The sequence below is a fragment of the Neofelis nebulosa genome, chromosome 1 (assembly GCF_028018385.1).
Source record: "Neofelis nebulosa isolate mNeoNeb1 chromosome 1, mNeoNeb1.pri, whole genome shotgun sequence".
In the NCBI taxonomy this organism is placed as follows: Eukaryota; Metazoa; Chordata; class Mammalia; order Carnivora; family Felidae; genus Neofelis; species Neofelis nebulosa.
Window position 1 is genome coordinate 241,791,384 of NC_080782.1, and position 122,132 is coordinate 241,913,515.

At 41.3% G+C, this 122,132-nt stretch overlaps 3 protein-coding genes and 1 long non-coding RNA gene across 10 annotated transcripts; 3 read left to right on the top strand and 1 right to left on the bottom strand.

The window, feature by feature from the left end:
* The first annotated feature begins 874 nt into the window (after window positions 1-874).
* Window positions 875-79,559, top strand: ZDHHC20 (zinc finger DHHC-type palmitoyltransferase 20). 7 transcript variants are annotated; one of them, XR_009259285.1, is made up of 14 exons: window positions 875-1,182; window positions 26,145-26,171; window positions 30,591-30,694; window positions 36,983-37,103; window positions 44,749-44,818; window positions 46,364-46,396; window positions 47,487-47,607; window positions 57,262-57,394; window positions 61,355-61,481; window positions 64,893-64,982; window positions 66,391-66,506; window positions 73,672-73,836; window positions 75,241-75,459; window positions 78,948-79,559. XR_009259285.1 is itself a non-coding variant. In XM_058721349.1 (13 exons), exons 1-12 carry the CDS (start codon window positions 1,065-1,067, stop codon window positions 67,630-67,632), a joined length of 1,098 nt encoding a protein of 365 aa, XP_058577332.1. In that variant the 5' UTR covers window positions 876-1,064; the 3' UTR covers window positions 67,633-67,672; window positions 69,380-72,914. The 7 variants fall into 7 exon arrangements, 3 of the variants coding, with proteins under 3 accessions (XP_058577332.1, XP_058577508.1, XP_058577449.1); XR_009259325.1 differs by lacking the exons at window positions 75,241-75,459; window positions 78,948-79,559 and adding exons at window positions 67,595-67,672; window positions 69,380-69,594 and having other exon boundaries at window positions 876-1,182; window positions 73,672-73,802; XR_009259275.1 differs by lacking the exon at window positions 78,948-79,559 and having other exon boundaries at window positions 75,241-78,341.
* LOC131507724 (uncharacterized) lies at window positions 2,826-9,675 on the top strand. The gene is made up of 2 exons (XR_009259676.1): window positions 2,826-6,519; window positions 9,110-9,675. It is a non-coding gene; the product is annotated as an uncharacterized LOC131507724 (long non-coding RNA).
* Window positions 79,560-94,333: 14,774 nt separating the features above from the next.
* Window positions 94,334-95,403, bottom strand: MRPL57 (mitochondrial ribosomal protein L57). The gene is made up of 2 exons (XM_058722341.1): window positions 95,287-95,403; window positions 94,334-95,079 (listed from the first exon to the last, which is right to left on the bottom strand). The coding sequence occupies exon 2, from the start codon at window positions 95,072-95,074 to the stop codon at window positions 94,766-94,768; it is 309 nt and encodes a 102-aa protein (XP_058578324.1). The 5' UTR covers window positions 95,075-95,079; window positions 95,287-95,403; the 3' UTR covers window positions 94,334-94,765.
* Window positions 95,404-95,426: 23 nt separating this feature from the next.
* Window positions 95,427-117,661, top strand: SKA3 (spindle and kinetochore associated complex subunit 3). Its single transcript, XM_058721700.1, has 9 exons — window positions 95,427-95,632; window positions 98,992-99,053; window positions 99,183-99,348; window positions 103,194-103,605; window positions 105,955-106,040; window positions 111,681-111,766; window positions 113,365-113,568; window positions 115,317-115,447; window positions 115,761-117,661. The coding sequence occupies exons 1-8, from the start codon at window positions 95,530-95,532 to the stop codon at window positions 115,443-115,445; spliced, it is 1,248 nt and encodes a 415-aa protein (XP_058577683.1). The 5' UTR covers window positions 95,427-95,529; the 3' UTR covers window positions 115,446-115,447; window positions 115,761-117,661.
* Window positions 117,662-122,132: the final 4,471 nt, after the last annotated feature.

Genomic DNA, 122,132 nt, shown 5'->3' on the forward strand with positions numbered 1-122,132 from the left:
ACTACAGGCATCATTTAGCAAGGTGCCCCACTTGTAAATAAATTCTCGAAGATTCAGTAGTCGTTTGGGGGGCAGGCAGCCGGTGGTTCCTCCACTTCTCACAACCCGATCTTAAATTTGGGTTCCAGATCAAATTGCCAGGTGCTACATGGCTTCTATACTAAATTTCAGGCAACTACCAGTTCCACCTTCGAAAAATGATAACGCCCTGGGGTCTGAGGTCGCCCCTGGGTACCTCCTCCTCCTGGGAAGGAGGGATCAAAGGGGTGTTTTCATCTGTCAGTTCTGCCTGCAATACGGAGCATATTACTTCCAAGTACAGGGGTTCCTAACCTGAGATGCCATCGTAAGCCTCGGAGGAGCTTAAAACAATACCCATTCCTCGCCCGCACTTGAGGGGGGCACGGTCTGCTCCTTAACGGAAAATGGGCCCCGACTAGTCAGAGTCCGCAGGACCCCAGGGGAGCAAGTTCCGTACTTCGTGGCCCGAGGCCCACGACCCGGCCAAGGAAATCATTCCCGGCTGCCCCCCGACGTGAGACGCAATCCACGAAAGCCACGTCCTCTCCCGGGCAGCCATCCAGGAAGCGTCCGTCGCCGCGCGCACCGCTCCGGGCTCGCTTCCTTCTCGGCCCCGCGGGCCGGTCCGCACCCAGCCCCGCCACGCCCCCAACGGCCGCCGCCGGCGCAGGCCCCGCCCCCACGCCCGGGCCCCGCCTCCTCTGGCGGCGGGAGCCACGCCCCCGGAGGCGCGGCGCGGGCTGCGGCGCGCGGAGGCGGGGCGGGCGTGGGCGCGGGGGCGGGGTGGGGGTGGGGGCGGCGGGATGCAGGACCGGGGCGGGACCCGGCCGGGCGAGGCGGGGGGAGGAGTCGCGGAGGGGCCTCCCATCTACTCTTCCTGGGGCTCGGGCTCGGGCTCGGCCTCGGAGGCGGGGCGCCTGGACGAGGAGCGGCCCGGAGCTGCCGAGTCGCCGCCGCCGCCGCCGCCGCCGCCGCCGCCGCCGCCGGGGGCCTGGCGCTCCCCTCGACCGTGGGGCGCCGGCTTCTGCAGCCGCCAGCGGAACATGGCGCCGTGGACGTTCTGGCGCTGCTGCCAGCGCGGCGTGGGCTGGGTGCCGGTGCTCTTCATCACCTTCGTGGTCGTCTGGTCCTACTACGCGTACGTGGTGGAGCTGTGCGTGTGTGAGTACCCGGCGGCCGGGCTGCGGGCGGGCGGAAGGCCGGGCCTCTGCGGCCCCGCGCCCCGCCGGCCGGCGCCTGCGCTCGCCAGGCGGCCGGGGTCCGGCCCAGACCCGGGAGGAAGGCCGGGCCGCCGCGCCCGTGGCTTTGTCGCGGCGGTGCGGGGCGGCGCCGCCTTCCGGCGTGCGCGACACCCCGCGCCGCGCTCCTCGGGGCCGAGGTCGGGGCGGAGCGAGGCGGAGTGAGCGTCCTGGGGTCTGCGGTCCCCCGCGGGCGCCTCGTTCTCCTGGGGCGGAGCGCTCAGAGAGGGGCTTTCCTCGAAAGGAGCAGCCGCACATCGTGTGTGTGTGTGTGTGTGTGTGTGTGTGTGTGTGTGTGTGTGTGTGTTGCATTCTTTGCTTTTGTTAATGTTTGCAATAAAGAAATCTGTCCCTCCTAGATCGCCTAACCAGCGCGGGAGGAAAACTGTGCCACCCGAAGAGCCGGCTGGGGGCCGGGGCGGGGGTGGGGGGTGGGAGTGGGTGGGGACAGGTGGTCTGTTCGCTGTCCCCTGCTGACCGCAGGCAGGTGAGCGGCGCAAGAGTGAGCGCCCGCTTCTGATTTCTCGTGGCGCGGGACCCGTTTTAAAGTTCATTTCTTTCGAGTCCGAATCCAGGAACTTACACAAAATGCCATTTGTAAGACCGAAAGAATGAGTGAGATGAGATCTAGCCCGATTCTCTTTTATATTACGTCCATGCTGGGGGTTTGAGGTCTTATGTTCGTTACTGCCGATTCTCTCGTTAGTTCTTCGTACCCAGTTGCTCACCAGGTTCCCTGGGATTTAAAAAAAAAAAAAAAAGAGGAGTGGCATGGCGGTACACTTCGAGGACGTACGATTCCGATTTGAATAAGTTGCCGTTAAGATGGAAGGGAATTGTTTGTGATCCAAACGTTGTTTGAGGGCTCCGACTGTGTGTGTCACAGTGATGGGTTGCTCGGCCTTAAATGTTCGTAGGCTTTGAGTGTGCGGCTGTTCTAGGGTTAGGCTAGACGGTTAGGCTAGCCTTCTGCTTTCCCCTATGTCTGCTGTTTATACCAGTGCGTCGTGAAAACTCAGGGCCGAGTGGGAAGTGGTGTTTGTAAAAGCAGTCCCTGGGCATCCCAGAATGATCTAGTTCGTCCCCAGACTGAGGCCAAAGCTCTCCAGAGGGCTCTTGTGACATGCACTTAAGAAGAGCCACCTGAGCTAGACTGATCCCAACAGGATGAAATGAAAAGTAGTTACAGCACCCAGTCCTCTTGCAAGTGGCAAACCCGGGACGCGTCGGGTTGTGGCTATGGGATCTGTGCGGCTCTCTACTTGGTTTGGACCGAGTTCTGCACGTGAAAGAATGCTTTGCTTCAGGAAGTTTCAGGGTCGGTTTTTAAATGAAAATAACCACCTTCCAGAAAATTGTACAGAAAACTACCCCTGCGACTAGGCCCAGAATAAATTAGCTGTCAATAACAATAACGTTCATCTGTTGAATGTGATTGGAAAATGATGTTTGAATCGGTTAAAATTGACTAGATGTAAGTATTTCTTGAAGCTGCTTCCCGAAAGCGATAGCGATCATAGGATTGATTCTCTTCCGCTTTTGATAATACTTGGTCTTATATCTCATTTAATTCTGTCAGGAGATTATTCCCACGCCATTCTAATGCCACAGTGGCTTCGAAGTGCATCTTGTGAAGGAACACGGTTACGTCGAAACCACACGTCTTAACCTGTAGATGGGTTTTGTCCAGAATATCAAAAGGTGACATTAAACATAAGGAAAGGGAAATGAATATGAGTTGGGAAGTGCTGGGTGCGAGTGTGGGTGGAGGGGACATTTTATTCTTTCCCTCCTTTAATCCTCAATATCTCATAGCATAGATGTCTCTACAGATGTAGGAAATGAGACTGAGCACATAGGTCGTCCTTTGGTCACACAATGGTTGAGTGGCCGTTGTACTGTGATCCACATCTTTATACTCTCCAGGTAACCTTTAGTGCGTCAGTGCAACTCTAATTGTTCCACGATTGGGGAAGGGGTTTCGGTGGGGATAAGTGGTTGCCCTTTCTGGAGATCGTAACTTGACTTAGGCTTTAGGCCCATCCTTTAGAGAGCATACCCCAGGATTTCATGAAGTTACACATTCTGCAACAAGTAAGGCCCAGTGCTTGACAAAATTTTAAAATATTCAGTAGTGAAAGGTCTTCCATAGGGCCTGCATTCAATACTTCTAAGTTTGGGACGCCTGGGTGGCTCAGTCAGATAAGTGTCTGACTTTGGCTCAGATCATGATCTCGTGGTCTGTGGGTTCGAGGCCCACGTCGGGCTCCATGCTGATAGCTCAGAGCCTGGAGCCTGCTTTCGGATTCTGTTGTCTCCCTCTCTCTCTCTGCCCCTCTCCCACTCACACTCTGTCCCTCTCTCTCTCAAAATAATAAATAAATATTTAAAAAAATTTTAATACTTCTAAGTTATCTGAGTTTAACTAGGGAGGATTTGGGAGGCCTGCAGTGTCACGGGACTGTCTGGTTGAGCATAAAAGCTCATTCACTTTCATAGTAAAACTATCTTTACTGCTTATATATATTTATGTTTTCATAGCACGGACCCGGCCACTAGAATATATCGCTATATAACTTTGCTTTAAGTTGAGTGAAGTGTGAGTTTTACTTGAAGTGCTGTTTTAGCACTATTTGCAATAGCTAAACTGCAGAAGTAGCCCAAGTGTCCACCGGTTGATGAACGGATAAAGAGGAAATGGTGTATATATACAAGGGAATATTACTCGGCCATAAAAAAGAATGAAACCTTGCCATTTGCAACAACATGGATGGAGCTAGAGACTATTATACTAAATGAAATCAGTTAGAGAAAAATATCATGTGATTTCACTCTTAGGTGGAATTTAAGAAACAAAACAAATGAACAACAGGAAAAAAAAAGGCAAACCAAAAAATGGGCTGTTAATTACAGAGAACATAGGGGAGGTAGGTGAGAGGATTGGTAAAGTCGGTGAAGGGAATTAAGAGTACACTTGACGAGCATGGAGTGCTGTATGCAATTGTTGAATCGGCCTGTTTTACACCTGAAACTGATACAACACTAGTATGTTAACTACATGAATTAAAATAAAAAAATAAAGTGCTGTTTTAATAATTTTTATAGAGTTTTCTTAGTTCCTGGTAATTTTTTTATCAAACCAGATGGGAAAGGATGATTGTATCTTTACTGTGTTAATTCATTTAATACTCAGAAGTGAAATAATCTGTCCAGGGTCATACAACCAGTAAGTGGCGTCAAGTGGCTTGGAGCTAGAAAGAATTTTGTGCTTTCAAAATTAGCTGCTATGCGGGGCGCCTGGATGGCTCAGGCGGTTAAGCGTCCGACTTCAGCTCAGGTCGTGATCTCGCGGTTCTTGAGTTCGAGCCCCGCATCGGGCTCTGTGCTGACAGCTTGGAGCCTGGAGCCTGCTTCGGATTCTGTGTGTGTGTGTCTCTCTCTCTGCCCCTTACCCGCTCATGCTCTGTCTCTCTCTGTCTCTGAAAAAATGAATAAATATTAAAAAAATAAAATTAACTACTATGTAAGAATAGTCTACTTGGTTATCAGGATCTGTACACTGAAGGCAGATTTCAGTCTTATCTGTAATATATATATAGAAGGTAATTTTCTCCTAAAAGGTAGCCGCAGAGGGTTCCTAAATATCTCAGACAATTAAAATGCCTGGCCCACAGGAAGACAGTTGACAAATAGGTTATGAGAGGCCCTCGTTCCATCTTAGCCTCTGTAAGTTTCTAATTTTGTAATTCCATACACACACGTATGAAATGTGTAATTCCTGTTACAAGACGGAATAATATTGAGGACAAAATCGAGTAAATTAATTAATCGAAGGTGGCCATGTTGCAAGGGTGATAAGCAGAGAAATAAGGATCAAGTAATTAGTCATATCGGTGCTTGGTGTTCAGCTGAACTCCTCTTTTGATTTTCTCCCAAGGCTCATGTTTAAACATGAATTTATGGGCGGATTGCCCCATTTTTACGCTTTGGTCAAGATGGTTATTTCTGAGGAAAGTGCTAATTCAGGTTCCCAGGGTTTTAACAGGATGTCTCATTCAGGTCAGCGAGAGCTGTTGATTGTAGACGTGTACCTCTTATGTGGCATGTAGAAGATCTTAGAGCCCAGAGAGATTTTAGAGATGATCTAATCATTGCATTTATTTAGCTTATGAAGAAACTACTGCATGGAACAGCTGTGTGGTTTGCCCGAGGATGGATATGCCTCTTTTCTCGGAGAGAAGTATGTAGAGTAGAAGTGGAACCTCTGAGTCTATATATCTGACATTCCTGTGTCTCCTTCGTAATTTCTTCAAATTTGGAATGAGGCAAGATAAATAGTTGAAATATCAACATTGAGCGTAGCTCTTGCCACAGTTGATTCCAGTGTTTTTTATTGATTTCAAAAGAACCAGCTTTTGATTTTTCGTGATTTTATTTTCTATTTCATGGATTTCTTGCCTGATATTTATTATTTCTTTTCTTTCTTTTACTTTGGGTTCCTTTGCTCTTTTTTCTAGTGTTTTTTTTTTTTTTTTTCTTTTTAGAGAGTGCGAACAGGGGAAGGGCCAAGGGGACGGGGGAGAGAGAATCTTAAGCAGGCTCCGTGCCCAGCATGGAGTCCAAGGTGGGGCTCCATCCCATGACCCTGGGATCATGACCTGAACCAAACTCACGTTGGACACTCAACCGACTGAGTCACTCAGGTACGCCCACTCTTTTTCTAGTTTCTTAATACGGAAACTGGAGTCACTGATTTGAGTCCTTTCTTACGTGTTTCGTCTTGGAAATTTACTCCAGATACTGCTTAATTCACATCCCATCAGTGTTGATATGTTATACTTGCATTTTCATTCAGTTAAAACAATTTTCTAATTTCACTTTTGATTTCGACTTTGACCCATGGGTCAGACTAGAACTATGCTAGTTTGCAGTTATTTGAAGATTTTTCCAGGTACCTTTTGGTACTGATTTTGAAACAGTTCCATGTGGTTGGAAGACATACCTTGCATGACACGAGCCTTTATGTACCTGGGCTTGTTTTTTTGGCCCAAAATGTGGTCTGTGGTAGAAGCATTTCATCTGCATTTGAGGAAAATGTATTCAGTGTTCAGTCGTGTGTTTTGCTGTTGCCATTAGGTAGAGTTTTCTATTATGTCATGGTGTGCTGTGGATGTCAAGGCAAGTTGGCTGACCGTGTTTTTCAGGTCTCCTGTGTTCTTGCTGATTTGCTCTTTGTTCTAGCAATTAATTATTGAGAGAGGTATGACTATAATTACGCATTTGTCTCTCCTTGTAGTTCTGGCAGTTTTTGCTTCATGCATTTTTCAGCTCTGTAATTAGGTACATATAATGTTTGGGATTATTGTGTTCTCTTGGTGAATTGACCCTTTGTCATTATGAAATGACTTTCTTATCCCTGGTATTGTTTGCTTTCAAATCTAGTTTGGCAGATATTAACAGTACCACTAATCTTCCTTGTGATTAGTGTTAGCATGGCAGATCCTTCCCTGTCCTTTTAACTTGTTTGTGTCTTTATATTTAAAATGCATTTAAAATGCCTGGGTGGCTCAGTCGGTTCAGCGTCCCAACTCTTGATCTCAGGGATGTGAGTTTAAGCTCCACATTGGGCTTCATGTTGGGTGTGATGCCTATTTTAAAAAAAGGATTGAAATGCATTTCCTATAAGCAGCATGTAGTCGGGTTTTTTGTTTGTTTGTTTGTTTGTTTGTTTGTTTTAATTCAATCCAGTCTGAAATGTCTGGCCTTTTTCCCCCTTTTTTGGGGGTGCTTTATAGAGCTAAAATTGACATATTATATTAGCTTCAAGTGTACAACATAATAATTTAAAATATAAATATATTTGACATAATTAAATGATCCCTGCAGTAAGTCTGGTTAACGTCCATCACCCACATATAGTTAAGTAATTTTTTTGCTTGTGTTGAGAACTTTAAATATAAACTCTCTGCAACTTTCAAATATACAATAATATTATCAACTATAGTCACCCTGCTGTACAATCTATTTTAATTGAGGTGTTTTAACCAGTAACATGTAGTGTGATTATGATGTAGTTAGGTTTAAGTCTTATCATTTGCCATTTTTTAAATCTGTCCTATCCTTTGTTCCCTTTTCCTTCTCCTTCTGCCTTCTTTTGAGATTATTTAAAAAATTTTTTTACTGTTTATTTTTTGAGAGTGTGCAAGTAGGGGAGGAGCAGAGAGAGGGGGCAGAGGGTTGGGAACTGGCTCCACGCTAACAGCAGGGAGCCCAACATGGGGCTCAAACTCAGGAACCCTGAGGTCATGACCTGAGCCAAAGTCCACGCTCAACTGACTGAGCCACCCAGGCACCCCTTGAGTTAATTTTTAAATGATTTTTGAGTTTTGGTTTTTTTAAATGATTCTATTTTCTCTCCTTTGTTGGCTTATCAGCTGTAACTGTTATTTTAGTGATTTGCGTTAGGGTTTACAGCATACATTTTTAAAAATGGTTTTATGTATTTTTGACAGAGAGAGGGAGCGTGTGCGCAAGTAGGGGAGGGGGGAGGGGAGGGGTGGGTACAGAGGATCTGAAGCAGGCTCTGCACTGACAGCAGAGAGCCCGAGGCGGGGCTTGAACTCATGAGCCGTGAGACCAACACCTGAGCTGAAGTCAGATGCTCAACCAACTAAGCCACCCAGGCGCCCCTTAGAGAGTCTAATTTCCACTTGACATTCAGTTAATGTGTGTTCAGTTGAATAGAATCATACAGTGAGGGTCTTCAAAGTCACTTGAATTGTGTTTGAATATGTTAGAACAAACATCCACAGTAACAATATTAATTAAATTGTAATTACCTGACATATATTTCCGTAGTCTTCAGGGTTGAAGCCTAGATGAGAATGCTTATTGGTTCTGTATCTGTAGTCTTTGTTTTGGATAATGAAACAATGATTCTTTGAAATTATGCTCATATTATTTAGGAAAAAATTCTGGCTCCCTATATCTCATCCCCAGTGGTTGACATAATTATAGGAAAATTTAAGATGTGATTTAGAATATTTTTAAAAACCTTCTTATTTTGTTATTTCCTTTTCCTATCTGTTCTCAGATCCTGGAGTGTAGTAATTTTCTATATAACTTGCCTTTTGAAAGCTATAGTGCCCTGCAAGCCTTATTTACATTCTATAATTATCCCAGCCTTCTTTCCTTTTTTTCTTTTTCTAAAGAACAGATTTTTTTTTCTTTCCACTGCTAGTGAATTAATCTGTTCTTATGTTATTCTCTGTTGAGACCAGAAAGCAAACTGGTCAGAGAGCTCTATAAACAAGTATCAAAAAAAAAAAAAAAAACACAAAAAAAACCAGAAAACAAAAACAGCTCAACCCAAATGAACAAAAAGAGCTTTTTTTTTTTTAACGTTTATTTATTTTTGAGACAGAGCATGAACAGGGGAGGGTCAGAGAGAGGGAGACACAGAATCCGAAACGGGCTCCAGGCTCTGAGCGGTCAGCACAGAGCCCAATGCGGGGCTTGAACTCACAAACTGGGAGATCATGACCTGAGCCAAAGTCAGATGCTCAACCAACTGAGCCACCCAGGCGCCTCAGAAAGAGCTTTTATTATATATTCTTTTATATAAACCAGTCCTTTGCGTCTTCACTGGTTTCTTATAAGACAGGAGATATGAAGGAGAAGGTACTGGACAACTTAGAAACCAAGGCAGACTGTTTGGAAGAGGGTGATGCCCTAGTGATACAAATAAAACTTTCCTTCTCCCCTGGCCTCTTCTAGTTTGTGACACAGAAGATACAGCATGTATCTTTGTCTGTCTTTGTCCTTGTCTCTCTCTCTCTCCCCTGAACCAGCTCTTCCTGTCCTAGCTCAGTAAATAGTTTCATCCTTCTCGTTTCTTGGTTGACGAATCATCCCGTATCCAACATCAGCAAATCCTGGCATTGAATCTGCCTGCTGACCATCACTACTGCCACTGGATTCGTTCAAGCCACCATAAAATCTCTGTCTTGTGAAGCAGATTGAAAAACAGGATTCCAGCAATTTGCACCTCCTTTCGTCAGGATGCGGAGTCTTTGCCTGCCCCGTGAGTCTGGGCTTGGCATTGTACTGGCTTTGATCAATAGAATGTGATAGAAGTGACGTGTGAGATTTGGACCCGAGGCATCAAGACGGCATGCCTCCCCTGTCTCTGCTCTTTGAAACCGGTTGCCTTAAGGGAGGTCAGACTCTATGGAGAGAGAGGTCCAGCCAAGATGAGCTAAGTGCCAGAGGCCTTGATGTGTGAATGAGACCATCTTAGACTCTCCTGCCCCAGCGGAGCTGCCAGTTGACTGTAACGAGCAGGAGAACAGTCCAGCTGATCACGGCCTGAACTGCTAACCCCCATGATTCCTGGAAATAATACATGGTGGTTTTTGAAGCCATTGAGGTATCGGTGGTTTGTTACATCATTGTAGTACTCGACATTTTTGGCGCTCTCTCCTCACCCCGTACCCCGTCCGTTCTCCACACAGCAGCCGGAATAACTCCTTGAAAATCAGTACCACATTTGTCACTCCTCTTCTGAAAACCCCGGCTGGCTTCCTGTCTTGTTCAGTGGACTACCTGAGGTCCCTACCATGGCCTCCTCCCCTCACGACTTCTCCGACATAATTTCCTCTCCATTCCTCCTTTGTTTCTACAGCTGCTACACACTGGCCTCCTGGCCATACTAATACTCGTTGGATGATCTTCATAAATTATTTAACCTGCCTGTGCTTGTTACCATGCTATAAAATGGAATAATGCCGGTCTTGCAAAATAATGTAAAGTTTTTAGCAGAGCAGGCTTTCAGATATTACTGGAGGTGGGGCAAAGATTTAAGTAGCCACTAGCATATTTTTTCTTGTCTTCCTTTTTTGGGCAGTTTTCTTTGTTTTTAGTTTTTTACAATGTTTATTTATTTATTTTGAGAGAGAGGGAGAGAGAGCACCAGCAGGGGTGGGGGGCAGAAAGAGGGAGAGGGAAGATCTCAGGCAGTCTCCATGCGGCCAGCGCAGAGCCTGACATCGGGCTCAGTCACACAAACCGGGAGGTCATGACCTGAGCCAAAACCAAGAGTCTGACACTTAACCAGGTGGCCACCCAGGCGCCCCGTGTTTCTCTATTTTTGACTCTTAGAGTTTTTATCCCTTCCTCCCTCTGACTTCAGTGAATGAAAGAGCACTTTCTTACAGTCTTTTTTAACTCTTAATTGACTGTGTCTGAAGATCATGTTGCAAAAGCGTGTGCCTATCTGGCATGAACGGGTTGGGGGGACGGGGAGTATGCTGAGAGAGGGGGTCCTCCACGTCACATGGGACTTTAAGAAGATTGATACCTGGCACTGTTCTTGCAGGTGTATGAGCTACACAGATTTAGGTGTTACTGAGATACACAGCACGTCGTCCTTAGGGGATGGGCCTCTCCACTGAACTCAAGTAGTAGGTCCCAAGTAAGGGTGATGATGCTTTGATGGAAAACAGGTTTCTCTAAAGTTGAGATCCACACACCTTGATGATAAAAGATCGTTTAAAATTATTTTTAGAACATTTCTGTTCTCTGTGTCCTCCCACTTCTTCCAATGCTTCGTTATGCTTACTAACGTGAACGTAGGCCCACCCAGTTGGAATCATAGGAGGAGACATTTTTATTAGCGTACTAATTGGACAACATATAAAACTAAGTATGAACTTATTAAATGTGAAGTCTTCAGGGAAGCTTTTTAAACTAATTGCATGAAAAGGATATCATCAGCACCTGAAGGAATTAATAACACCGAAATGTTATTTTTGCACGTGGATCGCATATATCACTGGTGTGAATTTACACTGATTTTTTCTTGTTCCTGGTACTGTATGATTCTTATTTTTCTGTGGATAAGTGGTATACTTTTTACAAGTATTAAAAAAGGAGAAGTGAGAGGTCATGGCTATGAGAAATACCATGTACACACATGCAGTAGCTTCCTAACAGCCCTCCCGCCCCAAATGTCAGCAGGAATCATTACAAATCCGAGGCAAGATGATTACTTCTGTGTTCAGCACCCTCCAGTGGCTTTCCTCTTTGCTCCTCACGAAATCCAGCGTTCTTTCTGTAGTCCGTCAGGCCCTAAGTGTTCTGGTCTGCCACTGATTTTGACTCCTCCCTTCCTCTGCCCACTTTGCTTCAGCCAAACACGCCTCCTTGCTTTTTACCTGTCGGACCTCGCACGTCCCACCTGGGGACCTTTGTACTTCCTTCTCTTTCTGCTTGGGATGCTTTCCTCCCAGATTCCGAAGGGCTGCCTCTCTCCATCTAGGTTTCTCTCGAAAGGCTCAGCTGTCAGAGAGGCTTTGCTGACTGCGCCATGGAACATAAGTACTTCCTCTTTCACTTTCTTACGCCGCGTTGTTTTTCTTCATGGCACTTACTGCTGCTTAGTGTAGTTATTTGTGTTTCTCTCCTGAGTAATATGTTCACTGCTTTATTTCCAGAACCTAAAAACTGGTCCTGCTTAATATGTACTCAGATATTTGTTGACTGAGTGAATTGATTACATAGCACCAATTTCCATGCTAGTAGAAGAGGGAGAATTGAATGTATTCACATAGGAGATAGCTCACAATCTTGAATACAGATATGCCCCCGACCTTAAGAATATCTCCGTGTTGATTTCATCATTTAACAAACGTTAAGTGCGTATAGTGTTCTCGGTACCATATTTGGCACTGGGAATACAAAGATGTACAAATGTGCACCGTCAAATGCACTTGTACTTCATATAGTAGTTCTTTAATATCACAGTGCTCATTTGCATATTACAAGTTTCCGTTTTAAATGCCAGTGTAATTAACAGTGTTGTATTAGTTTCAGGGGTACAGTGTAGTGATTCAGCAGTCCCATAGACTTCGCATCTCTCGTCAGCATAAGCGTCCTCTTAACCCCCTTCCCCTGTTTCATCCACCACCCACCTCCCCTCTGGTAACCATCAGTTTGTGCTCTGTAGTTGAGAGTCGGTTATGTTTGGTTTGCCTTTGTTCATTCGTTTTGCCTTCTAAATTCCACAGAGGAGTGAAACCAGGCGCTATTCGTCTTTCTCTGACCGGCTTATTTCACACAGCATTGTACCCTCTGGATCCATCCGTGTTGTTGCAAATGGCAAGGTTTCATTCTTTATGGCTCAGTAACATTCCATTGTGAATATATAGCACAGCTTCTTTTTTTTTTTTTTTTTAATTTTTTTTTTAACGTTTATTTATTTTTGAGACAGAGAGAGACAGAGCATGAACGGGGGAGGGGCAGAGAGAGAAGGAGACACAGAATCCGAAACAGGCTCCAGGCTCTGAGCCGTCGGCACAGAGCCCGACGCGGGGCTCGAACTCACGGACCACGAGATCGTGACCTGAGCTGAAGTCGGACGCTTAACCGACCGAGCCACCCAGGCGCCCCTATAGCACAGCTTCCTTATGCATTTACCTGTCGGCACTTGGGTTGCTGCCATAGGTGGTTATTGTAAATAATGCTGCAGTAAACATAGGGGTGCGTATATCCCTTCAAGTTAGCGTTTTCATATTCTTTGAGTAAATACCCAGTTGTGCAGTTCCTGGATCACAGAGTCGCTCTATTTTTCATGTTTTCAAGAACCTCCGTCTTCCACAGTGGCTGTGCCAGTTTGCATTTCTACCATCAGTGCACAAGGGTTCCTTTTTCTCTACTTCCTCACCAACGCTTGTTTCTTAAGTTTTTGGGTTTAGCCATTCTGACAGGAGTGAGATGATCTCTCGTTGTGGTTTTGATTTGCATTTCCTTGATCATTAGTGATGTTGAGTACATCTTCCTGTGTCTGTTAGACAAATGTGTGTCTTCTTGGACAAATGTCTATTCATGTCTTCTCCCATTTTTAATTGCATTATTTGTTTTTTTGGTGTTGAGTTGTAGAAGTTCTTCATCTAGTTTGGATATTAACCCTTTATTGTACAGGTCATCGGCAAACATCTCCCATTCGGTAGGTTTTTTAGGTTGTTGATTGTTACCTTTGCTGTGCAGAAGCTTTATATTTTGATGTAATCCCAATAGTTTATTTTTGCTTTTGTTTCCCTTGCCTCAGGAGACACATCTAAGAAGTTGCTATGGCCGATGTCAAAGGTTATTGTCTTTGCTCTTTTATGGTTTCAGGTCTCATATGTAGGTCTTTGATCCATTTTGAATTTATTTTTTGTGTGTAAGAAAGTCATCCAGTTTCATTCTTTTGCATGTGGCTGTCCAGTTTTCTCAGTGCCATTTATGAAGAGATTGTCTTTTTCTGATTGGATATTCTTTCTTACTTTGTTAAAGATTATTTGACCATATAATTAGCAATTTCCTTCTGGGCTCTGTATTCTTTTCCATTGATCTATGTGTCTGTTTTTCTGCCAGCACTGTGCTGTCTTGATCACTACGGCTTTGTAATATAACTTGAAGTCTGGAATTGTGATAACTCCAATTTTGTTTCTTATTTTTTCAAGATTTTTTTTGGCTATTTGGGGTCTTTTGTGGTCCCATACAAATTATGGAATTGTTTGTCCTAGTTCTTTGAAAAATGCTGTTGGTATTTTGATAAGGATTGCATTAAATGTGTAGATTGCTTTGGGTAATAATAGATATTTTTAAACAATATGTGTTCTTCCAGTCTACGAGTATGGAATGTCTATTTTTTTGTGTCATCTTCAGTTTCTTTCCTCAGTGTTTTATAGTTTTCAGAGTACAGGTCTTTCACCTCTTTTGTTAAGTTTATTCCTAGATATTTTATGTATATTACAAGTTTTAAGAAGCCCTGCCATAACCAAGTCAGTAACTGTTTCACCCAGTATTTTTCTAAACTTTTGCCGTAGAATTCTTTTTTCATGAAATACCTATTTAAATTCTTTTAGACTTGTTGATCTTTGGGGACAAAGCTACCAATAGTGGTGATGGGGGTGGAGGGTGGGGAGCACATCACTACTGAAAGGACTGTGCCTCTGGAAAAAGTGGTATTACAGTCCATCCGGGAGGTAGTAGCTAATTTCTTCTACTTACCTTTTGTTATTAAATTCATCATTTAGGAAGAAAAGTCATTATTGCTGTAGATGATGAAGAATTACTTGAAAAATGCCAACATCTATTTCTAATTTTATGTATTTTTTAAGGTTTATTTATTTATTTTGAGAGAGTGAGAGAGAGAATGAGTGCTAACAGAGGAGGGGCAGAGAGAGAGGGAGAGAGAGAATCCGAAGCAGGCTCTGCACTGTCAGCACAGAGCCCAATGTGGGTCTTGAACTCACAACTGTAGGAACATGACCTGAGCTGAAATCAAGAGTCGGATGCTTAACTGACTGAGCCATTGAGATGCCCCTATTTCTCATTTTAAAAAAGACTTGATAAAATAGTAATAAATGACTTTTGGGCAAAATCACACACGTACAAAATACTTGATCACGTTCTGCTAAAACCAGGAACAAGTAAGATGCTTTGTTACCATGGCCATTGCTGTGTGCCATTGTACTGTATTGACAAAATCAACTGCTATATTCAATCAAGAGAAAATAATTAGAAGCCTAAGACATTGGAAAGGAATAGAAAAAGCTACTTCTCTGTGTAGATGATGTGATAGTATATGTTGAAAAGCCAAGAGGATCAAGAACAGCAGAACACTGAAACCAAAAGAACTGAGTAAAATTAGCAAACAAAAGCCCAATGCTTTGTGTATATACATAATAATTTGTTTGAAAACATAGTGGAAGAAAAGTCTCCTTTTCCACTAACATCAAAAAGATAAAATACTTAAGAATAAACTTAAGAAATATGCCAAATCTGTAAGGGGTAAACATTCTTGAAAAACACAAAAGTAGACTTAAATAAGTGGAAAGACATTTCATATTTCATGTTCATGAATAGAATAACTCAACATTACAGAGACTTCTGATCTCCTCAAATCAATGTATAAATGAATTCCATTCTCAACAAAGTTGTCTTTTTTCTGGCACTAGATAAGTCGATCCTAAAAGTCATTGGGAAAAACAAACAAGAAAGAACCAGGAAACCTCTGAAAAAGAGTCATAAAGAGGGCAAGCCCCACCAGATTTTAAACTACAAAACCTCTATAATTAAATCTGTGGGGGGAGCCTGGGTGGCTCAGTCAGTTGAGTGTCTGACTCTTGATTTCGGGTCAGGTCATGATCTCATGGTTAATGGGATCAAGCCCCACATCGGGCTCTGGGCTGACAACATGGAGCTTGCTTGGGATTCTCTCTCTTTCTCTCTCTCTGCCCTTCCCTTGCTCATGCACCGTGCACGCGCTGTCTCTCTTAAATTAAAAAAAACCTGTTGGGGTAAGGGGGGTATTTGAGAACTCACTCTACTGTCCCTTCAGTTTTGCTCTGAACCTAAAGCTGCTCTAGAAAATAAAGCCTTAAACAATTGGATGGTATGGTGCGTGGATAGAAGTATTGGCCAATGGAGCCGACTAGAATGTCCACAAATAGTAATTATAGAAATGTAGGACATGATGAAAGTAGCATCTCAAGTCACAGAGGAACAGATGGGACGACTGGGTGGATATTTGGTGAGAGATAAAATCCAGTCCATACCTCACATGATACTCCAAGAATAAACTACAAATTGATAAAATCTTATTTTTGCTTTTCTTCTATTTCAGCATTTTAATTTTATTATTTTTTTTAATGTTTATTTATTTATTTTGAGAGACAGCAAGAGCTGAGGAGGGGCAGAGAGAGAGAGGGAGGGAGGGAGGGAGGGAGAGAGGGAGAGGGAGAGGGAGAGAGAGAGAGAGAGAGAGAGAGAGAGAATCCCAAGCAGGCTCCACACTGCCAGCACAGAGCCCGATGGAGGGCTTGATCTCACAAACCGTGAGATCATGACCTGAGCCAAGATCAAGAGTTGGATGCCTAACCGCCTGAGCCAGCCCCCCGGGCGTCCCTAAACTTTTAATTTCAAAGTAATTTCAGACTTGGGAAAAATAGTCCGAAGGATTTTCATATATCCTTCACCCTGATTCCCTGAATGTTATTATTTGCTGCACGTTCTTTGTCATTGTCTCTGAAAGAGTTTGAGAGTAAGTTGCAGATATAATGTCCCTTCACCGATACTTCAGTGATATTTTCTAAGAACAAGTTTGTTCAAACTTCTGTAACAGCACCGCAGACCAGGTGGCTTATAAACAACAGAAATTTATTTCTCAGAAGGCTGGGAAGTCCAACATCAGGCACCACAGATTTGTTGTCTGGTGAGGGCCCGCTTACTGGTTCATAGATGGCCATCTTTTCACTATATCATCACGTGGCAGAAGGGACAAAGGATTTCTCTGAGATCTCCTATAAGGGCACTAATCCCATTCTCGAAGGCTTCACCTTTATGACCTAGTCACCTCCCAAGGGCCCCATCTTCAAAAAATCTATGAATTGGGCGGGGGGGGGGGGGGGGGACACACAAACTTCCATCCGCAGCAAAGAACATTTTCTTACGTAGTATCAGCGTACGGTTCACAAAATCAGGAAATTAGCGTTGATAAAACACTACCCCAGTCTGTAAGCCTTATTCAGATTTCACCAGGTGCCCCACTAATCCCTTCTGCTCCACAGTCCGGCCTAGGATCACACACTGCGGGTAGTCCCCTGTCTTAGTGTCTTTTCATCTGGAAGAGTTGCTCAGTATTGCTTTCCCTCTCATGACCATAACAGTTTTGACGAGGACAGGCTTCCTCTGCGGAATGCCCCTTAAATCAGGTGGTGTTTCGTCACGATTAGATTCAAAGCGCATGTTTTTAGCAGGAGTACCCCAGAGTGACGCTCTGCCATGGATTGTACCATGTGTCGGATGTTAACTTCAGTTACCGCTTCAGGCCAAGTTTCTCCATCCCGTAAAGGTACAGTGTTTCTTTGTAATTAAGAAGTAGACTCAGACGTACCACACAGATCCTTCGAGGAGGCGCTTGCCGCTCCGTTGTGTCAGCTTCTGGCTGTCACCTCTGTCAATGTGACTAACTGCACACACGGTCACACCTTCCTGTGCCAGCCTGCGTCCATCCCGTGTCTGAGTGAGAAGGGGCCCGCCTGCTCTAGAGCTCTCTGTAGTCGGCCAAGGTTTTGATAAGCCTGTGCCACGGTTGGATTTCTCCTTAGTACATGGCTTGTGGCCCGCACGGTGTCTCAGCATCTGACTCCAGATGGGTGTCTTTGTGGGCAAATACCTTGAGACTCTGTAATCTGCTCCTCATATTGTCCCAGATTTGGCCCATAGGAGCCCCTTCAACTTTTCCATGTTCTTTCAACATGTCGCCATCATTTATCCTTTCCTGACTTTCTGGCAACACAAGATTTTTCAGGCTTATCTGATACTTTTCCCCTTTCAAAATGGGCCCCATTTGAATGTAAAAAATGAAAACACTCAAGTACTGGCAGGAAACATGGGTGGATGGCCTTATAACCGGGGAGTGAGGAAAGCCCAATAGAAAAAAAAAAAAAGTGCATAAGTGACAGAAACAGTTCCGGGGAAAGGATGGAAGGAAGGGACTGGCTCATAAACATATGAAAAGATGCTTATTCTCATGTAGAAGAAAATGCAAAGTAAAATCACCCTGTGATACAAAACGTTTAGAAACACTGTATTGGGTCGATGGTGGAAAAACAGGCACTCTCCAGCATCGCTGGGAGGGGTATAAAATGGAACAACCCTTCTAACAGGGATTTGGGGAAACCAGGCAGATTTACTTTTGGTCCAGTAATTTCATTATCAGTAATCGACACTGAGAATAAACTTCCACAAATAAACAACACATGCATAAGGTTATTCATTGCCACATTGTTTGTAACAGTAGAGGTTGGAGACTGCCCAAATGTCTATCAACAGAGCCCTGATTGTAGAACTGAACACCCACACAATGGAATACTGTGCAGTGCTTTAAAACACAAACAATGATTGTCTCTATGTACTAATGTGCAGTGATTTCTAGGGTGTGTTAAATGAGAAAAGCAAGATGCAGAATAAATATGTAAAGGAAGAAATTAGAAATACATTTTTATTTGTTTATTTTGCTAAAAGAAATATGATAAAGGAGGCTAATAAAAATGACTACCTGGAGCGAGAGGGTAAGGAAGGAGAGCTAGGTCTTTCTGAGTACCTTTTTGTGTAGTTTTGGCTTTTAAGCCATTTATATTTTTTGCATATTCAAAAAATAAAATTAAAGAGGAGGCAAGAGCAAACTGTAAAGTTTGGGACCATGACACAAATAACTTAATTTTACGTAAAATTGATACTATACACAGGAAAGAATCATTTCAAAGTGGCTTTTGGATATTGTACTCCTTCGTGGGATATAGTTTAAAGCCAAAATGAAGCAGAATTTTAAAACTACAAAGAAACCGTAAACTAGTATGCAGTTTTTAAACTATTTTATTTATATTTTAGGATGAGCTGAGTAAGTAAATTAATTAGGAACTAAGATTTTCACTGTACATAAATGCAAAGAGATACAAATATAATGCCAAGAAAATTAAGGAAAAACTTCATAATGTTCTATTTGAATTGGAAATATCAATGTGAATATAAATATGGATTTGTAACACTATTTCGGTCATCCCAAAGGGCCTAAAAGCAATGAAACTCCAGTAGCTATGAGCACCCCTAGTATTCAACACTTGGTTTCCAAATACTACTAAAAGGAACCAATGCAGGCACCGTGGCTGGCTGGGTCCGTAATGCATGCCACTCTTGATTTGGTGGGGGGGTATGGGTAGGAGTCGTGAGTTCAAGACCCACATTAGGGTTTGAGCCTACTTAAAAAAAAAAAAAAAAAAAAGAACCAGTGCCCCTTGGAGAAATGGCTAATTTCAGGTCTGCAGGAGGGAAGATGTAAAGTGAGCCCTGGGACATCTTGTGCTAGACAGCAAAGACGTGCTCAGAGACTAATGGGGCCCATTCAGGAGGTTGCAGGGGTCCCTCGGAAGAGCATTGGCCAAAGACGAGACAGTTCGAGCCTAAAAAAGAATGAGGGTAGCCGATAATGGCATATTAAATAAAAATCCATAAGTTTCCTCGTTGATATTCAAAAAGAGAAAATTTGAATTTATTTGCTAACAGTGGAGTTGAATGTTATATCAACATTCTGTTCTGAAAGTGGGTAAAGGGCAATAATTAAGTTTTTGTGCTGCCTTTTTCGGAAGCTCTAGTTAATCACTAGTTGAAAGCGCTTTATAGAAGAATGCCTGCTTAAAAGTGTAGAAATAAATAAAAGAGGGTTTTTAATGGTAATTTTCAAATTCTACAAAATAATTGATTCATCAGTGGATATTAACACCATTCTGTGGAACGTGTTGGGTGAAGAAGATATTCACATATTGTTAACTTTTACCCCACAAAAGACTTCATGATTGTTAAGTGAAAAATGTGCCTTCACAAAGGAGAGACTTGGTGGTTGCTACCTTGTCAAGTGTTCCAAGCGTGGCAGGGTAACAAACTTCAATAATATGCCTCCTGATCCCAGAATATTCAGATCTGAATATTCTTGTCCATTCTCTCCCTCCCACCCCCAAATTACATTGAAACCTTTACACTTGGAGCGGAATAATAGGAAGAGGAGTTTGGGGTAGGGGATAGAGTATGAAGTTGAGGACACTAAAAAGAAACAGACAAATCCGGTACATTTCATAAGGCGTCTGGCCTATTCTTTTCATTACTTATTTATTTTCAGAGAGGAAGAGGGAGAGTGCCCATGGGAGAGCAGCGGAGAGGGGTGGGGGAAGAGAGAAAATCTTTTTAAAAAAAATTTTTTTTTAAACGTTTATTTATTTTTGAGACAGAGAGAGACAGAGCATGAGCAGGGGAGGGGCAGAGAGAGAGGGAGACACAGAATCTGAAACAGGCTCCAGGCTCTGAGCGGTCAGCACAGAGCCCGACGCGGGGCTTGAACTCACAGACCGTGAGATCGTGACCTGAGCCGAAGTCGGACGCTTAACCGACCAAGCCACCCAGGCGCCCCAAGAGAAAGAATCTTAAGCAGGCTCTGTGCTAAGCTTGGGGCTCAGTCCTATGACCCTGGGATCATGACCTGAGCTGAAATCAGGAGTCGGATGCTCAACCATCCCAGGCACCTCTGGTCTGTTCTTTTCAAAAAGTCACTGTCATGAGATTCTGGGAAGGTGATGGTGCATTATTTTTGAGTCTCCCCAGAGCACAAAAACATTCAACAAATTGAATAATATCTATGACAAAACCAGTTTGCTAGAGAATGGGAATGAGTTTTAGACAACCAGAGTGACTGCAGAGATACCAACTTAAACTCTGATATGAACATTAAATACGTCTGTTCTTAGAGACCTAAGACCTATAAGTAAAGGTAATAAGGAAAAGGGACTATAGTTTGTAATTGGGTATATGCTACAACATGTAGATATAGTAGAGCTATTAGAAAATGGACAGCAGTGTGAAAAAATTATTTAAATGAGTAATCATATTTTCAGTAGTCATATTGGTCTCATTATCGAAGTTGTTGGGTGGGCAATATGGGATAAAGAAAATGAGTAATAAGGGACGCCTGGGTGGCTCAGTCAGTTGAGCATCCAATTTCAGCTCAGGTCATGATACCGTGGTTGGAGAGTTCGAGCCCTGCATTGGACCCGCTGCTGTCAGCACAGAGCCCGCATCAGATCCTCTGTCTTCCTCTCTCTCTGCCCCTCCTCTGCTTGCGCGCGCTCTCTCTCTCTCTCTCTCTCTCTCTCTCAAAAATAAGCATTTAAAAAAATTAAATGAGTAATATATGATATTCTAATTCTTCATCCTGTCTTTGAGAACCAGGTTCTCAGTTCTTAAAAAAAAAAGTACAATTACAAGATAAATGATAAAAACTTTGTAGACTTGAATTTGAATTTGAATTTGAATTATTAGTATGAACTCATGAGATGTTTTACTTTAAAAAAAAGCATGTATATGCATATACATAGATAGTAGGGAGAGGAAAACTGTTAATAGACATCATATATGTAGAAAATCCCAAGGAATATACAAAAATGCTATTAAAAACTAGTAAGTGAATTTAGCAAGTTCATAGGATATGATGCAAGATCACAAAAATACTACTAAAAACTAGTAAGTGAATTTAGTAAGTTCATAAGATATGATGCAAGATCACTAAACAAAACTCAGCTATATTTCTAACTAATAAGAATTAGAAATTGAAATTTTTTAAAAGCACTATTTATAATCACATCAAAAACATTAAACACTTTAGGGATAAATGTAACAAAATACATACAAGATTTTGTGTATTGATGAGATAAAATCTAAAATGAAGAGATACACTGTGTCCGCGGAACGGAAGACTGATTATTACAAAGATGTCCGTTCTTTCCAAATTGATCTATGGAGTCAATACAAAGCCAACCAAAATCCCAGCAGGCATTTTTTTTTTTTTAAGAAATCAGTAAGATAAGTTTAGAATTTATATGGAAATGCAAAGGACCTAAAATAGCCAAAACACCTTTCAAAAAGAAGAAGTTGGAGGACTCACACTGTCTGATTTCAAGATTTACTAAGAGCTACATATAATCAAGAGAGTGTGGTGTTGGGGTAAGATTGGTCACATATACATCAATAGGCAGAATAAGAGTTCAGAAACAGACCCTTACACATATTAATTATTTACTTTTTAAAAAATGTTTATTTTTGAGAGAGAGAAAGCATGGGGGAGGGGCAGAGAGAGGAGACAGAGGATCTGAAGCGGTTTCTGCACTAACAGCAGAGAATCTGAGCCATGAGATCATAACGTGAACCAAAGTCGGATGCTTGACCAACTGAGCCACGTAGATAACCCCCATTAATTTAATTTTTAATTAGTTTTTTATCAAAAGTTTCAAGGCAATTCAACAGGGAAAGGATAGTTTCAGCTAAAAAGATTGGAACTGTTGGCCATCTAAATGCAATAAAATTTATTTCAACCCTGTTTATACCATCTTTTTTATACCATAATTTTTAAAATCAGCTTTTAAAATAGATTACAGACCTAAATGTAAAACCTATATAACCTCAAGAAAGAAACATATGAGCAAGTCTTTGTGTCCTCTGGTTGGTAAAGATTTGCTAAGTAGGGCCCAAAGCATGAATCATATAAGAAAAAAAATGATAAATTAGGCTTCATCAAAATAAAATATTTCTGCTCTTTAAAACTCACTGTTTTACTGTGTTTCTTTAAAAAATAAATAAAACTGTTAAATAAGTGAAAAGATAAAATATGGACTAGATGGAAATATTTGCACAATATATTGGTTAAAGGACTATATCTAGGATATATAAGGAGCCTACAGTTCAATAATAAAGGAAATAATGATTAAAATGTGGCCAACAATCTCAACACACAACTTCACAAAGAAGTGTAGGACTGGCCAATAAGCATGTAAAAAGATATTCAGCATCATTAGTCTTTAGGGAAACACGAAATCACAATGAGGTATCACTATATATTTTTTAGAATAGCTGCGAGTTTAAAGATGGACAGTTCCAAGTGTTGATGAGGGTGTGAAGCAACTTGTAACGTACATTTTTGGTGGGGAATGTAAAACAATACAGCCACTTTTGAAAGTGGTGTGGCTGTTTCTGATAAAGCTAAACAGAGCTCCAGCAATCTCGTACCTAATATTTACCCAAGTAATGAAGATATCTGTCCACCCAAAGGTTTGTATGTGAGTATTCATAGTAGCCAAAAACCAAAAGCAAATGTCTTATCAGCTGGTAAATGGATAAATAAGTTGTGGGACCTCCATACAATAGAATACTACTCTGCAGTAAAAAGAAACAAATCGGAATTTCCAGTTCTGGGACAAGTGAATACACACTGTTCTTCCTGCTAAGTACAGCTAAAACCCCTGGGTATTGTACGGGGGGCCCCTGGGGGGCTCAGTCGGTTGAGCGTCCGAGTTCAGCTCAGGTCATGATCTCACAGTCTATAGTTCGAGCCCCGCGTCGGGCTCTGTGCTGACAGCTCGGAGCCTGGAGCCTGCTTCAGAATCTGTGACTCCCTCTCTCTCTGTCCCTCCCCTGCTCACGGTCTGTCTCTCTGTCTCTCTCTCTCAAATAAATAAACATTAAAAATAATAATAATAAAAAAACCCTGGAACATAAACAAACATAAGATTCTGAAGTGTGGAGAGAGAAAGGCAGATCAGCTGAGGACCTTGGTGCCTGAGGAATGATACTGAGGCAAACTCCCTGCTTCATGTGTCCCATCCTGCATGCTAGAGAAGCTGGCAACCTGGAAGCACCAGTGGGCACAGACAGAAAAACCCCAAGGAAGCTGGTTTTCTTTAGCCAAACCAGGAGAAGGGCAACCTAGGAAGACAAAACTAGACAGTAACTGCCCTGCTCCAGCCAAAAACCACGGAAAAACTACACTCTGTCCCCACTTTCTCCAGCAGAGGCTGAGTGTGGGCTTAGACTTCCCCCTGGCCCAGCTTTCACAAGGAAACCCTCTTGTATCTCCTCCCCCACTTTCCTACTGGGGCCGTGACAGAGCAGGTGAAGGCCTGGGCAGTTGGTAGATGTCCATTCCCACGGGGCAGGAATGAAGCATCCGTCCCCATGGCATCAGTGGAGGCTTGTGGGGAGCCCTCGTGTAGATCTTGCCCAGTTCTACGTCCACCCATAGGAATGTTATCTTTTTAGGTGGCTTTGTAAATAAAACTTTCATTCACTTCTAATTTCTACAGAGTGACTGCATGCATGTTGGGAAAGCTCTGATTTCTGTATACCACCACCACCTCTCTTTATGGTAGTTTCTCCGTTGGTTTTCTGTGGCTATGAAGGCTTGTAGTCTTACAATATACAACTGGTGATACATTTGCTTCTTTTCCATTTGTATACCACTAATTTATTTCTCATCATTGTGTGGCCTGCCTGGTGCTTCCTGATCATTTCACGTCGTGACAGTATTGAAAATTTTATTTTTAGTGTATGTTAGCATAAATGGGGAATGCTCTGTGAGGCCAGGGGGGACCAGCCCAGGATCTAACTACTCCACTGTTCTACCTGACTGTTCTGAGCTGGGTTGAGAAGAAGCCCTATGCCTCTCTAAAACAATGCTTTAAAAAAAATCATGAACTTGCTTATTTTGTTCCTCCTGAACGTTAGTGGGAATACTTCTGTCGTGTTTCTCATTAGTTATGCTGGTTTGGGGATTGAAGTAGATCTATTTTAGTTTATTAAGGAGGTGTCCAGGTACTTCTCTCTTTTATCAACAGATTTTAGTCCAAAATGGTTATTGAATTAACAAATATTTCTTAAGCATTGCTGCTGTATGCCAGGCTTTGGAACTAAAACAATGAATAAGGTGAGAGACACTATAGGACAGAATACAAGTCCAAGTAGGCTTGAGCTATACTACATGTACTAGTTTTGTGACTTTAGCCAAGTCACTTAAATATTTTGAGCTTTAGCTTACTTGTCTGTAAAATACAGTTAATAATAATTTTTAGGGTTGTTAATCTAAGACATGATTCCACACCTGTGCAGTCCAGTAGAGTGAGACAGACATATCACCAAGTAATTGCAAAAAAAATGGCGTGGCATGGTAGGGATGAAAGAGTGAGCAGTGATGATAGAAAGGAGTGTCCGCTCTGCCTAAAGAGGGACTCGGGAAGGCTTTACAAAGGAGGTAGTATTTAAACTGTGCCTTGGAGTATGAGTTGGAGAGGCACACGGCACATGTGGAACTGCTCGATACATTTAGGAAACTGCTGTTTGTTCAGGATAATTAGACCACAGGTATGGGCAAATGACAGACCGGAGAGGTAGATCACAGAGGGCTGTGGTTGCTACCCTGAAGATCTTGGACTTTATTCTGAAGGCTGCTGGGAAGTGTTAAAGAATATTCAGCCATCAAATTTGCTGGTGGTGAGGTGTGTTGAAACTGATAGTTGAAAGTGTCTTTAAGCCATTATGTTTGAAGAGGGCCTGAAATAAGGTCATGGGAAAAATTGAAAGGAGGTGACAGATTTGAAGAGGCTTAGGTAGTAGAATTAACAGGACCTAAAAGCCATTGGACTACCTGGGGAGAAGGAATAAATAGCAATTCCCAGGGTTTTAGGCTAGAGATAAAAAGCAGTCTAAAAATTATAGGGATGGGTTCCTTTCCTTTTTTCTATAGAAAAAGACAAATTGTCTTGAGTATAGTTTTCACAAAGTTTAGTAAGGTACATCCCAGACTGATTACGTAAATATGAGTGCCATAGAGGAGAGTCCTATTTATTCTGTAGGTGGCATTAAGGAAAGAGCTAAAGAAAACATAACTGTATACATATTGATAGGTTTGAAAGTAACAAAGGTCTGAAAAAAATTTTAACGTGATTGGTTGATGAGAAAAAAATTTTATGCTTAGCTTAGTGTTTTTAAAGTGTGCAGTCTTCTCATATGTGGAACTTGAGAAACTTAACAGAAGACTATGGGGGAGGGGAAGGGGGAAAAGTTACAAACAGGGAGGGAGGGAGGCAAACCATAAGAGACTCTTAAATACAGAGAACAAACTGAGAGGTGAAGAGGGGTGGTGGGGGAGAGGGGAGAATGGGTGATGGGCATTGAGGGGGGCACTTGTTGGGATGAGCCCTGGGTGTTGTATGTAAGTGATGAATCATGGGAATCTACCCCTGAAACCAAGAGCACACTGTATACGCTGTATGTTAGCCAATTTGACAATCCATTATATTTAAAAAAATAATAAAAAGTGTGCAATCTTGAATTTGCATTAGTGTTTACATATTATAACTAAATTTTATTTTTGTGAAAAAGATATTAGGATGAATCGTTGCTCTGAAAATTTATGTACAAAATTTTAAAGTATATTATTTATTCACTATTTTTCTTCTATTCTAGTTACTCTCTCTGGAAATGGAGAAAACGGTAAGGCAATTTAAGTCTCAATTTAAGTAGAATATTTATGGTATCGTAATTGCAGCCTGCTTGCTTTTATTTAGTGATGACTATATGTGTTTTTGTTTTCAGAAATAAAATCTGTGTTTTTAAAGTTTAAGTAGGAGATACAGTATTGTGTTTATTCGTATTCATTCGATATCTTTTCATTTGCGGTGTTTGTTTATATAAATTGGAGTAGCTGTTATTTTGTAAGGCACCTAGTACCGAAACTTCTTTGATATATTTATGTGCATATTTATGCCTTGTATGTTCTTCAGAACTCTTGACAGTAGTACTTCAAAGATTTTTTTTCTTTTTTTTTTAATGTTTAGTTAGTTATTTTAGAGGGACAGAGAGAGCTTGAGTGGGGGAGGGGCAGAGGGAGACAGAGAATCCCAAGCAGGCTCCACCCTCAGCATGGAACTGACACAGGGCTTGGTCCCAGGACCGCAAGATCATGACCTGAGCCAAAATCAAGAGTCAGGTGCCCAACCAACTGAGCCATCCAGGCACCCCCAAAGATTTTTAATACCCATTCTAGCTAGGGTTGAAGAGGGGATTTTGTTTCATGACGCCCAGATTTTACTGATGGTTCTCTTGATAATGTGTTTGTTAAAAATAATGCTTTACTGCTCACAGACATCTTACAAAATAACCAGACTAAATTTGTGAATTGTATTACGAGTTTATTTTGAAAGGGAATTCTACTTTTTGTAATAACTAGTCAACGAGATAATGCCTAGAGGGAAAAATCATTGCTCAATATTTTACCAGGATAAAAGAAAATACTAAGTTATTGAAATCAAATTTCAAAAATAAAACTTGATTTGAGATACAAAATCCAGAGGATTTCTAAAACAGTTGAACGGTTAGAAATTACTGATAAATACTTATTCTTATTGGAAAGAGGCATTAAGCATGTAGATCTCAAGTTGCCTTTGACTCTGATCTGTCAGTTCTAGCCAGGGTTGGAGAGGAATATAGACTTCCTCCCCTTGGTAGGCTTGATTTTCTTCCTTTAAATCAAAACCATTTTCTGTATGTGATAGCACAGATACAGAAAGCAGAGAAATTTCTGAAATATTTATAAAAGAACATTTAACTTATTATTTCTTGGGGCTATTTTGCCCATGTCTTTCAAAGATTCTTTTGATGGAGTTTTTTTGTTTGCTTATTTGTTTGTTTTTTTAAATTCACTTACAGGTGATTTTTGAATCAGATTTTTTTATTTATAGATTTTTTTTTTTGCTTTGATTTAATTTGCTTAGTTAACTAAGATTTTACTTTGTTACTTCTGACCAATGGTTTATAGCATGTATATGTGACCAGAAGTTTTCTTACTAACAATCACATTATTTCTAATTTATCTAAAAGCAGTATTTCATCAGGGTGCCTGGGTGGCTCAGTCAGTTGAGTGTCCAACGTCAGCTCAGGTCATGATCTTGCGGTCCGTGAGTTCAAGCCCCATGTTGGGCTCTGTGCTGACAGCCCAGAGCCTGGAGCCTGCTTTGGATTCTGTGTCTCCTTCTCTCTCTGCCCCTCCCCAGCTTGTGCTCTGTCTGTCTGTCTCTCTTTCTCTCTCTCCCTCCCTCTCAAGATTAAAAATAAACATAAAATAAATAAATAAAAGCAGTGTTTCATTACATTATAATGTGATAATTTCCATTTGTTAAGAACTTATTATATTTCAGGCATTATGCTAAGAGATTTATCTGTTTTGTTCTTTTAGCTGAGGGTTGAGATTTTTTACAGCAGAAACCATTTTGTTCTGTGGAGAGCAGAAATACTCTAAAAATATATTAAATGTCTTTAAAAATATTTTGAGAGTATATTGTTTCATATGCTGACCTTAGTTGTAAGTAACTAAATGATTAAGAAGTTTAAAGTACCTCAAGGTTACTGTTTATCTCAAAGCTATACAGTAGTATACAGACGAAGATTGACAAATTTGATTGAATATGGAGGCCAGGCAAAAATATAAATAAGTGAAGCAAGCTAAGTAAAAATGATACTGCAGACTCAGTAAATGCCTCACTGTTCATATAACAGTAGGAGACTGAGCTCCAGTAAACTTTTCCAAAGGAAAGTCAAATGAAGGAATAATAATGAATCCATTGGGTAGACCATGGGGTTCAACCTGAAGGGAGCAGAGATTTTCAGAAACCAGAGTTTTCAGTGAGGGTGACAATCAGTTTTAGTGGACGTTGAAAAGAAAGCAAATTTGAAGATAGATGGGAGATGTGGGAAAGATTTTATCTTGGCATCAGATGTTGGCTCTGAAATCGGATGTAACTACTAAGATGGTGGGTAAAGTGAAGGAAAATCTACTTTTGGAAAATACGACGCAATGAAAAGAACCTTGGATTTTTGTCAGGCGGATGTGGGTTTGAATTCTGGCTTTATCATTTACTAAGTGACATTGGCCAAGATACTAAATTCTCTGAGCCTCAGGTTTCACATTTGTAAACTGAAAGAACACCTTCCAGGACTATAGGGAGGGTTAGAAATAAGGTATACATTATATACCTTCAAGTAGGGTTTCAGTGGGTGGAATTAGTGATCGGAGTAGCTGTGGTCAAACGTGGCTACTAAGAAGTCCCAGTGGTTTACAGCGCATGCACCGGTCATGCACGTGGAGTCACTTCCCAGCAGTGTCACAGCCAAGGTGATACTCTGAACAACACATTTTATACTGGCCATTGAGATGGGCTGGAGGCAAGGAGACCAGTTGGCTTTTGCAGTGAACCAAATGAGATAAGCAACAGGATATGAGCTGTTACACTGAGAGTGAAAATAACGAGAGAGAGTTTACTTTGAGAGAGATTTTAGGAATTGGAATTTGAAGGACTTTGTGCCGATCAGCGGAGCGATGTGAGGAGTCCTTGGGCCCAGGCTTCCCGCGCCAGTTAACTGTGGGACTGGTGGTTCTGCTCTCTTAGCCACACATGCACCAGCATAACAGCAAAAGGCTGGGTCCAACGATTGTTAATTTTTTTATGATTATTTTATTTCAAAAGAACACTTTTTAAACCAGAAGTGAGAGAAAAATAACCTCAGACCAAAGGAAGAATAGTACTTCGAATTCAGTACGTGTTAGCTTTATGAAAACTTCACTACATTGTTCTTAATGTTTCTCATTTCACTGCAGACCAGTGACAACTTTTATCATTTCTTTAACTTGGGAAACACTGAAGATAGGGAACGTGCAAAAAGAACCAAATTTTGAGAGGAAATTAAGGTTCTTGGATAGTAATGATAATAATAGCCAGTACTGGGGCTCCTGGCCGGCTGAGTCAGTAGACATGTGACTCTTGATCTCAGGGTTGTGAGTGCGAGCCCCACGTTGGGAGTAGAGATTACTTAAAAAAATAGCCAGGATTTATCAAGGATTTATTATGTACCAGGGACTGTTTTAAATGTTTTGCATGTATTAGGTCACCAATATTAAGCAGCTAACTTTAATGAAACAAATTAAGCGCTTTAACTGAAGTCTGAGCAGATTTTGGAGGGAGTATGATACGAAGAGGTAATGAATTGCAAAAGTAACGGAGAAGGCTTATGTGGAAGAAGTAATATTTGATCTCAACTTTCAAAATGAGTAGAATTGCAGACTTTTATGCTTGTGTCTACTTTGTTTTGTTCAGTGGTTTGTGGTGCCACATTCCAAATGGAAAAGGACTTTAGGCACCTGGTAAATAGTCCTTGCTTCTTTCGGAAACCTGTTCTGCTTCTTTCAAATAGAAAAACTGCAGAAACAACAAAAAGCTTTGAATTATATCTGTGAGTTAATATTTGGAGCTAAGGGTGTTAGAATGTTACGCGAATCTACTTGGGAACCAGTTATGGCCCGAATTTTAAGTGGCTGAAAATTCTTGGGCACCCTTTGTTGAAAGGAGAATGAAATTTAGCGTAACTTTTCTGGACAGTCCAGGAACTGAGTTTTTCAGATGACTCATTATTCACTGTGATGGGAACTCCCTGTATTACTTTCAGCTGATAGTTCCTTGGACTTAATGTTCATGGTGGTGGCTTCTGTCTTAAATAAGTTTTAAATCATTTAAAATGTAACTTTTAGATGTAACTTAGAAAGACCTTGAAATACACTGAGAGAAGGTGTTTCAGCTTGAATCTTAAGCGTTTTAATAAAATCAAATCTCCTCTCAGACTGCAGTCTTTACTTATAAACCAGGCTGATAACCCTTAAATGCAGGAATTGAATGTTTCTTCATATCTGTAATTGTTACGTCATGCAGATAAAGGCGTTTACATATTTGATGTCTTCAGTAGATTTTAATGAAGGTTATTTATTGGATTAAGCCTCCTGACCCTAAATATTGTGTTTTAATGTAAAGCTTCTTCCTGTTTTCACCTGGATTCAATGAAATGTTATTTGTTTTTATTTACCAGGAAAGGCCGTTGTTTACCTTGTGGCTTTCCATCTGTTCTTTGTTATGTTTGTATGGTCCTATTGGATGACAATTTTCACATCTCCCGCTTCCCCCTCCAAAGAGGTAAATTTCATGTTGGTAAATTGCCAAATGCTGTAGCTAATTGTGGAATTATTTTCCCTGTGTTACCTTCGTTAAAACTTTATTACATAATGCATTTGTTCTGTTTCCGCTCATGAACTCGCTTGGTGACTCCACACTGTGAATGTGAGTCGTCAGCCCGGTCTCAGATACAACCCACTCAGCACACTGAGATCGAGAATAGTGCTAAAGTTTGCTTATACTGGTATTTTTCTGCCATGCTATGTTTTCTTAAAGACATATTTTTTTTTTTTTATTGGAGTAAAAAATCTTAAGGGACAGAGAATTGAATTAGAGAAGTAGAGTTTATTTTTGGACACCTTAACGTATTTTCTCAGGCCTGGACAAATATGCTGCGACAGAAGAAAGTTTTGGTTGTGGAGAACAACTTGTCTAGGCTATTGTTTGTTATACTTTAGTATGTCTAGTGTTTCTTCTAATTTGAGGTTCCACTGGGAAAAATAATGTGAGTAAATATTCATGTAGAGTCAGTTTCAAGACCAGTATGTTTCTCCTGCCTTGACATAGCTGACTGACATTTGGTGTAGCTAGATGGCTAAGAATATGCTCTCTGGCGTTAGGGTTACCTGAGTTTGATTTTCTGCTCTAACACATTACATAATGTCTCTGAACCTCAGTTTTCTCACGGGAAAATGGAGCTAACAAATAGTGCCTGTTTCCGTAAGATGTTTGTGAGGATTAAGTGAGATTCATTCACGTAAAGCTTTTAACACAGTACCTGCCACATGGTTGGCAACCAGTGATTAGGTGATGATGATAATTATTTCCCCTCCTGTCAAATTCTTTCAGAATTATAGAACCTGTGTTTAAAAAGGATACCAACGTTCATTTAACTTTTTGTAGAACATACATACAGAAGAGTATAAACATAAGTGTACACTCGATGGATTTTCACAAACCGAGCACCTTTGAGTAACCACCCCCCAGTCGAAGACACGACACATCTCCAGCGTCTCGTCAGCCTCCTCGTGCGCCCTCCCAGGCACCCACCTGCCACAAACCACTCTCCTGCCCCCCTAATAGCATCAGTTTGCTTTGCCTGGTTTTGCACTTCATGTAAATGGAACCCTACACTCTGTGTGTTTGTGTGTCTGGCTTCTTTCATTAACATTCCGTTTGCGAGATTCATCCGTGTTGTTGCATATAGTTGCGAAGCATTCATTCTCATTCTTGTTGAGTATTCGGTTGCGGTAAATAACAGTTTGTTTAACTGGTCTGTTGTTCATGGGCAAGGGCATTTGGGTGGGTTCCAGTTTAAGGCTGTTAAAAATAGGGCTGCTGTAAACATTCTTCTGCATTTGCATATTCTATACACATACATGCATATCTACAGACGTACATATATAGCTCTTTTGGGTAGATGCCTAGGATTACAACTGCTGGATCATATGTGGTGTGTAATTGAGCATTAAGAAAATGCCAGATGGTTTTTGCCCTTTTTTTCTATTGGGTGCTTTTGTTTTAAGGGGTAGTGAAATCATCGATCAAACTTTGTGTTTCTTCAGATATATTCTTCAGACATTTGCAATAATTAGTCGCCTCTTAAAGTTATGTTACAAACTGCCATCCATACCTTAAGCTCTGAGTTGAAAAAGAACTGATTTTATTGGATCGCTTAATACTAGTGATGGCCATTGAAAATACAGCATGTGTAGAAGTAAATGGTTCTCACTATAGGAAAGAAAACATAGAATAAGAAAAACAGTCGGTAATGCTTTTGAGAAGCAGTACAGTGTAGAGGTGAAGAACTCAGGCTCCGGCCCCAGACTGCCCTGGCTCAACAACATTGGAGACTTCCCTCAACCGTCTGTACCTCACGTCTGTCCTGTAGAACGAGGACAATACTAGTATATGCCTTACGGGATTGTTGTGAACGTTGAATAAATTAATAATATGTGTGGTTAGCAATGTTTATGATAATAGTATATGGTTAATAGTGTATGTAAAGTGCTCCGAAGAATACACAGCACGTAATAAGCACCATTTGAATGTTATTTACTTATTTTGATTGTTGTTTTGTCACATTGCATCCATCTAGCATTCAGCCCAGGACCTAAGCCGTTACATACACCCCCGTTCTTCACGCTCCCTCTTCTGAGAAGGTGAGCTGACTGCCCCGGCCTGTGGCCAGTGGCCCTGCCATGGCACGTTCTACCTTCCCGTCCTAGAACTTACCGTCCAGTTTCATAGTTGCCTGGTGCCTTGAATGCATCACTTTACTGTCCGTTTTTTGAGGGCAGAGATCATTTTCATGCTGTTCTGTGCTACACCCGTCTCCCCACTACTTATTAGCACATAGGTGTAAGGTGTTCACTACTGAATGAGTTAATTATGAAATCATCAAGGGCAGCTAAGTTAAGCTAGAGTGACAGCCAGAAAAGAGCAGGAGTTTGTGGTTCTCTGATGGCCGACTGAGGTAGCTCCTTGTAGGAGTTACAAAGCTGTCAGGCGGCTCCTAAAGTAACTGCATTAAAAGGACTCTGTGAGGGGCGCCTGGGTGGCGCAGTCGGTTAAGCGTCCGACTTCAGCCAGGTCACGATCTCACGGTCTGTGAGTTCGAGCCCCGCGTCAGGCTCTGGGCTGATGGCTCAGAGCCTGGAGCCTGCTTCCGATTCTGTGTCTCCCTCTCTCTCTGTCCCTCCCCCGTTCATGCTCTGTCTCTCTCTGTCCCAAAAATAAATAAACGTTGAAAAAAAAAAAAAATTTAAAAAAAAAATAAAAGGACTCTGTGAGCTGAGAGGTTAGAAAAACACTTGGCCATCAGACGCAGGGAAATTGTTTGAATCTAAAAAGCTCTACATTTTTAGGAAAGTTAAATTATACATACGGGTACTTTTTTCTTTTTTTTCTTTTAGTGTTTTTATTTTTAAGAGAGAGAGCGAGCACGAGCGGGCACAGGCGGGAGAGGGGCGGAACGAGAAGGGGGAGAGGATCTGAAGCGGGGCTCTGCGCTGACAGCAGCAAGCCCGACGCGGGGCTCGAACTCACAAACTGGGAGATCGTGACCTGAGCCGAAATCAGACGTTCAACCGACTGAGCCACCCAGGCGCCCCTGGGTATATTCTTCATTCTTTGTCAGCAAGTACTTAGCACCTCCTGTTTACCAGACCGTGCTAGGCTCTGGGAATTAAAGGAACAAGACAGACATGGTCCTTACATTTTAAAGGGAGAGACAGATGGTAAACAAATGATTATAACTGTGATACGTTTACCTAGTTTTAGAATGAGAACATGATGATGGAGTAAAGCGTACCAATAAACGCCACCAGGGAGAAAAGCTACTTTGGGTCGTATGGTCAAGGAAACCTCTGAGGACGTGGCACCTAAACTGAGACCTTTATAAGCACAGTATCTCTGTCACTGAAGTATTAGCTTTTTGAAGGGAGGATCTTCGTTGTTTATTGCTCCGTCCCCATTGCCTCGAGTCAGACCTCGCACACAGTGGGCAGATTGCTAAATATGTGAATGAATGAACTGTGAGGAGGAGCAGCATCTAAAGAGCCAGCAGGCATCTTCTGTCACTAGGCGTCCTCTCTCCGAGGACACGATACGGCCCCATCGCTCCTCCCATCACCCTGCAGCGGCTGCCGGCCAGCTACAGGGTGCAAGCCGTGCTCCTTTGCACCGTGCACGAGACCCTCCGTGACCTAACATCTTAGCAGCGTCGTCTCCGCTGCTTCTTCCTGGCCCTCGACAGCCAAGTCCTGTCTCGCGCTGACTATCCCTTGCTGCGGTCACGTCTTCGTGCTTTCTGCATGCTGCGCCTGTTCCCGAGATTCTCTTCCCCTCCTTGTTTTCACACAAGATTCCTGTTTATCTCTCAGAACCCAGCCCGGACCCCACTTCCTCCAAGACACTTTCATTGGCAGTTCCCGCTCCCTCCTGAGGGAGCTTTTATCGTACCTGGCACTTACGCTGATGTGTAATTTGTGCTTCTCTGTTGGCATGGCTGACCTTTCGACATGACCTTCCATGGTCCATGGCATGGCTGACCTTCCGACATGACCTTCCATGGTCCGTGGCATGGCTGACCTTCCGACATGACCCTCCATGGTCCGTGGCATGGCTGACCTTCCGACATGACCCTCCATGGTCCGTGGCATGGCTGACCTTCCGACATGACCCTCCATGGTCCGTGGCATGGCTGACCTTCCGACATGACCCTCCATGGTCCGTGGCATGGCTGACCTTCCGACATGACCTTCCATGGTCCATGGCATGGCTGACCTTCCAACCATGACTGGACTGTAGAAATGGACTTTGGAGGCAAGGGCCACGTTGTTACCCGTCTGTGGATTCCTGTTACCTGGAACAGTGCCAGGTTCTTAACTGGTATTTAATGTGTATTTAAATGGAACCATCTGAACACTGAATTTAAGATACTGGCGTTTTATAGTTTGAATGATAGTCATAGCTTTTAATGAAAACCAGATACATAATAATAATTTCAGAACTCGAACCCATTAACATTTTTTTTGTTCCATTCCTCACCTAAAATTCTGGTGTCTCGTGAGATTTTCATTTCGTGTAAGTTTTTCATAGTTTGTAACAGTAGTCCTTAAGGCAGAGTGATGATGTTGAGGCCTGGCTAGAAATAGGACGGTCCAGGGAAATCTGTTCACGTTTTACAAGGAATGTCTCCTTTCCAAATACATATTTATCCTCATACCATATGGTTCTCATACTTTACTGTGAATGCGACAGGGGCACATCATGTCAGGAAAGAACTTTTAATTCAAACAAGTTACAAGTTATAATTCTCTTAAAAGAGAACGGGCCATTTTGCAAAGCAGGGAAGTACTTCGTTATCTGATTCAAGAGGGACTGGACCTCAGAAACGTCGTCTGAAGATTCCTACCTGCCCGGGAGGTTAGATAAGTGACCTCCACGGTCTCAGGTTAAGATTATGGGAATCTTTTCTGACTGCTTTCTGTCCTTTTTATTTGTCTGCATTACTCCTTACAAATCATTTGGGGATTTCTTGTGCCATCAAGATTTGAGTGTGAGAACCAGGTGAGGTAATCTAAATAGACTTCCACATCCTGAACTGTGGTGTCTGGTCAGGTTAGAGTAATAGTCTGCAAAAATCAAGAACATTTATCTTACATTAGCAGTATGGAGGGACGCATGCTGGAGTAAAACTCAAAAGACTTGTGTCTTAATGTCAGCTCTGTCAGCAAATGCACAGTCTTAGCAAGTTCCTCAACCCAGAGCTCCTTCTGACATGCCAAACTGTTGCCTTGTTTGTAACAGGAGAGACTGCACTGCTAAGCTAATACTGTTATTATGGATGATGGGGCACCAGGAGTATGAAAGTTTTGTAGTGAGTTAGCAGGTGGATGAAAATACTTGAATGGAAAGAGATGAAACTCCATTCAAGCAAAACCCTGTAAGTAAAAATTGAGAAACAGAGCAAGTCTCAAGCCATTTTTAGTTTAAAAAGAAATTCTGTGAAATAAAGAGAGAGAAACTGGAAGCCTCTATCTGCCTGAAATTATAGAGGCATAAGACTCAGGGTCCTTGAGATGCTGGGATGACCACGACCTGACAAGAAGAGCAGCTCTGGACAGTCCTTTGTGGGGAAGGTGCTGTTCAAGGAAACGAACTGCAAGCTGGCCACACTGTGGGATTAATTTAGACGTGAGAGATGGAAACTAGAAATAACTCCATAAAGGAATTGCTCTTGGAGAAAAGGAGACTATGCCTGCCTTGACAATCCTTAGTCATTTTGCAGAAAGTACTCCTGTTGGTTAGCTTTTTCAAAGCTAAAACAAAGTAGTAAAAGAATGGCTTGTCCTCACTGAGATATTTGGCCAGAAAATAGTTGGACCCCATGCCCGCGATTTAACCTGTTACCCAAAGCAAGTGAATCTTTGGGCATCCTTCCAGAAATTAAAAATTTCTTGACACTAATTTTCAAACACCAAAGTTTTTCTAATAGAAAGTGTATACTTAACCCTTTTTGGTTGGGAGGTATTTAGTTTTGTCTGTAGAAAGCAAAGATACACAATTTTCTAGTTCATTTTCTTTCCCATCATTAGAATAGAGGGCAGATATTTTTTAATCTGTCAAAGGTATGTAGTTTTGTTAAAATGTACTTGATTTAGCCTCTTAAATCTGAAAACAAATTTTGCCTTCATGGAAGAAAATGTTTTTTGTTTGTTCTGGATAAAACTTTCTTTTTCTGAGTGTGATATAGTTCATGATCATGGGATTAAAAAGAATTAATAGTTATTTCTCCTTTTATAGTTCTATTTGTCCAATTCTGAAAAGGAACGTTATGAAAAGGAATTCAGCCAAGAAAGACAACAAGAAATTTTGAGAAGAGCGGCAAGGGACTTACCTATCTACACCACATCAGCTTCAAGGAGTAAGAAAAACCAGTCTTAAGTTTTCCTTTCCGTAGAATTTTTAAAATATAATTAACCCTGCCAAGATATGTCTGCATGATTTGACTATTAAATGGATATTGTGATTGCTACAGATAATGTCTTCAAGAACAAGATTTTCCTGTGTTCTGTATCTTCTGTGGTATTTCAGAGATATGTCCATATGTTGATAATTGATTTTTTTTAAATTTTTATTTATTTTTGAGACAGAGAAAGACAGAGCATGAATGGGGGAGGGTCAGAGAGAGGGAGACACAGAATCTGAAGCAGGCTCCAGGCTCCGAGCTGTCAGCACAGAGCCCGACGTGGGGCTCGAACTCACGGACCGCGAGATCATGACCTGAGCCGAAGTCGGACGCTCAACCGACTGAGCCACCCAAGTGCCCTGATAATTGATTTTTTAAGGGGCTCACTATGAGTCTCTGTGCATTTTTTTTCCAACTCAACATCATGGCTAAAAATTTCATTTGTTATTCTTAGTGAACCATCTTTTGGAAATTCTGGTTGAATTTGAATATCGTGTGTCATCACAAGCGTAATTTTTTTTTAATCAAGAATGCACGAACTTAGAATGGATAGGAATAAAAGACACAAAGGGGAGGAAGCCTGTTCCAGTTTTTGTTTTTTAAATGTTTGTTTATTTTTGAGGCTGGGGGAGGGGTAGAGAGCGAGAAAGAGGATCCGAAGTGGGTTCTGCGCTGACAGCAGTGAACCCAGGGTGGGGCTCAAACTCACTATGAGTTCGACCTGAGCCAAAGTTGGGCGCTCAACCGACTGAGCCACCCGGGTGCTCTCTGTTCAGTTTTTAAAACTACTATTCAGAGAGCCAGAATTTGAACTCAAGTTAGTCTGGTTCCAAAGCCACTGGTATTTCCGCTGTCCCGCTTCCTGCACTGAGGTGGGTGACTCCTCCAGCACCTTCCTTTTCTCAGGTGGGAGTCTTACGACAGGGATGAATTTCTGAGTGACCAGTGTGGTCACTTCAGTATAGGAAATTGTTTTACGTTATGTATTACGTACCTCCTGAGTTTGTTCAAATAGCAGATACTGTAATGGCCGACAGTTATTCAGTTCTGAGTGCTTTACACACACTCATTTAAACTTCACAACAGCCCTGTGCGGTAGACACTGTTGTCTTCATTTTACAGGCGAGGAGACTGAGACACAGAGAGGTTGATAACTTGTTCAAGGTCAGACAGAGACTATGTGAAAAATTGGAATAAAATCGAGGTGCTGTGGCCCTAGAACCCACTATGCTGCTGAACTCCGCGGGGAAGCAAAAGGAACTTTACTTTCGTGTAGTCACATACAAGTTGTGACTAAGGAAGTACAAAGTTTGTACCAGATTTTAGGAGGGGGTATTTGATTTTTAAATTTTTCGTGCGTTTGATACTATTCATTTTGCATGACTAATACATTGCCATACATAACGAAAACGTGAATATCAGATCAGACCCCAGCTTTTCTATTACTAGTGTAGTGAGAGTCACTAGCTTTGTAAGTGCTTGTGTCCTTATTTTAAAACAAGGCTAAACATATCTCCGTCTTTGGGTTAGTGGAAATATTAAGTGAGATACGTAAATGAGATGTGCATTTAGTGTAGATCTTGGTATGTAATTATAGATTTTCAGTAAATGATAGCTAATATAAAATAATCCTTTTTCTATTCAATCATGAAAAGTGTGGTTTACAATAATTATTTGCTCTTCTAGTTCTGTAGATTAGACATTCTTAACCTAAAATCCAAGATTTTGAAGAATTTATGAATCCTGAGATAATATGCAAAGTTGTGGGTACGTGTAGCTTGCCATTCATAGCAAGATCATCTGATTTTCAGAGCAGTACATGTGTCCTGAAGAGTTAATAGCCACTGATGTAAAATCTTTACACTTTAAGCTTTATTATTTTTCATTAATTATAATGACTTTCCTCTAATCTGAATAATATCCTTCATCTATTCAGTCTTACACACTTTGCTGGTGATTATTTAATCCTCGGGACAACCCTGAGGTAGGTGATGCACTTGTCCTCATTTTAGAGATGAGGACACGAGGCGCAATGAGGGGTCCAAAGTCCCCGAGTGATAAGGTCTGAGATTTACAGCTTCTTACCTTCCGACGACAGGCGGAGTCCTAGCTCTGGAGCACTGTTTCATACGGCACTTCTGCTGCTTAGGATTCCAAACTTTGGGGACTTTTGTTCTTTTTTCTTGTTGTAGAAGTCAAGTCTATTCATTCTTTAAAGAACAAAATTACAGAAACACGTATTATAGGAAGTGGACCTTTCGTAGACCAGAGACGAATGAAAGTGACAGAGCTGCCTCCGCGGGAAGGGTCTCCGGGGGCAGAAGGGAAGCTTTTCACTCACTTCCTCTTCGGTCTTTTCGAACCATGTGGACATACTATTATCTATCCATCAAGCAAACAAAACTTAGTCTCCGCAGGGTGGATCCAACCAACGTCTCTCTCCCTTTGTCCCACACTGTTTCCCTGCATCAACTCTGTGCTGAAGCACTCTGTCTTTCCCCACCTTTTTGAAATGTCTTTTCCTCTGCCTACAATGGTTATTTTTTCCTCTTTAAATCCAGTGTAAGTTTTGATGTCTACTTTTCACCCAGTTCTATTCACTTGAACAAGAAGTAATTTTTAAAAGTCTTGGAACTTCTCAAATTCTTACCTTGTCGATCACAAATCACAGCCTCATAGTCATTTCTGTTTATCTCACCTCCTCGACCTGATTCTAAGTCTGGCCGTCAGGAGTTTCTCCCGTGGTCCCTAATGAAGTGTCTCATTAATAGGCCCTCGGTAGGTGTTTGTCGAATGAACCTGTCCCTCCTCCGGGGCCGCTCCTGCGCTCCCTGCACGTCACTCTCGTGCGGGGGCCTTGCCGACCTTCTCGGTGTCATCCCAGTCCTAGTGTCGCACCGTCTGTGCACTTGGGAATCTAACGAGCCTTCTCTCCATGATTTTTCCCATCATAGTCCGAATTTCTATTTTATCAGGAATTGTAATCATATATTTACCAGAAATAATTTTTATTATCCTATGAATAACACCTGCTTTATTGAGAATCTGATATGTTGTAGAAGATTTTGTATTTAATCTGCACGGCAATCCCTTACACGTGGTATTATTTGCACTCACACAGGAGGAAACTGAGGCCGTAGAAAGTGAGTTACCGACCCAGGGTCACGCGGTTGGCGGGAGAACTGGCATCTCACCTGACTGGTGACAGAGTCCCTGCTGCTCCCAGCACAGTGCACTGTCACCACACCCTTACAGGCTGGCTTTTCCAGAGCTTAGCAGTTTCCTCTTGGTGTCTGTGTTCCTGTCCTTTTTGCTCTTAATGTTGATTTTATTTATTTCGAGAGAGAAGAGGGCGGTAGAGGGGCAGAGACGGAGACAGAGAATCCCAAGGAGGCTTTGCACTGTCAGCATAGGGCCTGACGTGGGGCTTAACTTCATGAACCATGAGATCATGCCCTGAGCTGAAGTCAAGAGCCAGACATTTAACCAACCGAGCCACGTAGGCACCCCTCGTCCTTTCTTATATTTGCATGGAGATTGCTGACCTTTTTCTTCTCTTCTCCCCCAGTTTTCTCCTAAAACTCTTGCTTCTCCACTTAATAAATTACAACCAACTTCTTCCTTCTGCTTTCAGGTAGGCGTCAAAGTATGTCTCTCTTAAAAACAACAACAAAAATTTCAGGGCACCTGGGTGCCTCAGTCGGTTAAGCATCCAGCTACTGACTTCGGCTCAGGTCCCGGCCTCACAGTTCGTGGGTTCAAGCCCTGCATCAGGCTCTGTGCTGACAGCTGACAGCTGACTGCTTGGGATTCTCTCCCCGCTCCCCGCTCCCCACCCCTCTCTCTGCCCCTCCCCCACTGACATACTCTCTCTCTCTCAAAATAAATAAACTTAAAACAACAGTCACAACAAAAATTTGGTTCTGTTGATATTCTAACCACTATTATATTTTGAGTTAGATCCTCTGGTAAGCTGTCTGTACCCAGGGCCTGTGCTCCTTCCCACGTGATTCCAGACAGCTGGCCTCCATTCTCCCTACTTGAGCTCAGTGGCTTTTGCCCTCTGACTTCTTGAGAAGCTTTCTTCTTTTTGCTTTTCTAGTATAGTTCTGTTCTGCATCCTTGAATGATTATTCATCCTCCTAAATTTTTTTTCTTTTTTTTTAATTTAATTTAATTTAATTTTTTTCTTTTTTTTTTTTCTTTTTGGAGAGAGAGAGAGAATGGGAATCTTAAGCAGGCTCCATTCTCAGTGCAGAGTCCCATACGAGGTTTGATCCCACGACCCTGGGATCATGACCTGAGCCAAATTCAGGAGTCAGATGCTCAGCCAACTGAGCCACCCAAGCGCCCCTTATTTTTCTGTTTCTTAACTTCGCAAGGGTGCCCTGCCCCAATTCTTTTTGTACTGTTCCTCCAACTTTTGTTTTCAGTTATGGAATTCTGACACCGTGCTATTGTGATCATTCGTTTATTATGTCCCAATTTGTTTTCTTTCATAGTTTTCAAGAATGAGTTCACTTTCCTCATATGAATTAGAGCAGATTCAAGGACACTGTCACACCAGCACTCACTTGTATCCCAGACCCTTTCTTGTACGTCGGGTACATGGGCGGAGTTGCAGCTGCACGCGAGGATTGCTTGTCTGCCTGGAGGCCTCCCACCTCCCTGCCCCAGGGCTGCAGCGTCCTCCCCGGGGATGCAGAGGGAAGAAGGTGTAGCCCTCTCCCCCTGGGGGCCCGGGACCCATCACTTAAGGCTTCACACTCTCCTTGGCCTGCGCCGCCCAGTTCAGCATCTCCCGCTTGGTTCCTGTTCTGGGTTTCTTGCACCGACGTGTCTGTGATCTGTGGGTGTCCGTGGGATGAGGTGAGCTCGGGGTCGTGCTGCTCCATCGTCTTCCCAGGCCTCCCTCAGGACAGCTGTCCTTGAGCCACCTATTATCCAAACCTACAAACCCAGACAGAACTGGACGCATCGATTCAGACTTTAATACCGTCAAGCAGTATTTGCCACGTGGCAGAAACTCTCTGAATGCAGTACTTGCTGCATGAATGGGTGAGAGAATGAATCCATGAAAAACACCTACCCCAGGCCACCGGCCCGGCCCGCCCTCACCTGGGCTCCCTTCGGTGGTTTGCCGCTCGTTCATCTAGGTGCCCTAGACCAGAAGCTGAAGTTTTCTGATTGCTTCCTTTTCCTCGGTTCCTCTATCCACTCAGTCCTCAAGATCCACCACAAGTCGTCTTCAAACGTCTGTTCAGGGGCGCCTGGCTGGCTCGGTCGGTTAAGCGTCTGACTCTGCGTGGCAGCTCGGGTCATGATCTCACGGTTTTCTGAGCTCGGGCCCCGCACGGGGCTCTGCGCTGACAGCGCGGAGCCTGCTTGGGGTTCTCTCTCTCTGCCCTTCCCCCACTCACACTGTGTCTCTGTCTCAAAACACATAAATAAAAACTGAAAAAAAAAAAAAGTCTGTTCAGTTTAGTCTCCTCTCAGGGCAAAATTACCATCTCAGAATTTTGAGTAGAAGAATAGAGCAAAAAGAAACTAAGATACTCTTGACCCTCATGTTACTTAACCGCCAGTTCAGCTGTGTTTAGCCTTTGGGCAGATTACTTCCTCTCGACTTTGGGGTGTTTTTCATCTGTTGAATGGAGAGATCAGCTAGCACATTCCTACGGTCCTAAAGCTTTACTTTTTCTACATTGTCTGGTTTTACCTCCCTAGTGTCCAACCCCGGTGATGGGGTTAAGGCCCTCTAGAAGGCCCTCAGTGTAGTACGGCTTACTCATTTAAGGAGTGGGTATTTACCTACATCCCCTTCATTTTAAAGACGTTTTTGTTGAAATTACAAAAGTAATACATGCACATGATTTAAAAAAAATTTTTAGGGCACCAAATGGAAAGTGAGGTTGCCCTTCACCCTGGCAGTGTTCTCCAGGGGGACCCTTATATCCTTGCAGAAAATTTTCACACTTGGCAGAGTATTACAAAACTTACATGCAATTAATATATTTCAGCAACTAGAGTGGTATTAACCAATACAGATTTAGTTACGTGGATAGTGCCTTTTAGCAAGTATAACATTGCTTCAAAACTTCAGAATAGCACTTTGTCTCTCTTACATGTTAATTCACCTCTAGAAGGTGGATATATTTTATTGGGATATGTGAAGAGAAAAGAATATACTTATTTCCCTTAGAGATGCGAAACATGCTGTATATTCAAACTGTTCCAGAATTTGCTTTTTTTCATCTGATATATTTGCATTTTTCCAATTTAGGGTACGTGTGTATTTTGTATGGAAAATTCTCGTTAAAGTCTGCATAGTATTCCACTGTATGGATAGATATAAAATTATGCCTAGCCATTTACATAATTTAAGTAATTCATAATATTTTATTGTTAAAAATAATGCTACAGTGAACATGTCTGTAGAATTTTCTAGAAGTAGAAATCCTGGGTCAGAGAACATATACATATTAAGTTTTTATAGACGCTCCCAAATTTCCTTCCAAAAAGATTGTAACACATGACATCGTACGTGCAATTTTTAGAGGGTATCGTTAATTTAAATTTTTATTTGAACCTATTTTCTGTGCTGGGAAACAAACAGTAATAGTACAGGAAATAGGCTCAAACAAATAGGATCACAAGTAATAGGCAGCAACTTAGGCTTTTTAACTCTCACCCCAAAAAACTACTGAAAAATATGAAATGGTGTCAGGAATTGGTGGGTATTTCCAGTATCTTAAGGGCAGGACTGCAAGACAGAACTGGAAGCAGAATTGGAGAGCCAAAGCTGGGACTCCGTGGAGCTTGTTTCTTCTTGTTCCTGCAGATCTGTTTGAAATCAAACACTGTCTGCCTCCAAATGAGTTTTCATTTTTTCCCCAAGTCACATGGCAGACTATCACCGTCGCGTGTTTCCCAGTTCCAGGGCTCCGTCTCTGTTCTGCATCCGCGGGAGAGAGAGCACGAACTAGAAGGGGGAAGGGTGGTCTGAACTTGTTCCCCAGAGGAGGAGAGAGTGGCTTTTCGACCAGGCAGATACGCCCCAAAGAAGCCCACTACACTTAGAATATCAAGTAGAGTATTTACCATTTAATTGCTCTAATCTGTAAAAGTTTCAACAGTTTGCGAGAGACCATTGGCCTTGTTGCCAAGTCGATACAATCTGTTTGCTTTAGAGGCCGTCACACAGAGAACAGTGAGCATCTAACTATGATGATATTGTCGTTATTCATCCATAATAATGGTTTTAAAAGGTACTTTTTGAGGGGCACCTGGTGGTTCAGTCGTTTGAGCATCCGTCCGACTCTTGGTTTCAGCTCAGGTCATGATCTCATGGTTTGTGAGTTCTGCATTGGGCGGAGCCTGCTTGGGATTTCTCTCTCCCTCTCTCTGCCCCTCCCTGGCTTGCTCTCTCTCTCTCTCTCTCTCTCTCTCCCTCTCTCTCAAAATAAGTAAACATTAAATTTTTTTTTAAATGATTAGTTGCCAGTTTCACAAAGTTATTTGTAAAAGAATGAAAGCAAATGTTATAGTCAAATTCAGCTTGTACATCCTTCAACAATTTCCTTTTAATTCTTAAATGTAGCCATCAGATATTGTGAAAGATGTCAGTTGATTAAACCTGACCGGGCACATCACTGCTCAGCATGTGACATGTAAGTATGACTCATTTGTTTTCGTTTAACCCTAGCACTGCACATTGGTGACGGGAGAATAGTAGGGGATGGAATATTTTGTATGCTTTATGCTTAGCAAAAACGCTTCATCCTCTCCAATTACTTGCTATGTATGCTGAGCTAACAAAAATACTTATATAAGCTAGAATATACTTTGAAGTAATCTCGCTTCCTGTACTAGTTGATAGAATGTTTTTTAAATATACTTCCTATGCTTACGCCCTAATGTAACATTGATGAGCAAGTAATAACCCCTTTGAGAAAGATAACCTTAGCTCGCAGATTAAAAAGACTATCATGACAATATTCTTGTTTATCTTGTTAATATTAAAACATAACAAACCACGAACATACTGTTTTCAGTTACTGTCTGTGACATCGTTCCCAGAAAAATTTGAAAGATTTTATTTTATGTGCACTTTTGAGAAGATAGTGTGTTGAAGGAAAGATCTATAGTTTAGGAATCTCTGCTAGTCCTTGAACTGTAGTTAGGTTGTTTAACATTCTGGGTATTAGTTTATTCATTTCTTATGTTACAGCAGTCCCCTCTTATCTGTCTGAGGATATGTCCCAAGATCCCCAGTGAATGCCTGAAACTATATATACTGTGTTTTTTCCTATACATACATAACTATATGAAAAAATTTAACTCCTAAATTATGCACGGTAAGAAATTAACAACAGTAGCTAATAATAAAACAATAGTTATGACAATAGGCTGTAATAAGTGTATGTGAATGTGGACTCTCTAAAAATGTCTTACCGTGTACCTACCCCAACTGGGAAGAGATGAAGGGAGGTGGGTGACATAGACCCTGTGACGTAGCGTCTGGCTGCCGCTGACCTTCTGGGTGCGTCAGAGGATCATCTGCTTCCAGACCATGGGTGACTGCTGGGAGCTGAGACGAGGAGAAGCAACTCTAGATAGGGGAGATGGCTGTATTTGAGATGTTCTCTGGTCTGACTTCATACAAATCTGGATTATGTGTATTGGCGGGGAGGCAGATTTGGAGGGGGTTTTTTTAATTATAAAAGCATAGTCGTGCTCATCTATGGAATCCAATTTTGTGAATTGTGCGGGAAAAATAACCATCTACTAGCCCATCGTTGGTAATATTTTAACATATTTGTTCCTATGGTTTTATTTTTATGTCTTGCATGTGGTTAAAACAGCCTACGGATTTCTGTGTTTCATTTTATCTCCCTCAGCTAATTTGTAAGCTGGGCCTGTCTAATTGACCTAGTGTTACATGTACCATATCAGTATATTAAAATATCATTTGATGTGGTTCAAAGCAGCTGACTGCACAACTGAATTCCCAGTATTAAAAAATCATTATTTCTTACCTGTAAAAGTACTTGGCGAAATATCAGAAATATTGTCGAACCTAATGTTCACTGGGTTGGTTCTTCTAAGATGTTATTTGTGAAGGTAAAAATTTAAGCCAAAGAAGAAGAAAATTATGAGCAATTAGAATTAGGGGAATTTTTATAAGGATTTTCTTACGCTTATTTGTTTTTTAGATGTATTCTTAAGATGGATCATCACTGTCCTTGGTATGTATAAAAAATAGAGGAAATCTCATTGGGGGTGGAGAGGTGGGAAGGAGACAATTGAGAGTAATTTACCTCAGCATTTTTAAATTTTGAAGGTCAGTGTAATTACTCATAGACATCAAGATTGATGTAGTCATTTATATGCAATATATATGTATGTAGTTGTTTATATTAAATGTATTCCTTTAACTATAAATCTGATGTATTAACCCAAGTAAGTACATAATAAGAATTGACATTGGGGCACCTGAGCGGCTGTCAGTTAAGTGTCCACTCTTGATCTCAGCTCAGAGCATGATCTCGCGGTTCGTGGGATCAAACCCCCCTCCGCCCCCCCCTCCCCCCCCCGGGCTCCACACTGACAGCACAGACCCTGCTTGGGATTCTTCTCTCCCTCTCTCTCTCTGCCCCTCCCCTGCTCGTTCTCTCTCTCTCTCTCTCTCTCTCAGAATAAATACATTAAATTAAAAAAAAAAAAAAGAATTAAACATCAAAATTCCAAATTGCTTGAGACACCCGTGTAGCTCAGGCATTTAAGTGTCTGAACTGTTGATTTCGGCTCAGGTCATGATCTCACAGTGGTGAGATCAAGGCCCGTGTTGGGCCCCATACTGAGCTTGGAGACTGCTTAAGATTCTTTCTCCCTCTCCCTGTGTCCTTTCCCTCTTCCTCTCACTCACTCTCTCTCTCAGAAATAAAATAAAATAAAATAAATTCCAAATTCCTCATAGAATTTATTAAAAACACACATCCACAATGAAGACACTGCTTCTCCTACTTCCCAAATGGCTCATTTCCAAGTAATAATGATTAAGTTTTTTATCTGTCATATGTGTTATGTTGTTTTCATTATGGTTTAAAAAATAACGTAAAATTTGCCATCTTAACCATTTCTAAGTGTACACTTCAGTAGGTACAAAGTACGTTCACATTGTTGTGCACCCAGCGTTCAGAGCTTTTCATCCTGCACAGCTAAGGTTCTGTGCCCATCCCTGCCCCATGCAGCCCTGGAAAACACCATTCTGTTTTTTGTTTCTGTGAGTTTGTGGTTTGTCATATTTTTACAGTGTGACTTTTTGTATTCTTCTAGGGTGAATAACTGTGTGGGATTTTCTAATTACAAATTCTTCCTGCTGTTTTTATTGTATTCCTTGTTCTATTGCCTTTTTGTGGCTACAACAGTTTTACAGTACTTTATAAAATTTTGGACGGTAAGTCTTTTTTCTATCTTAAAACATATTTAAGACTTTTTAAGATGCTATATTCATAAAGAATTCCTTCATTCTTTATTATAAATAGATACACTTCATTTCAGTTTTACTAGATGGAATTTATAATGGATCAGAAAGAGATCGGTTATAATTTACCTTCATATGTTTAATGTTTATTTGTATATAAATGGATAGTAAATAAGATACAGTGAACTTTAGTGATCCAAACTATTTTCAACAATATTGTAACAGTAGATATACCAGTTTTAGGGAAGTAATTGCTTTTAGTTGAGTTGAAGAGACTTACTGCAGTATTACAGTAATAAAAGTGAAATTGCCAATACCCGAAATAACCACTAACCTGTTTCCTGCCTCTGTAGATGTTAATCTTTTTTCTATCATGAGTTGCAAAGGTTTTTTTCCACGTTTTCAGTTTATATCTTACAACCCTGTTTTGTTTTTGTCAAATCGAAGTTTTATATTTTTAAAGCAGTATTTTTATGATTTCTGATTTTCCTATTTATTTAAAAGCCATGCTTTTCATTTATGACTTCTGGCTTTAGTCTGTTCACTATACATTTATACAATATTGACCCAGGTTTTCCTTTTCCATTGGCATTTTAATTAGTTTTGTTTTCACATTTAAATTTTGATTTTGAAGAGGGGATTATTGTGGTCAAAAAGTACTTTGTATTTATCCTTCCTAAAAATTCTATTGAGAGGTTTTAAAATGTAGGTTTTATGACTGAACTGCTCAGGCATGTTGAAGCCAGCCAATCGGGAGCTGATTAGGTATCATTGAAAAGGAAGTTTGTTGCTCACGGTGTCTGAGGGGAGGGGCCCACCGTGCCATGCAGGACCACGTGGGAAGCACCAGGCAGGGTGACCAGATTTAGGGTGAGCCAGTTTGAATAATGTCCGTAGTCCCTGGGTTGTGTTCACCTTTCCGTGGAGTGGTGAAGGCAGGGCAGTATTGTCTCCTGGAGAGTGACAGCCAGAGAGAGGAGGTGGCTTGGAGTATGAACTCTGGATTGGTTAGGTTGTCATAGACAAACAGGTTTATTCCTTGCTGTCACTTAAGGACCGGAAAGCTGTGGGAGAGGCGGCCTCTCTTCAGTCAGCAAGGCCCCAGGTGCCAGTGCGTCAAGAATACAGAAAATAAGAAAATGAAGTTAATGCAGAAGGAGCTGTTGCCATTCCCATTTTCAGAGTTGAAAACTGAGGGTGGACGAGTTAGGTAACCAGCCGGAATTTGAACGTAGATTTTTTCTGTTTCAGCATCCGGCTACTTTCCACTGTGAGTTGCTTTTCATAGTGTTCCTTGGACGTAACATAATTAAAGCCTCAGTCATCAAGCACAATTATTTATCCAGGAAATAGCTAAGATATTTTACAAAGACTTTCCCTAAAACATTTTTGGATGTTTTCGACTTGGGGCATTGAAAACCAGGGGATGCTGGCACCTGCAGTGCCTTTGTGCATGTTAGAAGAAAGCACCCAGTTCTGTGTGGCCTCAGCCCACCGAGTTTGGGGTTCTGTTGTTCCCCTGCTTCTGAGCACCTTTGTTCAGTTAACAACCCTCTGAGCCCTGTTCAGTGGCCCTGTTTACGTAAAGGATTTAGTGCCAGATGAATAAAGTCTAAATTACAGAATTTTACGTTTTTTATCAGAAACTCCAGTGTTTGCATATAATGATTTATTAATTAACGAATAAGTATTTTTAACTCCTTCAGGATCACTATGAGTAAGGAAACGCTAGTAAACTTAAATCTTTTTCTTCATTCAACAAATATTTATTGAGTACTTACTATGTACCAGGCAGTGTTCTAGGCACTTCGGATAAATCAGTGAACAAAACAGAGTCCTGTTTTTATAGAACTTATTTTTGAGAAGAGGAAGGCACATACATGTAATAAATAAGTAAATCCTACTGCGTGTTAGAAAGTACACGGTGAAGATGGGGTGCCTGGGTGGCGTAGTCGGTTAAGCGTCCGACTTCAGCCAGGTCACGATCTCGCGGTCCGTGAGTTCGAGCCCCGCGTCAGGCTCTGGGCTGATGGCTCCGAGCCTGGAGCCTGTTTCCGATTCTGTGTCTCCCTCTCTCTCTGCCCCTCCCCTGTTCATGCTCTGTCTCTCTCTGTCCCAAAAATAAATTAAAAACGTTGAAAAAAAAAAAAAAAAAAAGAAAGTACACGGTGAAGAGAAGTAAAAGTAGAGCAGAGTAAGGGATGCGGCAAGTTTCTTGGGGTGGCGTGACAAGGACAGACGCAAGTGTCAGAGCGAGCAGCGTAGACCTCAGTGAGAAGATCAGGCTTTAGCAAAGGTTTGACGGGAGTTGGTGGACATGTGAAAAAAGAATATGTGCACCCAACATGGGAGCACCTGAATACACAGAGCAAATATTAGCAGACCTAAAGGGAGATGGCCCACTGTGATCAATGGACAGATCATCCAGACAGAAAATCAGTAAGGAAGGATTGGCATTAAAGCGACACATTAGAGCAGTGAGGCAGTTTAAGTCGTGGGGAAAAAATGACACATCAGAACAGGTGGCCTTAAGAGACATACAGAACACTCCATCCGAAAGAAACAGAAAACACAGTGGTATAAAACCAGAAATGAGTCACAAAAACGAAAACTGGAAAACTCACAAATAAGAAAGATCTCAAATAACCTGACTTTACGTTTCAGGAACTAGAAAAAGAACATACAAGCCAAAGTTGGTTTTTTGAAAAGGTAAACAGAACAGGTAAACCTTTACCTAGACCCATCAAGGAAGAAAGAGGACTCGAAATTAGAAATGAAAGGGGATACATTACAGCTGATACCACAGAAATGCAAAGGATCATCAGAGACTACTCTGAACAATTATGCAGCAACAAATTAGACAGCCTAGAAGAAATGGATACATTCCTAGAAACATACAACCTACCAAGACTGAGTCGTGATGAAATAGAAAATCTGAACAGATTGCTAGTAACAAAATTAAATTAATAACTTCCCAATAAATAAAAGTCCAGAAACCAGATGGTTTGGTAGTGAATTCAACCGAACATTTAAAGAATCAATGCCAGTCTTCAGAATCTTCCAAAAAAAAAAAAAAAAAATAGAAGAGGGAACACTTCCAAATTTATTTTATAAGGCCAGTATTACCCTGATACCCAAAGTAGACAAGAACACTACAAGGAAAAAAATTATAGGCCAATATCCTTGTTGAACAAAGACATAAAAGTCTTCAAAAAAAATATTAGCAAACTGAATTCAAGAATACTTTAAAAGGGGACACCTGGGTGGCTCATTCAATTAAGCATCTGACTTTGGCTCAGGTCATGATCCTACAGTTTGTGGGTTGGCCTCGGTGCTGACAGCTCTGAGCTTGGAGCCTGCCTCAGATTCTGTGTCTCCCTCTCTCTTTGCCCCCCCCCCCCCCGCCCCGCCGCTTGTGCATTCTCTCTCAAAATTAAATAAATAACATTTTAAAAAAGAATACATTAAAAGGATCATATACCATGATCAAGTGGGATTTATTCTAGGGATGCAGGTTTGGTTCAGCATCTTTAAGTCAATCAGCATGACGCACCACATTTAAAAAATGAAGGAAAAAAATCATATGATTATTTCCCTGGATGCAGAGAAACATTTGACAAAATTCAATGGCCATTTTTTAAAGTGTTTTATTTTATTTTTGAGAGAGAGCATGAGCAAGGAAGGGGCAGAGAGAGAGTGACGGAGACACAGAATCCGAAGCAGGCTCCAGACTCTGAGCTGTCAACACAAAGCCCGATGCGGGGCTCAAACTCATGAGCCATGAGATCATGACCGGAACCGAAGTCAGAGGCTTAACCGATTGAGTCACTCAGGGGCCCCTCAATGTCCATTTTTGATAAAAATTCTTAACAAAGTAGTTATAGAGGGAATAGATCTTAATACAATAAAAGCCATATATGACAAGCCCATAGCTAACATCGTAGTCAGTGATGAAAAGCTTAAAGTTTTTCCCCTAAGGTTAAGAGCAAGATAAGGATTGGGGTGCCTGGGTGGCTCAGTCAGTTAAGTGTTGGACTCTTGATTTCTAGTCAGGTCGTGGTCTTACAGTTTGTGAGATCTAGCCCCACACTGGGCTCCACGCTGACAGCATGGAGCCTGCTTGGGATTATCTCCTGTCTCTCCGCGCCTCCTTCTGCATATGCTTTCTCTCTCAAAAATAAACATTAAAAAAAAAAAAAAGAAGAAGACAAGATTCCCACTCTTGCTACTTTTATTCAACATAGTATGTGTTGGAAGTCCTATCCACAGCAATTAGGCAAGAAAAAGAAAAGGAATTCAAATAGGAAAGAAGTACAATTATCTTTGTTTGCATAATGCATATGTTTAGAATACCCAAAAGACTCACCAAAATGTATCCAAAGGATACAAAAATGCTGATTTGAAGGGGCACATGCGCCCCAATGTTTAAGCAGCACTATCGACAATAGCCAAATTATGGAAAGAGCCCAGATGTCCATTGACTGATGAATGGATAAAGAAGATGTGGGGTGTGTGTGTGTGTGTGTGTGTGTGTGTGTGTGTGTGTGTAAGGTAATATTACTCGGCAATCAAAAAGAATGAAATCTTGCCATTTGCAACAACATGGATGGAACTAGAGTGTATTATGCTAAGTGAAATAAGTCAGAGAAAGATAAGTATCATATGATTTCACTCCTTTGTGGAATTTAAGATACAAAACAGATGAATAAAGGAAGGGAAGCAAAAGTAAGATAAAAACAGAGAGGGAAGCAAACCGTAAGAGACTCTTAACTATAGAGAACAAACTGAGGGTTGCTATAGGGGTGTTGGGTGGGGAGGATGGGCTAAATGGGTGATGGGCCTTGAGGGCACTTGTTGGGATGAGCACTGGGTGTTATATGAAAGTGATGAATCACTAAATTCTATTTCTGAAATCATTATTACAGTGTGTTAACTAAGTTGGATTTAAATTTAAAAAACAGGATGATTGGGGTGCCTGGGTGGCTCAGTCAGTCAAGTGTCTGACTTCGGCTCAGGTCATGTCACGGTTCATGAGTTTGAGCCCCGTGTCAGGCTCTGTACTGACAGTTCTGTACTGACAGGCCTGGAGCCTGCTTCAAAATCTCTCTCTCTCTCTCTCTCTCTCTCTCTCTCTCTCTCTCTGTCTCTCTCTCTCTCTCTCTCTGCCCCTCCCCTGCTCATGCTCTGTCTCTCTCTCTCATAAATAAACATTAAAAAAAAAACAAAACTGGGATGATATAAATACACTTTTACTCTACATTATTTTAGAAACCTCATAAAGTATCTTTTAAGAATTGGGAAGTACAGGGTGGATATGTCTTCTCATTGAAAATACCTATATGATTTTCACAGCCATCTTTTTATGCTAGTCTATCAATAAACATTATTTGAACAGAAAAAAAATAAAAGACTTCACAAAAACTGTTAGAACTAGGAAACTGATTTGGTAAAGTTGCAGGGTATAAAATCAGTTGCATTTCTGTATTAGTAACAAACTATCAGAAGAGAAATTGAGAAAACAATCCCATTTACACTGGCATCAGAAAGGGCAAAATACTTAGGGAATAATTTTAACCGAGGAGTTGAAAGACCTATACATTGGGGACCGTAAGAGACTGCTGAAGGCAGTCGAAGGCACAAACAAATGGAAAGTTAACTGTGCTCATGGACTGGAAGAGTTAACATTGTCAAAATGTCCATACTACCAAAAGCCATCTACAGATTTCAGCGAACCCCATAACTAAGTTCCAATGTCATTTTTCACAGAAATAGAACAAGCAATCCTAAAGTTTATGTGGAACCACAGAAGACCCCAAATAGCTAAGGCAGTCTTGAAAAAGAAGAACAAAGCTGGAGGTATCATGCTTCCTGATTTCAAGTTGTATTACAAAGCTATAGTAATCAGAACCGTATGGTATTGGCGTGAAAACAGACACATAGGTCAAAGGAACAGAATAGGCCAGAAATAAACCCATGAATCTTGGGTCAGTTAATTTTTGACACAGGAGCCAAGAATATACAGTGGGCAAAGGACAATCTTTGTAATAAGTAATGTTGGTAAACATGGACAGCCACATGCAAGAGAATGAAACTGGATCCCTACCTCCATCATACAAAAATCCGTTCCAAATAGATTAAAGACTTGAACATAAGACCTGAAACCGTAAATCTCCTAGGTTAAAACATAGGCAGTAAGCTCCTTCATGTTTTTTAGATTTAACACCAAAGGCAACAAAAAGCAAAAGTAAACAGGTGGGACTGCATCAGACTACGAAGACAAAGGAAACTATTAACAAATCAAAAAAGCAGCCTATTGAATGGGAGAAGATATTTGCAACTCATATTATCTGATAAGGGGGTAATAGACAAAATATACAAAGAGCTCCTATAACTCAGTAGCCAAAAAAACAATTAAAAAATGTGCAGAGGACATTTGCAACTACATGGATGGAACTGGAGGGTATTATGCTAAGTGAAATTAGAGAAAGACAAATATCATATGACTTCACTCATATAAGGACTTTAAGAGACAAAAGAGAGGAACATAAGGGAAGGGAAACAAAAATAATACAAAAACAGGGAGGGGGACAAAACATAAGAGACTCTTAAATATGGAGAACAAACAGGGTTACTAGAGGGGGTGTGGGGGGGGGATGGGCTAAATGGGTAAGGGGCATTGAGGAATCTGCTCCTGAAATCATTGTTGCACTATATGCTAACTGATTTGGATGTAAATTTAAAAAAATAAAAATGTGAAGAGGAGGGGTGCCTGGGTGGCTCAGTCGGTTAAGCATACAACTTCAGCTCAGGTCATGATCTCACGGTCTGTGAGTTCGAGCCCCATGTCAGGCTCTGTGCTGATAGCTCAGAGCGCGGAGCCTGCTTCGGATTCTGTGTCTCCCTCTTTTTCCTCCCCCGCTCATGCTCTGTCTCTTCTCAAAAATAAACGTTAAAAAAATTTTTTTTTTTTTTAATGTGCAGAGGATCTGAACAGGCATTTTTCCAAAGACCTATGGATGGCCAGCAGGTACAGGAAAAAGTGGTCAATGTCACTAATCAGGGAAATGCAAATCAAAACCACAGGGTGAGACATCAACTCATACCTGTTAGAGCAACTATTATCAAAAGATAAGAAATAACTGGTGTCGGCGAGGATATAAAGAAAAGGGAATACATGCACCGTTGGTGGGAATGTAGATTGGTTTAGCCACTATGGAAACAGTATAAGGATTCCTCAAAAAATTAGAACTACTGTATGATCCAGCAATTCTACTTCTGGATATTCATCCAAAGGAAATGAAAATACTAACTTGAAAACATACGTGTAACCCTGTGTGCGTTGCAGCTTATTTAGAATAGCCAAGAAATGAAAACAACCTAAGTATCCATCAATGGACAAATGGATAAAGAAACTCGTGTGTGTGTGTGTGTGTGTACACAATGGAATATTACTCAGCCATAAAGAGAAGGAAATCCTGCCATTTGTGACCACATGGATGGGTCTGGAGGACTTTACACTAAGTGAAATAAGTCAGAGAAATAAAAATACTATTTTTGTCACTTAAATGTAAACTTTTTGAACTCATAGACACAGAGAGCAGATTGGTGATTGTCAGGGACAACGCATGGGGGGTGGGCACAGTGGGTGAAGGTGTTCAAAATAACATACGTCCTGAGTATGTAATGCGCAACATAGTGACTATAGTTAAATGTGTTGTAAAGTCGCTAAGATAGTACCTCTTAAAAGATCTCCTCACTAGGAAAAGAAATTTGTGCCTGTGGTATGGATGTTAGCTAGACTTATTGTGCTGATCATTTTGATATATATGTAAAATCATGTTTTACAACCGAAACTAACGTTACATGTCAGTTATATCTCAATTTTCGAAAAAGAGTGTGATCAGGGTAGATCTCAATAAGAAGGATAAGATTTGAGCCAAGACTTGAGGGGAGTTAGTGGACATCCGAGAGAAGACTTCTGAGGAAGCATCTGGACTTCAGAGCAAAGGCCCCAAATTTTGTAGGCGCACCCCCACTGCGTTCGTGTGACAGCGAGGGGGCTAGTGTGGCTGAAGTACAATGACTGAGAATGGGAGCGACGTGAAGCCCAGGCAGCGGGCCTCGGAGAGTGTCAGGGACGTTGTCTTTCACGCTGAGTGAAACGGGAGCAGAGGAGTGACGTGGTCTCACTGTAACGCATCACCCTGATTGCCGAGCTGAAACTAGACGGCAGGGTAAAGGACGGCGCCCTGAGAAAGCTGTTGCGGTAGCAGTGCAGGTGGTAAGAAATTCTCAGATACAGTTTTTAGAAAGAAACTGCTAATCAGAAGTTTTTTAATAAGAGCTATTTGCTAAAAAAAAAAAAAAAAGAATTTTATTTTTTCCTAGATATAAATCTCTGTTTTTAAAAACAGTGTAAAAGTGTCTGTTGAAAGTATACCTTGAATGTGCTTGAAGAGCTAAATATTCGTGTCTGCGTTCTCTTTTGTGTTTTTGGAGGAAATGCCAACGACCTTTGGAGAGCAACATCTTAGTGTTCCTTCGAAACATAAAAGATCTGCAAAAGTAGTGTTCAGGATAATTTTGTATAAAATTTGGTTTCTTAATACATTATCTCTATTTGTACAAGCTTTGCCGCAGGAAATCTACAGAGAGTTGTCCAAAGGTAAAAGAACATCACTGCCATGCCATTCTTGTGACATTTCTAGTAAAAACGTATAAAACTCATTTGCTTCACAAGATGGGAAGTTAGAAGAATCACCTGGTGTAGTGAAAACACATTGTGGTTACTCTGGGAGAGAAGAGAAAAAGACGAAAGAATCATCCAATGCTAAAAACCTTCCATTTACCCTGTAAACAATGTTTCAGTCAAGCAGAACCACCTCATGCTCTAGTGGAAAACCAGATGGACGGTTTTATTTTAAGAGCCAACACTTAAGGGCTTCCTCTGTCTCCTATTAATAGATAATAATTCCAGGTTAAGGTTTTGCTTCTGTTAAAATGAATATTGCCATAAGAACGGGTAACAGAGAAGCTGTTTTCATTCACTAATACCTTGTGGTAAATGTATGTACCAAAATTGCCAATTACTGAAAAAGACTGGAGGAATTGAACGAGGATAAAAAAGGTAGGAATCAAGACAACTGAGGGCATGGGGATATTTGCTGTGGTGTTCCAAAAGTAGAAATTAAAGGTAAATTTATCACAGCTAGTGTCTGATTAGCAGCATGTGTAATTAAAATAAGCAAATATTTTGGCATAGATAAGGAAAGCCGTTGTATATCCTGGATATTGGGGAAAGCATACGAAGATATGCGTAAAGTACAAAAGAAAATGTTGAGCAAAAAAGTGCATCCTTATTATTGAAAACATTACTAAAATTTTTAAATGTTCGAGAGTAATTTTTAAAATGACTCTTTCCACCTTTTACATAAGCAAGCTCCTTTGATAATGCCAATTTTCTGTTTTTGGAGATGTTGCCTTTGGATTTATTACCTCAATTTACTCCATAGTCTTCATATCTGGCAAGAGTTTTGGTAGATTCGGCAGTCTTTAGGAAGAACCAGATAATAATATATTTTAGAGGCTGACGGTTCTAAAGTTGACTCTTCTTTTTTCCTTCCTCAGAATGAACTCTCTGATACACGTGCAAAGTTCCACGTACTTTTTCTTTTCTTTGTGTCTACAATGTTCTTCATCAGCGTCCTGTCACTTTTCAGCTACCACTGCTGGCTGGTTGGAAGAAACAGAACAACAATAGGTAAGTAGGTTAAAAGAAATCCTAATTATTTAGGAAAATGACCATAAATGAGTATGAAGTATCATGAGAAGATAGATGATAAAGAAGTGTAAAACAGTTCCGTATTAAGACTGTGACTGGATAAGAACAATGGGTGTACAATAAATGTAAACGTTCATTGTTTTGAAGGTTGAGGAAATGAGTTTGGCTTTTGTATGTATTTTCAGTGGTGCATTGTATATAAAAGAACCGACTGCATAAATTTTAGTAAACAAAAGCTGTTCCCTGCGTTTATACAATGCTTTTTCAAAAATCAACCTATAAAGGTAGATAGTAGATTTACATGTTATAAGGAAGTTCATTCTCTGAATGCAAAAAAAAATTTTTGAATCCTCATTTACAGCTTTTTTTTTTTTTTTTAGCTAAAACATGTAAGTCTTTTACTCTTTTCCCCCACAGTTGATTGCACACTGACTGGCATGTTCCCTGATTGAGTAGTGTTTTTAACATGGCTTTATGTCAATTGACAGTGAAATTTATATATTATATCACTAATATCAGTATTTATTTCCTTTTTTTTGTTGTTCATTTTTTAAAGTACAATATAGGGGAGAAACTCAGTGAAGTATTAAAATAATTGGACAAACATTTCCTAAATAAGGGTGATGTGGCATTCATTGCTCAAACTAAGCTATTAGCCTGTAAGCAGCTACTGTGCTCTAATCGAAATATTCAGGCATTGGCTAATGTACCAAAGTACAAGATAAGGATTTGTTGGGGCACCTGGTGGCTTAGTCAATTGAGCATCCAGCTCTTGATTTCGGCTCAGGTCATGATCCCAAGGGTCATGGGATTGAGCCCCACGTTGGACTCTGTGCTAAACATGGAGCTTAACTGAGATTCTCCCTGCCCTTCTACCCTGCTCACACTCCCCCTCTCTCTCTCAAATAAAAAATTTAAAAAAAAAAAGACAAAATAGGGATTTGTCACATTGTTTCATAGGAAAGTCAAAGACTCCTTGCCATCTAAAGCCATATGTCTAACAGGAGAATTAGAGGCAGATAGATTATCATACAGAAAGATAAAGACATCTTAGGGAGACTTTTAGATATGTCTCTGGGTTATTTTAACCTTGTGTCCTACTGAGTCATTTAAGGCATGATGGGCTCCATATGGATGGATGGATGGGTAAAGATTTCTGTGCCTTTTCTTTCCCAGCCCACCTCCTTCAGTCCCAACATGCATTCCTCCCTTTTCTGTATAAATAAACTTTCTGGTGTCTAGTAATTAATTCGTTACCCTGTTCACAGATATCCTGCCATCTCCTTGTCTTTAACCGGCAATGATAAAAGGCAGCCTACATGGAAAGTCTAGTCCTTATGAACCACCCGAACTAGAAAGGGAGAGATTTCCTATAGAAAAGTAGAATTCTTTTCAGAAATTGGTAAATCTGGTAACAGTGGGCCCGTTTTCCTATCTGGCATCCTTCGGTTGAAGCTGAGTCATAGCTGACTGCTTCAGATGGGAGCCTGAGCACTTTAATTTAACTTTTTAACCTTAACACTTGGAACACTTACAGTTCTAATCCTGCTTCGTTTCTTGCCCAGCGTTGTTGTTATGAGAGAGCAGTGCTTCATGGGAAACCCGTTGTTCTCTTTAGTCTTCTGCAAACTTTTTTGCCTGTGACTCCAGTAAGAAAGGCATCATTTGTATCGTGACCTAGTGCATGTACACATTTACAAAATTATATAAATAAAATAAGCAAAAAATTGATAAAACATTATTAATCTTTATTTGCAATGTACTCTAATATTTTCTGTTCTAGTTCATTAAAAAGAAATGCTGGTCACAAACCACTGAGTTGATTTCACAGCCTATCGGATGTGAAAAACAGCTATCCGGGTGTTTTAACCCACACTTTGAAAAATCATTACCCGGACACACCACTTCCTTTACAGCCTCACCTTCCACACCCCTGACCTTGGGCTGGTTCTCCATTGCTTCTTCCAGAGTCCTGCTCTTGTGTCCTTTGAGGTATCCCCTCTACCCTTCTCCATTACTGTCACCTACCTACCTTGAGAGTAGTTCTCCAATTTAAAGAGTTTCTATATTCAGACAACTGCGATCATCCCCGACAGGCAAGCTGTCTTTGATTCTGGTGGCTAATCATTCCCATAAACTAAATATTGAACCTTTTATTCTCTTGGAACTGAGGAGTCCCTGAAATTTTCAATTGGAATTTTCCATTCTCTGGCCATTCTTCATCCTTTCATCTATCCTTTTCTGTATGCCACCGAATTTCCTCTTTGACCCTGCCTGTATTCTCCAGCACCTCTCTCTCAAGGACTCCCTTCCTTTCTGGTCTCATTTTCTCGTCTTTTCCGCTTTAGATCCTGTAACAAGTGACTTTAACGACTCCTGACAGTACCCTCACACTACACCCACCCTGGTTTCCTCCCATAATTCATTTGCTGATCTGCTCCCTGGTTATTCCCCAGCGCTTCACTTTATCCACAAGTATGCTGAGGTGTAGAAAGCTGGGGAAGGCAGTCTTACTCCCACAGTGATGGGTGCACCTACCCAGTTAAAGTCTCAGACCTCACTTGGGTCCTCTCCTCTCTTTGGCAGTCACATGTCACGTGTTTCTGAAAAAATTAGAAGTTGTCACAGGTAAATTTTTAACCGCCTTCCCCCCACCCTGGTAACCTCACACAGACATTTCTCCTTTCAAACCCATCACTGTCACGCTGCCTCTAAATTCTGAGGACAAATGTCTTTTCTGGTATCTAAGGTTAATCTTTAGAACTCTTCTAGAGGCTGTCCCATTTCTTCTAGAATTTTCTTGCATCAGTTTCTACTTGACTGTTCTGTATCATCAACCTTTCCCAATTCCTCTCTCCCTGGCTTCTTACCCATAGCTTATAAAACATGCTAAAATGCATTGTACTTTTAAATAAAGGAAAAAAGCCATTTTTCTGGTGAGAAGTGTATCTTTCTTCAGCCCTCGCTATGGAGCATTGAGCAGCCAAGTTTGAAATAATGGTCTCGGATTAGCATCTGCCTCTTTTTTTATCCATCGTTCAAGATCATGTTCAAGTACTACCACCCCCATTCACACCTGTATCTGTGTCACAGTGCAGTTTTGTTAGGCTTTATTAGACTGTCGGTTCTTTCAGAATCTCGTCTAATTTACCTTTGGATCTCAAACATCTGGTACTGTGCCAAGAGGCACGTGGTAAGTAATGAATGAGTGAAGTCACAAGAGTTAGCATATCTTTTTTTAAAAGGGAGATATAGGGGCGCTTGGGTAGCTCAGTCAGTTAAGCATCTGACTCTTGATTTCGGCTCAGGTCATGCTATCACAGTTCATGGGTTCAAGCCCCATGCGGTTCGAGCCCCACACTGTCAGCACAGAGCCTGCTTGGGATTCTCTCTCCTTCTCTCTCTGCCCTTCCCCCACTTGCATGCGTGTGCACATGCTCTCTGTCTCAAAATAAGTATTTTTTCTATGTTTTATTCTTGCAAGAGAGACAGAGCATGAGCGGGGGAGGGGGAGAGACAGAGAGGTAGACACAGAGTGTGAAGGAGGGTTTAGGCTCTGAGCTGTCAGCACAGAACCCGATGCAGGGCTCGAACTCAGGAACCGTGAGATCGTGACCTGAGCTTATAGTCAGATGCTTAACTGACTGAGCCATCCGGGCACCCCATAAACTTTTGTTTTTTAAGTGAGATATAATTTTTTAGTAATATTAGATAATTCTTCTCACATTTTCATTTTATAAAGATGATGAAATACTCAGAGGTAGTATTTTTTCCCAAATAAGTTTGAGAAGTTTCTTTTAATTGTTACAAATATTTGTTTTAAATTATATTCATAAAACTTTGATATCAAAGAGAGTAAGCAAGAAAATTGCTACTTTCCATCCTTGTATAATTATTAAATGGATTAATTCTTTTTTTTAATCTATGTATCTATAACAGAATCCTTCCGCTCACCCACATTTTCATATGGACCTGATGGAAATGGTTTTTCTCTTGGATGCAGTAAAAATTGGAGACAAGTCTTTGGCGATGAAAAGAAATACTGGCTACTTCCAATATTTTCAAGGTAATTTATGAAACGCAGGTCTCAGAAATTACAGAATCTGTGATAGTCTCTGTCTCTCTGGCTAAATGTGTTAAGATTCACAGAATACTGTATATGACATCCTCTGAGCCTGGAGAATGAAAACTCAGAATATCTTGATTATATAAAATATTTTATTTTTCATGTTTTTTATTACATGGGCAAAAGAGGGTTTGGTTTGGGCATATATGTGGAAAGTGGAAAAAATGATTCATAAAAATAACAATTGCTTTCTCCTTCAAAATGTAAATAAGTTGTTTGAAGTAGAAAATGATAAGAATTTATACTTACTAGCTACATCTCAAAGATTCTATCACAGATTATTCTGTTGTGTTTTAAATCAAAGACCCAACACATAATGCAATTTTTAACTTCAAATTTAAATGAAAATAAATGCTTGAGATGATTCATAGTTTCCTTGTCACCCAGACCCCAGGCATCTTAGGCTGTCTATATATCAGAGTCACTACAGAAAAGGAAAAAAATATTTGAAATTCGAATGACATATTTATAAATGTTACGGGATTTTCTTCTCTTAATTTACTGCATTCCTATAGTTTTGTCTGAAAATAATGTTTTGTTTTCACTTTCGAAAAACATTTTGCTTGGCATATAATTCTGGATATTGCTTTAATGGTCTTCTGGGTTACATTTTTTTCTGACAGGTTTGCAGTCATTCTTTTCTACTCTGTATGTGATGTGTCTTTTTCACTGAGTGCTTTTAAAATAGGCTTTTTATCACTAGTTTCATGCAGTTTGATTAGGATGCGCCTTGGTATATATTGTTTGGTATGTTGTTCGTTTTTCTTGTGCTTGGAATTGGTTGAACTTCTTGGAGCTGTGATTTTATAACTTTCATCAGATTTGGAAAGTGTTTGAATCATTATGTCTTCAAATAAGAAGAAGTACTGCAGGGACTCCAAATGCATGTGTATTCGTACACGAGAAGTTCTACCACAGCTCAGTGACACGCTGTCCGTTTCTTAGTCTTTTTTCTGTGTTTCATTTGGCAGATCCTATCGCTGTATTTTTAAGTGTACCAGTCTCCTTTGTCTCCTGTATTACAAGGTAGTCCACTCCGACTGGGTAGAACACGGACTAGTATTTTTTAAGATTATTTGCTCTAGGGGCGCCTGGGTGGCTCGGTCGGTTAAGCGTCCGACTTCAGCTCAGGTCATGATCTCACAGACCGTGAGTTCGAGCCTCGCGTCAGGCTCTGGGCTGATGGCTCAGAGCCTGGAGCCTGCTTCCGATTCTGTGTCTCCCTCTCTGTCTGCCCCTCCCCCGTTCATGCTCTGTCTCAAAAAATAAATGTAAAAAAAAAAAAAATTAAAAAAAAAAAAAAGATTATTTGCTCTAAATAGCAATTTCAGTGTTGACTGGTTTGGTTGTTTTTTCCCCCATTCTTTAAAGATGTTGTTCCATTAATTTACAGATTGCATTGTTTTTGACAGGAAATCAGCCTCATTTCATCTTTATTCCACCATTTGTAAATTCCTGGGTCTTTTTTTTCCTCCTTAGCTTCTTTTAAGATGTTATCTTGATCACTGATTTTAAGCAGTTTGATATGATGTATGGTTTCTTTGTGTTTATCCTCTTTGGGATTCATTAGGCTTCTTGGATCTCTGAATTTATAGTTTTCATCACAATTAAATAATTTTAATCATGTCTGCCCATGCTCTCCCCGCACTGCGTTTTCAGGCACCCTTAAATATATGTATGTTAAATTGCTTGATCGTGACCCACAGGTCGTTGCTGTTTTTCCCTGCTCCCCATCTTTTTTCTCTACCTGCTGAAGTTTGGATAGTTCGCTGATCTTTTCTTCTGTGATGTCTGCTCTGCTGTTAAGCTCATCTAATGAATGTTTCATTTCAGGTATTGTGTTTTTCAGAATACACAGAATATTGTGTTTTTCTTCTGAACTTTTGTAGAAGTTCAGTTTGGTTCTTTTTTTTGTATCTTAAATTTCTCTTCTCATTATGTCCATTTTTCCTGTTAATTCACAGACATTTATAGTCACTAATTTAAAGTGATTGCTTCAAGTTTTCATAGTCATTTCTAATTCTTTTCTAACAACTGTTTTTTTCTTAGTTGTGGATCCCATTTTCCTACTTTTCATGCTAGTAATTTTTTATTAGGTGGTAGACATTTTGAATTTTGTGTGTTAAATTTTGCTTTCTCCCTTTGGCAGTTACTTGTGTTTTTAGTGTGGTCCTTTTGAGGCTGTTTTAAGCTTTGTTAGGTTGGGTTTAAAGTAGCATTTTCTTTAGAGCAGGTTTAGTCCTGCAACACAGGCGAGAGCGAGCCGGGGTCTCTACCGAATCCAGACGTACAGTAAGGTCTCTCTAGTGTGGCTGGTCAGATTTGAACGCCTTCCAGTGCTGTAGGAGCTTCATGGATTGTTCTCTTGTACTTCCCAGTTGGTCTTCTCCCAGATTCACATGTGTAGTTTAGCATTCACCACGAGACTCCAGTGAAATGCTGTGCACATTGCCATAGGCCTTCCTCTGCATATCCGCCCTTCCTCGCTCTGTCCAGTGGATTCAAGCACATCACCTTGAAACGTGCATCTCTGAAACCTCAATTCAATGAGACGACCTTGCTCTGCTTCCCCTGGTGGTGCCCAGGTCCTGGCAGAAAGCTGGGACTCACTTGGTTGGTTTCTCTTCTTTCAGACACTTCAGTTCTGTGTTGCCTGTTTGGAAAATAGTTATTGTATATAGTATTCAGTTTTCTGGTTGTTCATGCCAGGAGGTCACATTTACCAGTTAACCCATCTTGGCTGGAAGTGAAAGTCCGTTTTACCTACTTTTGGTATTTTTAAAATGTGAAGATATGTCTATAATTTTTTAATTGTAAACTTCTTGAGGGCAGAGATTTTCATCTCCTTTGTTCACTGCTCTATCCCTACCTCTTATAATAGTACCCGGAGCATTGTAGGCATTTAATAAATACTTGTCAAATGAATAAATATGTGGAACTTACATCTTGAATTCCATTTTGTGCCTTTATGATGTCCTAACTGATAGTGATGACCAGGTCACTTACCCAAATATTTGATTACCTATGTTTGAGGCAGCATAATCTTAATAATAATTATAGTCTTAATTACCCAAATTTTTAATTATCAGCTTCCCTGGTACTTGAATACCTATGTTTGAGGTATTATGAGAGGCATTATAATCTTAGTAGTCATGAAAGATATTGTTTTTAAATACATGTAAATTATAAGAGAAGAGTAACCCTCTAAATTAGAAAATTTTAAGAATTATTCTCTGTAATGACAACGTATAATTTCTTCATACTGTGACTTTGAAGAATGGTTATTAAATCTGAACGCCTCGATTTACATTAATATGATTTAAATTATCGCTGATATTTTTCATTATGCAGCTTGGGTGATGGTTGCAGTTTTCCAACTCGCCTTGTGGGGATGGATCCGGAACAAGCTCCTGTTACAAATCAAAATGAATATGCTAGAAGGTGTGCTTCTTGGCATAAGCTTTTCAGTGTTGGTTGTGAAGCAAACTGTGTGCGTGTGTGCGTGTGCGCGTGTTGTACACACATATAAATACAGTAGCAATTTGTGAGCCAACTTAGGCAAAGAGAAATTCTATAGAAAAGGTTTTTAACTGAGAGTCAACGTGGGTGTTTACCTAGTATGTTGAAGACAGCCGTATGTTTTATCATCCAAACCATAACACTTTTAATGGTAAGAAAGAGAGTGCTTGCTATTGCCATTGATACTTGAACTAGAAATCTCTGGGCCAACCAGGAAACATGGCTATCCTAAACATGCTACATCTTTCTAGAAACTAAGATATTCTTTCAAGATTTGATTCTGTTGCTTTGTATCAGCTCTATTTTTTTCAAAGAAATTGGTCATGCGATCCATCATTATATTTTGATAAACAGATGTTAACTGCGCTGTGAAAATAATATTAATGAGGATTTCAAAAATACAAATGGAAAATTTTTTCTCATTCATTCATCTTAGGAGCTTTTTTCTCAGTATTTCCACACCAAGCAATCCGATTCATAAATTCACAGAAATAGCTCATTTTAAATGAAATTTTAAAGAAGATAGAGATGCTTCTGTCAAAGTGAAACAGTTGAAATTTATTTAAGACAGAATTAAATTGCGGGGGAGGAGGGATTATAAATTCCAAGCCGGCCCGTTAATATCAAAACGTCGACCTTAGAACCTCCAGTCTTTGGACCTTAGAACTCTAACTCTTACTGTGGGTCTGAACAAGTCACCTCAGCTGTGTGCGACTCGGTTTCCAGCTCTGTCAAATGAGGGCAATCACAGCTGCCTCCAAGGGTTATTGTGAAGCTTGACATGTGTCTGATGCACCCAGCACAGTGTCTGGCCCGTAGTAAGTACGCAAGGAACACGACTTCCCTTTTCCTCCTTCCGTTCCTCCACTCCCTCCCTCCCCGGGTCTCTTAGCAAGAAAAGTAAGTCTACGCGGAGTCACTAAATCGTTTTTTCCCCTTAGATCTAAACTGCAGAGGTAGAAAGCAGAAAACTTGGGAAATGACAGGTAATTTTTTTTGTCCTGGCCACAGACCTAGATCCCCACCTTGTGCTACCTTACCGGCTCTTGATTAACACGTTTTAAAAGTTTCACGCCAGCCTTTGGAGCTTTTTTCTTTTGTCTAATAGTTTTCATTGGCACTGTGGGAATACAGATTCTTGGGTCTAGAGAGCCATTCAGTTGGGGGTTGGGGGCATATTTTTCTTTTGAAGATAGAGTTTTTTAAGAGTGCTGAGATCTCATGAGTTGCCCTCACATACGTAGGAGAAGGAATACTAATTTGCTGCTTATTAATTAAGTATTAATTGAGCATTAAACTAGTTACTGAATTATTTTCCTCCTCTTTTCAGTATTGGCTCAAATCAACCCTTTCCTATCAAACCGCTTAGTGAATCAAAAAACCGATTGTTGGACAGTGAGTCTCAGTGGACAGAGAATGAATCTGAAGAAGGCACTGTCAGATCAGGTAATACTTACTTGTCTTCTCGAAAACACTGCTTTTTCCGATTCGAATGAAGGTCAACCAGGTTTAACAATTGTGGAGAAATCAAAATAACACCATATTTAAAAATACTAACATGTGAGAGACTTGTTAATGGAATATCTGACATATGGGGTGTCAGTGTTTATTGGTAGCTTTTATGGAGAAAAGGCTTGAGTGAGGAAGTGTAGTGGCTACTCCTGTGTTCTGTTCTGTTGACTCGGTTGGACTTTCCTTTTGTTACCCAGCCATATGTTTCTCGACCTCAGATGTAGAAAGTTCTTTTGGCATTCACTATTCTGAATAGCGTTTAAACAAGATATTTCTCTAGGGTCTTAATTTTGGTTATTTGAAAATAATTTTTGAAATGCATTGTAGTCTTTGCTGCCTTAATATATAAAAAGAGTGCACCAAAAATATTTTAACCTTTTCATGATGACTGTTAATCATTCCGTGAAGTACGGATTCATTGTGGAACGGTTGACAAGACAGAGGTGGTCTTTCGAACCAGGCCAGGTTTATGACATAGGCTGGCCATTTAACATGCATTACAAGCTACACTCTTTGCATGGCGGTTTTCAATAGCAATAGTAACAGCCCTGTCCTCATCTTGCTCTGTGGGAAAATGGTTTGGACATTCAGATCATTTTGTACCAAGGGAAATACCCTAAGACTTGAAAGCCTGCTGTCAGAATTTCTGATTTTTTGTTTGTTTTTGGCTCTTCGCAATGCTTAAGTTATTCTCTTGAATTCGTATCATTAGGATATTCTCTTGAATTAGTATTCATTAGGATCATCAGACCCATGTGTAAGGTCAAAGGAAAAATTCATTCATGGGCTTCGCAGTTACTGCTGCTTTCAAAGCCAATGGACATTTTCACAAATATAAGCCTAAAACCAGACTTTTAGCGCTTCTGGGTTCTCCAAGAGGATATGGTTATGGTTGATAACCATAAGCATAATATAGTGCTTTCGTAAGAGTTGCTTTTACTGTGATCATCAGTTCTACCATTTAGCCAGAAACTTAATACTTCTTTTTTTGTGTCATGTCGTATATAATTATGTGCTTACAGGGACAAATAACCATGTTACAGTGGCAATAGAAAATTGAGTACCACTGGTTCATAACTAACCATTTGAATAAGAACAAGGTAAGACAGTATAAAGGTAATCTCCTTGAACAAATGCAGTTATTTTCATGTTTTCTAATCTCAAAACAATTTGCAAGTCATTTTTTTTTTTACTCTTTCAATTATATCAGCAAAATTAGGTAGTTAAGAAGAGATTGGAAGGTAACAGCTGCCTCAATCCCATTTTTCTTACCACTCCTAGCACAATCTTAGTAAACATGTATTGGTAGGTTAATGAAGAAGCTAAAAGCTTTTTTGGGTTGGTATGTGGACAACTAATCTTTTCAGTAAACGGTGTCTTATTAATTAAAGAAAAACAAGATGACTTTTGCCTACTGTTAGAAAGATGTTGATCCAGAGAAGAGTGGCTGCAGAAAAGACTGAAGAGGTTCGCTGATGTGATCTAGTTGGAAAAGAGGTAACAAAAGAGAGTTTCCTGTAGCCAGCCACGCTGATCAGCTGTTCTCTGTCTGGCCAGCCCGAGACAGCAGCCAGAGGAAATTAATTTAACTGGCATCCAAGAACTTCCCAGACAGACTAAACATAAGCCTTAGTGCAAGTAGGTGGTGTAAGTAAGTTGAACTGTGAGGGATGTAGTGAGCTCCGTCTCTCCCGATGCTTTGAAACAAAGACGGCTCTCTGTTTCAGTTGGGGACTCTCGATGACTTGGTAGCATCTTGGGCAGCTATTAGATTGTTCCGAAGTCTTCCTCGTAACCTGTATTGGTTACCCTTTGCTGCATAACAGACGACCACAAACAGCAACTGAAGACAGTGTCCCTTTACTGTCAGTTTTTCTGTGGCAGGAGTTCATTTTTTCAAGGAGTTCTCATCTGCAGTCCTCAGTCAGGGGAACATCTGCTTCCTTGCTCAGCAGTTTTCGTTAGCATTCAGTTCCTCACAGAGGACCTGGAGCCCAGGTCCGAGGTAACAGGCAGAGCCTACGTGAGACCTAGCAGAATCAGAACAGAGGCTCTCAGGGTGGGCTTGTGTCAGGCTGGACTCTGGAGAGGAGTGGTGACTGTGTGTCATGAGGTGACCATGCCCACCAAGAACTGTGGCTGTGGTATAGCCTTGGTTCTAGAATTCCTAATGTGGGTGGAAGAATGTCTGATGCTAGTGGTTGTTGAAAATCCTCAACAATCTATAAATGTTGCTGGGGGACCTCCCTATATGCTCTAGCAGTCTTAGGAAGGGGTGGATAAAGATGTCCTCGCAGGTTATGTCCAAGTTAACAGTAAGGGAGAACCAAAAGAATCTACCTCTTTTAAAATGTTCTCGTTTGCTTCAGAGGAAGAAGGTCAGCAGTACCCCTTACTTGCTGCTTATAAAAATCTTTGTTATTATTACAGCATTAGTTGTATTAAAGTATTTATTTCCTGTCTTATTTTATTTTATTTTATTTTATTATTTTTTAAGTGTTTATTTATTTTTGAATGAGAGACAGAGCACAAGGAAGGGAAGGACAGAGAGAGAGGGAGACACAGAATCCGAAGCAGGCTCCAGGCTCTGAGCTGTCAGCACAGGACCTGCCGTGGGGCTTGAACTCACGAACCGTGAGATCATGACCGGAGCCAAAGTCGGACCCAAGCCACCCGGGTGCCCCTGTGTCCGGTCTTGTTATTTTAGCAGCTTTATACCTTAGCCCACAGAACCGCTTAATAAATCTTATTTTCAGAACTATAAAATTAAGTTTTAACCAATAACTCAATTGTTTCTGATTTTGTAGGTTTATAAAAACATATTATGGACTGATATTTTCAGTTTTATTTGCAAGAAAATGATCAATGGAATGAAATAATTGAAGTATAACAGAAGATATATTTTTTAAAAAAGGATGCCTTTGTACAGATCGCTGGATCCACAGAAGCACTACTCCAGAGCAGGAAGATGCCTTAATCTTACATAAGCCCATTTGTGCTACATCGACTGACTGCTACAAAAGTGACTTAATTTTATTTTGGAAATAACACCTGTTATGAGATGCTACAGTTATGAGCTATCAAAACACACGTAAACATGGCAGATGTATTTTTTTTGACACCTGAGTTCTATTGTTAGAGTCGTTTCTTTGTATCCATATAAATTTTCACTCCAACAAGCTGAGAAGTTGTCTTAAGTGAAGTACATGTAGGGCAGTGTGGTGGCTGAAGGTGATTGATAATATCCACTTACTGTTGCTTGTACTGTGTAAGGAAAAGAAAATAACTTTTTTTTATTGGGTGTTTGCTAGTTTATAATTACTGTTTTATACTTTTCAACATTTTTAATAATAAAGTTTTTTTATTGTTGGCTATAAAATAACACTCAGAAAGATTCAGATATCTAAATATAGTTATTTAAAACATGGAGCACATTTGTATAATTCATTGAGGGCTTAGTTCTAAGCATTAATACAACCATGTAATGTAGTGTTGTGCCCAAGGCTTAAAGAGAAATATTTTTGGTTTTCTCTGCTTTCAAATTCCTTTTTTGTTGAACTTTCATGGGTATTTTTATGGGCAGGGAAACACAAAGGCACATGTGCTATAGAAATATTGGACACAGAATAGTGGCAGTGGCTAGGAGAAAAGTAAAGAGGAAGATGGGCAGGTTTTGTAAGCTGTTAAAAATTACTTGTCGTCCTAAGGTATTTAGGATACACACGCTGTTGACTTTCAAATGTCAGTTTAGGTGATTACTAAAAATTGCTTGGAAACTTTTTACAGCAATCCTATAAAGCTTAAACGGTGACTTAAAATGCAATTTGAACTAGGATAAAACTGCTTAGCATAATTCTACCTTCAGGAGAGAAATTCTAACCTGAGTAGTCCGTTTAAAACTTCCAGTCTGTGAGCAGTGGATTCCACTATTCGTGCCAATTTTGAAATCTGACTTCCTAAACAGCAGCCCCTTTCTGCCTAGTAAACATATATACCCCTATTCCTTTGGAAATCCAGTCTAAGCGACAGGAATTGTTGAATTAATTCTAAGGGAAAATACTGTACCCTGTAAGGGAGAAACAACATAGAAATGTTACCTCATTTTTCCTGTTTAGTCCTATGTGCACACACAAACCAAAATGATTGATTGCTTCCAGTATTGGATAGAGCTGAATCTTAACCAGCATCTGTAAATACTGACCATTACAGTTTATCGGTCTGTAAAATAGGATTGGAGGAAGGGGTATTATGCATGAGTTAGACTGGATGACCTCTCACATTCTTTGACTCCTAATTTTACAAAATTAACCTTATATTTCATTCATCCACCAAGTATTTTGGAGGCACCTTCTGTATGCCAAACATACACTGTAGGGATAGCTCTGTAATTTCCTAATGTAGCATAAATTTTTAGTCAGCTGTTCCAGATCTTCAGTTTATAGGATTCGTCTAATTCCATTGGCTATGCTGATATTAGGTTTTAATAGGAAGTAATGTTTTCTTCCTTTGAACCAAAGGAATGAGTTACTTTGAAAATACAGTTTGGAATACTATTATAATGGTTCCTTTACCTTTATTTGAACTTTGTAGTCCTAATACTCTTGACTCCAGAAAACTTTTAAGTATGAGAGTTAAGGGAGTTAAAAAAAAAATCACTTCACTTTGGCGGTTTATGTATTGTAAGGAAATTGTGAACGTTTAAACTTACCTGACTACTTTCAGAAATGTTCTCCCGGTACTTTTTGTGAGTATTTCTACATTTAGATCACAGGATTTGCATGCACCTGATTAACAGTTGAGGAAACATAGTTTTTCCCCTTTAACCTATTCAGGCACTTTTGTGGTGACGTAATCTTTCTCTCTCAAGTTTTATTTAACATCATCTTTAATAGTATAGCAAACACCTTTTGAGAAGTTTTCACTTAAAGCCTTTGCCTTAGTTACCTTTGGTTTAATTTAAGGCCAGCACTTTGCCACATTCTAGATATTTGGCTGATTTATTCATACGTGTTAATGGTTATTCAGCAGGGGCCTACAAATGGCCTGGGAGTCACGGCAAGGTTGCCTCTTTGGTGTTTCGACTGGTATTGATTGATTAGTGCTATCAACTCTTTAGGGGCAAAGGTCAAAACGAAGGCCTGTCGAAATCTATTAGTACTCTATCTTTGGTCCCTCGAACACTTTGATATCTTTAAGGAAAATAAAGTTGAATTTCAGGTCCTGCCATTGCCATTAAAGACAAATTCCACCAGGAGTCTTGGTTTTACCTGGGTACAGATTTACTTGAATGTTCGGTACCTGAGGCGTCTGGCCGGTCTCATTATGCCAAACCAAAGAGCAGCTGCACTACAGTAGTTCTTAAACATGAACATGTTTACAGAGTTCAGTTCCATTTTTACATGTGGATGATTTTTTAAAACCTTGTTACGTATTGAATGATTTTCATCCAATGTGTCATAAGGGAATTTAACTGTAAGGTTAGTTTAAATCAAATATGCAATGTTTACTTGAATTTTACTTCTTTTAGAAAGATTTTGACTATGTTTACAGGATTGTTTAAAGTAAAGATTATCAGACATGTGAGATGTCCATTCATTAATCTTTAAAGCAAATGTATATTAAGGGCTTAGGATCTGTATATTGGGGGCACTGAATAGACAGTGACTTACAAATATGTTTTGCTTACATTTTGTTCTAGGACTAGCACTGCTATCAATGGAAACTATTTTTAACTAATCTGTTATTGAGAAATTAATCGTATTTTTGCATTTCAGCCAAAATAAAGACCATATCTGATCATTTGCAAGGTACAGGTGATGTTGTACACCTGAAATCCACGTGTTTCATATGATCTGAACTGTATTTTCCATTCTAAGTTACAAATGCAATATAGATTCAGAAAGGTCCATATTTTTCTAATGACTTCACTTGCTATTACCCTGTTGGGTTGCATAAAGGAGGAAGGAATTGTATTTGTATTAAAAGATTACGAAAGCTATTAGTCAAGTTTATTATATTTGTACATGATTGCAAATGAAGCTATATGCCCATTTGAAAGAAAAGATGGATACTATTTTAAAATGGTCTTTAATATGTTTTTATAGAAACAAATTTGAAATACGGTTTATTTTGGTTGTCTTTACTTATCAAGCACCATAAGTCCTGTATTTGTTTGTCATAAGTATAATCCTGGACCATGACTTAATGTTAACTCTGCTTTGTCTTTTGGATGGCCTAACCTACATTAACATGAAGGCTGAACGTTTTTAAACTTTTTTTTTTTCAAAAATCATTATATTTACCTTATTAATAAATAAAAATAAAGTCTTGTATTTGAACAGATTTTTGTTGTTGTTATAAAGTGGTATATATCAAATGAGAGAATAACTGTTATTTTGATCCTTTTGGAAATTTGGTAAAATAGTGTTTAGAGAAGCAGCTAATAATTTGTGCTAACCACATCTAAGACAGGTGCTATTTGAGTGCAAACGTATTGTAGTTTATGTAGGCCAGAGATTGCTTATTCAGAACGTCTTAAGTTTGCTTTTTCTGAACATGTTAACTTTCAATTCAAAAGTCACTTTAGGATTGTAAGTACCTTGGAAACCCTGTAAAAGTTGAACTGTGGTTGTCAGAATGCTGAATAATGGGTTTTATCTTGCGTAGAATTCTTTCTGACATTTGTATTCTCATTCCCTTCCAAATCAGCGGTTTTGTTATTTGAGGCTGCTGGACAAAACAGGAAGGTTCTGAGAGCCGTGTTTCCAATTTTTAGATGAGCAAAATTTCAAACCATTTGCAAGAACCAGTAGAGATGCAGCAGCCTTTTCTGTTTTAATTGGCGGGACGGCAGGGGGGGTGGTAATTTAGAGCACAGTGTTTGAGGTCGGAAGGAGGACAGACTCCTGACTGGTCAAGGGGCCATTTTGACACCAAGAGCAGTAGTAACATCGCATCGGCCTTACTTTTCTCACTTCTCGTAAGTTAGCTTTTCGGAACCTTTCTGGAAAAGATGTTGGCCTCTTTTACCTATCTTATACTCAGGTACTCCAGAATCTAGAGGGATGAGAACTAACATTTAGTCTTTTGCGTGTAACAGGTTTTTATGAATGTTTTAACAACTCTGTGAAGTTAGCCTCATTTTCTTGAACCCCTGCATATCCGTGCCTTGCATTTGATAAAGAGGATTTAAGGTTCCTTAACTCCCCTCCTGCTGTTCTTCCGGCAAGAATGTCACCACCTGTCAGCCCATTCTCCATACAAGGTAATTCTCTTCATCCAGGATTCCCAATGCAGTAGAAATCATACTTACATCATACTTCCCCGTGGCCTCCAGGCCAAGTTAGCATCGCTGTGCTATTACTAATTTAATTTAGCCATAGATTAGTCACATGTACTTTGAAGTCAACTCACTGGACTATAAATTCTTGAGGACTTTTTTTTTTTTTTTTTTTTTTTTTTAAACTAACTACGCACAAAATGAACACGGAAGTTCAGAAAACAATTGGAGGAGAGAATTGCATGTTCATTACTCTGTCGTGTCCCAAGCTCTCACAAGTGAGCATCAGAGCCTATAAAATTATCCCAAACTTCAAAAATACTAGTCGGTCTTTCACACATTTTAGTGGAAGTATAAATTTATGGGGCAGCATCATTGGAGAGCAGTTTGGCAAAATCATGCTTTCAAATGTCCATATTCTCTGGCCTAGCAGTTCTACTTTGGGGAGTGTTACACATTTACTTACGCGTTATAAGCGGTACATGAGGATGTTAGTTGCAGAGCTGTTTAAAGCAACAGGACTGGAAACCGCATGTCCCACTGCCGTTTACGGTGGCCTAATGCAAGAGACTATCTGAAAGGATACACAATGAACTATTAGTGTCTCCAGAGAGGAAACGGGGGGGGGGGGGGGGTGGAATAGGTTACATACATTTCACTGCGTGCCCTCTCACTAATTTATTTTTATATTATGTGCATGTTACTTTTAAAAGAGAACAATGGTGGTTTAGATATTCTATAGACCAGTGAGGGAGAAATCAGTTATTTGATATATGATGCTGGGCCAATGTGCTAGCCATTTGGGAAAAAAGTCCTTCACATCCTACATCAGAACAGATTTCAGTTGCTCATGATATGTTAGATAGTGAAAGCAAATACTGCAAAAAAAAAAAAAAAAAACCAAAACCCATGGGTAATGGATTTAATAATGGGCTAGGAAAGGGATTTCTAAGTGGGTGCAGTGCTGGTGACCGTAAAGCAAGACAGATTTGAATACCTGCAAAATTAAGAAAATTAGCACTAATAGGAAAAAATGGAGATAGAACAATAAGAAATTCATGAAAGAAATACGGATCAATAACAGCGGATAGAAGATACTTCGCTTCATTAATTAAAGAAATGCAAGTGAAAACACCAATAAGATTATTTTTGCCTATGGTAGATAATAGCCAGTGTTGCTAAAGAAGCATTTTGGCGGGAACGTAAAATGGCTTCACTTTACTAAAAGAGTGATTTGGCAATACATGTCCCAAGTTTCACTGCGTAATCTTCGTACTTAGAGATACGCACATAAGGCGAGTTGTTTGAGAGGCTTTGGTAAAAGCCGTACGAAAGGAATACCAGTGTTCATTTATAGGAAATCTGCTACATTATGTCGCTCTTTTCCAGAGACCACGATGAAGGCATTTGAAGAAGAGGCCACGTGTAGCTATTTTCATCAAAACTAAAGTGTCTCCACTGAAACGATCTTGGAGACGTTACGTGAAATAATCAAATCGCAGCGCTCTGCCCACAGGGTGTGATCCCGCCTAGAGCCTTCAAAGTACCTGTTGTGTACCTGTGGGTTCAAACTCCGCCTACTTGTGGAGCACCTGCTCCAGACGATGGGTGAGTGCTGGGACCACAGGGGGAGTCCGGGGCTGACTCGGGTAGGGTCGCAGCTGCCCCTGCCCTCTGGCTGCCGCCGGAGACATACCGGGACCCCACGACCCACACGCTGCAATGGCAGGGGAAGCTCCCAGGCCCGAATCTGCCGGGGTGCTGGCAGGCAGAGCGGGCCCGGGACGTCCGCGGGCCCCCGGGCGTTCTCGGTGCCAGGCATGAACAGTACCTCATGGGGCTGCCCGGAAGGGACGACCGCCTGTTGGGAAGGTTTGCCAACGACCAGCCTGTGCACACAGGGTGCACAAGCTGCGGTAACACTTTGCTCAGCCTTTTACAAGAAACCTCAAGCCCCTGTTTGCAGTCTGTAGCCTTTCTCGATGCAGAGAAGCTGCCGACGTATGCTGAAGGTCCAGTTAGAAAAACGACTTGTTTTGCGATGGTCTTTCTGTTAAAATTCACTCAAGAGACACATCACCCAGAAACGACTTGCGGAAATGCAATCTCTGCATCGCTCCTTGGATTCAGGTCCACGCTTGTTTCCAGAGTTCGAGGGAAGGAGAGAAGACGTGAGGGATGGGGAAGGGTTTCCCCAGAATGTGTTGGAACTGTTGGCCGTACGTGCATGGTTTTCCAGCGTCCTGCACGTAGTGTATATAGTGATTAAACTTAAGTCCTTGTTTAAAACATGTAGCTTTTCTACGTGCTTAGGTGTGCTTGTCATATGTTACGTATGATGTACAACAATAGGGAGAATATTTCAATAGTCTTAGATTGTCTTTCTAATGGAAACAGTGAATCACTCTGAGAAGTAATTTATACATTCACCAAGTGGGTGCAGGAGAGTGAGAAGGGAATTATGCACGCTTACTGTAGTGTCGCTGTGTATGTGGTGTACATAACAGAAAAGGGCGTGCTCTAATTTCATATGACAAATAGGGAGCTAATAAATACTTTCGTATACTTTCTTGGTTACGTTTGTAAGAAAGACTTTTCAACATTACTTTTAGAAGTGAAATTCTTCATCTACCCCTGAAGTGCAACATGCCTGTATTTTGTCCTTGAGATAGGCTGTGAAGACAAAGAAGTAAGGAAAGAATTTGCCAGAATGTTCCTATTTAGGCGACACTTTCAGATTGTAACCGGCCCTCCCCTTGTGCCCTTTATTCCAAACGGCTGTGTGCAGAGTGAACACTGGGTCCGTATTTTAACATCTGGTCTTTCCAGACACTTTGAAGTGAAGATGTGTGTTACAAATAGTAAAATAATGTGGTTTTTCATACTTTTTTTTCCTTGTTAAATTCAAAACCTAAGGTCCTGTGATGGGGTTTACAAAAGAGGACTGTCTTCTGGAACTGATGTGGTTAGTCCATCTCTGTGTATCACATTTGTGACTCTTTACTGGAAAAGTGACAGAAGAATGTATGAAAGGAAAGGTCCGCTGTCAGTCTGTTCGCTTTTAGGAAACACTCCAAATCATACTTCGTTCCATATGTGTGAGGGGGTTTTGGTGGTCTGGGGGCTTGTTTTGTTTTTTGTTTGTTTGTTTGTTTCGGTTGTTAAATGATCCTTTACTGAAATACTTTTCCTTTGTAGTTGTTAACTAGCGGGCATTCGGCTGCACCTCCATTGACGTCATCAATGATGTCACGAGGGTGGTGGCCATCAACATTGCAGCCCACATACTGGGCAGTCCCCAGGATCTGTGTCAGGCTCCAGAGAGTTCTCTGGCTGAAGATCAGTGCCACGTCCGTCAGGCAGTGTTGAGAGTCTCCTCAAAAGTGGTATTTCCACTGTCCTTAGTGTTTTTCTGCTTCTCTCTCTTGGCGGTTCCTTGAGGGCTCTGATAATCAGGGCAGAGGCAGAAGGTACCAGTTCAGTCTGGACCTGTCATACCGATGAATGGTCAGTTTTACTGTTATCCTCAGACCCTTCCGGTCACTCGTTGCCTTGGTGATGTAATCAACCCTTTTTGGAGATTGACCCAGGGGGCCGATGTTAGGAGCCAGGGCAGAGGTGGCACGACTTTGATCTCCTTGGGGTTGAACTTAGCATGGGGGAGGTGGCTGGTGTTGGATGAACCCGGATTCAGGAAGACTGAAGAGAATTGCTCCTTGGCCTCCTGTGAGCCAGAAGGTCCACATATGTGTGTTTTCTTTAACATGCCTTTGAAGTGGGTGAAATTACATTTCTTGTTTTGAAACACTGAGTGGAATAACATTTTTAAAATATCTTTCTGTTTAGTTTTATGTAGAGTTGGAGACATATTTTATAGGTGGAATTGTTAAACCACCTTTTTTTTTAAATGTTTATTTATTTTGGAGGGGGGCAGAGAAAGAGAGAGAGAGAGGGAGACAGAATCCAAAGCAGGCTCAGACCTGTCAGTGCAGAGCCCTACACGGGACTCGAACCCCTGAACCATGAGATCATGAAAGTCGGACACTCAATGGACTGAGCCACCCGGGCGCCCCAAACCACCTTTGAGAAGTATCCATTCAGTACTTATTCATTGGTTTGTGAGTGAGAGAAAAGGCAGTACACGGTTAGGGTTCTACAGATGTGTTTATATTTAGATTATAGCTGCAGATCAATCGATGTCAGTCAGCATTTTATGTGACTATATAGATACATTGTTAAGCAATTAAATGGAAAACATGCTTTCTTGCTAATACTCTAGTAGTATATAGATCAAATAATGATTAGTCTTAGAAGCATTCAGTTATATATTCTGTGCTTTGTTGCTTAGTGCTGTATTTTACACTGATTATTAAGAGAAAAGGGGCCATTCTAACTGAAATATTTACAGAAGCCTGATGTTCTTTCCTGCTTCTAAGATGAAACATATTTTTCTCCTAGCGAAGACTAAACTGCCTTTCTTTATGGTCTGAGTTAGAGGTGTTAACTCATATTGATAAAACTACCAATCCTTTCAGACTCTGACACAGGACATTATTCACAATACATGAAAATGTAAGACACAAAACCATGTGTATGACCCCCAGTCATAGACAAAGTGTGGGTACCTGGGCACTGGGCTCTGATTTTGTGATTATAAGCGAGTTTGTTCTGTTATCGAATTATTTTTTAGTTCTCTGTGATGGGCACATATTACTTTTAAATTTGAGGAGAAAAACATACATACAAGCATTGAAGGAGATTGGAAGGAAGCACCAAGACGGTTGGAAAAGGGGGAGGAGTAGGGTGGCCGTGAAGGGATCGTTCATGTTTTGCTTCGTATGTTATATACTACATGAATTTTTCAGTCATCATAGGAATCAGCTCAGTGAAATTCCTGTGGCATCAAAATAAATACAAAGTAACATCTGCTTCTTGGAAATTTCAACAAACAGAAGTTGTCAGCATAAACAAAGAGTACAGCCAACAAAACCGTCCTTGACTGTGGAGATAAAGCTCCACGGCTGGAATCAGACTCATGTGTCATGAAGCTTTTTTTTTTTTTTTTTCTTTTAAATGTTTTTTTATTTATTATCAAGAGACAGAGAGACAGAGCACGGGAGCAACAGAGAGAGGAGGAGACACAGAATCGGAAAGCAGGCTCCAGGCTCTGAGCTGTCAGTACAGAGCCCAACGTGGGGCTTGAAGCCATGAACCGCGAGATCATGACCTGAGCCGAAGTTGGACGGACGTTTAACCGACTGAGCCATCCGGGCGCCCCACCCATGTATGTCACGAAGCTTGTGGGATTTGCGCTGACACCATAAATGACTCTCTTGGTTTCAGTTAGGGATAATTTATTGAACATAGTATAAGAGTAATTTAGAATTGTGGCTAGAAATAAAGTCTGTGAAATAATACATACGGTCTTTATTGTGCTGCTCATATAGATCACTCAGTGGGCAAATTACTCATGTTCAAGTTAAGGTATAAGGAAGGAACAAAAATGGATGGAACAGAAAGTTTTCCACTTTTACCAACAACTTTTTAAAAGAAAAAGGGCAGCAAATAAGTAAGAATAATAATATGAGGAATCGTTGCTTTGGAGTTTCTGGCTTCTGGTATGAGAAAATGTGAATTTCCATAATAGGTTAATGAGAAAAGATTCTCTGGGGTGAATAGTTTGGTTTTGAACATTTTTGAACATTTTATTTTTTTTTTAATGTTTATTTATTTTGAAAGAGAGTGCGCGCGTGCGCGTGAGCCGGGGAGGGACAGAGAGGAGAATCCCAAGCAGAATCCCAATCTGCGCTGACAGTGTAGACAGAGCCCAATGCGGTGCTCGATCCCTTGAACCGTGAGATCATGGCCTGAGCCAAAATCAAGAGTTGGACGCTTAACCAACTGAGCCACTCAGGCGCCCCTGGTTTTGAACATTTTAACTTGGAGATAGCATCTTGGTAAAGATGTGAAATAATGGGATATTTTAATCTGGAGCTTAGAAGAGATATCTAGATAGGAAATACAAATTTTGTGCATCAGATCTATAGATAGGAAACGATTACAGTAATGGTAAGTGTGTAGATAGTTTGTAAAATTATATCTTATTATCTTCTCTAAAAGATGTGCTTGTTTAGGAGCGCCCGGGGGGCTCAGTCGGGTAAGCATCCAATTCTTGGTTTTGGCTCGGGTCATGATCTCGCAGTTCATGAGTTCGAGCCCTGCGTGGGGCTCTGTGCTGATGGTGTCAGCCTGCTTGGGATTCTCTCCTTCTCTCTCTGCCCCACCTCGCTTGCATTCTCTCTCTCTTTCAAAATAAACTAAACTTAAAAATGTCTAAGAGGTGCTTGTTTAAAACAAAGTATAGCGCTGTATTGTGAGATTTGTAACATAGTAAAAGCACAAAGGATGGGTTGGTAAATGGAACTATACAATTGTAGCGAAAGTAGCATAATATTAACTCTAAATAGACTGATAAGTTAAAGAGGTATTTCGTATTCCTGGAGAAACCGCTAAAAAATACTGCAGAGAGGTATAGTCAAAAAGTGAACAAAGGAGTCAAAATGGAATAATAAGAAATGTTAGCCCAAAAGAAGTCAAGAGGGGAACTGAGACACACACACAAAAAAAACAAATGAGGGGCGCCTGGGTGGCGCAGTCGGTTAAGCGTCCGACTTCAGCCAGGTCACGATCTCGCGGTCCGTGAGTTCGAGCCCCGCGTCAGGCTCTGGGCTGATGGCTCGGAGCCTGGAGCCTGTTTCCGATTCTGTGTCTCCCTCTCTCTCTGCCCCTCCCCCGTTCATGCTCTGTCTCTCTCTGTCCCAAAAAAATAAATAAAAAATGTTGAAAAAAAAAAAAATTTAAAAAAAAAAAAAAAAAAACAAATGAGACTAATTGAAAACAAATAGCAAAATGGCAGACTTTACTCATAACTTAAGTGTAAGTTATACTTAAATGTATGCTTAAATGTATACTTAAATGTAAGTACACAGTAAATACTACAAAGACAGTAATTGTCATATTGGATTAAAAAAAAAAAAAACACAAGACCCTATTCTATGACTATATGCTATCTCTAAGAAATGTATTTTAAACACAAAGATAACTTGAAAGTAAAAGGATGAAAAAATAAATATACATCATGCAAACATTAGTCATCAGATAAAATATACTTTCATAGTGATAAAAGATCAAGGCTTTAGGGGTGCCTGGGTGGCTTGGTCGGTTAAGCATCCAACTGTGGCTCAGGTCATGATCTCGCAGTTTGTGGGTTCAAGCCCCGTGTCGGGCTCTGTACTGACAGCTCAGAGCCTGGAGCCTGCTTTGGATTCTGTGTCTTCCTCTCTCTCTGCCTCTACCCTGCTCACACTCTCTGTCTCTCTCTCTCAAAAATAAACATTAAAAAATTTAAAAAAAACAAAGATCAAGACTTTAGGAAGGCATAATGCCTGCAAATTTTAATGTGCCTAATTACAAAGCTTCAAATACATGAAAACAACTAAAGAGAGAAACAAACCTGGAGTCATAGGATATTCTAAACGCCTTTCTTTATAATTGATAAAATGGCTATACCGAAAGTCAGGATATAAAGTAAGAATATAAAAAGAATGACGCTATTACCCACCTTGACGTAACTGTCATTTCAGAACACGTCACCCATTAACCTTAGAATGCACTCATGGGATGTTCACTAAGACCACATGGTGAGCCATAAAAAAAATTTCAATAAATTTTAAAAGGCTGAAATCATTTTCAATGTCTTATTACCATGACAGCATAACACTAAATTAATAGCAATAAGACATCTAGAAGAGCTTAAATTATTGGAAATTAAAAGACACACTGATTAAGTGAAGGATCTGCGATGTTACCTTTCTTACATATTTATATAGATACTAGCAGAAACACCAGTCACCTTGGTCAGAGGTCAGCCTAATTCACATTAAGAACAGCCAGAATAACACTGCAGTATTATTAGTCCCCGCATGCCTAACACTGTGCAGACGATGAACTCAGACTGTGTATGCCTACATATGTGGTGGGGCGATTATACTGTCAGAGAGGAATCCTGAAAATATGAATTTCTGCACTTAGAGAATTTCTGTCCAATGAGAGGAGGAAGGATCCTGGGTCCTTACCTTTGAAATGTAACTATATTTCCCTGGAGGGGAGACTAAAAGGAAGATAATGTCCAAAATCACTCCTGAGGCCTGGGTTATTCATTCAGTCAGCCTTGCCATTAGCCTAGGTCTCTACTCTGGAACGTAACCATTTGGCTCCCAAAGAGATTATTCTCTTATCTTTTGGATGGTAACCATTAGTTCTACCTTTCAGGGGCAAATGGCTGCAAAGTGATATATGAAAATCTATTATTTCTAGGGGAGTTAAAAGTAAGCACCTTAAAATCAATTTTACAGCTCAGGAGGTTAAGACTTCGTAGGAACACTGAAAAATTCAGGAAGGATTTGTCCTTTCATAGCATATAAACCTATCAATGGGTCAGGGCACCTGGGTGGCTCAGTCAGTCAAGCATCCAGCTCTTGATTTTGGCTCAGGTCATGATCTCATGGTTCATGGGATCAAGCCCCGCATTGGGCTCTGTGCTGATAGCGCAGAGACAGAGGGATTCCCTCTCCCTCTCTCTCTCTGACCCTCCCCTACTCGTGCTCTCTCGCTCGCTCACTCTCTGTCTCAAAATTAAACATTTTTTAAAAAATCTATCAATGGGTCAAAAAAATCAGAAAGGAAATTAGTAAATACTGAATGATAATGAAAATACAAAATTTCAAAACCTGTCTTGTGCAGCTAATGAAGTACATACGGGGAAAATTAAATATTTAAAAGCTTGTATTTTCAAGAACCTTCAAAATCGATCTAAATTAAAAGGCCAGAAGAAGAAAAGCAAATGACGCTCAAATGAAAAGAAGGTAAAAATAAGACCAGAGAATAATGATGTAGAATACAAAAAATAGCACAAAAACTAATAGAACCAAAAGTTCTCTGGAAACATTACCAAAGTTATTAGCAAAGTCTCGATCAATACATAAATCACTAGTATCAGTATTGAAGAAGTCACTACAGATCCTACTGACATCAAGAGAATAGAAAGGGAATATTACAAACGTTATGCCAATGAATTTGATAACTTAGATAAAACATCCCTAAAGAAACACAACTTACCAAAACTGGTAAGATGAAAGGAAATCTGAGTGGCAAAGACAGTGAGTTTGTAATCCAAGATTTCTCCGGGACTTCCAGCTCTAGAACAAGATTGAATAATGCCCCCTATGACTCCCACTAAGTACAACAAAAATTTCTGGATATTACCTAAAAAACATAAGGGTCTGAAAAGTGGAGAGAGAGGCCATTTAGGAACCTCAGGACCCAAGAAACAACATTTCTTTTTTGCCACATATATCTAATATTGGGTGTTGGAGAAGCTGGCAGTGTGGAACACCAATGGGAGCAGCCTGTTCTCCAGCCAAAAGACCAAGAAAGGAACACCTGTCAAGACAAAACATTCAGACAATAACTACTTTACTGAGTCCAACAGCACACTTACATACACACAACCACCAAAATGCAGCCCTAGCCTTACCCTACCAGCAAAGCCCAGTGAGGAGCCTAGATTTCTTCTCTCATTCAGCTGTAATGAGGTCCCCTCCCACCCCATCCTGCTGGGGTCGTATCAGAGAAAACCAGGAGGGAAACTGGAACTTTCACCACCATCTAATGATAATGAAACCTCACCCCTCCCACAGTGACATTAGAGACTACATGGGGTGGGGTGGGCGGTAATAATGAGGCTTCAGCGACCAGAGGTGTGGTTGGTGAAAGCCTACGGAGGATCCCAAAATACCACCTCTGCCTGACAATAAGGAGGTACCCCTTGTCCCCAGTGAGTGTCAGAGGGAAAGCCTGCACTTTCACCCCCATGTGGCAGAAATGAGACATTACCTATTTCCTTGCGGGCAGGGTGGGCAGTGTCACAGGAGACCTGCTGAAACAGAAGATCTAAGAAGACCCGAGGTCCCGTCGTACCTAAAATGGCCAAGATACAACAAAAAATCAACCCTACCAAGAACCAGAAAAACCTCAACTTCAGAGGTAATGCAAGAGGCACTGGCACTGAGATGTTGGAATTAGCTGACAAGAATGTTAAGACAGCCGTCATAAAAATGTCCCAGTGAGCAATTATAGACATGCTTGAAGCAAAGTGAAAAATAGTCTCAGCAAAGAAATAGAAGCTATGAAGAAGAAAAACGGAAGTTCTAGAACTGAAAAACACAATAACCGAAATAGAAAATATAATGGATGGGCTCAACAGTAGGTAGAATGGAGGGAACAGAAGAAAGTGAAGTTGAAAGGAGAATAGTGAAATTACCCAATCCGAACAACAGAAAGGAGCTCCCCTCGAGGAGGGGAGAACAGAGCCTCGAGGACCTGTGGGACTAGAACAAAAAAAAATTCCAACATTCCAACATTGGACAAAATACAGAAACCTACAGATTTAGGAAGTTGAGTGACTCTCAAACAATACAAAGATATCCAAGCCAACACCCATCGTAATCACTTCTGAAAACTAAAAGACAAGGGAAACGATTCTTGGAAGCAGTGAGAGAAACGACACCTTACCTGTAGGGAAAAACAAGAAGAATGGCAGTGGATTTGGATTTCTCATCTGAAAAGACGAGGCAAGAAGGAAGCGACATTTTTCAAGTGCTGAAAGAAAGGAATTATCAATGCGGAATCCCATATCTGATGATAATGTTATTCCAGAAGAAATGTAAATCAAGACTTTCTCAAATGAAAACTAAGTGAATTTGTGGTCACAGATGGTAGTTACACTTTTGGTGCAATGGTGCATGGCGTAAGATAGAGCCTAGACATTGAATCACCGTGTTGTACACCTGAAACTAACGTAACACTGTGTGTCAACTATGTTTCAATTTTAAAAAAGTAAATGAATTCATTGCCAGCGGACCTATCCCTAGATAATGTCTAAACAACAACAACAAAAAATGATAAGGATTCTTGCAATATCAGAAAGAAAAGAGAAAGAAAGAAAGAAAGAAGAAAGAGAGAAAGAAGAAAGGAAGAGAAAAAAAGAAGAAAGAGAAAGAAAAAGAAAGGAAAGAAAAGAAAGAAGAAAGACAAAGAAAGAAAAAAATAAAAGAAGGAAGCAGCAATAACATGGATCTGTTTCTTCAGAGTTTGGATCCATTTTCCATGTGACTGATCCATTTTCCATATGACTTCAGCAGCCATAGCTACTAACCTTTGAAGGTTCATATTCAATAGGAATATGAAGTATCTGTATCCCAGCATTCCAGGGAAGAGCATCATTGTGCCCCACGGACCCTGGGTGGATCACATAACCGTTCCTGCACCAGTTGCAACCATAGGTATGTGAGGTGCTCACTGGCTGAGTTTGAGATGGATCAAGAGGCCCAGCTGGGGCAAAAGGCTGAAAAAGGAGGGATAATTCCCTGGAGGAAAATCAGAGAATTATTAGCAGAAAAAAAAAGGGAAATGTATGCTGGAAAGCAATGAATAGATGTTTCACTATAATGAATGAGTAATGGTGAATAATAAAATGGAAAAAACAAAACAAAGCAAAACTTCGCCACAAAGACAACACCAAACTCAGATTGTTTCATTGGTGAGTTCTATCAAGTATCTAAGGAAGTAATAATACCAATGTTGCATAAGTCTTTCAGAAGATAAAGGAGGAAAGTTTCCAACTTATTTTAGGTACAGCATAACCCTAATGTCAAAACTAACAAAGGCATTACAAAAAATTAAGTTCCCACATAAACATAGGCAAAATAATCCTTAGCCAAACAAAGCAAATCCAGCAATAAATAAAAATAATATATCATGACCAAGCAGGTTTTATCTCAGAAATACAAGATCGGTCAAACATCTTAAAATCAACTAACATAGGGGCACCTGGGTGGCTCAGTCAGTGAAGTGGCTGGCTTTTGATTTCAGGTCACGATCTCACCGTTGGTGACATCCAGCCCCACATTGGGCTCCGCACTGACAGCGTGCAGCCTGCTTGGGATCCTCTCTCTCCGCCCCTCCCCAACTCGTGCTCTCTCTCTCTCTCTCAAACTTTTTTTAAAAAGAATAAAAAGTCAACTAATACAATCTAACGTATTACCTGAATAATACAGAAAAACCAAATGATCATATCAGTGGATGCAGGAAAAGCATTTTACAAACTTCAGTATTATTAATGGTAAAATGCTCAGGAAACCAGGAATATAAGGAACAAGGGAAAATGTCCACTCTTATCACTTCTATTTATGGTAATACTGGAGGTTCCTATCCCTTTCTGGAGGTCCTATCCTATTTGGTAAGGCAAGAAGAAAAATGAAAAACAACAGAAAATAAGTAAAACTCTATTTGTGCATGACAGTTCCTTAGAATATTCCAAGGAATCAGTAACGATGAAAAAAATTGCTATGATAAGATTAGCAAGGGCTCAGGATACAAGGTCAATAGAAACCATGAATTGTATTCCTATACACTAGTATCAAAGGCATAAAATAGTTAAAGGCATAAAATAGTTAAAGGAAAATGAAAGTTTTCTACACTGAAAACTGCAAAACACTGCTGGGGGAGTGGCTCAATATTTTCAAGATGTCAGTTCTCCCCTAGATGTACTTACAGATTCAATACAATGCCAATTGGCATCACAGCAGGCTTTTCGTATTTTTAGGAAACTGAATAGCTGATTGTAAAATGTCTGTGGAAACATAAAGGACCTAGAGGAACCAAAACAACTTTGAAAAAGAAGACCAAAGCTGCAGAAGTTACATTTCAAAATTTACCCTGAAGCAAAAATAATGGAGACAGTGTGACGTAGGCACAGCTACAAAACAAATGGATGGAACAGAACGGAGTCCAGAAATACACCCGCGCTCATATAGTCGATTTATTTTCAACAGAGATGCAGTACAAATTTAAGGCAGGGGGTATTTTTGAACAGACAATACTGACCCAACAGAGTGAACAAAACAAAAGTGAACTTTGATTCCTACTGGATACCACACACCAAGCAACAGGAGAGAGAGAGCACTGAGTTAAATATTCAAGGAAAAACTAAAGCTTTTAGAGGAAAAAATAAAATCGTCATTATTTGGCCACAGGTAAAGATTTCTTAGAATACAAGAGGTGCCTGGCTGGCTCAGTCAGTAGAACATGTGATTCTTGATCTAGGGGTCATGAGTTCAAGCCCCACAAGAAACAACCAAAGCAATTACAACAACAACAAAAAATTGATAAATTAGACTTTGTTGAAATTGACAAATTCTTTTTTTAAAATATACTTTGTCAAATTGGTTTCCATACAACACCCAGTGCTCATCCCAACAGGCGCCCTCCTCAATGCCCATCACCCACTTTCCCCTCTCCCCTAATCCTCCATCCACCCTTAGTTTGTTCTCTATATTTAAGAGTCTCTTATGTTTTGCCTCCCTCCCTCTCTGTAACTTTTATTTTCAATTTTTTTTTAATGCTTATTTTTGAGACAGAAAGACACCAAGCATGAGCAGGGGAGGGGTAGAGAGAGAGGGAGACACAGAATCTGAAGCAGGCTCCAGGCTCTAAGCTGTCAGCACAGAGCTGGATGCGGGACTCGAACCCACAAACCGCGAGATCAGGACCTCAGCTGAAGTCAGACACTTAACTGACTGAGTCCCCCAGGTGCTCCCTGTTTGTAACTTTTTTTTTCCCCTTCCCCTCACCATGGTCTTCTGTTAAGTTTCTCAAGATCTACATATGAGTGAAAACATATGGTATCTTTCTCTGACTTATTTCACTTAGCATAATACCCTCCAGTTCCATCCACGTTGCTGCAAGTGATATGATTTCATTCTTTCTCATTGCCAAGTAGTAGTCCATTGTATGTATAAACCACATCTTAAAAACAATAAAAATAATTTAAAAAATGACAAACCACATCTTCTTTATCCATTCATCAGTTGATGGACATTTAAGCTCTTTCCATAATTTGGCTATTGTTAAAAGTGCTTCCATAAACATTGGGGTACAAGTGCCCCTATGCATCAGCACTCCTGTATCCCTTGGGTGAATTCCTAGCAGTGCTATTGCTGGGTCATAGGGTAGTTGTATTTTCAATTTTTTGAAGAACCTCCACATTGTTTTCCAGAGCGGCTGCACCACTTTGCATTCCTACCAACAGTGCAAGAGGGTTCCCGTTTCTCCACATCCTCGCCAGCATCTGTCGTCTCCTGATTCGTTCATTTTAGCCACTCTGACTGGTGTGAGGTGGTATCTCAGTGTGGCTTTGATTTGTATTTCCCTGATGAGGAGTGATGTTGAGCATCGTTTCATGTGTCAGTTGGCCATCTGGATGTCTTCTTTGGAAAAGTGTCTTTTCATGTCTTCTGCCCATTTCTTCACTGGTTATTTGTTTTTCGGGTGTGGAGTTTGGTGAGTTCTTTATAGATTTTGGATACTAGCCCTTTATCCGATATGTCGTGTGCAAATATCTTTTCCCATTCCGTCAGTTGCCTTTTAGTTTTGTTGATTATTTCCTTTGCAGTGCAGAAGCTTTTTATCTTGATGAAGTCCCAATAGTTCATTTTTGTTTTTAATTCCTTGCCTTTGGAGATGTGAAAATTGACAAATTCTAACCAAAAACTGTTAAGAAAATGAATTTGACAAGGCTCGGACTGTGAAGAAATAGTCACAAAACAATTTCTGACAAAGGACTTGTATCCAGACACAACTACAATTTATTAATAAAAATGGAAACATATGCAAAAGACTTGAATAGTTACTTCAGAAAAGAAGCTGCACAGCCAAGATATATGTTAAAATATGCTGAACATTGCTAGTCATCAGAGAAGTACAAATTAACAATACTCTCATACATTGCTGGTAGGAACGTAAACTGCATTTAAATGACTTTGGGAAATATTCGACAACTTTTAAAACAAGTTTGTTAAGGAATAATTAGCATAGAATAAAATGCACATACATAAAATGTGCATTTTGATAAGATTTTACATATATACAGCTATGAAAATCATCACCACAATCAAGGGTGGTGATTGCCAGTTTGCAATCCCTTCCTCCTGCTCTGCCCTGCCTACCCATCTCTAAACCCAGGCAGCCACTGGTCCATCACTATGGCTTAGCTTGCATTTTCTAGAATTTCATACAAATGAAATGTATTTTATGGGGTCATGGGGCTTTTCTCAATCAGCATAATTATTTTGAGATTCACTCAGATCTGATTGTGTTTATCAGATCATTCATTTGTGTACATTTGTACAAGGATATACAACAAATGTTTATCCATTCATCAGATGAAAGTGACTTGTTTCTACTTTTTTATTAAAGGTTGATATGAACATTTAGGTCTTTCTATGGACACATGCTTTCATTAATCTTAAGTAAGTACCCAGCAGTAGAGTGGCTGAGTCATATGATAATTGTTATGTTTAACTTTTATTTTATTTTATTTTATTTATTTTTTGGACAGAGAGAGACAGAGCATGAACGGGGGAGGGGCAGAGAGAGAGGGAGACACAGAATCGGAAACAGGCTCCAGGCTCCGAGCCATCAGCCCAGAGCCTGACACGGGGCTCGAACTCACGGACCGGACCGCGAGATCGTGACCTGGCTGAAGTCGGACGCTTAACCGACTGCGCCACCCAGGCGCCCCTGTTATGTTTAACTTTTAAAGGAATTTCCAAGCTGTTTCCAAAGTGGTTGCACCATTTTATATTCTTATCAGTATATAAGTGTTCTAGGTACTCTGTATCCTTGATGACACTTGGTATTGTCAGTCTTGGTAATACAGTAATACAGTCTTGGTAATACAGTCTGGTATTGTCTTTTAAATTTTATACATTCTAATGGATATGTAGTGGTATCTCATGGTGGTTTTAATTTGCATTTCTCTAATGACTAATAATACTGAGCATGTACTCATGTGTTTTTTTGCAGCCCATTTGTTTTCTTTGATGAAGCATCTGTCCAAATATTTTGTCCATTCAAAAAAATTATTTTCCTGTTACTGAATTTTAAGAATGATTTATATATTCTGGATATGAGTCCTTTATCAGGTATTCTTCCAGTCTTTGGCTTTTTAGTTTTTTTTTTTTTCATTCTTTTAGCAGAATGTCTTTCAAAGAACAGAATTTCTTCATTTTGATGAATTCTGATTAATCAGATTGGGGTTTTACAAAGCATGACTTCATACATTTTTAAGAAATCTTTGCCTAACCCAAGGTCACAAAGAGTTTCCCCCTATGTTTCCTATGGGAAGTTTTATACAAGTTTTAGGTTTTAGATTTAATCCATGATCCGTTTTGAGGTAATTTTTTTTTAATTAAAAAATAATTTTTTTAATGTTTATTTTTGAGAGACAGAGAGAGACAACATGAGCAGGGGAGGGGCAGAGAGAGAGAGAGAGAGAGACCCAGAATATGAAGCAGGCTCCAGGCTCTGAGCTGTCAGCACAGAGCCCGATGCGGGGCTTGAACTCACTGACCATGAGATCATGACCTGAGTCGAAGTCAGACGCTCAACGAACTGAGCCACCCAGGCGTCCCTTAAAATTTCTATTAATGTTTTTATTTACTTTTGAGAGAAAGAGAGAGGGAACAAACGGGGGGAGGGGGCAGAGAGAGAAGGAGACACATAATCTGAAGCAGGCCCCAGGCTCTGAGCTGTCAGCACGGAGCCCATCGTGGGGCTCGAACTCACAGATGGTGAGATCACGACCTGAGCCGAAGTCAGGTGCTTAACCGACGGAGCCAGCCAGGTGCCCCTGAAGTAATTTTTGTATATAGCATTAGACACAGACTGAGGTCATCTTTTGCATATGAATACTCATTTGTTCCAGCACCAGGTTTTAGAAAAGATTATCCTTTCTTCACTGCATTTCCTGTGTGTATCTGTTAAAAATTAATAAATTACATACGTGTGGCCTATTTATGAACTTTCCATTTTATTTGTCTGTCTTTATGTCAACACCACACTCTCTTAATTACTGAAGCTCTACATTAAGTCTTGAAATCAGGTAGTATTAAATCCTCCAACTTTCTGTATTTCAAAATTGTTTTTGCTATTCTAGGTCCTTTGAATTTTCATGAATTTTAGAATTAGCTAGTCAATTTCTACAAAATAAGAAAAAAACCTATTGGGACATAAAATGGGATTACATTGAAACTATAGATTACTTTTGGTAAAATTGCCATAGTTACCTTAAGACTCTTCTGACTAATGTGCACAGAATATCTCCATTTCTTTGACTTTCCTCAAACACTATAGTTTTCACTGTACTGGTATTGTACAATTTTTTCAGACTTTTTCTCATTATTATTTTTAAGAAAATGTTTATTTTCGAGAGAGAGTGCAAGCAGTGGAGGGTCAGAGAGAGGGAGACACAAAATCCGAAGCAGGCTCTAGGCTCTGGGCTGTCAGCAGAGCCCAACGCAGGGCTCAAACCCACAGACGGTGAGATCATGACCTGAGCCAAAATCAGACACTTAACTGACTGAGCCACCCAGGTGCCCCAACATTAAAACAAATTTTAATTACCCTAATTAAATGATAAAGTACCCTCCATATAGGGATCCAAGGTATTAGGAGTAATACAAATGTTCACAGACTTAATTCTTTTAACCACTTTCCACCTCCGCCATCCAAATTCAGTGCTTAGCTGGATTATTTTAATAGCTACCAGGTTTTTCTATTCCTAGCCATTTCTTCCACTAACCCATTCTCCACAATGCTCTCCATTATTTAACGAATTAAGCATTTTTTTTTCAACGTTTTTATTTATTTTTGGGACAGAGAGAGACAGAGCATGAACGGGGGAGGGGCAGAGAGAGAGGGAGACACAGAATCGGAAACAGGCTCCAGGCTCCGAGCCGTCCATCAGCCCAGAGCCCGACCCGGGGCTCGAACTCACGGACCGCGAGACCGTGACCTGGCTGAAGTCGGACGCTTAACCGACTGCGCCACCCAGGCGCCCCACGAATTAAGCATTTTTGGTGGCTCCCCATTACTTACAGGGTAAAAGCCAAACTTCTTAAAGTGTCATACGGGAACTTTCATCTTCTGGTCCTGCTTACATCCTTAGCCTGTCGGTCACTTCTCCTCCCCCACTCACAAGTAGCCTACCTTGCAACCACTGGCAATTCTATGACTCCTCGTTAGACTGTTACTTTTGCCTTTACTTCCTGCCACACGCTTGCCAGGCAAATTAAGAATCCGTTCGAAGATCGTCTCGAGTTTTTCCTGCCTGTTCAGGGAAGGTTGATAAACGGCCCTTTCGCTGGACTCTTATTACACCTTGTATCCATGAAGTCAGTCATCACGCCGTATTACTTACGCTGTGCATTTCATCCGGTGAGACAGTGAGCTCCTTGAGGTTAATATTCGCGAGGTGGACAACCGGATGACACAGAGCCCTAGGAGCTCTATTACAGATCCAAGCCAGCGACTGTTCAGAAGGCACAGGTTGGCACAGATATACTCAATTAGGCATGTAACTATTATAATCAGCTGAGGGCAAGGAGCTCTGTTGTTAAGGAAAGATGAACTCTAGGATGGCTATATGGTGTTAACATTTGTAGCCTCGCGGGGAAAAAAATCAGATGTTTCAACAGCATCGCTTTGGCCAAGAAGTGATTAAAGCACAGCTGCGGCCCCGTATTTATAGCAGTTCGTGTACTATATTAAAATGCATACGATCTTTAGATAAACCCGGTGCTGAATTCGTTTCACCGTTCGTTAGCCGTGTGAACGTGCAGTGCTGCTGACATTTGAGCTTCAGTTTCTAACCTGTACGGTGGAGACGACTACTTCACGAGACTGTTTTACAACTGCAATGATTATACCTAAAACTCTCCTCTCATGAACTGCCTTCTATTTCTTCAGACCCAAGATTCTAGCATCTTTTTCCTTCTCTGAGATTCACCTTAACCATTCCTTTTTCAAACTCCAGTTTCTGAGTTACACAGAGATCCAAGCAACAGAAGTAGGTACATTTTTTTTTTTTTTTTTTTTGAGAGACAGAGTGTCTGCGAGAGGGAGAGGGGCAGAAAGAGAGGGGGGGAGAGAGAGAATCCCAAGCAGGCTCTGTGCGGTTCAGCACAAAGCCTGATGTGGGGCTCAATCTCAGGAACCGTTAGATCACGACCTGAGCTGAAATCAAGAGCCAGACGCTTAACTGCCCAGGCGCTTAGTTAACGATTTTATGTGAAATGGTTACAGTTCTAAGGTCCCCTGAGCCCCCTCCCTTCACCTTTCTCCTAAACAGCATTGGCTGTCACCATTTCCAGGAATGAAAAGAGATGGTCACAGATATTAACTTGCTCATAGGAACCAGAGACATTTTTGTGAGCTATAAAAAGCATTCATTAAGTATACACCACAGAATATGACCTATCAATAACAGAGTTCAGCTTGGTTAAATATTCAACTATCACGTGGCAGGCATTTTTTAGGTGCAATGAATCAAAAAAGTAATAATAATGTCTGCACCACAGCCTACACATCCCAACGGCAGATAATTAAATGTGAACCATGAATCATTCATTAATGAAGAAAACAGTCAATGCTGGCAAATGAGATTCACACTCTCATACATTGGTCTTGCTGTTTTACAGTTTTTCTGGAAAGCCACTGGCAATATGCATCATAACCTTTAAATGTTAGTTTTTAACTCAAGATTCTATTTACCCCTATAGATTCAGTATGTGTTCAAAAAGCATATAAAGACGACAAGAAAAATATATATAAAAGATGATTATTTCATCTCTGGGCAATGGGACTGAATTCTTTTTCTTCCGTATTTTGAAAATGTTGTCAAATATAAACACAGCAGTTGAGATATCGAGATTATACAGAAATTGAAACCCAAGTCACATTCATTACTGGGAACGGATTTTGGACGAGTTTTCTTCACATGTAAAATATACAGGGTATACAACAGTCAAGCCCTTTATAGCATACCATTCATAATATCATATATCATACGATTGGGTAATACATGTAAAGGGTATTATACAGTAGAATACAGTATTATATACTGAAAAAGGGTATTCGAAAAGACAAACATCTTCAACTGGTGGCCTATAATGTCAATTGTATCCCAGAAATAGGTTGTTAAAATACAACTTCACGTCGCAGTTCTGATGAATACCTTTTACTTTATCTAAACGTCTACTTTCAGGGGCGCCTTGCGTGGATCCACCGCTTAAGCGACTGACTTTGACTCAGGTCGTGATCTGGTAAGTTCAAGCCCCCTGTCCGGCTCTATGCCAACAGCTCAGAACCTGGCACCTGCTTCGGATTCTGTCTCCCCTTCTCTCTGCCCCTCCCCTGCTCACACTCAGTCTCTCAAAAATAAACATTAAAAAAAAAAAAAATCTAAATGTCTACTTTCAGCAGCATCCCAGAAGAAAATGCTGTTTTGGGGAGTATGTTCAACTGAACTTTTTCAGATTTTCATTTATTTCACTTTTTCATTTATGTTTAGGCGATGTTTCCACAGAAGGTAAGCGAACTAATTTACATTTTATAAAAGCCCCCATCAACTATCTTCATACTGAGGCACAGATTCCAAACCATAGCTCATAGGTTTGTTTTTTTTTTTTTGAAGCTTCCACCCAAAATACATTTCATATCCTCTGTGACCCAGGAAATCTCCTGTATCTTCCTATGAGGATGAAGAAAAAGGAAACAATGCGACAGAGATCAGACTCTCAAGTATTAAAGAATTGGGAGCCCCAGATATTCTACATGCAGACCACTCCGGTCCAAAGGCTCATTTTCTCTCTCGAGGTTAGCTTTTCAGTTCCAGAACCGGGTCACAGAGATGGCGGCCCCGCGACCCGTCCAGCTCAAAGGCGGTGGCTCTGGGCTAGGACCACTTCTTGGTGACATTGAGATGGTCGAGCTGGTCTACCACAAATCTGTGGGGGGGGAACTTGGACACGCTGGCCGCCTTGATGGCCTCGAAGGCCGCCGCCCGGCGCCCCGCGGCGTGGCCGTACTCCTGCTCCGCGGTGAGGTAGGGCATGCTCAGCCAGTAATGGTTCTCCGCCTCTATCTCCAGGCGACGGATCATGTTCTGCTTCGCGCGGAAAGACACGGCGCGCGGCCGCCGGTGCTTCCCGATCCACTGGCTGCCAGGAATGCGATTGCGGAGGAGGAGGGCGGTCACGAACATGGTACCTGCGGAGATACTGGGAAAGTCGCACCGGGAACTGCCTACGCACTCGGCCGCAGGTGACAGCAGCGCACGCGCGCGACCCCGGCTCTCCTGCCGCTCCGCCACCCCCGAGGACGCACAGCGTGCCCCCAAAGAAGCAGGGAGCCCAACTAGACTCCCTAGGGAAAGAGAGGGACTCCCGAAGCAACGAAATACGGTCATCGACTCACCGGCCGCGTCGTTCACAATCTCCCCCCGCGCGCCAGCGGACGCGACCCCGGAAGCGCGTCCGCCTCCCGGAACCTCCTGCCGCTTCGCGCGAGACTTCAGCTCTCGCGAGAGAGGGCTCGTGCGACCCCCGCGGAGGCGGGACACTTCCGGCGCCAAGAGATTCAAACTAGTGGCGGGCCGGACCGGAGAGGTGGGGTCCGCTCGCGTCCTGCGTCCTGCGTCCTGCCGAGCAGCCCTTATCCATGGATCTGATCCGAAGCTTCCACGCGAAGCTACGGTCTCTGGCCATCACCCTCGACAGCGAGACGGTCCGGCTGCAGCGAGCGCTGGACGGAGAGGAGAGCGGTGAGTGAGGCGTCGGGCGTCGGGGCCTTCGCGGCTCCTGCGACCCGCCCGGGCGCCCGCAGCCCGCCCCGAGTGCGGCGGCTCAGAAGGGCCTTCACAAGTACGAACGCACACACTCGGCCGAGAGTGTGTTATTTTAGCTACAGTGGCGAGGGGTGCTTCGAAAGAGATGTGGAAGGGCGGTGGCACACCCATCAAAACGCTCGACGTTTGTCGTCAGCAGGGCCCTGAGGGGCTGCAGGTGTCACCTTTTTATTATTTATTCTTCTGCCCCCTCAAGTACGTTGTTGTGGCTGTTTTCAGTTCTGTGTCCAACCACATTTGCTCTCCGCAAATATTGAAATAGAACTGTCACTGTGTTAGGAGGAGAAACAGCATAGAATAAAAGTGTAAATTAAGTTGGCAGACTGAGCTCATAATGCGCACACTAATTTATACACGATATACTTCAAGTCACATAATGGATATTAATAAAAATACTGTGTAATTAAACAAAATGCAGTTATTTAGCACGGTTCTTTGCTTGTAAACTGACTTTGTCTCACCCAAATGGCCCACAGTTGCAGTAAATGCCTGTATATTTCCCAGCAACCCGTCAATACTAGTGAGTACCTTTTTTTTTTTTTTTTTTTTTCTTTTCTTTTCTTTTTTGGAAATCCCGACACCCAGCACAGGGCTCAAACTCAAGACCTGGGGATTGAGAGTCACATGACCTTGTGATTGAGCCAGCCAGGCACCCATCAATACTGCTTAAAAATAAAATTAATATAGCAGAATTCTTCACCACTAACCTTTGTATTAGACATTTAAGAAAAATTGTTGCGGGGCGCCTGGGTGGCCCCGTGGGTTGAGCGTCCGACTTCAGTTCAGGTCATGATCGCACGGTTCGTGGGTTCCGGCGCTGCGTCGGGCTCTGTGCTGACAGCTCAGAGCCTGGACCCTGTTTCGGATTCTGTGTGTGTGTGTGTGTGTGTGTGTGTGTGTGTGTGTGTGTGTGTGTGTGTCTCTGCTCTTCCCCGCTCATGCTCGCTCGCTCTCTCTCTCTCTCTCAAAAAAAGAAAAAATAAAACATAAAAAAATTTTAAAAATATTGCAAGAGTAGCTCAGGTTTTGAGATTATTTTAGAAATGTTATAAATGTAATTTGCCTTAAAACATCGTGCTCTGTAGACACAGACTCCTTTTACTTTTGTTATATTATGAATAGTGTTCCAGCCATTTAAAAATGTTTATTTTGACTGTAAGAACAATATACGTACATGACAAAAAATTTGAGAAATGAAAAGTAGAAAGAGGAAAATAAATATTTTCTGTAACTCAGCCATCCAAAGACACCACTATTAATATTTTATTATTTTTTTTTCTTTCTTTTTTTTTTTTTTAATGTAAGCTCTACACCTAATGTGGGGCTTGAATTCATGACCCAGAGATCAAGAGTCTCATGCTGTACAGACTGAGCCAGCTAGGTGCCACTTTGGGTTCTTGTGCTAATTTACCTTCTTACCAGCATATTAACGTGTACACAAATTTTGCACTTTCTTCTGGTTTTATAAGAAAAAGTTGGGATGATTCTTCTATTTGTGGCCAATATGTATTACAGAAAATATGGTATTGGGGCACCTGGGTGGCTCAGTCATTTAAGCGTCCAACCTCAGCTCAGGTCATGATGTCACAGTTTGTGGGTTCGAGCCCCTGGTCCGGCTCTGTGTTGACAGCTTGCTCAGAGCCTGGAGCCTGCTTCAGATTCTGTGTCTCCCTCTCTCTCTCTGCCCCTCCCCTGCTCGTTCTCTTTGTCTCTCTCAAAAATTAATAAAAACATTTAAAAATAAAAAAAATATATACGGAAATGTGATAGAGAAAATGATCACCAAAAAATTTCAGCTTTTATGAATCATTAAATTGATTGACTTTTTAAACTTCTTTGAGATATAATTCACATAATATAAAATTCAGCACTTAAAGGATACAGTCCAGTGGTTTTTAGTGTATTCACAGAGTTGTGCAACCATTACAGTAAGTTTAGATTTTCATCATCCTCAAAAGAAACCCTGTGACTGTTAATATCCACTCCCCATAATCCCATCCCCAACTACCCTAGCCTTATGCCACTGCTAATCTGCTTTCTGCCTGTATATATTTGTGTATTCTGGGTATTTCATATAAAAGGAATCATACAAAAGTAGGCTTTTGTGACTGACTTATTTTAGCCTGATGTTGCAAGGTTCATCCGTGTCAGCATGTATCAGTGATTCATTCCATTATATTTCTGAATAATATTCCATTGTATGGATACGCCACATTGTGTTTATTCATCAGTTGATGAACATTTGGGTTGTTTCCACTTTTTAGATATTATGAATATATGTGAACATTTCCGGTGAACATTATGCTTTCAGGTCTCTTTGGTATACACTTAGAATTGCTGGGCCATATGGTAAACCTATGTTTCACTTTTTGAAGAGCTGCCACATTGTTTTCTAAAGTGGATGCCCATTGTACATTTCTGCCAGCAATGAATGAAGGTTGCGGTTTCTCCACATCCTCATCATTTATTATTACCTGTCTTTTGAATATAGTCCTTCTAGTAGGTATGAAGTATCACTGTCACGTTGACTTGCATTTCCCAAATAAAAATTGGTCAGCTTCAACAGGTGAAAGGAGATCTTCAAAGGAGGCATGTTTTAGAAAGAGAAATATAATTCTTTAAAAAACTGCTTTTACATGATGTATAGTCTATATATTGCAACTGATTAGTAAGGAAGGTGACAGTACAGTGGATGAAGGATGTCTTTGCGATAAATGGTGCCAGGTCAGTTGGACCTGGAAATAAGAATGGATCTTGATCCTTACCTCATGCCATATAAAAAAAAAAAAAAAAAAAAAAAAATCAATTCCAGGAGGATTGTAGCTCTGAATGCAAAAGGCAGAACAATAAAGCTTTTAGAAGAAAACGTAAGTGTTGTCATTGGCAAAGATTTTAAAAATAGGAACCAAAAAGTGCTCATTATAAAAAAAATTGCTAGGTGGAATTACGTTTCCTCCTTCTCCCCTCCCTCCCTCCCTCCCTTCCTTCTTTCCTTCTTGATCTGAGTGCTAATTATTTAGGTATGTTCACTTGGAAAGTTCATCAAGCTATATACTTAGGATTTTTGTACTTTTTTGTATGGATGTGATAATTTAATAACTTTTAAAACAAAGGCTGTAATACTTTGTAATTGATACGAAACAAATGATAAATATCTACAAGGATTTTATAATTCTAAGGAACAATACTAAATTATATTTTCTATTCTTTTTCCTCCTTTTCCTTATTGTATTTTTTCCTTATTGCATTTTTTCCTTTCTCTATTCATATTGAAGACATTGAAGATTATCCAGTGAGAATTTTATATGACCTTCTTTCTGAAGTCCAGACTCTAAAGGTATTGGTCCTGCAATATTAATTTATCATCTTTGTGTGGTAATTTTTAAATAAATAGACTTAGTCTTTTAGTCTTAAGACTAAGTCTTTTGATAGAAAAATTATAATGTACTTTTTTTCCTCATAAAAGGATGATGTCATTCTTCTTCTTGATAAAGCAAGTTTGGAAAGTCAAGAAAGCATTGGTTTCATAAAGGCAACAAAAGTACTAATGAAAAAAAATTCAATGGATATCATGAAAATAACGGAGTTTTTCCAGAAGTATGGATATAATCCACGTGCCAAGAAAAGCTCAGGTGTGAATGATTTGCATTTTATGGCGTTTGTTTTAGTATTAAAGAAGGAAGGCAGTGTGATTACGGTTACTCTGGTTCTGGCTCTGCCATTATGTGACTTGTCATGTGTGGTCACTTATTCATCAATCTCTGTGCTGGATGCAGTGCTGACTGGTGGTGGCAAAAACAAAGACAGTCCTTCCTCTCCTTTCCAAAATGGTAGATTAAAGAAGAGTACAAGAGGGGCGCCTGGGTGGCGCAGTCGGTTGGGCGTCCGACTTCAGCCAGGTCACGATCTCGCGGTCCGCGAGTTCGAGCCCCGCGTCGGGCTCTGTGCTGACGGCTCGGAGCCTGGAGCCTGCTTCGGATTCTGTGTCTCCCTCTCTCTCTCTGTCCCTCCCCTGCTCATGCTCTGTGTCTCTCTGTCTCTCGATAATAAATAAATGTTGAAGAAGACTACAAGATCCACGTGATTTTAGGATGGCTGGTTTCTAGTCAGCTCTGCCAAAAATAGCCGAGAGACTGGAGGTAAGGCATGCTATTTCATTTTTCTTGTTCTCAGTTTTTTCTTCCGTAGAACAAGAAATTGGGGGCAATATAAACTGATCAAGTCCTCTTTTTTTTTTTTTTTTTTTTTTTCAACGTTTATTTATTTTTGGGACAAAGAGAGACAGAGCATGAACGGGGGAGGGGCAGAGAGAGAGGGAGACACAGAATCGCAGCAGGCTCCAGGCTCTGGGCTGTCAGCAGAGCCCAACGCGGGGCTCAAACCCACAGACGGTGAGATCATGACCTGAGCCAAAGTCAGACACTTAACTGACTGAGCCACCCAGGTGCCCCAACATTAAAACAAATTTTAATTACCCTAATTAAATGATAAAGTACCCTCCATATAGGGATCCAAGGTATTAGGAGTAATACAAATGTTCACAGACTTAATTCTTTTAACCACTTTCCACCTCCGCCATCCAAATTCAGTGCTTAGCTGGATTATTTTAATAGCTACCAGGTTTTTCTATTCCTAGCCATTTCTTCCACTAACCCATTCTCCACAATGCTCTCCATTATTTAACGAATTAAGCATTTTTTTTTTCAACGTTTTTATTTATTTTTGGGACAGACAGAGACAGAGCATGAACGGGGGAGGGGCAGAGAGAGAGGGAGACACAGAATCGGAAACAGGCTCCAGGCTCCGAGCCGTCAGCCCAGAGCCTGACGCGGGGCTCGAACTCACGGACCGCGAGATCGTGACCTGGCTGAAGTCGGACGCTTAACCGACTGCGCCACCCAGGCGCCCCTATCAAGTCCTTTTTTAAGTTTTACAGTTGTAACGAAGGGTAGGATAACATGGTGTTTTAGAAGTAGAGCCAGACCATCTGAATGCAAATGTCTAATCCCACCATTTACTGTATTTACTGTATTATCTTTGACCACTTACCTAACCTCGTACCTCCGAATCTCATCTATAGAGTGCAGACGTTTAATACTCCTTACCTTTGAGGTTGCAGCAGGATGGAATGACATAAAGTTTGTCTAGAATCGTACCTGGCATGTTAATCACCTGGTGTTAACTCTTGTTGGGCCCACACCTGTGAGGGACTAATTTCAGTATACTTCAGTGTCTTTGTTTCCGTTATGAGAATGATCTTTGTACACAAATCAACCATTAATTACATTCAGCAAATACATACTGGGGATCTGTGTGGAGGGTATATTACACAGTCTGCGTGGTGCAGTGGAAAGAATTCAGTTGACTTTCGTGTGAACGAGCTCTGGATTCAAGTCCTGGCTCCACCAGTTGCTCCAGGTGTGTGACCTCGATAATTTCTCTGAATTGCTTTTTTCTCACTTGCAAAATGGGGACGATAGTGACTCCCTGTGAGGCAGTGATATCGCGATGATTTTATTAATCTTATCAGTGACTGCCTTGTCATAAAAACAAGGATAAGTTTTTGGTAGCTCTTCTAACATTTCTCAGAATTAACAGAAAGCAGAAAGCACAATGCCAAAACAGAACGCTGTGAATGAGCAGCTCTTCCAAGGGCCCAAAGCCAGGAAACCAGAGTCTATAACCTTTTTTTTTTTTTTTTTTTTTGGTATGGTACATACTCCATATTTAACACATCCTGGTTTATCATGCATGCGAAAACAGCATCCTATCCTAGTTTGTTTCCTGTTGCCAGTCAGAACAAAGAAAACCCTACCTTCAAAGAGAAAGTGTGCACCTCTTCACTTCCTCCAATGTGTTTGATCTCTTCGCTGGCTAACTAAATGCACAGCCTAAATTCATCCCTTTTCTGTTCCTTTGGACCCAAAAGATTCTGACAGGGATCTATACCAATGTTTGATAGACCCCATCTAACTCTAACTATAGGCTTTCCTTTAAAAGATGAAGAGAAACAAAAAAGACCATTATCAGACTTAACAAAAATACATTCCGATTCATAACAAAAGTACAAATACTTTCTTCTTAAAAAGAATACAACAAACAAGGTATTTTGGAGAAACGTTTTCTCATCTCCTTCAACAAGTACAGTTGTTGCAATTCATATTTCTAATTTAGCAACCAAATCATATCTATTCAAGGTTGGCTAAAACAGATCTTTGTAGTAACTCCCTCCTTCCTTATTCTTAAACAAATGGTAGCTTTTGGAATGAGAGGATGTGAGGTCAAGTTTTGGCTCTTTACATTGTATCAGCTGAGTGTTTTCCAAAATGTTGTTTGGTGCCTTTATAAAAACAAAAAAATATCCTAAGATATTTTGTGCTTGAAATAGTTAATATGAAAATTAATTGGAGTGAAACATTCAAATGCCTGTCCCATGGGGGATGCTAAACACATTTTAATTTCTCTTCCTTCAGCTCACCCCCTCCATTTTCTCTTCCTTTCTTGTTACCCTAATTACTGGTTCATTTTTCTTCTCCACTTCATGCTACACATTTTACATTTGTCCCGCGCTTTCCTAATACCCATCCCATTCTCCATACCTTGCTATCTCACTGAAACCCTGTCATTTAAGTTATCTCTGCCCAGATCCTGGCCAAATCCACATATCTTCTTTCTGATTATCCTCTTTGACTTTCTGTTGTCTCTCACACTAAAAGCTAGTGGTTTTCCTTCTCCAGTTCCTTGGCATCATAGGTGCTATCCTGGACCTTTTAACTGCAACTTGGGTCCCACACCAAATTCACTAACCATTAATGTATGCAGGAAATGGCAAAGGATTGTGGGGGAAAAGCATGGCTGTTAGTAAATTATTAGTTTGAAATGTACAGTGTGGTGATTAACCATAGGGGGTCTGGAGCCAGCTATGACCTTTTCAGGGTTGAGAAACTACGTATCTTTCTAATGCTCTCCTATTATTTTCCTCAACCAGACTTTTGATACAGGCGTTCCAGACGAAGGATAAAAACTTATCTTGGTGTGACAGTCTTTCCTTTTTAACTTAGGCATCTGTAAATGAATAATCTAAACTAATGTTATACTTTGTGTTAAATCTAGATCATAGTTAATTCCACCCTGTAGTTAATGTCATCAACTGATAAAATAGTTCCAGAATTCATTAAGAAAGATGGGTAAATCACATTAGCTGGGGGAGTAAGGATATTGGACTTTCATTTGCATTGATTTTTCATCTTTTAATACTTTAGTTTACTTTCCTTCTTTAATGTGTAGGCAAAATGGGATCTGGGTCAGAAATTTCCTACAGGGACAGTTGAAATACAACTTTAGAGACTAAAGAGGGAATCAGGACTTTTGCTGATTGGGGACATTTCAGATGGAGCTATTTTATGTGGCTTTAGTACTTGGGATTTTGTGGTTTGATGTTTGACCAGAATATGACCTCCTTGGTTTTTCCTCACAGCAGATGAACAAGAAATCACTGACTCTGACTCAGAGTCCACTAAGCATGAAAATGTCCAAATGCCTGATGTGAAGGACAGTCTGTCCAATCCTGCTATTCCAAGCACTGCTAGTTCTGAGAAGTCTCCACGGAGTCCCCAGCTTTCAGATTTTGGACTTGAGCGGTACATGATATCCCAAGTTCCACCAAACCCTCCACAGGCAGTAAACGACCATGAAGAAGAGCCCAGAATTTTAACTCCATCTTCCAAGCAGTCCGTAGTTAAAGTACTAAAAACTCCAAAATGTGCCCTAAAGATGGATGATTTTGAGTGTGTAACTCCTAAATTAGAACACTTCGGTATCTCTGACTGTACTGCGTGTTTGAATGAAGATTACACGATGGGACTTAAAAATATGAAGGAGAATAAAAGGTAAGCCGCTTTAAAAAAAAAAAAAAGTTTATTTATGTATTTTCAGACAGAGCAGGAGCGGAGGAGGGGCAGAGACAGCAGGAAAGATAGAATCCCAGGCAAGCTCCACATTGTCAGCACAGAGCCCACTGCAGGGCTTGAACTCATGAACCGTGAGATCATGACCTGAGCCAAAGTCAATAGTCAGATGCTCAACTAACTGAGCCACCCAGGTCCCCTGAAAATAATCATCTTGAAAAAGAACTCTCACTATCAGGGGTCTGCAGGCTACCGCCACAGGCCAAATCCAGCCTGCTCCCTGTTTTTTGTACATAAAGTTTTATTGGAGCTCAGCCTAAAAAAGTTCTTTTTGGGGGCACCTAGGTGGCTCACTTGGTTAAGTGTGCAACTCTTGATCTCAGTCCAGGTCTTGATCTCAGCGTCGTGAGTTCTGGCCCCATACTAAGGCCCCACGCTGGGCTCCGTGGCAGACGTGAAACCTACTTTAAAAAGTTCTTTTTCTAAAACATCTGAGACAGAAAACACTGAGGTTAGCTTATGAGGTTGACACACCCTTGATACACACATTGACAGAGCATGCAAGAGAAAACCATAACCAGTCCACAGTCCCAATTAAACTACTCACAGATTGAATTCACAGAATATTACGAGCATAGTAGATAACTTACAGGTTAAGCTTATCTCAGGAATGCAAAGATAGTCTAATACTTGAAGCCCATAACATACATTTTAATGATTGGATTTAATAAGGGAAAAAAGGATAATCTTAATAGATGCCAATAAGGAATTTGATAAATTTTTCTTTTTAAGTTTATTTATTTTGAGAGAGAGAGAGAGTGCAGATGGGGGAAGGGCAAAGAGAGAAGGAGAGAGAGAATCCCAAACAGGCTCTGTGCTGTCAGAGGGCTCAGTCTCACTAATTGTGAGATCATGAACCGAGATCAAGAGTCAGACGCCTAACTGACTGAGCCACCTGGGTGCCTTAAGGATTTGGTAAAATTTGATACCCGTTCCTTTAAAACGTTTGGTCAAACTCCAAATAGAGTACTTCATTAACATGATAAATTACAAGTATCTAATAATAGTGAAGCTATCTGTCACCATTATTTAACATCATTCTTGATAACTCTGGCCAGTAACAAGTATTTCTAGGCCATGTTTTGTACATGGGCAACTCAAAAAATTCACATCTCAAACTTCAAGAAAGAGGCTCATAGAAGATGTATTTTATATAGTGGTAAGTTAACCATTTAAAATAATGTTTTCCTATATTTTATTAATAACTAGTTCCTAAACGGAGTAGAAAAAAACCCATTCAAATTTGCAACAAAAAAGTGAAATACTGATGCCAGTCGTGGGTAAAAAGATCTACATGATAAAAACCATAAATATTTCTGGGTTAAGTAAAGGAAAAAGTGGAGAATATAATGTTTTTTCTTCATCCTGATAGACTGGCTAAATGTTGTTAAGATGCTTAATCATGACAAATTAATTTATAGATGTTGTGCATTTACAACAAAGCCTCGATAGGATTTTTTTAAAGTAAATGATAAAATGACTCTAAAATTTACTTGGAAGAATAATAAAAAGGGGGTGCCTGGCTGGTTCAGTCGGAAGAGCATGCAACCCTTGATCTTGAGGTCATGAGTTCGAGCCCTATGTTAGGTGTAAAGATTACTTAAAAACATAAAATCTTAAAAAAAAGAGTAGTGAAATAGTAATAAAAAATAATAGTAATGAAGGAATACGACTGAATAGTAAAATATATAATATACAGATACATATAAATATATATATTACAGAAGTAAAAATTATTCAGTAAATTATGCCAGGACAATTGGTTAGTTGAACCATCTTATAGTTACTTGATGATACTCCTCTTTATATTCCAGACATCTGAGTAAATGGCTAGAACATCCTTAGATGACAGGGATCAGTCTTTTTTAGTCTAAAAAAATGACAAGTTCTTAATTTATATCTGTAAACTGGTTGCAAAATTCCACTTTATGGTTTTGAAACCATGAACTATGTAGCTCCTGTATTTGAACTGATGAGTTAAACTTACAGCTTTCCCTGAAGTCAGGGGTTCTTAGCCTGCTTCGCAGTCAAGGCTGTCCATACCAAATGGTTCATAACCTTTTTTGAGCCATGTGTGTACATTAATTAAAAAAACAAACAAACACACAGTTCAATGGGACTTGTGTTACACAGAATGGAACTGAATGTTTGCCTACACTGGACAGTATATAGCAAGACTGAATTTTTTCCCAGAGGTTCAATATTAACTTTTTTTTTTTTTTTTTTTTTTTTTTTTTTTACACCTTATAATTTCCCTATGAATCACGCCAGTGAGGAGGCCGTAGAATCAGAACCGGTGACCAGTAATCATTTCTTTGCTACTCCTGGCCTCATAATCCAGCAGTTGAAAAAAAATGGTGAGTATAAGAATCACATTACTTCTCAGCTATCCTTTTTCTAGATTATCTTTGTACAAAAATGGTTCTATCATCTTAGACACCCCCATAGTCCTTCTGTGTCTTGTCAGTTCATGCTATTGAGTTATGTAAAGTTCTGTCCCATTGGGTGCGGCATGATTTCATACTAGAGAAAGAGAATTTTCCGGTATGCTTTTCATAGTTTTCCTGATTATAGCCAATATTTATCTGGGGCGCCTGGGTGGCTCTGTCGGATGAGCGTCTGACTTCAGCTCAGGTGATGATCTCACAGTTCGTGAGTTCAAGCCCCACGACGGGCTCTGTGCTGATAGCTCAGAGCCTGGAGCCTGCTTCGGATTCTGTGTCTCCCTCTCTCTCTCTGCCCCTCCCTTGCTCATGTGTGCTTGCTGTCTCTGTCTCCCTCTCAAAAATAAATAAACATTAAAAAAAAATATTTGCCAGCCTGTTTGTTTCTAACATTTTAACTTAAAACATAAATATATATTCATTCACCAAACTTCTAATACAGAATCAACAGTACCTTTTTTTAAAATTTAGCTTCAGCCCATTGATCAGATTCTACATTATTTTTCTTACATAAACTACACTTAGAATACAGTAGCTACCATTTCAAATTGTTTTTTTAAAATACTACAAGAACTTAAAGAAAAATTTCATACAGTGTTTTCACATTTGTCCCACCAACTACAAAAACGTCAGTTTTCACAAAAATATAAAAGAAAACATTCTAGAGTTTTGTGATTTCTTGGTTAATTATAATTGTCTAATCTCTGTCAAATTTATTGCCACATTTAAAAAAAATTTTTTTATGTTTATTTATTTTTGAGAGAGAGTGCAAGCGGGAGAGGGGCAGAGAGAGAGGGAGACACAGAATCCGAAGCAGGCTCCAGGCTCTGAGCTGTCAGCACAGAGCCCGACGTGGGGCTCGAACCCATGAGACGTGAGATCATGACCTGAGCCGAAGTCGGACGCTCAGCCGACTGAGCCACCCAGGCGCCCCTATTGCCATATTTTTAAAAGTAACTTGTCTTTATCAAGTCTTCCAAACTTAGGAACGTCTTTTCAGAAAAATTCTTTTTGTACTAATTTCACTGACATATAATATTAAATTATGTTATTAAATTAACAAGTATTTCTGGCATCAACAGGTGTGAAGAAATACAAATGACTCGTAGTAAACTTAGAGCTCAGCTTGTAGGAAAGAGCCTGTCTGTACCAAAGAGGGAGAGAGTGGACCACCGTCTCGTAGACACCAAGAGTCAGTTCCCATTGGAGCATAAACTTTTTAGAAAATGATGAGCGGGGGACACCTGGGTGGCTCAGTCAGTTAAGCATCTGACTCTTGATTTCAGTTCAGGTCATGATCTCGTGGTTCATGGGTTCAAGCCCCTCGTGGGGCTCTGCGCTGACAGTGAGGAGCCTGCTTCCGGTTCTGTGTCTCCCTCTCTCTCTTCCCCCCCCCCCCCAATCTCACATGTTCTCCCTCTGTCAAAATAAATAAATGAACTTTAAGCAAAAAAAAAAAAAAAGGAAAGGAAATGATATAGGAGAATATTTGTGTATTACTTCTGAAGTGGGATGGATTTTTTTTAAACATCTTTTTTAAAGTTTATTTATTTTTAGAGAAAGAGCACGAGCGGGGAAGGGGCAGAGAGAGGGAGAGAGTCCCAAGCAAGCTGTGCACGGTCTGTGCAGAGCCCAATGTGGGCTCACTCACAAGACGTGAGATCGTGACTTGAGCTGAAATCAAGAGTCTGAACCGACTGAGCCACCCAGGTGTCCCCGGGAGGGAGTTTTTAAAGAACAGCTTACTGACGAAAAAACTTCCGTATACCACAGGCAGTGTATTTGACGGAGGGAATGGCAAGCTTAGGTTTATCCATTAGAACTTTGGTTCAGTGACGGCTTGTTAAGAGAGATTGTATCGTATTTTAGTTTGACTCTATTCTTATGCCACAAAAGTACCTTTAGTATGATTCTTAGAGTCTATACCTAGTGAAAATTCATTTGTTTACCATTTTCTTTATTTACTGTTGCTTCTTACATCCCACTCATTCCTTCTGGGTCTAGTTTTCTTCTTGTGAAAGCACAGCCTCCAGCAGTTCTCTGGGATACTTCTCGTCTGGGAGAAGTGGTCTCTGGTTTTGTGTCTGAAGATCTCTTTTTTCTTTCTCTGTCATTCATTTTGGAACAGTGATTTAACTGGAAATAGACAATAGATAGCTGACTTTCTTCAAAATTTTATACAGAAATTATTTCATTGTGATCTGGTGCCCATTCCTGATGAGCAGAGTCCTGTGGGCCTGATGTGCTTTCCTGTGTAGATCTGTGGTCTTTTCTTCCCGGTTGTAAGATTTTTGTCATTATCTTTGATATTCTACATTTCTCTGTAATTTTAAAATAAGTTTATTTGTTTTTATTTACTGTGTTTAGAATTTGGTACGATTGTCAAACTAAGAACTCATGTCATCAATTTTGGAAAATACTCTGAGATTCTCTCTTTAATAAGATTACCTCTTCCCTAATTCTTCAATTTTTTTCTCCTGGAATCTCTGTAACAGATTTTAGGATGTTCTCCTTCAGTCTCCTTGGTTCGTTAACTTCCCTTTGATATCTTCCTTTTCTCTATGCTACCATGTGCTTTAGTTGGAACTTTCTTCCACTTTGCTGTTTTTCTTTTATACTGAGTCTAGATTATTATTTTAATCTATTGAATTTTTATTCCAGGGACTACATTTTCTGTCTTACATGTTTTTCCCTTCAAATGTGACTGTTCTTTTTTTCTCCTTCCGTAATCCTGTTCCCTTGCCTTATGATTTCTGTGCCTTCCTTTATCTCTGAACATTTTAGACACATGTATTTGGAAAACTGTTTAAGGTATTAATATTTTCGTTTATTGCTCTGATTCTCTTTCTTGGAGGTGTGTTTCCTTACAGGCTTTTCGTCTTTTTTTTTTTTTTTTTTTCATCTACCTCCAAGTTAGTTAGCATATAGTGCAACAGTGATTTCGGGAGTAGATTCCTTATTCGGGGTCTTTCCTGGTTCCATAGAAATTTTAGGATCGTTTGTTCTAGCTCTGTGAAGACTGCTGGTGTTATTTTGATAGGGATTGCCAGGCTCTTAGTTTTTAACTCCTCTCAGATGAAGTTGTTTTCAGTGTCATGGGTTGTCACAGAGTCCTGTGGAACCATTTCATGCTTGCCCCAGCCAAGGCCCCACGGGCTTACCGATCGCACACGTTTTTATGTTAACTGCTTGACTCAGGTCGCCTGCACTGGACACGTAGAGTGAGCTCAGAACCCACGACTCTACACCGTTTGGAGCTGCTACTCTGGTTTTCCGTTTCTTGCAAAGACTCGACTTTTAGCCTCACTTGCTTTCATCCTGTTCCCCTGGAGTCAGTGCCACTGGGCAAGCATCTTCCAGTTCCTGCTTCGCAGACCTCACTGCTCTTCCAGGCGCTCAGCTTGATGCACTGTCTCCGTTCCACTGCCTCTTCAGAGGCTGTCTTAGAGTCCCACGTGTTTGACTGTCTCCATGCAGATTTCAGATTAAGTAGATGTTAGCATCGTACCACATTTGCTTCAGATCTTTCTTTTACTGTTACACATAAAGCTAAATCCCTACTCCGTTATTCTCCTTCCCTTCCTCCCCTAAAGTGATGATTATTCTAAAGTATTGTTGTGTTGTTTGAAAATTTTATTTAAGTTACAACATCCAATTTTTATTTTGTCACTTTTTTTTTCATTCACTCCATGTAAATCCAGTTCATCTTAATTTTTAAGCGCTACATGAATAAGCCAAATTTCATTTATTCATTTGCTTATTAAGGGGTAGTTGTTTTTTACTTCTTTACTCTTACAGGCAATGCTCTGATGACTTTGTTCCTTGCGTACATGTGTTACATCTAGGAGTGGCATTTCTAGATCAAAGGTGATGCATATCTTCCGTATTCTGGAAAATGCTTAATTGCCACCCAAGAGTGGCTGTTCTGATTCCTACCAGCAGTGTTTCTGTTCCTATTTCTCCATCTTTCCCAGCACTTGATTTTTAGACATAATAAAATTTTCCTAGTCTGATCATTATTCTAACATGTTTACTTTTTCTCTTTGATTTTTTTTTTAAGACTGCTTTCATCATACTATGTGTGAGAGTCATTAAATGTCTGTATACACATGGTTCTGTTTCTGAGATCTCTTTCTTGTTCTGATAGTTATGGCTTTAGAGTAAATCCTAGTGTCTTAGAAGGTAGGTGACCAGGGGCACCTGGGTGGCTCAGTCGGTTAAGCTGCCGACTTCAGCTCAGGTCATGATCTCGCGGTCCATGAGTTCAAGTCCCGCGTCAGGCTCTGTGCTGACAGCTCAGAGCCTGGAGCCTGTTTCAGATTCTGTGTCTCCCTCTCTCTGACCCTCCCCCGTTCATGCTCTGTCTCTCTCAAAAATAAATAAACGTTAAAAAAATATTTCTTTAAAAAAAAAAAAAAAAAAAAAAGAAGGCAGGTGACCTCCTTGTCCTCTTCCCTCCCTCTTTTCTTCTTTAGAAATTTGATCTTCTCCAGAAAGTTCATACAGATGTTAATAGAGTTACCTGTAGGCGTCTTGTCTTCTTTGTTGCTGTTATAAAAAATGTCTTCTCTCATAAACTGAGGGTCGATGGGTGGGTGGGAGGGAGGGGAAAGTGGGTGATGGGCATTGAGGAGGGCACCTGTTGGGATGAGCACTGGGTGTTGTACGGAAACCAATTTGATGATAAATTTCATATTAAAAAAAAGATCTTCTATCAAATTATATTTTTAATTGCTTGTTGCTCTTTTGCTAGAACTACTGATTTTTGTTTTTGTATATTGCCCTTACACCTTGCAGCCTTGCTGAACTTTTATTAGTGCCGATGATAAGCGAATATGAAGTTTTGTTTCTTCCTGTCTAGTCAAGCACACACTGTAGCTAATTTCTTGAGTTCTTAAACATAAAGTACACAAATTATATTGACTGTAACGTAAAAGTTGAAATCTTGGGATGCCTGGGTGGCCCAGTCGGTTAAGCATCTGACTTCGGCTCAAGTCATAATCTTTCGGTTCGTGGGTTTGAGCCCCATGTCAGGCTCTGTGCTGACAGCTCAGAGCCTGGAGCCTGCTTCGGATTCTGTGTCTCCCTCTCTGTCTGCCCATCCCCTGCTCGCACTCTGTCTCTCAAAAATAAATATACATTAAAAAAAAATTTTTTTTAAATAGTTGAGAGAGCCCTGACGTGGGGCTCGAACTCACAAGTTGTGAGATCATGACCTGAACCGAAGTCAGCCGCCCAACCGACTGAGCCACCCAGGTGCCCCTCAACTTTATTTCCAAGTGTATATTTTCTTAAATTTTTTTTTTTCAACATTTTTTATTTATTTTTGGGACAGAGAGAGACAGAGCATGAACGGGGGAGGGGCAGAGAGAGAGGGAGACACAGAATCAGAAACAGGCTCCAGGCTCCGAGCCATCGGCCCAGAGCCCGACGCGGGGCTCGAACTCACGGACCGCGAGATCGTGACCTGGCTGAAGTCGGACGCTTAACCGACTGCGCCACCCAGGCGCCCCTCCAAGTGTATATTTTCATGCCATTGTTTGTGTCTCTTAGATGGCGACTATACAGATTCCCCCTTGGCACCCACGTTCTGCACTCCTGGTTTGAAAATTCCTTCTACAAAGAACAGTATAGCTTTGGTACGTTTCCATAACCTTGAAAGCTCTGATCTTTTTCCTGATGACCTATATACGCTACTATTTCTAGACGCAGTCTGTTTTAATATTGTCTGTCGACTATACTTCAGTTAAAAAGGAAAAAAAACCACTTAGACTACTGCAGCCTTTAAGAGTACATTTACATATTTCTAGAGGGGAATTTAGGGGAATTTGGCAGCATATAGCAAAAGCTTTAAAATTTTCATGCCCTTCAACCGTGTCTCAGAATTTACTCTAAGGTACATTGGCACAAAGAATTATAACAAGGAGTTTATAGAGGAAGGAACAGCATTATTTATAAGAGCAAAGCATGGGAAAGATCTAGATGTCAAGTGGTAGCATAGAAGCAAACTACACTAGGGTGTGTATGGTGTTCTGTTACTAGCATATGTTTTTATTATTTTTTAAAATATTTATTTATTTTGAGAGAGAGAGAGAGTGGGAGAGGGCCGGGGGAAAGAGGATCCAAAGCAGGCTCCGCACTGTCAGTGCAAAGCCGGATATGGGACTCAAACTCACGAACCATGAGATCATGACCTGAGCCAAAAGAAGAGTTGGATGCTGAACCCACTGAGCCACCCAGGCACCCCTAACATATGTGTCAAAGCACAGATAAGAACATAAAAAGAATGTTTTAAAAATACTTAATGATGGAAAATGACATGCATGGGCATGTACACACACACACACACATACACACACACACAATATATATATTTTATTTCAAGAAAAAAATAAAAGAATGGATAGAAACACACCAAAATGTGATTGTCTCCAGGTCACAGATTCATGGGTGATTTTTATGCTTTTTCCAAATATTACTCGATGAACAAATTAATATAATCATACCTCCTCCCTTTTTTGAAGTCACTATGAGCACTTAAGACAACCAACACAGTAGACCGGGCTATCCGTAAAATGTGGCTAGTACATCTGAGGAGCTGATTTTTTACTTTCAAAAACTTGATGAATTTCAAATTAAATCTAAATAGACCCGTGTGGCTTGTTGCTACTCTATTGGACGGAATAGCTAGACGGACAAAATACGAGTATCAGTTGAAGTCCCCGTCAGGCTCCTGCTAGTACTTGCCACTTGCAGTGAATTCGCCCTTGTGTTCCTCTTCTTGTGGAAGGCCCCCTGCTGCTGTGACTCTATTAACTCTGACCCTAGAGAGAGGAGGTGATTTGCTGGGTTGGTCAGGTGAGCACAAATTGCATGCTAAGTTTAGCTCACGCGGGCTTTCTTTGTGTCAAGAGTGAGGGCGTGTGGTCACACTTTTGCTCATCCATGGTGTTACTCTTACCTGGGACAGCTTAGTGTTGCCTGAAACTGGGCGGGTGAGTCCCTCTAACCTTGTTCAGTCAGGCCCGTTTAGTCTTCATAATAAGCTGTAGCTCAGCCTTTATTAGTAAGAAGAGAGTATTTTGTCCTCCATGTGCCATTTCTTTGTTTCCTCCATTTTCTTTAGTAATCGGTCGAGGAAGAGCGGGTCATTTTTGTGCGACAGAACTAAAATTGACTAATTTTTATTTACTGTATTTTATGCCATTGTAATTTAATGATTTATTCTGTTCAATAGGGATCCACAAATTATCCATTATCGGAAACAAATAGTTCATCAAACGATTTGGAAATGAAAGACTGTACATCGTTAGTTTTAAATTCGGAGAAGTGTTTTGAGAGTTTTGCGGATCCCTCTTCTCCCGTGATTTCTTCTTACGAGAATCTGCTGAGAACACCTACACCTCCAGAAGTCACTACCATTCCAGAAGATATTCTTCAGGTTATTTTCCCAGGCTGTTTCTTTTTCTGATACATTCTTTTCAAAATTAGATATTTATATTAACGACCTGAAACTATAAAAACCGTCTGATTTCTCATCGGGCTAATGTGCTGGTTTGTGTACTGAGAAAATCCGAATTCTGGGCTCTCAGTCCCTTCTGAGAGTACCTGGATAAGGCTCTTCAGACTGAGCATGAGCTCAGGATTTCATCATACTTTTATTTCCTCATGGTGCATTTTCTCTTTACCTTCAACTTCATGTTCTGAAATGTCTTCTTATAATATTTTATAATAATTGTTCAGCTGCCATTGCCACATTGACCATTTTTTCCATTGGAGGTATGGCTGGCAAAATCGGAAAGGCCACGTTACCCCCCCATTCTCCAGGGTAGGGTATCATGGATAACATTTCAGTGTTTCTTGAACCTGAGACATCTTGGACATCAGTTTGAGAAACACTGACTTACATGTTAGAATATCTGATGCTTTTAATGTTTATGTATTTATAAGAGAGCACACAAGTACACAGGCGTGAGCGGGGGAGGGGCAGAGAGAGCGAGGGAAGGAAAGAATCCCAAGCAGGCTCCGCGCCGTCAGCACAGAGCTCGACTCGGGGCTCTGTCCTACGAACTGTGACATCATGACCTGAACCGAAATCAAGACTCGGACGCTTCACCGATTGAGCCACCCAGGCACCCCAAGAATGTCTGATTGTTTTATACACCACTTACCTCTAGTCTACTACTGATCTGTAAGGACTGCCAACTCTACCCCGTCACCACCAGTCATCCCCACCCTAATAGAAGTTAGAGTGGCAGCTGTCGCTTAGGCAAGTGGAGTCGTTCAGAACCGTTCTCGCAAACTACCTAGCTTGTGGAGAGCCGTGGCTACTTGGAATAATACCTAAATGCCAAGAGAGCGGACTCATCCTGTGATATCAAGAAAGTATTTGCTACCCTTTGTTTTCGGTCTTGTCTGTTTTCCTGGACGTTAGAAAATGGGGTGAGCGTCTTCTATCTTTATAGGAGTTTATGTAGAGTTTCTACTTTGCTGTGGTCGATCCTCCTTTTTATTTCTACGTGAAAGGGGGGGATCCTTGTATTTCATGTATCACCTCTTTGTGAAAAAGAAATCATAGCTGATATTTCAGAGTCTCCTTTTCATAATCTTTAATAGCCGATCATCTTTCTTTTGAGCACATATTTTGCCTCTTTCCTAGATATATTTTCCCTGACAGTGTTGTAAAGGCTTAATTTGCTCTTGGGGATATGTTGCTGCTTATTTTACTTCCACTAATCTTAGAGTACATTTTAGAAGGCTTCAGAAGTCAAGCCTCTACATCGAAGTTCAATTTCAAACTCCATCCTTTCTTTGCTGTTGAATGTCTGTGCTACTGAAAAATTACTGTTTCAAATAACCCATATTTTTACATTTTTCTTGGCTTTTTTTTTTTTTTAATTTTTTTGGGGGGGTAAGTTTATTTATTTTTGAGAAAGAGAAAGTGGGGGAGGGGCAGAAAGAGAGGGAGAGAGAGAATCCTGAGCAGACTCCACACTGTCAGCACAGAGCCCGACGTGGGGCTCGAACTCACAAACCGTGAGATCATGACCCGAGCCAAAACCAAGAGTCGGACACTTAACCGACTGAGCCGAGCCCCTTTTCTTGGCTTTTCTTGAGTATTTTATAACACCTTCCAAGTTTGTTGTGTAGTTCTTGGGACTTGATAACAAGGAATTTGTTTTGTTTCAGATTTTATCAAAATACAACTCGAACCTAGCTACTCCAGTGGCAGTGAGAGCCGTGCCACCCGGCAAAGCGTTCCTCGCCAAATACGGAGCACCGAGCGTCCGAGGTGCTGGCAACAAAGAAAACTGGTGAAGGTAGGCGCCATTCCAGAGAAATCACCTGTGTTATTGGAGGAAGACACTTACAAATGAGCATTCAGATGGTAGTAAAAACGTTTTGACATTCGCCAGCTTAACAGGTTAACAGCCCAACTCTGGCTCTCGGGATACCGAGCTTGCTGTCCCTGCGGTTCAGATCCCCACACTAGCAAGTGGGATGATGTCACTGGGCATCTATATTACACGATTTTCTAAGTGCAAAAATTTATAGTCACAGTGTTGTGTCATTTGTGGTGTCGATGTCTATTATAGCTCATGGATTTTTCTTAAACTTTGTATCTTTCTGCAGAAAACTGTGCACGTTTTGTAGACACAGAACAGAAGGCGGTGGAAGTGAAGCGGGATGGACTCGTCGTGTCACGCCACATCTTCCCCCTTTTTCCAAACCAGCCCAGAGTAAAGATGAACACGGACACAGATGTGCTTTTTGTTAAGAAAGATTTAACTCCATTTAACCTCGATCTTACTCAGCTATTCCATTGTTAAAGTTGTCGTTACGACTGCACTGACTTCACGCTCACCTGCCTGATCTAACAAAATGGTTGAGAGATACTAGGACGCAGGGTAAAAAGTTTAAAGTTCTTAAATGTTTGTGACTTCCGACAAGGCCATCCTGATCTTCTCGTGGCGGGGTGGTGGTGCCGTCGCCAGAGCTGGGCTCCTCCCTTGATTCTGGCTCTGTCCTTGTCCTGTCTCCTCTCACGACTGTCCATGAGCGTTTCACACCTTTTAGCTCAGCAGCGCTCTCTTAAGACTGTTGTCTACAGATGACAGCTTAAGTTGATTTAGGAAGAGGGAGAAGGCCGCAGGCCTGGGTGACTATACCGCGGACGGCCTCGGGTGGACCACGGGAGCCGGGGGCTCACCCATCAGGACACGTGCCTTTTGTTTTCACTCACAGCTTCTTCGTACGCGTCAGTTCTGTCCTCTCCAGTCCACTGCATCCACCACGTGGCTGCTGACCCTCTCAGCGTTCCCTCTCTCCAGCCTGGCCACCTAGCACACCGCGACCCTCTATGTGGAAGGTTTTGAGGACTCTTCCTGGGCCAGGTGCCCTTCTGTGGACTGTCACCTGGGACCCCAGGAGGCAGGAACCCTTGTCTCTTGAGCCCTCTGATAGCTTCAGGCCTCCCTGTCCAAGCCCAGGAAGTAGTTCTAAGTTCATGCAAGTAATGTTGGCGAACTCGATTACAACCAGGGGGAAAAGAAGGGCCTGTCCTCTGTGGGCAGCAGTTAAAATTGAGAAGCAGCAGTTTGCAAGTATCTTGACAAGGTGCTCCAGTTTCCCAAACCTGACCTTCAAAGGCTTATTAGGTTTGGGAAATTTGACGCAGGAAAGAGGACCCGACCCTCTTTTATGCCTGTGCCTCGGAAGTCCAATGTGAAGACCCGTCCCACTGTGCTCTCTTCATCCTGTTAGAAGATCATCGCTAAAACAACACTTGATGATTCTTTGTTCTAGGAATTACTATGTGGTTATAACTTAATTTTTGTTAAATGTAGTGTAACATAATTATCTGCAAGTTTTTCAGTTTTATTTTTCAAGGGAAAGCTCTGGTCAGTTTTGTATGAGACTCCCAAATTGCTGTCAAGCTCTTGTTGGCGGTTTTCTGGAGCTACACGCACATAGATCCAAGAGCAGATGAGACGGCCGAAGGAGGGAGGGGCGGACTCGAAGCATATTCGGGACTCAGGCCTGGGGTTCCCCGAACTTTGGAAGACGGAAAGAGGCGGAGCGATGGAGCAAAGGAGGTCGAGAAGAGGCCAGTGAAGGCAGAAAATATTTCAGTGATCAACTCTATCAGTGTTGCTGAGGATCCGAGTGAAAAGACAGAAGCGACCACTGGGCTTGGCGAAACAGGTCGTTGACGGCGCTAGTTTTTTTGTTTTTTACGTTTGTTTTTGAGAGAGCGTGAGCGGGGGAGGGGCAGAGAGGGAGGCACAGAATCCGAGGCAGGCTCCAGGCCCCCAGCTGTCAGCACCCAGCCGGACACAGTTCAAACCCGTGAACCGTGAGATCATGACCTGAGCCAAAGTTGGATGCTCAACCCACTGAGCCACCCAGGAGCCCCCGACAGCACTAATTTTGGCGGGGACCCAGGGAAGGAAGTTGGCAGTGGACTGGAGAGAGGGTGGGGGTGAGAAGCGTCAGGTGTCTTAAGATGCGAAATAAAGACCGGAGGAAGCGTTTCCGGTCGCCTGCTTTTTTCGCGGCGGCCCCTCGACTTCCATTTGCCCGAAACTTCTCTCCCCCCCCCCCCCCGCACCCTTTCCACTTGTCCCCCATGGCCCTAGTTCCCGTTACTTCGCGCTGCGATGCTTCCAGCTTATTAAGCTCCGAGGGTTAGGATCCGGCAAGCCTGTCTCCTGGCTTGAAACCCTTCAGTGTCCCCCCGTGCTCTCGAAATGAAACCCAAGATCTCGGAGGCGGCCTCCGCGGCCCTATTCGATCCGACCTTGGGCCACTTCTCCCTCTTCTCTCGCAGCTTCCCTCGTGCTCTCGCCGCACGGGCCAACTCTCCTTTTCCGCCCCCTCCTGCCGCGGGGCTCACGCACACTGCTCTCGAAGGCACCTTCCCCGGCCGCCCCGCTTAGTTAGCGAATGCGCTCCCGTGGCCGGAGGTTCCGCGTCAGTCCGCCCGCCACCGGCCTTTAAGGGGGAACGGCCTGCCAGGTGTCCCGGAAGAACTCACAGCCGAGCTCCGGGCGCGACGGAGCAGCGTCGCAGCCCCGGGCCCCAGCGGCCGGCGCCGGGCCTGTGGCCCACGTCAGGCCTGCGAGGGCCGATCCCGGGACCTCGGGGAGCCGCCGGTGAACAAAACCGCGCGCCTATCGCCTCGACGTGCCGAGACGCGCGGCCGCCAGCCGCCACCTGCTCACCGCGAAGGGAACGGAGCCCCGGCCGGAGAGCGCGAGTCGAGGGGTGACAGCGCCGAGCCCGGTCTTGCGGCCGGGCCTGCAGCCGGCCAGCTCCGGCCTGGGCCCTTTCGGTTAAACGCTTCGCAAGCTCCTCTGCCTCGCTAGCTGGAGTTTCCCGGTCATTGCAGAGGCGTTTGGGGCGATCTGCCTCCGGTCTCGGGGTAAATGTCACTCTCTGCCCAGTCCCGGGGGCCCTCCCGCCTGGTGCCTTCTGACACCGTATTTTCACCCTTCACGACGGGCGGCAGAATTTGTGGTATGTCTGGGTGTACGTTTTTGTCGCTACGAACGGACCGTGAGCTCGAAAAAGGCAAGGACCTTGGTTGCTTTTGTTCGTCATGTAGACACCCAGCAACTTAGGTCACTGAAACAGTGGTAACGTCTTACTATGCGAGGCACAGTTCTAAACACACGAACCAAGTTAATTCTTGGATCAACCCCTACGAAGGATCGAGTACTCTCGTCCCAACTTGCACATGAGTAAACCGTGGCTCCACTCTAGCGCCTTTCTTTTGCCGGGTCCCGCGTCCCAGCCCAGATCCCGCTTCCAATTCTTTCTGCTGGCCTAACATCTCTGGGACGTGTTCCGTCCCCTTTGCCCTCTGCCGCTACTGCGATTCTCGCCTGAATCACCGCAGTAGCATCAGACATTTCCTTTGTATCTACTCCAGCCACCAGGCACTTCAGCGCCTACCTCCTCACATCGGTGCCTTTGCACTTGCCAGATCCCACATGGGGAACAGAAATCCGACCCAGCTGCCCGTAGGAGCTGGACAAGCTCCAGTGCCATCTTCAGCAGTGATTACCTTCGTCGTGACACCTTCCGACCCACCTGTTACCAGTTACACTTCCGTGACTAGACTGGAAGACTTTTTAAAAATTTTTTTATTTTTATTTTTGAAGGAGAGAGACAGAGAGACACAGAGTGTGAACGAGGGAGGGGCAGAGAGAGAGGGAGACAGAATCGGAATTGGACTCCAGGCTCCGAGCGGTCAGCACGGAGTCCGACGCGGGGCTCGACCTCACAAACCGAGCTGTGAGATCATGACCGGAGCCGAAGCCAGATGCTCAACTGACTCGGCTGCCAGGCACCCCTAGACTGGAAGACTGTCTAAGGATCCGTATGTGGCTCAGGTTTATTGGTGTACTGCCAGGCCCACGGCACCTGCTATCCGACGGGCACTCGTTACATGTATTTTGTCCCGGCAAAGTACTGAGAAGCACGAGGGGAGCTGAAGTAACCAGGAACAGTACAGATTCCAACAATTCCCACAGGGACTCTACAATTTACAGGTGTGAAAAATGCCTCGGGAGGTTCACCTCATTCACAACCGAAATTGCTTTAATTTCATCAACTCCCATCTGAACTTTTCTTAGGAGCTGCTAGCTGGACAGGAAATTCTGACAACCAAAGGCACGAAACAAGGGGCCACAAATGCCTTTTTTCTTCTTCCTTAGTAAATAGCACTTTAACTGAATATTCACCATGACGCACACCCAGCAGCATTTCATTGGCTCCTCCCCACAAACTCAAGGTTGGTTTTGTAATGGTAACACCTTTCTATAATAAATTCTGCATAACATTCCCAGGATCACGATTTCTGTTTAACAAAATTATTTTCTTAGTATTTAGTACTAAAATTGCTTTTGAGGCTTGAGCTTATTCCCCTCCCAGGGATTACGGGGGGGGCGGGGAAGAAAATCCCTGAGAAACAGACTTCCTTCAGGTTTGGTTCCACTGCGGGCTCCAAGAAACTACAGCTATCGGCAAAACCACCCACAGTCAAGCAGCAAAACGCAAATCGGAACACACGGACCCGTCCGGCTGCTCTGAAACGCTCGGCTGGGAGCTCTGGTTTCACTCACGATGGGTGGCTTGGTTTGTACAAACACTGAAACCGGTCTACATACTCCAGACGACTGGCCCCTGGGAGAAACCAGCTGTGGCGGGGAGATTCCCTGCAGGAAGCAGCCCTGCAACGTGGGTGGGAGCCAGGCTGCAGAGGCGAGAATAAAAGAAATCGCCGAAGAACCCTACTTGGGGGAACGTACGTTTCAGCTTTTGCTGGGAACCTGGGTGCGCGTGCCCCACAGCGGTGCCCGCTTGAAGCAGGCCCCCACCTGATCGCTAGATGGAACCGCGGTCTCCGTAGCTTGGCTGTCAAGGTTCAGTGAGGAAACGCAGTCAAGTTCCTCGTGCCGGGCACAGCCCAGCACTGACTGTAATTCTGAGAAGCTGTTTCCGGGTGCAGCCTCCTCAGTTTCCCCAAAACCAAGTCTGGAATTCGTGTCTGATTGAATAGAAAGAGGCAGGCTAAGTTCAGCTCTTTATTTAAGAATAACAGCGTTTAAATTTTAGAATTTCCAACCTAGGCTAACAGTTTAATAGCTCTCTCTCCCCCTCACAGGCCTGCGCGTGCTCACACACACGTGCACACCGCTGTCTCAAACGTCACCTGAGCCAGGGATCACTATGGATAGGACGGTCCCAGTCGTGTTTTGTAAAACCTAAATAGAATGTAATGGCGAGACTCCCTATTGAACATCTGGTAAATAACTCAAAATGCCAAGTTCACATACACTGTGAGGAAACTGGCAAGTTATTACAGGCAACACGTGAACTACAACACATACTCCAAAGGGAAAATTTCAACTCCAAAATACCCTCAGAGCAAGCGAGGCAGTCAGGATGCTACGCACTGAGCACGGTGCTGTCACGGTGACCATTTATTTCTATTTTGTTTTAAGGAAACGGCTCAGTTACTTACCCAAAGCCATACTTACCAAAGCCAAACGTAAACAAGGACTAAGTACAAGTCTTCTGATTCTTAGCATTATAGTCAGTAATAAGTTCATTAGATAGTCCTTAACTGTACTTTCGGTGGAAGACCACAATCTTTAAAGGGAAAATTCCACGTTGGAACCAAGCAAATAAACCACTTTAAAACTCCTAAGACAATAACCTGGAATTACAGGAGAGCCCTCACTGCGGTTCACATCATGGGAAACACTGTCTTACGAAGGTCCCGAATTTAGTTCCTGCTTTTGCCGTCTGCACAGTAAATCAGTTTCTTCCCACACACAGGAAGGGACCATGGCTCTTCTTCTCAAAAAAAAAAAAAAAAAAAAAAAAGGTTGAAATTACTTTTATGACCTCCAGAACTCAAGTCCATCTAGTCTGAATGAATACAGAATCTAAGAGTTTGGGGTAAACTTCAGAGGAGAAGAGGCCCGAGATTAGATCTAAGCTCCAAGCTGGTCTCTGCCGCCTGGTGACGGCCTTCGCGATGGGGGGCCCATCCCGTCACGTTTAAAAGGCTGCTTCTGTGTGTACAAAACGACTGCAGTCGGACTCTGAAATCCACTGCTAGCACCTCGTCTTTCATTCTGGAATACACGCCTTCCATTTCCTCCCGTAATACACTAACGTAATTTAGGCTGATTCCACAGCGGCCACATGGTCCATACACTTCAAGACGGGAACAAGAGTGCCACGGAAGACCGGTTCCAGTTGTGACTAAACTCGACCTTACGGAAAACAGGTAGGATTTACGGTCGCTTACAGGTCAGGCCTTCGCAGACACTTAATCCTGTGTGCCATCATCCCTTTTACACACACACACAGATTCAAGCAACGGGTCCGTGGCTGCGGAGCTCCTGGTGCAACCAGATTACGTCATCCCAGCCGGTCTTTGGCATCACGCTCGCGGACCCTCCAACCAGATACTCAGACGCAAGCCCG

Bases quoted from the DNA above. Each gene is read 5' to 3' on its own strand.
- ZDHHC20 (XM_058721349.1), top strand. From the start codon at position 1,065: ATGGCGCCGTGGACGTTCTGGCGCTGCTGCCAGCGCGGCGTGGGCTGG. The intron at 1,183-26,144 runs GTGAGTACCCGG...CTTCTATTCTAG, and splicing joins CGTGGTGGAGCTGTGCGTGT to TTACTCTCTCTGGAAATGGA. The intron at 61,482-64,892 runs GTAATTTATGAA...TTCATTATGCAG, and splicing joins CTACTTCCAATATTTTCAAG to CTTGGGTGATGGTTGCAGTT.
- MRPL57 (XM_058722341.1), bottom strand. From the start codon at position 95,074: ATGTTCGTGACCGCCCTCCTCCTCCGCAATCGCATTCCTGGCAGCCAG.
- SKA3 (XM_058721700.1), top strand. From the start codon at position 95,530: ATGGATCTGATCCGAAGCTTCCACGCGAAGCTACGGTCTCTGGCCATC. The intron at 99,349-103,193 runs GTGTGAATGATT...TTTTCCTCACAG, and splicing joins ACGTGCCAAGAAAAGCTCAG to CAGATGAACAAGAAATCACT. The intron at 103,606-105,954 runs GTAAGCCGCTTT...GAATCACGCCAG, and splicing joins AATATGAAGGAGAATAAAAG to TGAGGAGGCCGTAGAATCAG.